This window comes from Furipterus horrens, unplaced genomic scaffold (genome assembly GCF_987537825.1).
Source record: "Furipterus horrens unplaced genomic scaffold, mFurHor1.1.pri manual_scaffold_6, whole genome shotgun sequence".
Taxonomy (NCBI): Eukaryota; Metazoa; Chordata; class Mammalia; order Chiroptera; family Furipteridae; genus Furipterus; species Furipterus horrens.
The window spans coordinates 176,652,535-176,784,312 of NW_028327176.1; the positions used below are offsets into that span (position 1 = coordinate 176,652,535).

General features: G+C 39.9%; 1 protein-coding gene across 3 annotated transcripts; it reads left to right on the top strand.

Annotated features, from left to right (window-relative positions):
* Nucleotides 1–17,014: 17,014 nt before the first annotated feature.
* PHACTR2 (phosphatase and actin regulator 2) lies at nt 17,015–121,004 on the top strand. 3 transcript variants are annotated; one of them, XM_090279931.1, is made up of 13 exons: nt 17,015–17,249; nt 47,126–47,293; nt 67,546–67,626; nt 71,954–72,112; nt 77,537–77,776; nt 81,494–82,019; nt 87,587–87,792; nt 88,907–89,063; nt 91,913–91,968; nt 96,635–96,696; nt 103,891–104,028; nt 107,271–107,347; nt 118,115–121,004. In XM_090279931.1, the coding sequence occupies exons 1-13, from the start codon at nt 17,204–17,206 to the stop codon at nt 118,128–118,130; spliced, it is 1,932 nt and encodes a 643-aa protein (XP_090136057.1). In that variant the 5' UTR covers nt 17,015–17,203; the 3' UTR covers nt 118,131–121,004. The 3 variants fall into 3 exon arrangements, with proteins under 3 accessions (XP_090136057.1, XP_090136056.1, XP_090136058.1); XM_090279930.1 differs by lacking the exon at nt 118,115–121,004 and adding an exon at nt 107,568–108,693; XM_090279932.1 differs by lacking the exons at nt 77,537–77,776; nt 118,115–121,004 and adding an exon at nt 107,568–108,693.
* Nucleotides 121,005–131,778: the final 10,774 nt, after the last annotated feature.

Sequence of the window (131,778 nt, forward strand, 5' to 3'; positions counted from 1 at the left end):
TAAAATACATTCTTTGCTTTCCTTCTCGGAGCTGACTTTGGAAGATCCAGGCACAGAGACTGTGTCAGAGTTTCCAGGTAGTGATTCATGCTGGGAGGTCAGTCTACTGCCACCTAGACCAGGGTAACTGACCTTGACAACTCAGTTTCCTCCTGGAAGCCTAAACTTCTCCATCTGCAGCCTAGCTTTGATCTCAAGTCTTTCCCAGTTCTAAAACTCTATGATTTTATGATTTCATAATCGGATCTAGAATTCTCTCTTTTATTGTTGTTCTATTACAGTTCTCCCAATTTTCCCCCTGCCGCTCTCCCTACCCCCGCTCCTTACCCCCTCGCTGCCCACCCTACCCCCACTCCCACCGTCAATCCCACCCTGTTGTCCATATCCATGGGTCATTTATAACTGTTCCTTGACTAGAACTTCCCCCTTTTTCCTTCCTTATCCCCCTCTCCCATCTCCTCTGGTTGCTGTGACCTAGAATTCTCTTAATGATCAATACTAAAGGAGTATCTAGGTAGATGAATCTGTGGTTGAATGAATAGTATACCCAAATTTTGATTAATGAATAGATGTCATAATAGAGACAATTTCATGATTTTTCACAGGCCTTTGTAGCAATGACTGATTAGTAAAGCATTTCAAATAAAGGACTCAAATAGAAAGACCATGTCTATCAGTTTCGCAGTCCACAAAAGAAACGCACAACAGACATGTTAATTTCCAAACTTAGATTCAAAAAACTAACTGGCAGATTCCACATGAACAGAGACTTGATTGACCATAGTGAAATATTAAATATTTTTAATGTTAAATGACCATAATTTTAATTTGAACCAAGTTTGAAGTGCTTACTTTGTAATTTTTTACCTTTTTTTTTTTTTGAAGCATAATTTACATCCAGTGAAGTGCACAATTTAAGAGAACCGTTCAATGAGTTTTGACAATTACATATACCCATTCAACCCAAGAGACAGAATATTCACATCCTCACAAAAATTTCCTCAGGGTCCCTCACAGTCAGTCCCCACCAAGAGGCAAACTGTTCTGATTTCTTTCCCCCTCCATTTGTTTGTCTAGTCCTGGAACCCTATCAGTGGAATCATACACTATATACTCTTTTGTGTCTAGTTTCTTTCAGTCAGTCAAATGGTTTTGAGGGTATCCATTTTGTTGGGTTTATCAGTAGTTTCTCACAGGTTGGATTCCCTGCGAAGAGACAAAGATTAACACGCAGGGCATTTACTAAGGAGGCCCCGTGGGATCTGCAGCTTCGGAAGGGAGGCAAAAGAAGCAGGGCTGAGCAGAGGGAAACGTGGAGCTGTGAGGCCCAACCCCAGCTCAGTGACAGCTGCCTTCGGTGCATGGGACGTTCAGTGGTAGCGTTCTCTCCACCGGTGGAAGCGCTGGAGCTGCGTGGCCCATCAGGGTCGTCTAAAGTGTGGCAGGTCCTGCCCACCCACTGTTGATTGGGCCTTGGATATGGGCTGCTTTGGGCAAGGATGTTTGTTTCAGCCAAGGAAACTCCGCGCCCCCAAAAGGGCTCACTACTAAGGGCTGCCTTCCTGCAGCACCCCAGCAGAAGGGGAGTAAGTCCTGAATTTCTGAGATTTGGGCAGTACGTCATGGAGTTTCATTGCTGAATTCCACTGATAGATATAACACTATATTACTCACTCTCCTGCTGATGGACATTTGGTTATTACGAATAAACCTGTTATGAACATTCTTAAACTGTTTTTTTAATGAGTATATGTTTTCATTTCTCTCAGATAAATGCCTAGAAGTAGAATTTCTGAATCATTGGATAGCTATATGTTTAACTTAACAGAAACTGCCAGACCAAATCTCCAGATTCCAAATTCCTATTTCACACTTGCACCAACAATGAATGAAAGTCCAAGCTGCTACATGTTCTCACCAACACTTGGTATCTAGTCTTTTTAATTGTAGGAAGGACTTGACAATTTTCCCAGCCACTTGGATTGGAATGTCAGAAGGGATTTCTGCTTGGGTTAGAATTCAGACTAGACCGATTTTGAATTTATGATATCAAAGAGGCACCATTTCATATACATTTTTATAGAAAAAATCACATTTAACCTGTTGACTTTAAATCCTTTGTTATTTTGGAGGTGTACTGCCATATCCAAATTTATTTCCAAATTAGTTTGAATTCTTGAAGTTCAGGTAAAACTTAAGTGCAAACTTAATCTAACATTGAACCTCCTGAACGGTAAGGTTCTTCTGTGTTTGAAAAGGAATTATGGTGCTCAGGTTCTTTTTCCTAACAGATTCCTTCAATAAATTTTATTTAAATAATGTACTTTAATAGTACTGATCAGTTAACTACATGCAAAGCTATGTGCTAATCATGCCACATGTGTCATCAGTTCATCCTTACAATTAATTTAGGTAGGTACTGTAATCATCACCTCCAGCTTACAAATGAGGCACGGTTAGGGAAAGATGGAGCCGTTTCGTTCAGTCAACAGGTATTTATTGATTGCCACCAACATGCAAGGGGATAAAGTGTTGAAGAAAAAGTATTTTTCCTCATGGAGCTTAGCATCTGTCCACCACACCCACAATGTTCAGAAACATTTCCTGTATTACCTTAGTCACTCAACTGCTTCCTTCCTGCAAAGCAAACTAAAACCCTCCCTGCAGTTTGTTAACCTGTATGCAATGATTTGTAAGTTAATTAACATCCCCATTTAGCTTTAGCGCTGCTATATATTAACCAGATCAATTTTTAACAAGACATGGAGAAACTGTACAAAGTTTAACTGGGGGTATTGAAAATGTAAATGTATGTATTCATTAGGTGATGGCAATATTCAGATTCTATGTTTTCTCCATTACTGAATCAAAACAAACAAATTGATTACTGAATCAAAACAAACAAATCAAACCCACAGCGAGCTAGCTCAGTGGACTAAGCTCCCAGCTGCAGAACCATAAGTCCACGGTTCTGGAAGGAGTGTAAAGCTTACTTTTAGCCCAAAACAAACAAATCGAAAGTACCAATCAGTAAATGGTATTGTATTGACACTACTGCTCACTGCTAGGCTAGACAGTGAATCCCACAGTACTTTTACTATTTCCTCACTTTCCTTTTCCTATTTCCCCTGGTTCCCACAGATCGAAAGAGTTCATTGACACAGATCAGATTCATTCATTCATTCATTCACTCACTCCATTCATTCATTCATATATAAAATACATGCCCACTGAGCACTTCCCCATGTGCGGATGCTGTGCTAGTCTTATAATGGTAAACAGGACATGGCCTCCGAATGGCCTTCAGTCCAGTACAGGAGACCTTTGAGGAGACACCCTTGGGATGAATGCCATGGTGGTGGTTGCTGTGGAAATACATATATTTAGGTCCCAGAAAATTTGACATGTAAGCCAATGTGTCTTTGAAAACACAAAATATAGGAGAATCAAAGGCCAGATATGGAGCATCCGTCAACCGAAGTAGACATAAAAAAATAAAACCTGAAGAAGGATGAGTTCCCTAGATGATAATAAAAGAGGAAGATGAACAACAGTTTAACAACCAAGGCTATAGGGAAAACCTAGAAAGAAGATGGGAAAAAATATGCCATGAATATTTAATAACTGCAGTGTTGGCCAGCTGTGAAAGGAAGTATTACTATTCAGGTGGTAATTTCAATTTTCAGGGTAAAGTACTAGATATTTCTATATTGACATAAATAATGGAATATCCCTACATATCTGTAGTGCTTTTATGGAAGATGAAAACCTCTAGGTAAGATAGGGTAACATTTAACTTGAAAACAAAACACAAATTATCATCCTAAAATCATAGACTCAAGTGGGAAATGTGTATTAATGTTGACTGTTTTATTAATAAATATAGATGAATATTGTTTTCAGCACTGGTTCACAGAAACAAATCACTGTGTTACTGGTTCATATACAATACTGTATACAAACTTATAAAGAAGAAATCAAATAATCTGAAGAAACAGTAAAATCTTTGGGACTTTATATGGGTCTTGGAATATTTTATAGCAAAGCAAAATCCACGGTATTTTCCCCTGCTAAATAAATAAATAAATATAGAACCATAAATATTTTGGGTAAAGATTGCTTCTTATTATATATTGGGCCCGTCTGTAACTTGTAAAAATTTCCCTGATGCCTTCTCATAATTGAAAGCCCTCTGCTTAGAGAAGTGGGGGAATGAAAACCCTTCGGGAAAAAAAGCCTCTAGGTGCTTAGAGAATGGCATGTGGATTTCAAGTGGCAGTATTCCAAGCCCACTTGTATCTACTTCTTAATTGTGTGATTTCTTCCTGAAAAAACCTCGTTTTGATGAAAGATTAACTCTGAACACCTGCAGGTTGCCTCACCCCACTCTTGGCTCCCATCTTTTTCACCTATTTGGAGAATGTGTCAACTTTCCTTAACTGAGAAGTGACTTGTAGTTACTGAAATCATGTTGTATTATAAGATCTCTTCAATATGCACACCTTTCTCTAGAGTGTTGGTTTACTTGGAGGCATGTCTTAAATTCAGATTTGAGTTCTAATAAAACTAAATATGTTTTTTAGGCTTCTTTTTCTCCTGTTTCAAAATACCAGAGCATAAAAGTAAAGAACAGCTGAAGTTAAGCTTGTTAAATATGATAAACTACTGATTTTATTTGTGATTCCCTTAAGATGTCATTTTTAAAGTTTTAAAGTACCATTGTGCTACAAATAAAAATATCACAGAGAGGTATTTGCTCTAAAGGAAACAAAAATAAGCAGCAGATAGGAGTTCTTCATCTGTTTTTAGTTACAGAATGCTGAGCTATTTAATAATGGAACTGGTTTAAATAACACTAAAAATGCATCTGCATTTTAACCTGAATCCAAAATAATAACTTTTAAATTAACCTTCCACTAGTGATATTTCAGTTCTTGTAAATACCAGGTAGTTCTGTTCTTCATCTTGAATTTTCTTCAGCCATGTTCCAATTACATTTTCTATTAAAAAATGCAGAATGTTCTCTAAATTTATTGAATCAACTCTTACTTTCCATATCAATGAATGAAGGTACTAAAGATACAAAACCAGTGAATCAGCTTTCCTGATTTTTAGTTCTTATTTTGTTTGTGTCCTTATTTTTATTATTCCCTTTTTTTTTATTCTGATCTTCTATTCCTTTTTTCTTTTTTTAGCTTCACAGGTTTAATATTTACCAATTTATTTGTATGAGTACATTATTTCTCCCTGAATAAATCTTTTATAATTTTCTTCATTTATTGACTTTGAGAGAGAAAGAAACATTGATCTGTTGTTCCACTTTTTAATGCACTCATTGGTTCATTCTTGTATGTGCCCAGACTGGAGATTGAACCCACAACTTTGGCATATTGGAACAATGCTCTAACCACCTGAGCTACCCAGCCAGGGCTCTTTTTTAAAAAATAATAAATGCAAGCAAGTCTTTAACTTTACCTCTAATTACCACATTAGCACCATCTAACATGTTCTGTATACTTTCATTGTTTAGTTCTAAACATTTGACAAAGTTACAGTCTGATTTCCTTGTGTTCCATAGAAGCGCATATGTTTAGTTTACAAAAAATGTGTAAATGAGTTGCTTTTTTCTGTTTTTATCTTCTAAATGATTTCTAAGAAATCAGTATTTAATTATATTATGGTCAGAGATTGTGGTTTGTATTATATGAATTCTTTAAAATTTATTGAGATTTCTCTTACAACCCAGTATTTACTCAATGTATAGTTACTATTTCTGGAATACAGGTCTCTGCATATGTCTGTGACAACAAGCTTGTCAGATTGTTCAAATCCATCACCTTAAAAAATGTTTTCTTGTTTTGGTCTTACTACTTTTTGATTTGTTAAAATCTCTCCATATATTATGGCTTTGTCAATTTATCCTTGTAATTCTGTTAGTTTTTGCTTTTTGTATTTCAAGGTTCTGATGGTAGAGGATTCTAGTTGATTTTTTTAAATATATATCTCCTTGTTAGCTTATTCTTTTTATCATTATAGAATAGGACCCCTGTGCTATTTATTATTTTGACTTCAACTTTGATTAATCTTTTATTAATATTGATATACCAATTTTCCTTTGGTAAGTATTTGCTTAGTATGTGTTTTTTATACTTTTACTTCTAGCTTTTGCTGTTTCAGTTGTATCTCCTAAAACTGGCAGATAGGGAGAGGTATTGTACTTCTGCTCCCTCCGATCTTTTAGTCCCCGTCATTAGATAAGAATATTCCTCACATATTTAATACATTTACTGTTTTGGACTTACTTCATCATCTTAACTTGTGTCATCCTTTTTAGCATGTTCTTTTTCAATTTTTGCTCTCATTTTCTTTTTTCATTATTTGAATTAGTGGGACATTTTTCTATTCGCCTTTCTTTTAACTACTGATTTGGAAATGTATCACTGTGTTTTTCTTATTATTTAAAACAATACATTTTTACAACAAAGTCAAAATTTTTTAGTTTGACCTCCTTCTGGTCAAAATCAAGACATTAACATATGCTAAAAATTCACTGACTAATTTTCCATTTTACATAGCCAGGAGTCTACTAAATTCACCTCATTTTATCCATTTCTGTGCTCACTGCATCCCACCCTTAATCTAGACTCATTTTCTCTCTTGCTAAAAAATAGTCTGTAGTTCCTTTAGTGATCAATCTCTTGTAGTGAGTGACTGTTTGCTTTTAGTGAATGATTATTTCTCTGGGTATAGAATTCTAAGTTGACAGTTATTTCTCCGTAACACCAAGAAAATAAAAAATCTATTGTTTTCACCCTGGCTGATGTGGCCCTGGATGGAGTGCCAGCCTGTGAACCAAAAGGTCACTGGTTCAATTCCCAGTCAGAACACATGCTTGGGTTGTGGGCCAGGTCCCCAGTTGGGGGCATGTGAGAGGCAACCAAGATACGTCCATGTTTCTCTCCTCTTTCTCCCTCCCCTCCCTCTCTCTAAAAATAAATAAATAAAATCTTGTTTTTAAGTCTATTGTTTTCTTGGATTTATTGTGATTCCTTATACTAGGATCTGTCTTTTCTACCCACTACTTTTTTACTTACTCCATATCCTTGATACTCAATTGCACTAGGGTTGCCTACGTATAGATTGACTTTCATTTTTCTTTCATGACGCACAGAATTGTTTTCATTCGCCACTTGGATGTCACTGAACATCTCATAATTAAGCTTCTAATTTTACAGTCCAGACCCACTCTATTCACTGTTATCCCAATTTCAATTAATGGCAGCTCCATCCTCCTAATTGCTCAGATAAAATGTTGAAGTCATCCCTGCTTCATCTCTTTTTTTCCCATGCCCCACATTCAACCTATGAAGAAACTTGGCTGTATTTTAAAAATGTATCTAGAATTTTACAAGTCCCACTGCTGCCAACGTGGTCTAAGCCACTGTCATTCCCAGCCTGGATTATTCCTGTTGTCTCTCCTGGTCTCGCTGTTTCTAACTTTATCTCTGTCCTCTACTCAGAAGCCATAATAATCTTAAATTTTAACTCAGATCATATCATCCCTTTGTTTAAAACTGTCATTGCTTTCCCATCTCACTTGTAATAAAAGACACCATCCAGTCCTTATGGTCACCTACAAAGCCCTACGTGGTTTATAATCCCCTTCTCATCTCTCCTTCCCATACGCTACTCCAGCCACACACGCATGCCCCTATCTTGATGTTAACTGGTCTTTCTGCTTGGAACACTTTTCCCCCAAATAGCCGCATGGCTAACTCTATTACCTCCTTCAAGTTTATGCTCAAATGTCACCTCTTCAGTGAGGACTACTTTGACCATCACACACCGATCCAGTCTTACTTCCCCTTCTCTCTTTATTTCATAGCACTTTTCGTCTTCTCCATTGCTATACAGTTTACTGGTTTGTTATGTTAATTTCTTATTTTCTGTTTTCTCATTAAAATGTAATTTCTATGAGTTTAGGTATTTTTACTTTTTGTTGAATTCTATCTCAAGTCCCTAGAACTGAGCTTGATACAAAGAAGATGCATAACAGATACTTGTTAGTTGAATGATGAGCCAATAAATGAATTTTTATTTATATAGAACTATAATGCTTATATAATATAGACCCGTATGTATTCTCATAGAATAAGAGTGCAATGAAATATAGTTATAACCTAAATGCCCATTAACTGGTAAATGGATAAACAAACTTTGGGATAGCCATATAATAGGACACTATGCAGAACAAAAAGGAACAAAATACTGATACATACAACAACACGGGTAAGTATCAAAAATATTAAGTAAACAGAGTCAAATATAAAAATCTGCACATGGTGTTAATTTATTCATATGAAATTTTAGGAAAGCTGAAACGATAGGGATGGAAAGCTGGTGCCAGAGGAGTGGGGAGGGATTAAGAAAAGGAGGACATGATGGAACTCTTTAGTGTCCTCAAAGTTTTCTAAAGCTTCATTGAGGTTGTGGTCATACTATACATTTACCAAAACTCAATCCACACACTGTTTACTTGAAATGAGTAGATGTTAGGGTTTTAAAATTATTCATCAAAAACCTGTAATCAGTAAATAGACACATACGGTTAATACTAACAGCATTATCAGAATTTAATCTTTCTTTGATCTAAGAAGTGCTTTATGATCTTGAGGCATCTTCAGAAAGAATTGTTGACCCTGTATTGGAAAGCTTTGGATTTAGCAATTAATAAAGTTCAGAGCCTTTGCTCTATAAGGCCGTTGTTCATCCTTCACTCTTGGTGGAACAAGCCTCTACCGGTACTCACTATTGTGATCATTTATTTGTAAGCCGCAACACTCACCCTTCCCCATGTACAGTGACCTCCCCCTCCATTGGTGATTTCTCTTTCTGCAATTTTAGTTACCCACGGTCAACTGTGGTCTAAAAATATTAATGGAAAATTCCAAAAATAAACAATTCATAAATTTTACATGACTGCCCATTCTGGTAGCATGATGAAATCTCGAGTTGTCCCGCTCCATCCTGCCCAGGATATGAATCATCCCTTTGTCCAGCATGTCCAGGCTGTATGCTCTCCCTGCCTGTTAATCGCTGAGTAGCCCTCTTTGTTATCAGATTGACTGGGGCAGAATCCTGGTACTTATATTCAAGTCACCCTTATTTTATTTAATAATGACCTCAAAGCCATTCACGTAACTTTTATTAAAGTATATTGTTATAATTGTTCTATTTTATTATTGTTGTTGTTCATCTCTCACTGGACCTAATTTATAACTTAAACTTAATTATAGGTTTTTATATATAGGATAAAACATAGCACATATAGGGTTTGGTACTATCTACAGTTTGAGGAACCCACTGGGGGGGATCTTGGAATGTATCCTCCACAAACAGGCGAGGACTGCTGTACAGTGCTGTACAGGGCAGGGCAAAGGGAGGTTTATAGTTGTGAGTACAAGATACAAATTTTTTATATTATTATTTATTAATTATTGTATCTTTTCCAAATGAACAACTGTAAACCTCCTTTTGCCCCACCCTGTATATACTATAAATCTTACCAGAGGAGGGTCTGGACCTCACTTCATTTTCATGCATAGAGGTGCTGGTCCCCATGAGAAGTCCTCTGTGAATTCTGGTTGAACATCTAGATGATTGTTAATAAAATGGCATGTAAAAGGAAATTTACAGTCACTGACAGACTTGCAATGGAGTCCATATACTATTACCAAAATCATACATATATTCCTGTTGGGCTTTTTGTTCAATCCATACTTCAAGTTGCCATAATTAAGGATATAGCCTAAATGCTTATTCTTTTGTTTACCACATATGTAATTAATTGCCCTCTGTGTGCCCAACATCTGGTTACATTCTAGGGGAGGATGCAATGGTTAATACAACAGTGATTTAGATTGTACTTAAGGCAATTATTTTTTGTGAATTGGGCAGTAATTGTTAAAGATGTCTTTAAGGACTGTTCTCTACAGATTTTTGGTCAGTAAATTAAAGATCATTAATTTTATAAAAGTGGTCAGAGTTTTAGGTACAGTTAATGAGTAATTTGTTTTTCTTATGAAATAATGTGCAGCAAATTGCACACTTTCTTTTTCCTGGGGTGGGGGGAAGTTTTTGGAAAAGGAAATTCCATCACCACCCTCCAAGGTCTTTATTTGCCAGAGTAAATCTTCCAACTGTCCAGCTCAATCAGTAAGTAAGCACACGTGAGACTCAGCACGCCCTCTACACAAAGGCAGGACCAGTGTATTTTGTTAATCCTTTTAGCTTGAGCGAGCAGCAGAAGGAAAACTCGGAAATAAATCATATAAAAATATGAGAACAATAAGAAAGAAAAGCCTGTCTTACAGGTTTGCTTCCTGTTCTAATACTTGTGGAATGTGGTTTTCTCTCCTAGTGATGCTTAATATAATTAAAATGTCCAGAGTGATAATTTTTTTTCTTAACCGAAGTTTTCCTTGATCTGTTTATACTACCATGTTGAAACTACAATCTCTTAGAATTGTCAAAATAAACAGCATAGGAAACATTTGGTTGCAATTGCTGCGGAGTAATAATTTTTAAAAGTAAACACAAGCTATCATACATATACAGAATTTCAAGTGAAATTACAAGATACAGTAAAACTGTTCGCTTTTTATTAGTTATATTTTTGAAAGTAAACTGTCTCTCACAAAATGTATTTAAGTTTTGGGGTCATACAAAGTTTTAAAAAAACAGCAGATATTGTAATGAAAAAACTTTCTTAATGTTTAAAATGTTTTGCACAATAGTTTTTAGTTTGAGTTATACATTCTTTTACCTGATGATTAGAACCTCTTGTGTTAAAATAGGCAAGTTTAAAAATTGCCCTCTAGCACCTCCATCAGAGGAGGGAAGAAAAGACAGTTTTCTGCTTTTTAATAGATCTGATAATAATAAATAGAAAGAAAATTGCTACCTTAAATGATGCTTCAGATAACCTGTGAATTTCTCTTGGTTCGTCTGATCATTGTACCTGGAAAGCAAATATATAATTTTAAAAATTCTATTTGGACAGTCTCTAAGTTCTTTTAAGTATATTTTATTGATTATGCTATTATAGTTGTCCTGATTTCTTTTCCCTTTGCTCCCCTCTGCCCAGTACTCCCCTTCCCTCCAGCAATCCCACCCCTCTTAGTTCATGTCCATGAGTTGTGCATATAAGTTCTTTGGCTTCACACTTTCCTATATATTCTTAACTTCCCACTGTCTATTTTGTACCAATCGATTATGCTTCTTCATTTCCCCATTTCTCCCCCTTCCTCCTCCCAGCTGATAACCCTCTGAATGATCCCCATACCTATATTTCTGTTCCTATTCTGATTGTTTGCTTAGTTTGTTTTTGTTTCTGTTTTTTAGATTCTGTTGTTGATAGTTGTGAGTTTGTTGTCATTGCAATGTTCATAGTTTTTATCTTTTTCTTAAATAAGTCCCTTTAAAGTTTCATATAATAATAGCTTGCTGATGATGAATTTCTTTAGCTTTACCTTGTCTGGGAAGCACTTTATCTGCCCTTCCATTCTAAATAACAGCTTTGCTGGATAAAGTAGTCTTGGTTGTAGGTCCTTGCTTTTCATCACTTTGAATACTTCTTGCCAGTCCCTTCTTGCCTGCAAAGTTTCTTTTGCGAAATCTCGCTGACAGTCTTATAGGCACCCCTTTGTGGGTAACTCTCTTGTCTTGCTCCTTTTAAGATTCTCTCTTTATCTTTAACATTTGGCATTTTAATTATGATGTGTCTTGGTGTGGTCCTCTTTGGATCTAGCTTGTTTGGGACACTCTGTGCTTCCTGGACTGGTAGATCTATTTCCTTTGCTAAATTTTGGAAGTTTTCCTTCATTATTTTTTCACTTAAGTTTTCAATTTTTTGCTCTTCCTCTTCTCCTCCTGGCATGCCTATGATTCGGATGTCGGCACATTTAAAGTTGTCCCAGAGGTTGCTAAGCCTCTCCTCATTTTTTTAAATTCTTTTTTCCTCCTTCTGTACTGATTGACTGTTTATTTCTTCCTTACATTCCAAATCCTTGTTTTGAACCAGTTTCCTTCCCTTCATCATTGGTTTTGTGTGGTTTCTCCTTCGTTCCACTTAGCTTAGCCTTCACTTCTTCCCTTATGTGTTTGCCATATTTAAGCATATCTGTCAAGCCTGTGAGCATCTTTATCACCAATGTTTTGAACTCTACATGTATTAAGTTGGCTATCTCCTCGTTTGTTAGATTTTCTATCTCCTCATTCTTTAGTTCTCCCACTGGAACCTTGATCTCTTCCCTCTTTTGGGCCATACTTCTCCACTTGACAGGCTCCTGTGTTTGCCTCTGTGTCTTAGGTAGAACTGTCACACCTGTTGTAAGGGGAAGAGCCTTAGGTATTCATCAGTGTGGGGGTGACCTATTCACCACATTTTGGTGTGGTATGTGGGGAGGGTACTGAGAGGGAACAATACCACTTGCTTGGCACTTGTCCCTTTTTCAGGCACTTCTCCCACTTTCCATATGGAACTGGCACCTCTCTAGCTGTTTCCCTGGCCCGTGGTTTCCAAAGTGGGTGGGTCTGCAGATGTCGTAGGACCATGGGGGCCTCTAAACAAGTGATCTCTGCTGAGAGACTGGCAGTTTCTTCCTCCACCCCAACCCCCAGTGGTTTGCACAGTCAGAAGCAATGAGGCTTTATTTTCCCCAGGGCTGGAACTGTGAACTGCATGGTCTGGTCTGCGGCTGGGAGTGCTCCCCAGGTGTCCCTCCCTACTTTTTAAAAAAATGTGTTACTGTGCTTTCCACACGCCTGCTGCTGCTGCTGCCCCTGCAGCCACTACCGCCACTGGTGCCACCACACCATGTCCTCTCTACCCCAGCTCCACCCCTCCTACCTGTCTGGATGAGTATTTCTTCTTTATATCTTTGTTTGTTGGACTTCCATGCAGCTCGGTTTTCTGGAACTTCTGTTTGTCTCTAGTTTTGAGGTAGTTGTATTCCTTCCTAGTTGTGGAGGGAGATGCAGCGTGTCTACCTACACCTCCATCTTGGTCAGAAGTCCTAAGTTTTAATTACTAGATTTCATCTCCTTCCCACTAAGAAAGGGTTTTCTAAGACTGCAATTTCCATTACTCAATGAAATGTCAGTAATGCGCTGGAGTTTCATGGTAACTAAGTGCGGGAATAAGGGTGCCAACCATTTCATCTCCTGAGACTCTTCCTAACCCTTCTGTCCTCCAAATGCTGGTGTCCCAAAATGGGTCTTGGCACAGCTGGCAGCATCTGGGTAAAGCAAACACCCAGGATGTGTGTTCATGGCATTTGTGCTCTCAGGGAGGAAGTGATCTCTTTTTCTCCCACTCCAGGCTTAGATTTGGTCCCCTAGACAAGGCTGGCAGTGACCTAGGTGACAGGGTTTAGTAGTGGTGACGGTAGTAATTATAAACCATCTTCTCTAGCCACTGGAATATAGGTCTGCCATTTGCACTTTGACCTGTTAGGAAAGGAGTTTTCCACAAATAGGTGCCAAAGTTTAGGTTTATGTAGCTTTTAACTTCTATCTAATAGATATAGTGATTTCCATTCATCAGGCGTACAAGTGTAACATTAAGTGCCCCAGACGGGTGAGTTTAATAAATCCTACATCAGACTAGCCAGTGAAGTCTGTGTGATAGGATAGAATGCTTGAAAACCTCAGTAAATCCACCTCTTTGTTAACAGACAACCCACTTTCAGAAAGGGGAAACTCTATCTAACTAATCCACTCTTTCCAGAATTAAGTGAACAAATCACAGAAGTCTTTTCAAGGATCGAAAAATATTTAGATAGACTGTTAGTGGAAAAGTCAGTAGATGCCATCAGTCTGTATTTTTAGGAAGGCTTAACATAAATGATTCTTCAAAAACAGCCCGGTATGATTTGGTGACAGCGTATTACAAAAGACAGAAGTAGTGGTATGCTGAAGTAAGCTCATACAAGCCAGTTGTTACATGTCCAGGAATTTTGCAAATCAGTTGACACACATTTTGCAAGCTGCTTGACCGCTTATTGAGTTGGCCATTGTGGGAGTATGTACGTCCTGGAAACTAGCAAAGACTACAAATCACAAATCAGTCTTGTCCCCTACCCCTAGATAAAACTGATTAAACATCAGGGTATCCCTGGATCAGTGACTGATTTAGAAATATGGTCCAAAGAGCAGGGCCAATGAGAATCAATGCTGAAGAATTATAGCTGGCTCCCTCCAAGTTAAATATTGGCACTAATCTTGCTTAGCATTTTCATAAATTCCCTGGAAAGAGGTAATAGAGAACTATCCACATTTTTCAGATGACATTAAACATGCCCACAGTTTAAACTATAGACCTGTAGAATTAACACCCAGAACTCTTAGAAAACTGTGAGTTGGTCGAATAATAGCAGAATAAAGAAAGAGTAAGGCAATCTGGGGGGAAATTATCTTTAAATACCCATGTTATCATAAATAAGTTCTACCTTTATGTTGTGACCTAGAAGTGAAATTCAGTCGTTTCTGTAGGCATTTTCGATGTTCTTTAGAATAATTTGTCAGCTGTGATAGAAGGGCTGCTTCAGCACCAAGTGCCGTCAGAAGCTCTGGAAATCAGATAGAGTCAGTGGTATCCCACCCCTCTGAAGAAACCCTAGTGCACACTTCCTGCAGCTTTGGTTGACATGCTTCACGGGTAATGTAATGGAACTGGAAAAGTTTCAGAGAAAAATTTGTAACCTGATCAGGGGATTATAATAATCCCAAATGGGGCTAAGATTATATTAACTAGCAAATCATGAAAGGTTTTGAATAAAGTAAATATAGATGGATTTAGCGAATCCTGAAAGACTAGAAGGATGGAGTACCACTTTGATGTCTGAAATAAGAATCTGTAGAAGAAAATTTAAAAAGACACATTATTGTTTCTCAAGGAAAAGAAGTAACGAGAGCAAAAATATTGTATCTCAAAGTTTAATCTTTGTCAATTTTTTTAAATCATGACATTTATGTATTTTAATGAGCACCATTTAATATGTATTTTCTCTAATCAATGACCTCCATTATTAATTAGATTCTATCAACAGAAGAAATAGTGACAAGTTCCCTCCTCTCAATTTAGGTTGAGAGAACACTTAACCTAGGCTTTCTGTTGTTGTTTTAAGGCAACTTAAAGCAAAGAAATGGAAAAGTCATTATAACTGTTTACTTTCACTGCTGAACCCCCCGTTGGGATATGTTCCCCAAACACAGCATTTTTGCACTTTTAAGGAAAGTTAGTTAGGATTAATTTCAATATCCTCATTAGAACCCACATCTTAATCCTTAATTTAATTTTTTTTTAAATCATGGTTTCTCAAGAGTATATTAGGTAAAGGGAAATAGATAATTGATCACACTATTCTGGGGGTGGGGGACCTTTCCCACAATTGAGGGTGGGCTTTTGGGTGTTAAAAATAAGGGCAACTATGATGAAACAAAGAAGCAAATATCTTTAAGAAAATAAAGCAACACAAAGATAAATCTAATCTTTTGCATTTAACCAGATATTTAATGATTTTTAATTTTACCATGCTTTTATAAGGGTACCAGTTTCCACTTTGTAATGGTTTTCTTTAGCTGAATAATTTTTTTAAAAATAATTTTCTATAATGAACATTGTGTTGGTGTTAAAATTTATTAGTTAACTTTTATCTGAAAATACTATTGGCTTTGCTATTTTTTGAAGTGTATTTTCACAAGTTATGGATTCCTGAGGTTATAGGGATTTTTTTTTTTAAGCACCCTGCACTCTTCTGGTTTTAGTGGCTTATGGTGATACTGTACACTAGCTGTTATTCAGTGTGCTCCACCTCTTTAGGTAATATGAGGTGGGGCAACAGTAGGTCTATAGTTGTTCATATGGAAAATAATACAATAATTAATAAATAATACAAGAATAAGCTGTTCTGAGCACTCACAACTATACAACAACTTTTTCAACCCTTGTTTATATATGGCCTAGATTACTCATCATACTAAATCATCAACAATTGTAAATACCAAGAGTATTTATATCCATATTTTGGGGGTTTTTTGTTTGTTTGTTTTTAATCTTCACCCGAAGATATATTTGTTGACTTGAGAGAGAGAGAGAGAGAGAGAGAGAGAGAGAGAGAGAGAGAGGAAGAGAAAGAAAAACATCAATGTGCTGCCTCTTGTAGGTGCCTGGACTGGGATCAAACCAGAACCCCAAACCCTTTTGATGGACAGGTGGACACTCCAACCAACTGAGCAACCCAGACAGGGCTATACTCATATTTTCAAGAAGACTGAGATTTAATAGGATATTATAGTAGAATTTAATTCAACTTTTAGGCAATGTTATCTTTTAAAATAAATTACTATTGTTTTCACCTTTTGTATCAATATAGTTTGAACACCTTATCAGGTGGTCCCCTAGTCCTCCCAGAAACTCTTTTGTAATATAGGAGAGGTGAGCCTTCTAGGTTTTAGGTGATAAAAAGTGAAGTGTGTGCTTAATTGATCTCACACAGAGATCCAACATTCATATTTATTGTGTGCCTAAGGCCACTAATGTTATTTTTTTAATTCAATCTGTTAAAAGGAAGATAATTTTTAAAACAAGAAAAAATGCACAAAAAAGAGACTTCTAACAGTGCTGCAATACTGCAAACACAATGTCAGGAAGGAAGTAACTTTAAAGAAACGAATTTTCGTAAATTAAGTATAGCGACTTAGGAACTTCTTTTCTTCCAACCCTAAAGGATCATTTGACATTGGACCTTTTAAGAGGGAGTCGCCTGAACTACCTACTACCATGGAGGGGGTGGGGGGGTGCAGGTCTCACAGAGCTGGGGCCTCTCCCCTCCCGACTCCTTCGCCCCCTACTTCCCCCTGCTCCCCTCCCTCTCGCCCTCTCCCCCTCACTCCTCCTCCGTGACCCCTGACCCCGGCTAATCTGCATAGAGGAATGACAGGCATCCGCTGGGCAGGATCCGCCTCGCCGGCTACGGCCGGCCGGGCTGGAAGACCCGCACGGGGGAGAAGGTGAAGGACCCAGCGGGCAGCTCCGCACAGGCCGGGACATGAGCGCTTGGAAATCTGTCTGCGAGCGGACCCATGATCGAAGGACCAAAAAAGCCGCGTGATCGCTGGACCTGGCCCTGCGACCCTAGACATGGGCCAGACCTCGGTCTCCACGCTGTCCCCGCAGCCCAGCAGCGGTGAGTCCCGGGCGCACGCGATGCGCTCCCCGCGGCACCGGCCAGCGCTGGGCTCGCTCGGGGCAGCGGGGACGGTCGGGGGCTCCTCGACTAGTCCTGCTCTGCCCGAACCCACCGAGTCCCTCGGAGAAACCCGAGAGGTAGCGCTCCCCCGAACTCTTTGTCGTGGAAAAGTGGAATGCTTTTTGGGATCCAGCCGATTTTACCTTAAAGGCACAGGCTCCATTTTCTGTACGGGACGCCTCTCTTTGGTCTTTATCTGAATTAACTTCTGAGCCTGAAATTTACGAGAAACGCCATTTGCGTAGTACCGTGTTTTTAAAATGCGAAACTTAGTAAGAAACGTGCCAACAGGTTTTTCTGTATTTACGCTTGGCTTCTGAACAGACCAGAACTGAATTCTTTCAAGCTTTTCAACTGATTTATGGTTTGTTTGTTTTTTTGGAGTAGACGTGCTTTCTCTGCTCCTGGAAGAATGTTGAATACTTAGTATCCAACTACAAAAATATTGCTTAATTGTTTCAAATGATTCTTGTGTTGTTTTTACTAGACACATAATCTATAAAATTTGGAGAACGTATCTCATGAACTCAGTTACTGAGGGCTAAAGTTTTATGGAAACGTGTGTAACGTTTCTGAGTTACAATGCCCTGTTTTAAGTTTCTTTTCTTTCATTTAATCAAACAAAAACAAAAACAAAAAAGAAGGAAGGAAGGTACTCCTGGCATTTCTCCAGGAGTGTAGGGATAAACAACTTTTTGGTGGCGTTGCTTGTGATTGGAAAATGAAATAGATTTAAAACGTACTATTTTGATGTTTTTCCAATGACAATTAAAAAAAATACTTCAAAGGGGCCATTTACATCATTCCTTAAGATATTTGGTACACTTTTAAAATTGTAAACATCAACAGGATCCTACTTAGAGGAAATGACAGAGCACTTATGAAGGTCTTTTTAATCAGCTCCAGGATGTCTCTAGATAGACTTCTGTCATCCCAACCTCTCCCCACATGGGGTTGTTTATTATCCTGGAGAGCCTCACTCCCTGAAATGTCATAAGTTTTGCTGGGGCTTATGTTAATGCCCTAAAAGAATGAACCCTCTGCAAAGGAGAGAAACGAGAACCCCCAAAAGATCACCTTCCCTTACTGTTACTGACAAGGTTGTACAGTGCTCCAGAACATCAGAGACTTCAAACTGATGGCTTTTTGGAGGTTTGGGGGAGGGGGTGTTGATTTGGCTCTTAATTTTAGAAAACTATTCTGTGCACATAGGCTTAATTGTCTTTGTCTTTAAAACAGTGTGCCTTCTATTATTTCAAGAAAGAGTTATATTTTTAAATTTCTTCACTGGCAAAGCAGAGAATTAAATCAGTTCTCCAGCCCAGCAGGTATAAAGTACTACCCTGAATTTAGTTCTTTTGCCACAAAGTATTAAGGCAGTTATCAGTAGAAGAGTGAATTTTGTGTTTACAAAAATCAAGGAATATTTCATAAATGATGACTAAGATGCAGAGCAGGATCCTAAAATGTGACTGTCCTAGCTCTTACCCAGTAGGGCAGAAATGCCAAGATTGCTATCATTCCTAATAAAATGACTAGTCATGCCAAGAGATTGTGCTGTTTATTTAGATAAAAGTAATTTAGACAGAGTTATTCTTGACCATACAAGATATTTCAGAGAAATAGTTCATAGTATGATTTTACTTAAATTGCAGGGCCTCTGTTTAGTTGTTGAAGTGACCAGTCCAGACATCCTGAGGAGAGAAGGGTTTACCGGTTTTGTTTTGTTGGTTAAGGGATGATGGTGGCAATGACTCAAGTTTTGGTATTGGAAGGGTGGAGTAATTTCCTCATGATACCCGCTTGGGTTCTTTAAAGTCTATCACTATTACTCCTCTCCCCTGATGTTTTACTATCATCAGATTCTAAATGAAAATATAAAACCAGCAACGACAAAAGCACATTTGGTTGTCACATCTAAGTTTTATATTCATGTTGGTGTTCTTCTCTGAGAATGTCAAACCTGCTTTTCCAAGCGTTTTGTTCACTCTTTGTTAGCTGTCTAACTGTGGCTTTAGAAAAGGTGTAATGATTTCTGCTCTGTTTGGTCTCAGCCATCTACTTATTGTGTAAGCCTAGAGTAACTGCTAGGGTCTATAATGATGAAGAGGATTCTCATCTTAAACACTTTGTGGGCGGAAATCTGTTTGAGCCTCAGGAATCAGTATCACAGAGTCCAGTAGTTCACACCTGTTACTGCATTTGGGCTTTTGTAAGAATCTTCATTAGAGGCTATAGAACGGCTTGCTTTTCACTCTTGATTTCAGGCTTTTTTGAACCTTTCAGCTTAAGGCTGCATCTACTTCTCTGGGAGCTCGGAATGCCATTAAAACTTATTTCTGAAAACATGCAGTTAGACCCATTACTTCTATTTTTTTAATAGCTTTATTGTTGTATAATTAACATACCATTAAATTCACCTACTGAAAGTGTACACTTTATTGTTTTTAGTACATTCACAGTGTTTTGCAACCATCAATCCCTACTCCCTTCTTTCTCAGCCTCGACCCCCTAATTAACCAATAAGCTGCTTTCTGTCTCTATAGATTCGCTTACTCTAAACATTTCATTTATTCATACAACACATGGCCTTTTGTGACTGGCTTCTTTCACTTAGCATGATGTTTTCCAGGGTCATCCATGTAATAGCATGTGTCAGTACTTTCTTTTTATTGCCAGTAATATTTCATTGTATATATATACCATATTTTATTTATCCATCCCTCAGTGTGATGAATATTTGGGTTGTTTCTACTTTTTGGCTATTATGAATAATGCTGCTGTGAACTTCATGTACAGATTGTTGGTGAACATATTGAGAGAAACATCTGTTGGTTGCCTCTCACACCTAAATTATATATGACAATAAAGCTCTTTTAAATTTGTTTTCATTTCTTGGGTATATATTTCTAACAGTGCAATTGCCCAAATAAGGTGATTTTAATTAGGCAATTTACCTTCCTATTACTGAGTTACAAGAGTTCTTTATATAATGGATACAAGTCCCTTATCAGATACATGATTTGCAAATATTTTCTCCCATTCTCTAGATTATGTTTTTACTTACTTGATGTATGGTTTGCAACTCAGAGTTTTAAAACTTTTATTGTATCCAGTTTATTTTTTCCATTTGTTTATATATTTGGTGTCGTAGCTACGAAACCATTGCCTAACCAATGACAAGATTTACAGATATGTTTTCTTCCAAGAGTTTTATAGTTTTAACTCATATATCTGTTTATGATATATTTTAAGTTAATTTTTGTCTGGTGTGATGTAGGTTTCCAGTTTCATTCTTTTGCATGTGCATATCCAGTTGTCCAGCATTATTGGTTTGGCTTTTTTTTAAACTGAATTGTATTGGCACCCTTGCCAAATATCAATTGACCATACGTGTAAGGGTTTATTTCTGAACTCTCAATTCTGTCCCATTGACCTAGATGTCTATTAACACCCCACACTGTCTAGAATACTGTAGTCCTGTACTAAGTTTTGAAACAAGAATGAAAGTCTTCTAACACTGTTCTTCTTTTGCAAGATTTCTTTTGGCTGTTCTGGTCTCCTTGTATCCACATGAATTTTATAATCAGCTTTTCAATCTCTGCAAAAAGAAGCCAGCGTGGGACTTCGATAAGAATTGTGATGAACTTGTAGATCAGTTTGAGTAGTATGGCTATCTTAACAGAAGTCTTTTAACCCCAAAATATGGATGTCTTCCCATTTATTTAAATCTTCTTTGATGTCTTTCCACAATATAGGTTTCAGTGTATAAGTCTTGCTCTTCCTTTGTTAAATTTATCTGTAAGGATTTTACTGTTTTTGATGCTATCATAAATGAAATTGCACCCTTTTTCTAAAAAGATTTTATTTATCTATTTTTTAAAGAGAGGGGAAGGGAAGGAGAAAGAGAGGGAGAGAAACAACATGTGAGAGAAACATCAATCGGTTGCCTCTCATACCCATGCACCCCAACTGCCAATGGTCTGCAACCCACGCATCGGACCTGAGACCTTTAACTCCATGGCACAGTGCTCAACCAACTGAGCCACACTGGTCAGGGCTGAAAGTGCATTTTTGCTTCATTTTCGGAATGTCTCTTGTTAGTTTATAGATACACAAAAATCGTAGCCTATATCTTTGCTGAACTCATTTTTTATCTTAATGGTTTTTTTTAGTGGATTCCTATATACAAGATCATACTATACACAAAGTCATGTGCAAGTAGAAATAATTTAGTTTCTTCCTTTCCAATCTAAATGCCTTTTTATTTCTCTCCTTGTCTAATTGCTCTTACTCATTATACAGCATAGTGTTCTCTCATTTCTACAGTATAATGTTAAATAGAAGTCAACATTCTTGCCCTGTCCCTAATATAAGGGGGAAAGCATTCAAACAGTCTTTCACCATTAAATGTCATATTAGCTGTGGTTTATTCCATAGATGTCCTTAAGCAAAAAGTTTCCTTCTATTCCTACTTTGTGAATGTCTTTATCATGAAAGAGTGTCAGATATTGTCAAAGGCTTTATTTTTTCTTGCATCTGTTGAGATGCTAAAATGGTTTTTGTTCTTTATTAATATAGCATATTGCATTAATTTATTTTCAGATGTTAAACAAAACTTGCATTCCTGGGATAAAACCTACTTGGGTATGGTATATAATACTTGTAATATTTTGCTGCATTTGGTTTGCTTGTATTGTATTGAGGATTGGATCCATTATTTCTAAGTACAGGCTAAATAGGTATGCTCCCAAATAATGTGGTTTCTATATCCTCTGGTCTCATGCTCTGGAAGGGTTGAAACTTCCAGCATTCCCATTGCCAAGTAGAGGGCATAGTAGATTTGACACAGTGTTTGTTGATTATGTGAATGACTCAACAAATACTCTCAGTGAACATCTGACTTCTTTAAGCCAATGACTATGTGAATGAGAGATATGTATTATTATTATTCCTTTTTATGTGAAGAATTGCATGTTACTCTGCCTCTATTGTCTGAAGGGTGGTGTCTGAATCTAGTAACTATTCCATTCTTCTTCATCCCCACCCCACGCCCACAGGGCCACAGTCCCTCTCTTGACTGCTTAGCCTCAGAACTTGAGTTCAAAGCACAAGCAAAATCACTATTCTCATTTTTAGGAGACAAGGAAATAAATACAAGTGAGTAAAATATGCAGGATTACACCGAGGCCATGAGGGAAGCTCTATCTCTTTGTGTTTCTCAGTTGCCATATTTTGGTTGAAGCCTTATATTTATCATGCTCATGTTATTTACCCATTTCCTTGTGAACTCTGTATAAGAAGAAATCATAAAGGCAACAATGGATAGAGTTTATTTTCCTTCATGAAAATAATATGCACATGGTCAAAAGTCAAACTATACACAATGATTCAGGTTAAAAATGATTTTACTGCCTCTTAGACTTATAACCCCTCAAGTACAACTCTTTTTTTTTTAATTCCAGATAGTTTTCATTTATGTACATATCTTTGTTAAAACACAAGCAAGACATATTATACTTTATGCTATACACTTTGAGTTTTTTAAGTGATATAACTTCAAAATAGTTCCATATTTATGTTTTTAATCTTATAAACTATTATAAATGGGTATATTATAATTTCCTTTAGAATAACTATTGTTTTTATCTTTTATGTTTATATTCTTATATTGTTTCTGGGTCCTTTTTGTGTGTATGCTGTTATGAACAATGCTGAATGAACACCCTTATCTAAACATCTTGAACAACATGTACCAGGAAAATCCTAGCAGTGGCATTGCTGGGTCAAAGATTTATATATTTTATTTTGATAGACTTAATTACTCTCACCAAGGCTTTATCAGTATATCTGCTCAATATATGAAAATTCCTTTTTCTGTACTCTCTCACCAACACTGCATAGCAGGGTCGGCCTTAGACCCTATGCATGGTGCTTTGTGAGAAATCAAAGTCACTCTTTTTGGGGTGAGTCAATTCTCAGGCAACTGGCTTAATGAGAGGAACATGAGCAGGAATTCAGTTCCAATTCTTCCTTACCTCGATGTCCTTGTGCAGAGAATGCTCTGAACAACTGTGCGTGACCACAGTGTTGTGTATAATTAGCTTTCAAAAACCTTTGTATATCTATTTGTAAAAAGATGATTTCTTATTTTGATTTTGAGTAATGCTCAGGGCATCTGTTTTTTTCTCCGTATTGCCTTATTTATAATCTTTCCTTATTTTATGCTTTCTTATAGATCTGTAGGTTAAATTGGCCTTATGTATATTATATATTGTAAATATTTTTCCATGTTTATCTTACCTCCTATATTTGTTTGATTTTTATGTAACAACATTAAATTTTTATGGAGTCAAGTCTATCAGTTATTTTCTTTCTTACAAACTAGACTTACTAAGAAACATGCTTTACTTTGCTGTTTTTCTCAAATTTAAATATTTGATCTTTAATTTATTCTGATTTAAAGTAAATGACTTAATGATAATAAAACCATTAGAAAATTAACAAAGGAAATCATAAAGTTCACAAAATATTTGCATTGTACAAGGATAACAGTGCTTAATATCTTAATGTAATAAAACCTCTTAAAATCTGCAAGAAAAATAAATTAATTTTAAAAAGGTAAACATTCAAATAGAAAAATGAGTGAAGAGCATGAACAGGCAGTTTTCAAAATATCTAATGACTATTCTGAGTGCTTGCTTGAATTAACTTTTCAATTTTCACACCATCCATACAGGGTAACTATAATTTTTTAAATACACTTGACATTCGATATTATTTTATATTAGTTTCAGGTGTGCACCACAGTGGTTAGACAATCATATACTTTCCAAGGTGATCCCACTGATATTTCAAGTACCCACCTGGCCCCATACATAGTTACTACAGTATTATTGACGGTTTTCCCTAAGCTGTAATTTACATCCCTGGGACTTCTGTAACTACCAATTTGTACTTCTTAATCCCTTTATCTTTTTCACCCATCCCACAACCCCATCACCTTTGGCAACCATCAGTTTTTTTCTCTGTATCTGTGAGTCTGTTTCTGTTTTGTTTGTTCATTTTCTGTTCTTTAGATTTCACGTGTAAGTGAAATGTGGTATTCGTCGCTCTGTCTGACTTAATTTCACATGGCACAATAAGGGTAACTACCATTAATTAATATCCGTGTTTACAGGTGAGGGAAACAGAAGCGCAAGAGTGAAGTAACTTGCCCACATTACTTAATCAAAGAAGGAACATAAGTGACCAACTGGTGTATGAAATAAAGTTTAAGCAATTAAATGGCGGGGGGGGGGGGGGCGGAAGGATGCCGTTGATCACATATAAATTTAGCAGAAATTAAAAGGAGTGATTCCAGGAGATAATTGTCTTGTGGTTGTTTAAATTGGTACAGCCTATCCAGAGTGCAGCTTGGCAATATACATTAAAAACCTTAAAACGTGCATACACTCAGACCCAGCAGATTGTCTTCTAGAAGCGTGCTGTGAGGGAAATAAGTACTTGCTCACTGGAGCAATGTTTCTCAAATTGGAAATAACTAGTAATCAAACAGCAAGGGATTTTGAATTAATTGATATATAGTCGTGTGGTAGAATAAGCTGTTTAAAATTAAATTTTTTTGAAAACTAATTTTCATTAAAAAGCTATAAAAATGTGAAACATTAAGTTTGCAGTCATATGATTCTATTTGTTAAATATGTCATAAAGGGCACAGGGAGAAAGGAGTTTCACTTCGGTGGGGGTGGTGTCCCAGCGGCGGCTTTGCCCTGCTTTGGACGTGGTCGGAGCCCGGCTCCCATTCAGGGTCCGCCTAGATCTCCACTGGAGTTAAAACCACGAGCTGACCTGCATTCGCTTTTCTCCAGCTGTCGTGGAATCGGACTCATTTTTCAGTTCAAATGACTCTTTCTCAACCAGTTTTATTTTTCTCTTATGAATTCAATAATGAAAACAAAAATATAGGTTCTAATATAGCCATTTTCTTTTTAGGTTTAATTTTCTTCTTTGTCTGTTTGATCACAATGCAAATATCACTCACTTGGAGAGAAAGAAAATGAGCAAAAATTTGAACTTCAGAGACTACTTTTTGGTCCATAGCTCAATAGGTCTGGTCAGGAGTACCATCCCCAATAGTTTTAGCGTCAGTTGATCTTATCTTCAGCAGACTGGAAAGGAGAGCCTCCGGCGGTGGGTCAGACTTCACCCCTTGCTGAGTCAATGCAGTAGGGACGGAGGTAAGAAGCCTGGATTGCCGATCCCCTAATTAAGCCTCTTTCATTTGGATAGAGGAAAAGTTCCAAAAAGTTCTCTTGTCTTGAGGAACTTGAGTGTAACAGGCTAACTGCGAGTCTCTTTTCTTGGGAGTAAAGTCATGTTTAGTGAGGACTCAACTTAGGTAAAAGTGATACTGAGGCAGAAATAGTCTTCAGAAAACAAATGCTATTTTGTCCAGTTCCCTCCACTCCCATGCGACGCAGTCAGACGAGAAACAAAAGCAACAGGTTTTGTTCCCCAGAAGGGAATGGGCACATAGCATTGCTGTTACACTTGTAAAACTACCACTCCATTTATTTTCATTTCAAGGAGCTGGATGTTTTTATTCATATAAACCTTCTGGCAAGTATTACACTCCAACCCTTAACACTAAGGGTTTTTTGGCTGACGTCGGATTGAAGTGGTATTTTGTTTAAGAATATTCTGGAAAGCTGCGCCGGTGTGTGCATGGCGGGGGTAGCCCTCAAATTGCCTCGTTTTTGAGTGGATATTAAGAAGAAGAAAGAGTGGCACCTTCTTCCAACAAACACTTCCTGAGTTAAAGTAATGATGTGTGAGGTAAGATTCACAGACCCTGCCAACAAGGGTCTGAGCGTAGAAGGCACTACGTGGAGATGTGCAGAAATGAGGGTGGAAGGGAAAGGACCCTAGAGAGCTGTGGGGACAAATCAGGGAGGCCCAAAAATATCTAAGGGGGATGAGAATTCCGGCCCTGAGATGGAGAGGGGTGGAAGGCAAGACTGTAAATCACAGGCAGTAGGAACCACTGAAGGGTTTTTTGGTTTTTTGTTTTTAAATCAAATGAGAGAAATGATTAGAGAGTTTTGCTTCAAGGGGGTGAATCTGCCTTCAGGCAGTGTTGCGGGGGAGACTGAAGGCAGGACCAGCAATCCAACAAGGAGAAATAAATGGCTGCCCAGGGAGGGGTTGGCTGGCTGTTTCTGCCTCTCTGCCACCTTAATCTCCAGATTCAAATATGCAGTTTGGCAGGCCTGCCTGAATCCTTAATGGGTGGCCCATAGGCGAAGGTCTAAACTGGAGACTTGATTTTCTCCCCGAAAGCCGACCTTAAGCTTGGCTTCCTACATTTCACCAAAGGCTACCTCCAACCTCAGTCCTCTCTGTCTCTGTTGCCACCATTCAAGCCATAGCCATCCATTGTTTAGACAACTGCTGTGACCTCGAGCTGGTCTCTTGCTTCTGTTCTCAACCTTCTGCAATTCATTTTCCATACGTTTAAACATAGATCATGACTCTCCTTATTCAAAACTTTCCTGTGTCTTCCCATTGCACTTAGAATGAAATCCACATTTTACACTCTGGCCTTCAAGGCTATATGTGATCCTCTATGATCCGTGGTCCCCACCTACCTCTCCAACTCCCTCTCCTACCGCTTTGCACCGCACCCCTATGAAGCTATCCCCCTCCCCCTGTGCTCTAGCTTTACTCTTTTTTAGTCATCAGACAAGCCTGGCTCATTTTTACCTATGACCTTGGCAGTTGCTGCCCCTGTTTGTCCAAGCCATTCAGGACACTTCCCCTGCCTCTTTACGAAACGGGCTCGTTGTTTAAGCTCCAGCAATACCCACTTCATAGGGATCTTGACTACCCACGCCCAGCCACAATTGTCTCTTCCTTCATTGCATTTATCACTCAGATTATCTTGTTTCATGTGTTTATTTGTTCATTGTCCCCCTTCTCCAGAACCTAAGCTCCAGGAACTAAAGGCAATTAGCAGTCTTTCCCCCTATATATTATTGAATGTATCTTATCCCTAGGTATATGCCTGACACAAAAGAACTATTTGTTGAATAAATGAACTGTTTGGCAGGTCATATATTAGCAGAGTGGTAGAAACTGAGTGGCAAGTTAAGTGGCGTCCAGGAATTGTAGCGTTGTTTAAACTCATTCTTTAGTATCGCCAGTCTCTTAGCCAGCCTGCTTACCTTGCTAATTATTGATTGTTCAGCTGACACATTCTTACTGCCCTCACAGTGGAAACTGAAGCTATAGCTCCCTTTTCTGCATTTCCTCTGGTCCAAGTCACACATTTCCCACCATCTTATGTTCTCATCTTTCCAACGTTCTTACAATGCAGTTTAATTAGATTAGTATTCCATGTATTATAATTACGTAAACGCTAACAACAGCTAAGCCTATGCAAGCCATGATTACTTTTTCCTTCCTGCATAGCTTTTGCTTTCCCAACTCATGATTTTGTTTGCTTGCTAAGTAAGGATCCTCTATACTCATCCCCAAACCTTTTCTCAGTTACATAGATATGTTCAGACAATTTTTAGTCCTTAAAGTTCGTTTTCAAGAAGTTTGTCCTTAGCGCTTGCCCTTTTCCAATTCGGACTGGATTTCCTCTAAGCCTACTGCCCAGCTGTTGCCCTGGGATCGCTCCTCTTGTCTTATTTTTTAATGGATTTGTTTCTTTATTTTGACACACAAGTAGCTTCTTGAGGAAAGCTCATGGAGAGCTTTTGTTTTTGTTTTTTGAAAATTTGTATTAGAAAATGTCTTTATTCTGGCTTCCTACCTGGTTCACAACTTGGTTGGGTCATAAGGTAGCAAAGCAAACTTGATGTAATATGCACAAACGCCCGCCGTCACTTTTAATGAATCATGATTAAAATTTTTCCTTTATATAAAAGACTATTTTTTTCATTTTAGCAAATAGCTTTTAATTAATTTCAAAATACTTTCTTGGATGTGTTTTGACCTAAAAAAATGTTTTATGAAAGTTTAATAAAAGTTTTATAGCTGAACAGAATAGACACGTTTACTGTGATATAGCATGCTAATATTTTTTTTTTTAAGATTTGCATTGAAAATCTGTATAGAATAGAGATTTTCAACTGGGGCACTGACTTTCCCTTAGATTGTCAAATTAAATACAAACAAACAAACAGGCAACACAACAATAGCCGTCCAGTGTGAATGAATCAAAATTATACCAATTTTTTGTCAGAGAGGCAAAAAAAGTAATATACTTTTTGGTGTGCCACAGAATTTTAGTAATTAGTTTATGTGTCATGAGATGAAAAAGGTTGAAAATCGCTGGTATAGAATAATTGTAATTTCCTTTATTTTTGTGCATTGTATTTTAAGGGTACATCATCCTAAAAGGGTACGGGGCCCTGAAGGAATCCTAGGGCATTACAAACTGAACACTGGTATTTCAAAGCCTGGACAATTGTGAGAATCACCTGATGCTTGGTAAAAATCTTCATGTCTAGCCTCCATGTTCTAGATCAGCGAAATCAGTGTTTTAGAGATGGGTCTGAGAATCTGGGTTTTCAATATGCATTCCAGAAGATTCCCAAGGTGAGAAACATCTGCTGGAGAGTAGCAGTTTTTAAAAGGTAGCTTCAGATGAAAATTTCTCTTCACTAACCATGTGTATCTTCTCTTGACTTGAGGTAGAAATTAACAAAATGTCCAGTTTGAAAAGACAGATATTCTGTACTCAGTGCCTTGAGGAATTCGGTCATTAGTATGTCTTGTTCCTGAGCAGGTATTTCCATTGTCAAGTACAATTTTGGCAAAATCTCCTTGGCAGCCACCTACGTATATATTTTTAGTATTAGAAGCTGCAAAATAACTCATTTCCCACAATAGGCATGTTTGAGCCTAATAAAGTTACACTGGAAGAGAAAGTGGTAATAAGCAGATGGTAATTACCGTTTTAAGGAACGGACTCAGAATTTCGCCTCTGCTGCCTTTTGTGGAAAACCCCTGTGAACTTCATCTGAGCCAACAGCGTGATAATTAAGGAGGAACCCAAGTCAGAGAACAGGGCATTCAGCGAAAACAGGTGTTTAATAATGAGTGGCAGGAACTGCAAGAACTATTTTAGTCCAATGTAATTTCTGAAAAGGAGGCCGAGCCCTTTTTCTCTTTCTGAAATGTGGGCAGCAAATTCTGAAAACGCCAAAAGGAAGCAATCATTTATTTAAAAATTCTTTTCATATGTTCCTTTTTGGACAATGTTTGGCATTTATTTTACTTTCGCCTCGGTTTGCACTTCAGGGTCTCTCCTTTCAATGTTGTGCCTATTTGCAGTGCATTGCCCAGTGTGACGTCAGTTCCCATCAGTGTTAATGGGGGTCTCTTCAAAGTTTATTCTATGCGTTTCTCAGCCTCCCCCTGCAAGGCCACTGTTGTCTGAGGTGTTCTGAGGGGGCCTGCTGAGCATTGCCTTGGACCTTCCTTCCGGACGGAAAGGTTTCTCACGACCGGAGAGGATGATTCAGGGTCGCTATGGCTAATTCCCTCTCTGCGGAGGGATTTTGCGTTTTCCCAAGTTCCTTCTCTGTCTGTACAGAGAACTTGTCTGACCAGCCATGCTGCCTTTGGAGGAGCTGCCTGAGGATGGAACGTGGAATGAGCCAGGGATGAGCTAACTAAGCTCACGCCGAGGGGATCTGTGGGCTTAATTGAGCAACGTTTCACTTTCCGAAAATCCACTGAAGCGGAATCGGCCCCATATGTGCTCAACTGGTGTTCTGTTGCTTGGAAAGTGCTTGGCTGCCAAGTGTTTCAAGGAAACATAAAAGGAGCCAGATCAAACTGGAGATTTTTTAAAAAGCATCTAGAACTGCACTCTGTAAAAACCGAATCCCCTTTAGTCATCCAACCACAGAATGTGAGAAAACACATCTTGTTTTTCAAACGACGGTGTTTTAATGTGTAAAGTCCTTATGAAGTTATCATAGCAGAGCTTTTAAAGAACCTTTTCTTTTCCCCTCACATAGGTGGCGTGGGGCAGCAATGGGATGGAAAGCCTTGTGACATTTCACTCTACCTTCAGTGTGTGAATAAATAGCTTTACTGACACGGGGAACATTTATGTTAGTTTGCTGGGACCGCCATAACAAAGTACTGTCGACTGGGTGGCTTAAACAACAGAAATTTATTTTCTCACAGTTCTGGAGTACAAGGACTTAGGACTTAGAAGTCCAGGATCAAGGTTTGGTTTCCTCTGAGCCCTCTCTCCTTGGCTTGCAGATCGCTGCCTTCTCCCTGTGTCCTCACATGGTCTTTCTCCTGGACGGCACATGTCCATGTCTGCACCTTCTCTTCTCGTAAGGAACGAGTCTTAACGGACTGCAGCCCACCCATGTGATCTCGTTTTATTGTAATCGCCCCTTTAAAGGTCTTAACACAGTCACGTTCTGAGGTACTTGGGGGTTAAGACTTTAGCATGTGAATTTGGGGGGGGGCCCGTTCAGCCCATGACCATATCCTTAAAACAAATTAAAAACTAGCATCCATTTACAATGGCCCACAAGCACATTGGGCCCATTGCCTTTTTTCTGGTTTTCCCAATTTTATTTCTTAAGTAGATTACAGCCTCCTCCCTACTCACCTCCAACAATGTCACGTATTTAGTAGTTATGCTTTGAGCAAGAGTATGCATGGAAAGTGATTTTCTGCAATGGGAATCAGCCGGTGTCACCAGGCATTACCACTTAGGAAGTGAAACACAGATCGAAAGACTATGGGGGGTAAAATTAGAAAATGCTCTATGTGAGCATGCTATTTCTGCCACAACTGTGTAAGAAATCATACTCTTCTGACTGGCACACCAAATGGCGTAATGCGCAGAAAAACAAAAGCAAAAATGCTTATCAGGATTATAACCCCAGCGTGGTCGACAGCTATGTGCCCCCTGTCTGGTTTTATGTCTTCTCTGAGGTCCCTGAATGGGAGGCACTCTCTTTAGAGAAATGTTTTGTTCCCTGATGTTACAACACATTTTTTTTTTCTTTCTGTGTTTGATTTCTCTTACTCTGTATGCTTCCATTGTCTTAGACATGTTTGATACCCATAAAGTGACACGTCTCTTCACAAAGAGCTGCTAAAATGAGAAAGAAAATGAATAAGGATGCTAAAGAAAGATAGTGTTTAAACATCTGTCAAAGTAAAGCCAGAACAAGAATGTTCTTGCCAGAAAAGATGAGTCAGGTTGGTAATTCAGAGATGATTCACGTGTGACTACATACATTTGTATTATGTCCCATCCACATTGCAAAGCACCTGGCAGGCTTTCAGGGATGGCTTCCTGACTCTTGTGAAATCTCTCAGGAAGCTCTTCACCAGGATGGACGGTTTGGGTGGACTTGCTCTTCTTGTTGCAAGACATGAAGTTAGAGCTTCAAAAGCAACCCCGATCTCCTTTAGGTTCAAAACTCCTTTATTTAAGTGGAGCAGGCCCTTCCTGGCATTTAAGCACACAGACTTGGGTGCATCAGAATCTAGCAATCCTAGGTCCTCTCAGGACTTAAAACTCTCCAGTATCCTCAGAAATTATTGGATGTTTCTAGGCATTTTGGGGGCTGGGGTGGGGGGGGGGGGCGGGGTGCAGAAGTTTCCTAGAAGTAAGTAAGACTAACGATGGCTGAGATTATAACAAACAAACATACATTTCCCAAAAGTTGCATGCAAGACCCAGTTTTCTTGGGCCCTGATCTGCATCCAAAATAATGATGTGGTGGGTGTTAGGGGCCATGCAGGAGCTCTTAGCCATGCCCCCACACCCATTAGTGGTGACTCTGTCACTTTAGTTTTCTAAAGCATTCTGCAGGTTAGAATCTGCTGACCGCAATCTAAGGAAGGTTAAAAGTCACAGAACATTCGTGTTCTTCCGAGGGAGAACGCTTCACATGGATGCAAGACCCTGATACTTCAAACTCCGAATTCAATATCCTAAGGCCTAAAAATGAAGTCTTACTATATACAGTGGAAACGACTGATAAGGATTTAATTACTAATTACTTGTGAGTTTGCAATGTCAGTCCAGCCTTCTTTTTATTGCTGGCTACTCCAGTTCTCGGGGCAAAGCGAAAGAGCACAAGGTTCTGGTAGATCTTAAAAAAGGAAAGGGTGCAAAATAAACAGGCATCTTTGGGAAGGATTTCTCGGCCAGTTTACTGGGTAACAATTCTCAATACACAAGGGTCCTCAGGACTGAGGTATTTCTGTTTCCCTTAAAGGTGGCTGAACTGTCAAGAATCTGAGGTTCTGAGGGTAACAGAATCATGAAACCGAACTTTTTTTCTTTCGATTTCAACATAAAGCATATTTGGAACCAGGGGTAGACACAACTTTCCTGTGTTTGGCAGCTGTAGCAGCACATTTTATAGAGTTCAGGAGTCAAAAAGAAAAGTAACAACAACTTACTAGCCCAACTAAATGTAGAAAGTTCCAAAACTGTATTTCCAACATGAGTCACTAAATGGTGTATTAACCAAGTAAGCAGCCAGTCTTTTGAATAAAATAGTGTTTCTTTCTTGCTTTTTTATTTTTTGCAGGAGGAGTATAAAAATAAATTGTGTGACTTCCCACCCGGTGGAAAATAGACCCAAGTTCATTCTAGCTACTCTGTCCCATTCTTGTCGGTGATGTCCACCCCTTGCTTTGCTTCTCCCCTTAGTCCAGGGCATTTCTGTGGCAGGATAATGGTGCTGTCTCTTGGGTGCTAGTTGGTCTCAGCAGCTCCCAGCTATTATCTTGAGACCAAAAGAGAAGGCAAGAATCTAAGCAGGAGTCTATTTATGTGTGTCTTTGTGGGGGCAGCGGTGGGGTGGGGGTGTTTTCCTGGAGACTTCTTGAAGACTGGGGAAATATATTTCAAAAAAAGTTTTGCCCCAGTTGCTCCAGATCACAAGTAGTTCACTTCTATCATTTATTCTCCTCAAAACCTTTCGATGGCACCCTTTCCACCTGCTAGGGCGGGGGCAGGAGCAGAGGTAGTGAAAGAAGTTGACTGTCTTGAATATTGCTGAGGTGGTGTGGACCTTCCCATGTATTATCCCTGCTCCTCCTAGCAGCAGCCCAAGTGGTAGATCGCACACTCCCATTCTACGGACGAGGACAAGACTCTGAAAGGTTCGGTGACTTGCCCAAGGTAGCCAGATGGGACGTGGAGAAGATTATTCAACTCAAGTTTTTCTAACCCTAAAGCCCGTGTTTTTTTCTCTACAGTGCTCACAGACAGGTCCATGTTTATAATTAAAATGACTAATTCTTTTTTTCTAAGTATACACAGTGTTCGCAGGGTGCCAAATGAGCTAAAGGATTAAACAAAATGAAACATTTCCTCCTCTGGAAGTTTTAATATAGAGCAATGTGTGTCGATCATCTCTCCATTTCTGTTTGCTTCCCTTTAGATCACTGGTAAACAGGAGATATTCAGTTCCCAGCTGAAAGTTAAGACAGGAGAGGTGGTGTTTTCTGTTTAGACTGGAACAAAAAGTTGCTGCCAGTTGCCAGTCTTAACAATTCCTAGTAATAGAGCATGTTACATTATATAGTCAGATATTTGCCACAACAAAGGGCCTTATAATTCTACCAGTTTCTGATGTGTTTAGTGAGTCAAAGGTCCAAAGTATCAATACAGCTAAACATCAACAATGATATTATATTATGAAAGAATTTGATTTGGGTTAAAAATACAGTTTTCTAGTTTTCTATAGGGTTCCATAGTTTTCAGAGATTCAAATTCTCATGTGTAATGCCTGAAAAGAATGGGGGGAAAAAAGCAATTTGGATTAAGTTCCCATTTAGTTAGATAATTTGCCTTTCTCGGTTTCTTTACCATGGAACTACATTGCCTTTCTGACTTCCCCAGTTAGGAGAAAGGTGAACACTGAAGAAAAATCTCAGATGCCTAATGTGTTTTAAATGTTTAGAGAAGGAAGAAGGAAATGTCAATGTGGTGTGTGTGGCGAGAACGCTCTTGAAAATACTAATTTTCACCTTTCATCACTGTGTGAAAATAGAAAGTTTTTAAAAGATTAGTCTTTCACCATGTAAATTATTCCAGCTGCTTTTCAGTTATTTGCCTTCGATCGATTGTCTCTTTAAAATTACATAATAAGCAGCATTTAAGTCTTTGTTCACCTGAAAAAGTTGTACCAGTCTTAGGAGTGTTAATCATCCTTTCTGCTGGCTTTGATATTTTCTCAGTTCCAAACTTTAGTGTTTGTTATATTATCTTTCAAAATATTTGGAATTCTACAGGAAGGCACTATTGGAAACAATTTCCTCTGGGTGAAAAATCTCTAGCTAAAATAAATCATTGCCTAGTTAGGCCAGGCTTTGTACGTGATTGCCAAACATTTGTCCATGATTTAGTTACTCGTGTTACAAATATTTATTAAGTACCTTCTGTGGCGTAGGTACAGGGTGCGGGCACCCCCCACCGGGAACCAGACTCTTTTAGTCCCTATCCCTGTGGGGCTCCAGATCTCGTAGGGAGGACTGTTACTTTTTCTTCTTCTACTCGCTTCTCGAAGAGGCAAGTTCTTTCCCTTATGAACAGCAACAATTATTTCTATGGCTCCCGGAAAAGCCGGCGCACTGCAACTGGCTGCTTCTGAAGGTCGGCTGTGCGCTTTTTTCCCTCATTCGAGTCCGCATTCAACATTCCCTCAGGCTGGTATTGAAAATCCTCATAAAAACTGTATCAGAAAAGAATTTTGAAATACGCAGGTCGGCGTGATGGTGGCCTGATAGGATTGCGAGGCTTTCCGTGTGGTGTTATGCCCAAGCCCCAGGGACCCGGCGTGTCCTCTGGAATGTTCGCTTCACACACATATATGTCTTGAAAAGAACGAAACCATCTTGTGAGCGGGTTATCCTCAGTGACTACATTGGAGGAAAAAATCAAAATCAATCTAAAGGCATCCTTACTATAAAATTCTTTTATAAGAAAGCAACTAATGGAACTCTCCCACCCCCTATCCCCCCTCATTAGGTGTGTAAACCAAGGAATGTTAATCCTTTGCATTCCGGTGATTTTTAAGTGGTTTCCTGCTTGATTTGGACAGGATATTTCCACCTCTTTGGCAACATTAGGAAGGTAGACTGTCTCTAACCCTCAACCGTTTTACCCTGAACTTGACCTCAGAACTGAGACCATTTTATGCCATGCCTGTCACTAGAACGAATGCTTAACTGTCAGTGTGAGACCCTCCGGTCACCCCCATGCCCTGTGCTGTCAGGACATGCCATGTTTCTGTATTGGAAGGGACCGTTGTTTGAATGGTAATGTCAGCCTCCCTCATAAATGGTAAGCCTCCTCAGGGGAGAGATCCGATCCATTTTGCTCACTGTTATAGCCCCAGTGCATTCCTTATTTGATAATAGTTGCTCAATAAATTAATTATGAATAAATGACTGCATTTCACAGCAGATTTTTCTGTATGCTCTTTTTCTTTGGGGGGGGGGAGTTGCTCTTCTTCCTCATATGGGCTGAAACCCACTCCTCTTCGGTAGTTCTTCCCCAGTTATGGTCTATAGTGGAGGCACTGTTCTTCACATCTCACCGTTGACATTCGAGCCATTCCTGCCCATTTGGCTGCCAGTACTGCATGTATTCTCAGTGGAAGCCATGCTGCTGAGCCTCTGTTCACCTCGCTTTGCTGCTGTGCTCAGCCCCTGACTTCCTGCTCATTGTTCATAACCGCCAGGCATCCAGGCACCCTCCCCACCCCAAGTCTTGGTATTATCCTCAGGGAATTCAGTCCCTATGTGCTACTCTGTTCTCTGGCATCTTCACTCCCTCCCTCCCTCCCTCCAGGCTCTCTCCCCTCAGCCCATAAACCGTGTCCCCCACACTTTTGAACTTAAATAAATTAACAAAAACACTTTCCATTATTTGATGGTTCTGAGTACAAAAGAAGTCCAGGATTCTTTATTGCATAAAGCCTGCTGCTTCCTGAGTGGGATGGGTCGTTCTCTTACGTTCACCTCTGGCCCTCAACTGCTGCTTTTGTTCAGCTGACTATCTCAGACCACTTCAACACCAGCTTTTTGCTCGTGTGCCAATAATGTATTTCTCACCCTCTGCTGAACATCTTCCCCTGAATGTCCTGCTAACACCTGGAGCTCATGATGCCTGGACACAAGCCACAGGTCTTTTCTCCATGTCATCCTCTTATCATGACATCCCACCACGTCCTCAGAGAGGTTCAGGCCACGCACTTCTCTGTGACTTCTCCAGGTAGTGAGTCTGTTTTCCTTACCTTTTCCTCAACGTCCCTTGGGTCCATTCATCATTTCCAATCCATTTTCATTGCTACCGTCCAAGTGCAGATGCCTGGATTGTCACAGTCACCTCTTCACTGAATGACAAGGCTATAAATCTGGTGCCTTGGGGACTCTTTATGACTAATTGATGTAAATTCTTCTTCCAACATTCTGCCTTCCACTGTAGGTGCCTGCAGGTTTCATTTCTGCCCTGGGAAAAGAGTCCACGATTCTACATGTGGCCACCAGTCTCTCCACAGATATCAGTGTTGGGAATGTGATGTGCCTGCCAAGGGACTGTTGGAATTGGGACAAGATAGTCACATTATATGGAGACTCTCAGGGCTCTTATTTATCCACCAGACTGTTGACCTGAAGATACTGCTTTAATGTGTTGTTTTAATAATACTTCTCTTACATTTCATCCTCAATGGCAAATCTTTAATAATTTTGTCTGAGGCAAAACTTAGTTGCTTACTTAAAAGTCATGAAATTGCATTTCATTCTATCTTCCAATTTATATACCAGGTCTGCCAGCTTCTCCCCTCAAATTTCATCCTCATATGCTTGCTCAGCATAAACCAAATGGTCACTGTCTCCACAGAGGAGGTGAAATTCTCTTTCACTTGGTGGTTTGTCCACTGGGGATGTATCACCTTTCCATTCCTTTTCACAAACACAGTACACCCTCTCTACACCAAGCCCTGCTCTCCACCTTAGACTCTTGGAAAGGGGAGGAAGGTAGAAAGTTGGTTGGTTCCTTTCTTATTTTCCATCTCTGTAGCAGACTTCTAGCTATTATTAACTACAGCCATTATATCTGTTCATAGAACCCTTTGCTTATAGTAGGAACAATGACATTCAAAACTCAAGATGCTTTTGTGTACATTAAAATTGATTTTCCATGTGCAAAGTGACCCTTTCCCCACTCAGAGTTTCTTTAAGTCCCGAATATGAGTGGTATTATTTAATCCGTTGAATATCCTGCAGCAAGTCTAGGGGATGTTGTTCATGTCAGTGCGTCAGGATGTCACCCAGCTGCACAAACACATCTCATTCTGAGGCCTGTTGGCCACAAGTTGAAACTCTGAAGTTCTCTGTGAGGGCTTACAGACAGATGGAAGTCTTTAGCAGCTTTTCCTTTTGGAAGTTTAAAAGTAATGGCTGCCTCTAGTAGAAAAACAAGTTAAAAAACTGATGGTATCAAATTTCTAAAACTCCTACAATGGTAAGTAAGGATTCTGCGCAATCAAATGACTATAGTTGATATATGTGAAGTGAGCACTTGCCTGCATTCAGCACAAACTTGACTATGAATGATGACACTGGGCATAGTTTGAGAGAGCAAAACAATACCTGCCCCAACGCTTAGATTAGTCCGAGGAAGTGGTTGGGGGTGGAATTGAGTTATTAATTCATTAGGGGTTTTGCCTTGCCTTCTCTTGGAATAGTGCTCTATTCCCACCCATGACTCTTTGAGCCGTTTTGTACAAAGGACACTGGAGGAAAATGGTTGAGTTTCAATCCCATTTATCATCCGTGACCATGGATGGGTAAGTTGCTTGGACTCTCTGGGCTTCAGCTTCCTCATTTATAAAATAGAAATACTAACAGCACCTATTACATAGGGTTGTAGTGATATTAGTGAGGTAGTATCCATAAAGCAATTAGAATCAGCCCAAATGTGACCTAAAGTTTCATATTCTCAGCACAAAGAAGTATGAGAGTCATAGAATTTTAAAGTTGGAAAGAGCCTAGAGATCACTTAACCTACTTTCCTAATTAAAGCAATGAAAAGTGGGGTCCTTGCTCAAGATCACAGGGCTAGTTAAGTAGCAGAGTTGACTCTATCTTCTTGGCTAACAGTTAACAATCTCAGTTAGACAGTCAAGACCCAGAACATGAACTGAGATTTATTGCCTCTCCTGATTGTGCAATGTCTTCTTTGCTTTTTGGTCTACAAACAGTTTCACTGTTCTTTTAGAGTTACTAGGAGGTGCTGCTAGTTCACCATGAGTTCAGCTATCATATTCCAATGAGGACAGCTTTGTAGAGTGGAAAAAAAAAAAGACTTGATCAAAATCAGATGACCTAGACTATGTCTCTGCCATGACTTAATGATTTGGAAAGCCACATAGCCTTCTTCGGTCTCAGCTTCCTCATATATAGGGCTTTAATGTGTGTGTGTGTGTGTGTGTGTATGTGTGTGTAATACTGTAGAACTATTAAACATGATTGTTGTTCATATGAATGATAATGTGCTCAGTGTTTCTGTGGATTGCATTGCTCAGAGTTTCAGCCTGCTCTATTATGCAGAGTAAGAAAAAACATAAAGTTGTCATTATTTACAGAAAATAAACTTCTCCACCTTTAATCTTGCTTCTAATTTAGCACAGCTTCAGGGCAACCTCAAAAGATGGTAGAAAGGTAGATTAGCTCTCCTAGAAACCTAGTAAGGGAAAGGAGATATTATTTACATTTTCCAGGTAAAGAAAGTGGTAACGATAGCCTTTCTAAAAGGAAGAGCTGTCTGTAAAGCTCACCATTTTCAAGAACTCTGCCATCTGAGGTCTTGCTAAGATAGCATACTTCTCGTTTTGTAACTAGGTAGCTTCCCTTTGAAATGCTCATGTATTTAGATGACTCTCACATACATAATGTTCAGTGCAAGAAGACAGACACAAAGGAAATGCTGTGTATTACACTAAGTTGAAGTTCAAGAACACATAAAACAAATCAGTGGTGATGGAAGTTATAACAGTGGTTATTTGGGGGAATAGATAGGAGAGGGTAGGTATTGACTGGGAAGAAGCACAAAGAGGCTTCTGGGCCTGGAAATGAACTAGACCTTGATCTGGATGGTGATTGCATGTACAAAATCATTTACTTCCTGTATGTGTGTTTTACCTCAAAGTTTATTTTGAGAAAGGTCCATATTATTAATTTTAATGACAGTGGGAAGTACTGATCTTATCCCAAGTCCCTTTAGAGATCTTTATAGTTTCTTTCAAGTGACAGAAGAACGGAAATTGGCAAATTTAGAGGCAAGTTATAAGAGCAGTTTTCCTCTGAGGGGACTAAAATGCCTTCATTTGACTCTATTATAGCAATATTTTCTCCTTCTATTTTTCTTCTTTAAATTCAATTTCTGTGTACATTCCGTTCTTTTAACTCTTGCTGGATTCTAAAAAGATGATGGCTAAATAATTTAAAACATATTTTTAACCTTGACTTACTGCTGATTATTTTTTAAAGGAATTATTATCTGAGGAAGAGCAATTTTCTTCTGCACCAACTAAGGTCATTTCTAACTCTAAAATTTTATTATTCTCAGATTTTTAAGTAGTGACGAGTACATTTATACGTAGAATGTTAAGAAATTCTCTAATTCCCTTTTAAAATTTCACTTAACTTCATCACATGTTCAAGGACATGACTTCAGCAGTTTGTCTTTGTCTTTTTTTGTACGTATCTTTTTGTACGCATCATCTGTTAAGAGCACAGCACTGTGATAATGAGAACATTTTTCTTGGCATGACTTCAAAGGGTCAGCTACCTTTGGTCTGTTCACGTTCAGGCCATTCCCTCCTTGATTTCCACTGGAAAGGCTACTCATCTTTGCGGTCCCAGTTCAAGTCTCCCTCTCCCTGTGAGGGGCTCCCCAGACAGAGTTACCCCTTCTCTTCTGGGTGTCTCTGCTTTGTTCCAGAGCCTGCCCCCTCGGCTGGCATCATTGACCATGACCCTGTCTGCTTCCCCCACCATGCTGTGGGCTCTCTTAAGGGCAAGGATCCTGTCTTCAACCTCCCCGGACTTTACTGAGTGAGTTGCAGCTCCAGGTTAAGGCAGCGGGTAAGAGACCCATCTCTGGAGGCAAACAGTCCTGACTTCTGAACCAATCTCTGCCCCCTACTCAGCATGTCAAGAAAGTTATTTATTCTTGACTCAGTCACGTAATTTAACCAATAAATATTTATTTACTCTTTCTCTATACACACACACACACACACACTATCCCCGGTTCTGTGTTAGATGTCTAGTCTCGGTGAATCTTTGTTTTCTTGTCCCAAAAATGAGACTAAAAATGGTACTTATCTCAGAGCTTTTATGAGAATTAGCATGAGCTAATAATGCAGGTAAAGTGCTTAGCACAGTGCCTGACACACAGGCAAAACTCAGTAAATTCTGCCATTAATAAAGTGCTCACTGATATCCACTTTCAGGAGAGAATGAAACCCAGGATGGGTCCATGGCTAGTTCAGTGTCAGGGCCTGCTCAGCAGACCTTGCCCACCAGCGTGAGCTCCAGGGTTTCTGTTCCTGCATGTGCCACCCTTCTCCTATCCCCCATGACTTCTGGGAGAAAAATAAAATGAATGAGCTAGAAAAATGCATCCTCAATTGTTGTAAATAAATTTAAGTCCTTTACATGTACTTTTGAGTGCCAGATAAATTTTTATTATTAAAAACAGTCCAATGATATAAAAATAAAATGCAGGGAATTTTTTATATTTTTATTCCCAAATTTTCTGTTTGATGTTAGCAGTGCACAATACTAATCCCAGGATGGGTATGTGTGTGTGTGTGTGTGTGTGTGCGCGCACGCTGCGGGGTGAGTTCGGGTCTCTCCTCTGTGTGGTTTTGCAGGGATGGGCTGAGTACGTCCCGCCGCCATTCTGAAAGTGGACCCGCTGTCTACCCTTTTGCAGGATGTTGAATACAACTACCTGATCAGGTCTATCATGTGCTAAGAAGTATTAAAATAGCAGTTTGATGACCTGTAAATATTCTCGTCGTAACAAAATACTGGGAATTTAAAGTATCAATAAAGGGAGATCTCTGAGAGAAAGATGGGCAATTCTAAAGCATATTATTTTCCAAAACTTCCGTGAGCAGAAATCTTTATTGCTGACCGAAGACGGTACTTCCTGAGGTCTCTCTATAGCTGATAGCCTCACCCCTAAGGAATCTCCCAAATCCCCACTGACCACCATGCTAGCTAAATTTTAACAAGTGAAACCTTTATTTTAGGGTAGGTTTAGCTATGCAGAAAAGTTGCCAAGAGAGTAGAGTGTTCTCATCTACCCCCGACTTAGTTTCTCCTGCTGTTCGTCTCATATCACTACAACGCATTGGTTATAACCAAAGCAGGTGCCTTGGTGCATTACCATTAACTAAACTCTACCGTTCACCAGAATGTCACTAGTTTTTCTCAAATGCCTCTTCTGTTCCAGGATTCCATCCAGGACACCACATTATGTTTATTCATCATGTCTTCTTAGCTTTTTTCTGTTCTGTAACAGTTTCTCGTCCTTTCCTTGTTTTTCATGGCCTTGACAGTTTTCAGGTATATTTGGTCAGGTGCTCTGTAAATGTCCCTCAGTTTGATTTTGTCTGATGTTTCTCCCATGGTTACAATGGGGCCGCAGGCTTTGAAGTATGATTCTTATCACATCATATCAAGGGTAGATGCTATCAATATGACTTATCACTGATGCAGTTAATTAAGATCACTTCGCTGAGATAGTGTCTGTTAGGGTTTTTCCACTGTAAAGTCACTCCCCCTTTTCTGTGCTGTGCTCTTTGGAAGGAAGTCATCACACCTAGCCCATATTTAAGAAGTGGGGAGTTAAACTCAACCTCCTTGAGAGGGGGTATTTATATAAATTATTCGTGACTCTTCTGTATAGATTTATCTGTTCTCCCACACTTATTTATTCAATATTTATCTATATCAGTATGGACTCATGCGTATTTATCTTATACTTCGTATTATAATCTAATATATTACTTATTTTTTTGCTCAGATTGTTTCAGTGTTGGCCTTTGGGACTCTTGCAGTTGGCTCCTGTGTGGCTTTGATATACTCCTATCACTATGTTTTTCTGAGCACTGGATTACTTTCTGGCATCTCGTATTTTCCTTGCCCCAGCCCGGAAGCAGCTGTTTCTGTAGCGATCTGATTGCTTCTATTGGAGAATACTGTTAGTATCCCAGACCCGAGTGCTCGGTGTGCTCACAGCAGTATTGTTGGTCCTGGGTCCTCTGAGTAAACAGAGCTAGGAAATACATATGTGTACACTGAGCCAATGCACACATTATCTGTCTGTCTATCTATCTATCTGTCTATCTATCTATCTATCTATCTATCTATCTATCTATCTATCTGTCTATCTATCTATCATCTGATCTCTTTGTCTATCTGGCCAAACAAAAGTTCATTGCGATGTTTCCAATTCTAATCTAGTACCGAGCTGCTCACTCTGGCTTCCCCCTTGTTGATCTATAACCGTTCTTCCCAAGAGTGAGAAACCTGGCTCCCACCACTCACTGTTCATTTGTTCCATTCCAGTGTGCATGTACAGCAGTTCCAGAATTGCTAGCTCACCTCCCCATGTAATGACACACATTTTTAGTTTTCTGTTCCTTTTCTCTTCCCTTCCACTAGAGATTTGATCCAACCCAAAGTAAACACTTATTAGCAAGAAAGTAAGAGTCCCCTTTAAACAACTCAAGACAAGGATAACCCCCCAACTTGCATAGAAACCATTATTTAATCTCATCTGAAATGGCTCATAGAGTCAGTTTACCCTGACCTATTGTCTACCTGGTTTTGTGCCCAGAAGTTGCCTATATGCCCCTGGGTATGACAACACATTTCTGAAGTCATTGTGCCAGTTGAACGAGAAGCCTCACGTAAGTGTAGAAAATAAAGTTATATCATGCCTAAGCATGGTTCTAATATTTCTTTGCTGCCTGTTCTGTGACTTTAAAGGGGCAAGGGACAGAATTATAATGGAAACAAAAACTTTAATACAAATTTAAAATGCAGTGATAATATTAGATAATCATAATACATTACAAAGTCACAAAAAGCCTAGAAGCAATATTTTAAGGAAATAAAGGTTGGTTTCACTCATCAACTGCCTCACTCAGTCTCCCCATCTGTCACCTTCTGTCACCAAGGGAATTATTTGATTCTTGGTTTTTTTGTTTGTTTATTTTTATTTTCAAGAGAAAGATAGAATATTCTTGAATGGTTTAGGTTCAAAGCAGAATTTTTATGGAGTGTTGGGATGGGATATGTGGGTTGAGAGAAAATGAGAAGCAGGATGTGTGTCTATAGCTACCAAGGTGAATTTGAGATGGAAACTTAACTTCCTATGTTTGTGATGGTCAACCCTTTTATATTTCACATTTAAAATATTCAAAATTGAGCCCTTCAGCATAACGTCTCAATGAAGGAGAAATACCACAGACTGAGTTCCTCCCTGGGTTTTCCCCTAGTTTAAGGAAGACGGTTGGACAAGAGTGGAAGTGAAATAAAAAAGGATTTTACTTCTTTACTCTGGCTTAGCCTCAAAATCATTCCACGGTACCTTGCTTTCTCCCTGTTGCACTATGGCCGACATGGGCAGGATAAAGTAGTAGGTTCGAAGCCATACACAGAGGAATTTGCATTTCTACCTGAAATTCGAGTAGACTTCACTAGGGGGAAGAATGGAATTTATCAATCTTGTTTGGAAGGAGTACTTAAAGGATTTAGGCATTGACATGTACTGATTGTCTCTTTTCTTTCAGCTTAAGGGTTTCCTTAAAGTAACTTCTGATTGAAACTGAGACATTTTTGTATTATTTGATGGGACTCTGAATGTTTTTGAAATGTTTGTTCTAACTGTCTTTGTCTGATATCTCTCCAGCAAGTGAAGTAGGGGGTGCTACCTCATTCCTGCCAAGTGGGGGGGGATCCAGGTTTCCCACTCGTCCTCTGTTCATACGTGGTAATGGAAATGGGGGTGGTGGTAACTCCTTGTTACTGTCAGGTACAGCAAGATTTTCAGATCCCTACCTGGTCTCCACTGGCACCGCAGTGGGTGGGAATGGTTTTGTTCCCACTGGGAAGTGGCCTAAAACCACCCCAATATTTGGGGGAGGAGGAAGAGAGATGCCTTATTACTGCCAGGGATGGTTCAAGTCCAGACTCCCATGTGATTTGCACTGCCACAGGAAAGGATGCTTCATCACCAGCTGGCAGGCATAAAGGCCCTGGCTTCCTACTTGGTCCTCTCTGACATCACTCTGGGTGTTGGAGCTCCTTTTGGAGGTTCATGAAGGTAGAACTCTAGTCTCCCCACTCAGCCTTTGCTGGCATGGATGGCTATACTTTCTTCTCTGGTGATTGGCTGGAGTCGTCGGCAGCCGTCCGTCTCGAGAGACGATGGTGTAGCTTCTTAAGAGTCTATCTGCACCGCCGAGAATGGCTGTGCAGTCCGACTCGGGAGTGACACGGTATCTGTCTCCTCCCATGTTGAATCGACATCTTACGATGACGCTGGAGTGTCCTCTCCAGTGAAGCTGAAGCTACAGAGCCTGGGCAGGGTGATATGGAGGGTCTGCTGTTGCCCATGCAGCAGACCCCCCCTCTCTTCGCAGCTGAAGGGTCCAAGGGAAAGACGGAGTCAATACAGCTTGGCTTCAGGTGCGCCGCAGGAGTTGCCGGTGTTGACTACAACGTCAAACCGCCTTAGGGACTCCGGCTCCGGATTTTCTGTCGGGGTTTACTCCCTTAGCCTTTCCCCTGAAGAGGTATGCCGCAAGGCAGCGGAGGTTTTTTGGAGTCAGAGTTTTCCTTCTAGTAAAGCAGTTATTATTTATAAGTTTCATATCTTGATAGACTGTTCCTTTCCTGCTCCTTTGGCTTTTGTTGAGGCTTTTTTGCCCTATGAACATTGCTGTTTCTGGGTTGGTGACTCCTTCAATTATAAGTCTGGTATATATGAGATGAAAAGAATATCCAAGGATCTCACCTCCATGTTGTTTCTTGGGACCTGAGGTCCCAGGCTGGTCTACTTTGATTTCACCATGTAGAGTCTTCTTATGTCGGTTTTATATATAACACCTAGGGTTTTTTAAGTAGTATTTAACAGGAGGAATAGTTAAAAATAAGTCTGCTCTGTCTTCCTGCAAGAAATCCTTGCCATTCCATTTTTTGTTTTATTTGTTTTGTGTTTTGCAATATTTTGTTAGGAAAGTTTTGAAAATGTAATGACTATACAGTTAACTACTGCTTACCACTCTACCAACTAGACTGAACACTTAACATTTTGCTATATTTTACTTTGTTGTATACTGTGTGGGGCAAAAGTAGGTTTATAGTTGTTCATATGGAAACAAATACAATAATTAATAAATAATAGTACAAGAATAAACTGTGTTTTGCAGACTCACAACTATAAACCTACTTTTGCCCACCCTGTGTTTATCTGTCCATTCCATCTATCCATCCGTTTATTATTTTTAATGGATGTCAGTACACTTCACCCCTAAACCCATCGGCAAGAATGTTATTAATTGGACTTCACTACTTATGGGCTTTTTAATGTAAATTTTACATAAAGTGAAGTGCACAGTATCAGAATTACCATTTGATGGGTTTTTATAGTCTGTCCCATACTGAGATAATTTCCATCACCCTGAAAGGGTCCTCATGCTTCTTAGTTCTTACCACCATCTCAATCCCAAGAAACAATTACTGACCTGCTTTCTTTCTCTCTTCTTCTGTTTTTTATTTTTTTATTTTTATTTTTGGGGGTAGGGGTTGGCCATAAATTTATTTTGTGTCTTTTAGAACTTCATATAAATAGAACCACACAGTATTCACATTTTTGCATGTTGCTTTTTTTCCCAGCACAGTGTTTTTGAGATGCATACACGTTGTTGTGTATATCAATGGCTCTTTTTTTTTTTGTATTGCTAAGTGCTATTTCATTGAGTAAATGACACCATGGTTTATCCAATATGGGCTGCTTCCAGTATTTTGCCATTAAAATTTGATAGTCGATGTACTGTGTCATCATTATTTTCCTTCTGCTTTGAACGTAGTGGAAGGCGGCCTACGTATTGTGCCTTTCTTCTGACTAATAACGTGATTAAGGTGCATAAAGAATATGTTTCTATCATAACAGTGCCCACGTTTTCCACATATTTCTTATTGGTAGTAATAGCTTCGTTTATTTCAGGCTGAAAAAGATCGTTTAAGCTTTGTGAAAATTGGTATTCAGCTTCTTGGCACTAAATTGTAATCGGTGAAGGAGAAACCATAACTATAATATTCATTACTGAGAACGCCAAACTAGCCTATGGGGAGACATCCCAGTTCAGAAATACTTCAGATACCCTATTTCTGCACAAAATATTGATGTGGTTGTTGCACATAGATTTGGCTGTTTCAAAGGCCCACATTTGTTCCTGCCTATTAAGTAAGCCTCTAGCTTCTTCTCTGTTTCCACCAAATGATTATCAAAGGGGACTGTAATTTCTGATTGTTTTAGACTGATTGATATCAGGGGGGTTCTAGGAAATGGGGAAAATAAACTTTATGTGAGATTCCAAGTAAAGTGAGTATGCTTGCTATTAACAGTGCGGGAAGAAATAGATGAGGTTGTTTCAAACTGGTGTTACAGCTTCTCTCTGACTTGTTTTTTCTTCATACAGTTGATGGACTGGACAAAGCTTCTATAGCAAACTCAGATGGCCCGGCAGCAGGTTCCCAAACACCTCCTTTCAAGAGAAAAGGGAAACTCTCCACCATTGGCAAAATCTTTAAGCCTTGGAAATGGAGGAAAAAGAAGACCAGTGACAAATTTAGAGAAACCTCAGCAGGTATGAATATCTTAACTTTGTTAGAAGAGAAGATAAATTGTTAAATTCATCAAAAGGTAAGAAGAAAATAAAATTGTGGTTTGCAGAGATTTTTTTTTTTTTCCTGGAAAAAATTGATCCCTATTTAAAGTGAAATTATTTCATTTAAGGATAAAACAACTTAGAATTCTGATTTGCCTTCTTTTTCTAATCATTTTGGCTTTCTAAGATAGTCTTGTAAATATATATACTTGTAATTTCATGTAAAAAACTAATGTGTAGGGAGGGGGAGGTAAGATGGAAGATTAGGAGTAGAAATGTTATTTGCCAACATTGTAGCTGCAAGAATCCATTTATACACATACACACATACACATACACATACACATAGAGATATATCTATCTGCTTAGTTCCAGTAGCATAATCCTATCTGTTAAATTAAAATTCTTAAATGTCTTTTTTGAATGTATTTGTTCTGTGGGCAAAATCTGAACGGATATATGTAAGAAAACCACTGCGATATATATTGTTTAATTTTAAATTTCCATCACCTCTTTAGGACTGGTCTTTGTCCTAGGGGAGTCAGAACCCCGTTGGTGCAAAAATTTCTTGGTGTTTTATTTTGTGGATTTGTTAAACCTTAAGAATTATATCATTTAGTACCTTTCATATGGACTCATGGAGGAAGCGGGCTTTAAATCTCAGGCCAGAATTAAGCCCAACTTAAACAAGTCCAGTATCAGTGGTATTTAGTTAATATATCTTAAGTTCAGCTTTTTCCATGCTTATAGTCCAAAACAGTCACTTCATCAGAATTCCCCATTGCACCACAGTCTGCTTGTCACTGTGCGTACAGGGTCATAGAGCGTGTCTTACGGGTCTGCGCGGAGGTGAGAGCGGGCCTTCAGCTCCACAGCTGAGAAAGATAAAAAGTAACAAGCAGCACGAGGGTGTGGAATAGGGACACCAAGCTTTCCTAAAGAAAATGGTCTCTGATGCATTTGCAGCTCAATAATTCCTTTGAGCATTTAATATTTTAAAGGAAATTATGAAACTATATCTGGGATTTGTTTCAAAATAATCCTGGAAAAGGGGTAAGTACAGATGAAAGAAGATTGGCCACAAGTCAGTCATTGTTTAAGCTGAGTGATGGGTATCGTGGGTTCATTATTCTCATGTCTGGTAGATTCTGGAAAATTTCCTTAATAAAAGGATAGAAACAGAACAGAGACTTGGCCCAGATGGGAGATGATAACTTGGTTACTGAATCCTCTTTAGTTCCTCACTGGCTTCTTGGATTAAGAGGCCACAGGAAGTAAATGGTGGACAGAGTGCTGTGCTGAGTGAGGACCTCTGGGTTCTAGTAGTGAGTGTCTTTGCCACCAAGGTGCCGTGTGACTTTGAGCAAGTCAGATCCGAGTTGAATGAGTTGAATGCTAAGGTGCTTTCAATTCCAGATTCTGTTGTCAGTCCTTGACTCCTCCCAAACCCTGGCTGGGCACTTGTTCTTCCTTGTTCTTCAGTGATGAATGGAACCACAATGATCTTCTTAAGTGCCGTCTCTCACGGTTCCTTAAGCATGGGAGGAATATGGCTCCTCTTGTTGCCATGGCTACCCAAGATGGGAGCAGGGCTCTGCACAGCAGCATGAAGGAGATACCGGGGAGAGAGGCTGAAAGTCACTTCAGTTGTTTCTCTCGCCCTTTACCTGAATCTGGGCTGCTAACTTCTCTCTCTTAAAGTAGAAAAGACAGCTACAAAGAAATATCTCCTTCATCTCTCCTGGTCACCTCTGTTTGATTATTTTAACAGTAGGGAGGCCATAACATATTTCCACCAACTCTGACTATTCAAGAAAAGTGATGTTAAACAGCCTTAAGTGTTATTTTATGTTATCCCATATTTACTGAGAATAGCCTGACCATCTGTGTATTCTCTTTTTACTTTTCAAATTCACACAGGATTTCAGTGCTGACCAATGTGGCTCAGTTGGTTGGGCGTCATACTGCAAAGTGAAAGGTCGCCAATTCAGGACAACTGCCTGGGTTGTGGGTTCGGTCCCTGGGTGGAGCGTGTGTGAGAGGCAACCGATCAATGTTTCTCTCTCAAATTGCTGTTTTGCTCCCTCTCTTTCTCCCTCCCTTCCCCTCTCTAAAACAAATAAATAAAATCTGTAAAAAATCCACACAGGATTTTATGTAAGTTTAGCTCCAAGGAGTTTGAGGCGGATACTATATCCCTAGTTCCTAACAACTACCAAACTACATTAAAACCTGAAAAAGTCATTAGATGACTCTTTTTTATTTTTAAATCAAAATTGTGACAATAAAAACAAGCCACGTAGATGTGGTAACAATTCTTTGTGAGCTTGCCTCCTGCATTTGCGCGCGTGGTTTTTTTTAAACCCACATTATTACTAATGTTTTACTTGAATTTTGTAAGAGGTTATCAAGTGTCCCATTATAAAGTATTTTTTCATCACCTTAAATGTGTGTTTATTTTAAGGCTTAAATTCCTGCTGAGCTTTGGAATGTATAAGTCAGGCCTAAAATAAAGAGTAGCACAAAATGGCAGGTCGTGTTTTTTTCCACACTGAGGAAAGATGTCACATGCAGAGGAAAATCGATGCGGTTGGAAATAACCAAGAGAAAGGTGGTTTTTTTCTTTTAATAAATTATGTCAGACACAGGGAAATCTAGCTTTTTGGATATGACCAAGGTCATGTGCTATCTGGCAAACTATAAAGTATACCTTAGGCAATACCCACAATATCTTGGATATGAAAGAAGATGAATTCCTCCCAAGAAAAGTAATTCTTCTGTGTTTTTCCTTCTCTTAAACTCCTGGCTTTATAATCACAGGGACGTGAATCTTCCCGTGTTTGGCTGTGCCATGATTAATACCACTTTTCCTAGTCTGGATTTCTGCTGTAGGAATTTTGCTTTGGTAGTAGACAGGATGCAGTGCAATTTATACACACCATTGTAATAAATGCCATTGTAATCACATGTGTACTGTGGTGGTAGGAGGTAGGAGAGATCCTGTCCTCAGCCTGCTGTGGTGGTCTTTTGGTCAACTGCACTTTGGAAGGTTGTCTTGTCCTGTAAGGCAGGCTGGGCCTGAGCCCCGACTTCCAGTTCCCTGGTCTTACTTTAAAGCAGAAAATTTGCCTGTATCTTCACCTCTGGTTTAGGCTGGTCTGTGGGCTGTTAGGTCCGAGGGCAGGAGAATAGCCCCCTCTCCCCAGTGCCTCTCTTCTCTACTTTCCTCTTCTTGAGTGAGAGGGCTCTTTGGTGCCACCTAAGCTCTGGGTTGTACCCCTTCCTTGTCTCTAGAATGCAAAATGTCACCTGTACTTTTTTTCCTATATCATCATTTCTTTCTTTGCGGGGGTGGAATGGGAGGTAGACCAAGGCTCCTCTCTCTGGATCTTTAAAAAAGCTTTCATCAGCCCAAAACTAAGAATGCAAACCCCCACCTCAACACAGGTGTTCCTCTAACTTGTTCACAGACCACTACCATCAAGACCAAATGTCACGAGAACCCAGCACGTATCTGTTGCTCCCACTTTCTCTCCACACTCTTGTTCCACTACCCGCAGCCGGCACCCCGGCATCCAGCACTCCTGAACGGTTACTCCAAGCCTTCCAACCACGAGTGCAGTATTCCTCTCTCCTTCCCCTCCATTCCAGCCTCTGCATCTGCCGTTGCTGATGAGCTCTTCTTTGGCTTACAAAGGTGTCATTACATTATCCTGGTTGTCTTTGCCTTCTCCTGCTCCCTTTTGTTCCCTCTCTTCCCTTCTCATCTCCCCTGAATCTGGGGGGCGGGGGGGTGTTACTACATGTCTTAGTCCTTCTCATGCTTTGAATGTGTCTTTCCTCATCACACACTCTTTTCTCACCCCCCAAACCTTTAAAACCCAGGTTCCAGCGAATGCCCAAGCACTTCTACGCAAGCACCTGCTGGGCAGCACTGCCTAAGGACTGCATGTCAACATAAAATTCGTTTGGTTAGTTCCGAAAACCGTTTATTGGTGGCCTCCTAGTTAGAGGGTCTCTAATGTCAGCCTTTCCTCTCCATTCCCGTTGTCCTGTCCTCGTCGTTCTCTGTCTCAGTTACTGCAGGCAGCCTCTTAGCTGTACTTAGGTATTAGCTGTCCTCGCTGTAGAAAGCTACAGAATGCTCGAGAAGGCAGGGAGAGGTGGGGTTCTGACTGGAAGCCCAGAGGGGGACCTGATGTAGCTGGTGAGGCCGACAGAAGGTTCAGGATGACACAGGCTGTCAGGAATACCAGAGTAAGCAAAATAACACATTTCCAAATTTCAGGCCTGGCAAGTAGCACAATGGGTACCTTGCACCAAAATGGCACAGGTTCCCTCCACCAGGTAGGGTAGAAACACAGAGCGTCCAGGTGAGTGAGATGGGGAAGCAGGCCTTTGTAGCCAGGGCGTTCTTTACACAAGTGGTAGTGCTCATGGGTAGATGGGGCCGGGCATAAGGAAGCAAAAAGATTCCGGTAGGGCCCCCATCCTTTTGTTTATTTAAGGAACTAGGGGATTGAGCTGGTAACTAGGACAGGAAGTTTCCAAAGGATTCGGGACAGAAACTCCCTGTAGAAAGTGGAACACAGAATGGGTCTTGGGAGTCACCTCCACAGACCCCACCCTCAGAGGAGGGAGCTCCTATTGTTCGAACGACACATCCCAGGATCTGGGAGGGAGAAGGGGTTGTGTGGACTGGGGGAAAGGGACAGGCGGAGCACCCCTCTCTCCTGTCTCCCCTACAGATCCTCCTGATACCACCACGAGGGGATCTCCCACAGGCGGAACTTGGGTCCTGTCACATCATACTCAAAAAGTGTGACAGACCCCATCTGTTTCCTAAATGAATTCCAGATTTCTCAGCTCTCCTTGGAGTAACCCAGATTGACCTTTCCTGCCATATCTTTATTAGTCACAGCCTTGGGCTTGAGTCACACAAGGTCTCTCACTGAGCACTGAGCTTGCCCTAAGCCTCAGACAGACCCTCCTGTTAGTGCCTCCCTCTTCCTGCGAGCACCTTCTTCCCACAGCCGCACCTGAGGAAAGAGTACCGTCTATGCACCGGTTGTAACATGTCTCTTCTTTCTGAAGACGTTGGCCCGGATTCTGCATCAGCTGGGTAGGAAGCCCCCCTCCTTTGCCGGCACTGCTGTTGTGACATAAATATTTTGACCTGTTTATGTGTCTGCTCCTGGTTTATTGTGCCAAGTACTGAAGGGCAGAGACCATCTCACTCATGTTTGCCCTACTTCAGGTGCTTTATGTAAACAGTTGTACCTGGTGTGTACACTTAAATGTGCCTTGACATGCTTATTTAGTGACTATCCACTGTAACTAAAAATAGAGCACTGGGTGCTTTAAGACTCTATAAAAGAAATTGAAGATTTAAAACCCATAATGGAAAGTGAGTAATTTAAAACACCCATCAAACCCTTCTGTGCCGCAATGACCACCTCTTGCAACTATTAAGAAGCCAATAAAATAATTAGGGAAAAAATATTTGTATCCTTTACCCTTATTTTAGAAGTCAGTTATACTTCTAAAAAAGGAAATCAAGGCGACTTATCTTCATTAAAATTATGGCTTTTATTTGTTTTGTTAGTCATGGGGAAGGAATGCCAGTCTAGATTTTTAGATAACATTGTTGCAAGTTACCAGCTTTCTACAGAGCAGAGTAACTTGTAGAGAGTCATCTGGTAAAAACTTTAATTTACTGAAGGTATTCAGCATTTCCTAATAATAATAATGGCTAATTTTTATTGAATGTTGTCATGTGCCTGGTCCTGCTCCAAGAACTTTATTCCCAGTAACTCATTTAATCATCAAAGCTTATAAAGTTTAAGTGCTATTATTCCAGTTTTATTCATGAGGACACTAAGACAGGAGAATTCACATCACTTGCCCAAGGAAAAACACCAGATAAGGAAGCAAAGGCAGTATTTTAACCCAAGCCATTCAGCACCATAGCCAGTACTTCTGACCATCACACTAGGTTGCATCACCAGAAGATAGCTCCTTATCCAGATCAGTAAGGATTACTCATGGGAAGATAAATCTAATACACTGGTTTGCTTCATATATTATGAGGGCAAAATACCACGTCTCCAGTAACCCTGAAGATGAATAGTCTTTTACATTGACCTAACCTGAAACAAATTCTCTCCAATTTTTCTAACTATCCTCTGGTACTAATACACACACACACACACACACACACACACACACACATACATGTTCCAGTCACATTGTTCATGATGATCCTTCTGTCTTTTCCTAAAGTTCTTTCATCCCTTTGATCTATTTTCAATTCATTTTCTCACCATGGGGCCATACTAAATGGTCCAAATTATTCAATGAGTTTTTGTTGAATACCTGACCCAATGCAGCGCGTGCTGGAGACACAGTGATGAACAAGCCTGATAAGGTCCCTGCTCTCATGGAGCCCACAGGGTAGCCTGTGGATCTGCCAGTACTTCATGATCCCATTCTTGGCTATAGTTAATGCTCAGGTAGCATGGTGACTTGCCCCCAAATTCTTACTATTGCACTCAACCAATCTCATTTTTACTGTTTAAAATCACATCCAGAATAGGAATTCATCTTGTTTCTAAGTATCTTGTAAGTGTCTAGGGAACTGAATGTTGCCCTGTGAGAGTTTATATTATTGGTACAGTCCTGCTCACCATTCTACTTTCTACATCTATGATTTCACTGTATTGGATACTTCATTCATGTAAGTGGGAGTCGTATAGTAGTTTTCCTATTCTGATTGTTTTATTTCTCTTAGCATAATGGCCTCAAGGTTCATTCATGCAAGCATTTTCTTCCTTTTTCAGACTGCATAGTACTCCATTGTATGTATATACAGATATCCCCCACTTTTCAAAAATTTGCTTTACGCCTCTTCGTTTTTACAGAAGACCTACATTAGGTCTTCCGTGAGGCAAAAAGCGAAGACAGCATACAACATTTGTTCTGCAGCAGCAGTTACAGAAGCAGCAGCACCCCCAGCAGTCAGAGGGGCTCTCCACGCTCCTTCCCCAGGACCACACTCCGCATCTCCGCATCAAGTCCCAGAGCTTTGACCCGGTCTCTGAGCGTCTAAGCTTTATTTTGTGCATCCCTGCTTTTGCTGTAGGTAGTGTTATTTTAGGTGTAACTTGATCCTCCTGTCTCTCCTCCAGCACTCTTTTTTTTTTTTTTGCTTTGTTAAGGTGTAATTTATATACCACACAATCCATCCTTTTAATGTGTGTAATTCACTGGTTTTAAGTATTCATAACTGTGGCCATTATCAGTATCAACTTGAAATATTTTCATCATCCTAAAAAGAAACTCCACCTCACTAGCCATCACTCCCCATCTTCCTCCAGAATCCCCAGCTCTATCTCCTGTCTCTGTAGGTTTGCCTGTGCTCTCTTGTTTCATGTAAATAAAATCATATAATATGTGGTCTTGTGTGACTGACTCCTTTTATTTGGCATAATATTTCAAGATTTGTTCATGTAGCATGCATCAGAACTTAAGTTCGTTCTACTGCTGAATAATGTTCTCTTGTGTGAATATATCACACTTGATTTATCTATACATCGGTTGACAGACATTTGAGTTGGTTCCACTTTTTGCTGTTGTGAATAACGCTGCTATGAATATTTGCAAGTTTTTGTGTGGACACATGTTTTCACTTCTCTTGGTTATATACCTAGAAATGGAATTGCTGAGTCCCATGTAATTCAATGTTTAACATTTTGGGGAACCGCCAAGACCTTTTTCCCAAGCAGCTGCACGATTTTGCATCCCCACCAACAGCGTGTGAGGGTTCCAGCTTCTCAGCACTCTGGGCAGCCTTTGTTATTACCTATCTTTTTCGTTATTGCCGTCCTGGTGGGTGTCAAGCAGGGCCCCCAGCACTCTTGGTTCCTCTTTTTCTGCCTTACCTTTTTAATTTCCATAGTTCATCTTACCTTCTAACAGTTACAGATTTTGTCTGTTGTTTATTATCTGGTCCCCCTTCCTACTAGATTATAAATTCCACGAGAAGAGGGATTTTTGTTTTCTTCTCTGATAAAAATTCCAAAGCAACTAGAATAAATCATGCCTGGCTTGTGTTAAACATTCAGTAAATGTTTGTAGAATGAGTAAATGATTGAATGAACGAAAGGCTTTTGACGAGCCGTATACCATCCCACATATGGCTTGTTTGCAAGTGCGTGTTTCTGACTTGGAAAATGCTGGAACTTGGGGGAGGGGTAAGATAAAGATAATATATATTTTTAATTCTTCCTTTTTGTTCATATCCTTGAGAACTGCTTAAGAGCCTTAAGGAATCTTCAAAAGCCAAAATAGACAAAATGAATATTTCCCCAAATTTAATGGGCAGGATGGGGGCCCATTTCCTCATGAATGGGTAATGAACTTAAGTAACTGCTACTGTTGGCTCGGTATGACAGTGTGTTAAAGGTCACTGTGGCGGCATCATTGACACAAAACGGAGACAGGTGGGGGTTGTGTTCAGTTCAACCATTTTTGTACCTGTTTATTTGGTAACTGAACCTAATCAGACCAAATGCGTGTTAGAAATTCTGTGAATACAGAGATAATATATAATAATTTTATCATATGTATGTTCTTAAATTCTTCTGTTCTGTTTTCCTAAATATACATGATGGTATTAAAACACATTTTCTCTATATGCATTAAATATGAAGGAGACCTAACTATTCTTCTTCATTTTTTTTCTCCTAGTAGAGTGGATCTTTTTCTTGGTTCAATCTTTCTACTCATGGGTGGATGGAAAGAATCATTATGACCCTACCGTCTTATTTATGGAACATTTATTATTCATTGTAAGGGTAAAACCCATTTATGGGAAAGAATCATCTGAGTGTTAACTTTTTGTATATTTGTCATCATTGAAATGAATGGTTCCATAAATATTGAAACCTTCCATCACTGGTTTAAAATAGCCAGCTGCACAATAAATGGCCAAACTATCTAGACCCACCTTCTACAGATAAATATAATACATAAAATCTGATGTCTGAAGGGAGACTCTCTTGCTTCCTATATATCCTAGAAAATATGATATTGTTTGTTTAATCCATGCTGACCTTTAGGTTTAAATTTATGGAGCTATACATATGACTAGAATCTCAGGCCTCCTCCCTGTCCCATGGGGAGTTAGGTTCTTCTAGGGCAAGCAAGTGAGGCCCAGATAAGCACGGCATTTTCACTGAGCATTTTATGGAAACATTCTCAGAGGAGCCATGGGTGCTATAGACAGCTGGTTTCTGGCTATAAATGACTCTTTTTTTTTTAAAGAATCACACCCACTAGAAAGAAATGTAGAATTGTTAACATGAGTTTCTTTTTTGTTTGCCACATTTAATTCCTAAGTAGGATGTGGAGGAAGGGAAGGATGTTCTCATCAATCTCTTAACAAAAAAGGCCTCCATTGGGAAAAGACAGCATGAGTTTGTATTGCTTTAAGAGAGGATCTGATTGTTTATACGCCTTACTTGGGTGGATAATTTCCTAAATTCATTTTCCTTTGGAGGGATGCCACTTTTAAACAGTTTTTAAAGGTACTACAGAATTACTTCTGGCCTGGGTCAGAGAACTCATGTCACGAAAGTCCATTATTTTATTTCCTTTGCATATTATTTCCCTTGGTGGTTTTGTTTTGTTTTTTATCATCCTGTGATACGAATCCGGTCTTTATCACCAAGGGCTAAGTCCTGGAAAGAGACTGCTTTTTGGCTTTGACATTTTCCTGATTTGTTTCCCACGTGGAGTGTAAATTGTGGTTTTAATTTCTTATTTCTTTTGTTAGGTGACAACATTTTTTTCAGCCTAGGTTTTCTTCAACTGCTTTCCCAAACTCTTTAGGTTTTAAAATGGATATTCTTGAACTTTTCTTTATTCCGAAGTAGAAGTGTTTCCTTAGTGCCTTTTATAAGACAGGGCCTGAGAGGCCAGGTGGGAAATCTAAGAGAATAGGAAGCGTGGTTGGAGAGAAGCCTGGATACTGGAAAATAGTGAGCACATTATGCATCAGTGTGGTTAAAATGCTTTGAAAATTCCTTGTGATCCATTTTTCATCTTGGATATATGGCTCTCAGCATTAATGCAGCCCCAAAATGTCTTACAATTATTTTATTTTTAAATCGTGGTAGAAAATACATAATGTGAAATTTACCATCGTAACCATTTTTCCATGTCTTATACTGAACTACAACTCATCACCAGAATTTGCACTTTGAAAAACTTCACAACGGGTCTCCATTTCCTCTCCCTGCCATCCCCTTTCATTTCTTTTTTAAAGAAAACCTTCGGTGCATCAAGTGTAAAACATTAGTGACACCACCTAAAACTTAATCGTCTGTTTAAATCTGATGTTGACATGTTGCTGGCACTCTGTAGTCCTGTTGGCTGGGTTTCTCAATTCAATGCTAAAATGTTCAATTTAGATACTACCCCATGAAGTTGGAAACTGTTCCCTTTGAATACTTTGTGTAATTTGCTACATGTGCAACATATGAAGTAAAGCGATTTTTTTCTTTAATAAAAGTTAATTTAAGAACACCTTTTACTCCTGTTACTCACTCTTAAGTTTTCTTTGGAATTAAACTTGAAGTAAGAACAGGATATGTGGATATTAACATTAACGATAACTAACCCAAGTGTCAGATGCTGTTTTAAATGCTTGTAATCTTCGCGATTACTCTTTGAGGCAGGTTCTATTATAATCCCCACATCAGTAATGAGTAGACAGAGGCACAGAAGAGTTAAATGACCTGCCTTAATTTCCAAGGCTCATGAACAACGAAGACCATCTTTGAACCTCAGAAGCCAGGTGTGAGTCTTCACTCTTCTACTGTACTATGTTGGCTTCTACATCAATAGCATATTTAGGTAAAAATTTCAATAGAATATTATCAAAGGGATATATACATGTATAGACAGGTGAAAATAGAAAGTTGGAGAGGAAGAAATACTCATATATTTATATGGTCTCTACTTTGTGTTAAACGCTTCACAAGATGTTTTAATCATCCTAATGTCCATCCAAGTTAGGTTTTACTACCTCTATTTTTGTCTGAGAAAGACAAGGAGGAGGTTAGGAGCTTGCCTATGGTCACCTGCTAATAAGCTGCAAGGTCTGGATTTGAACTCAAGCTGTATTCTGTAAAGGACTAGACTGACCCATTTCCTATTTTCTAACTTTTTCAATCTTTAAGAACTATGAGATTCTTATATCGCCTTAATAACCAGAAATTTTGAAACAGAGTGGAAAGGGAGACTCCTGAGAAGGGGGCATTCTGTCGAAGAGGAAAGTAAGTCTGGCTATCACACTTATTATAGTTTCAGTTATGATGAAAAGGTCCGTTTTCCTAAAGCCCCAACTTTTTTTGTTTGTTTTGTCTTGGAAAATGTAAACTTTAGTTGCAATTACCTTTGGTTCTCTTACTGGAGGGTCCAGCAGGAATCAGATGTCAGTGATTCCTCCTGGTTTAGTCTAGGCCTGGACCAGTTTTACCAAAGAAATACTGGTTTTTTACAAATACTGTATATTCTCCTGTGCAGGCAAGATGGTGGTAGGTAGACGAGGGGAATACTTAAAATGCTCAAGAAAGCAAGCTTTTTAGTCATCTTAAGAAACCTGTTCTGTTTAGATGTGTATGTGAAACTAATAAGCGTGGATTTGGAAAATGCCTACTCAGTTGTCATTACTATCTTAGACTGGTTACTCACACCTATTAGTTTGAGTTGGTGATGTTTTCATATGTATTGTTCATAGGTTAACTAAAAAAATAGGCTGTTAAAGATGATCAATTACCCACCTCAAAAAAATTGGCCTAAGATATGTATAATATCAGATACTTTTAATTATGGACAATAAAATTTGCTGTTTCAATGAATAAGCATGTCGTAATTTAGGAGAGTTTCGCACTACTGAGGTTTCTTTCATATCCCCTTTTGCTTGTTACTTGGCTGCCTGATCAGTGGTGAAATGGGATATTATCCCATGCCAATCAGCATTGTTTAGTTCCTGAAATGTGTGAGACTGTCTTAGAGTAGATCATGGGGAGGAAAGGGTATCAAAATTAGAAGGGTATCAGAATTAGGAGTTTCTTCTCTGAAGGGTGTTTTTATGCTCTTGTACTTTGAAAATATTCTTCACCATTTAGAGGTGAGATTCATTGTAATGTCAGTTCTCTAGCCTGTTCTTAGTGTGAAGTTAGAATTTAATTATTCTGAGGATGATTATCATTACCTTAATTTTAAACATCTGTCCCTTTTGTGGTCTCATCCTGTCTTGGGTTCACTGTCTTTTCTTTTTTTTTAATCCTCACTCAAGGAAATGTCTGTTGACTTTAGAGAGAGAAAACATTGATGTGAGAGAGAAACCTTGATTGGTTGCCTCCCGTACATGCCCCAACCAGAGGTCGGACCTGCAACCTAGGAATGTGCCCTGACTGTGAATCAAACCTGCAACCCTCTGGTGCATGGGATGAAGCTCCAACCCACTGAGCAACCTGACCAGGGCAGGTTTACTATCTTTTAATGTAAAGAGACAAGAAATGGACACTTTTTCTCCAACCAGATGAATCTGAAAGCACTAGTCTTATGCATTTGTGTTTCTCATGAGTTTATTAGAGTCAGACTAGAAGAAGGAAGGACACGTAGCTCACAAGTTTTGGCCTCTAATCACCCTCCTGAGATTACTTGTAGTTCCAGGTCCATCTGGGGTCAGGGACTCGCCCATTGTTCTAGTTCTGAGCATCCTTTGGGAGTAACAGCCATGAGTCCCTGGGGGCTGGTCTGCCGTGGCTGTTCCCAGCTCACTCCGTCGGGAAACAGTGATTTCAGCTGCTGCCGCTGTTGGCATGACACAAAGATCATCACCTCTTTTCTCCTCCCACTGCCACTTTTGCTGTCACCTGAAATTTTAAAAATATTACGTACATTGATGAAAAACCAAGTTGCCAACCAGTTTATAAAATATCCTATCTTTTATGAAAAAAAAAAAGGAGAAATCAAAATGAATCTTTGAATTTGTCTAAGTAATTCTGGAAGGATGAACAAGACATGAATCAAAGTGGTTATTCGCTTACAGCGTAAGGGAGAGGTTCAGTTTCAACAGGTGGTGGACAGGGTGAGGAGGGCAGAGTGAGGGTCAGAATTTTCTGTTTCACACCTGGTAGGCTTCTGGGGAGACACAACTGGGTTCAACCAGGTTCTCAGTATATGACTGGGAAATCTTTAAATCACAATATTCTTCTCTATGCTAAGGAAATAAAAATAATTGCTTAGCCTGTCTTTCAGGAATGATGGAATGATTGATGAGAAGATAAATATTAAAACACTATCAAAGTAGCAAGTAAATGACGATTACTATCAGATTGCAGGGGATGGTGCAACACTGATTTCCCAATAGGAGAACCTAGATCTTTCCATCTTCCTCTTGCTTAAGGCCGGGTCAGGTCTCAAACTCTTGAGGGGGGAAAAAAGAAGGCCTGTGTAGTTCTTCTTTCATATTGCTGGGAAAAAATTCTATTTTAAAAAAGCATCTATTTAACACCTTTTTTTGATTAGTCAGAGTTCTTGCTTCTGATACATATTGATAACAGGCTTACCAAAGAGGATTCTGTTGGTTCACAGAACTGAAAGGCCAGGGACAAATGACCTCCAAGCGTGGTTGGGTCCAGGTTCTTAGAAGCTGTGCTTAGGAATCTGTGTCTTTCTTTCGAGTTTATGTCCCTCTGTATTGGCTTTTTTTTTTAAGTTGGGCTCTCCCTTTGTGAATGCAAAGTAACTACTAGCAACTCTTAAGCTTATATTCAGCTAGTATTAACAGCTCCGGAAGAAAGGGAAAACCTTCCTCTCTTATTGTTCCAGCAAAATTCTTGGGCCTCGATCTCATTAGTATGACTTGGGCACATGTCCCTCTCCAAACCAAGGACCAAAGCCAGGGAAATAACTGAGCTCTAATTGGGTAATAAGCCCAGGAGCCTTGGAGCCCTGGGATGGGGTTAGCCTCACACAAGTGACATCGACCGAGAGAGAGAGAGAGAGAGAGAGAGAGAGAGAGAGAGAGAGAGAGAGAAAGAGAGAGAGAGAAAATGAGAGAGAGAGAGAAGGTGGCTCCTCAAAGGCTAAAACTCAAGAGGGCTGGAAGAAAGGGGAAGGGTCAGGTCAATGACCATGTATAAATGACCCATGGACATGAGTGACAGGGTGGGGATTGACCGTGGGAGCCGGGAGAGGTGGGCGGGGCAGGGGAGGGCAATAGGGGAAAAATGGGGACAATTGTAAAAGGCAAAATAATGAAATAATGAAAACAAGAAAACAAAAATATATGAGACATGCCTCCTCCCAGTGCCCAGCCCCAGTACACTTAAGTGCACAGTATCTCCTCTGTGGTAAACTGTTTTTGCTATGAGGAGGACAGAATACTAAAGAAGACATTCCTCATGGCACTTAGACTAGAGCCATGAGACTGTGGGACTGTGTACACAGGTAGCAATGAAAAGTGTAGTAAGTGCTAAAATAAATAATAGTAATGGCCACCATTATTGAATGCTCTCCAGATTCTACATGCTGGCCTGAACACTTTCCTTGTTTTAACTCACTTAATCTCCAAAAAAACCAGAAAGGGAGCCGCTCCTCCATTTTGTAGATGAGGAAGCTAAGGCAGAGAAGTTCCTTAAAATGACTTCGGGAGCATAAAGAGCTCTTCATCCTTGCCAGTACAGCTAGTGAGATCCAGCACGGGGGGCACTGTTTGAACCGGACCTAAAATTCTAAGGACAATTTCACCCAAGGGGGATAGAGAAACAGTCTACTTCTGGGAAGGAGAAACTGATCAAAGAAGGAACAGAGCCAAGGAGGTGCAGGAGGTGTTTAGGAAATGGCAAGAAGTGAAGTTCAACATCAGCATCGGGCTTGTGACAAAAAGAGAGGAAAAGCAAAGTGAGAGAAAGAAGGATTTGCGGGCATCCGCTGTGAACCTTGGCTGCCTGCTGCGGAGTTTGACTTGGGGGGAGCCTGGGGATGTGGGAGAAGAGGAGTGGTGTGGATAAACAAGAAAACGGCCGGACCCCTGAGAGTTTTTAGGTGGGGATGTTGACTTTTTTTCCCTCCGCCTTACATTCCTGAGATGTTTTGGAAGCTTTTCGCCAATGCCCTGTCGGGTGGCGTTTTGGTGGTGGTTTCCTTAAACGATGTAGGTATGCCTTCGTGAAAGGTCTTTGAAAAAGGAGGCCATTTCTTGACATTCTGTTTTCTGTCACTACTGTTGAGGGGAGGTCAAGCCAAGCCTGGCTTCTAGAACGCTTTCAACACAGGACAAGCAGGTCTCTGTTCCTGCCACGGTCTTACAGTAAGGCCATTCAGTACCCTGACCCAAGGAGATAGCGTGGCACGCTTATTTAATCATTCCCTATTTGCTCTCTTGTTTGGTTCTGTCATTAAACAGTGTTGGAATTGAAAATTAGGACTCTTTTTGCTGGCCAAAGGAAAACACAAGCGGCTTGTGGATTGAAAGATTTACTCACACGAATATGTCCAGAGGACGAGAAAATCCTGGCCGTGCGTCCGCAGAAAGGAGCTGGTGGCGCGAACCCCAGCTTTCCCTTCTGAACGCAGGCTCCGTGCCCAGAGGACATCATAAATCACTTGTAATTTATGATGGGCCCAATCGTGTGCTACACCCTGCTAGTTGGCTGGTGTCCTGTCCACACCAGGACCTCCCTTCTTCAGAGCATACAGGGGCTTTTTCAGAGGAGCCATAGGCAGAGAGCTAAGGGTTTTCCCTTCTGCTGGCCCCGTCAAGGAGCAGAGGAAGCAGACGACAGAAGAGTCTTGTTCTTCGCGGGTTGCCACAAGCCTCCCTTGCCTTCTCTTCGATTGGAGGCAGGAAAGGGGCAGAAAACAGGAGAACCATTATCATGATTAGCCTATTTTCTTTTCTTCATTTATTCAACAAATACACCTTTTCTGAGTGCCAACAACCTGCAAGGCACTGTTGGGGACACAGCAGTAAACAAAACAGGGGTTCGATCCTCCCCAAGACCACACACACACACACACACACACAACGTAGTAGGTTCTGTGTCCAGAGGTAATGACCTATTCTGCAGGTTAAGGAGATGGGTAACTACAGGAAGGGGAATGGCTGTCCCATACCTGGTGTGCCGAAAGTAGATTTCTAATTAGGTGGACTTAGAGCAGGGACTTAAGAAAAGTGACAGAGTAGGCCTCGAGGGTTCTGCAGAGGTGGCATCCCAGATAAGGACAGAGGCCACCATGCAGGGGCACATCTCTGCTGAGAAGCAGCCCAGCCCGGGCTGAAGGGGCTGAAGCAGAGAAAACCAGGAGGGCGTGGTGAGAAGAGACGGATAGGGGAGCGCTAGCCTAGGGGTCCTCTAGAGACCCTGCCAAGGACTTGGGATGTTATCGAAAGTGAGATGGACAGCCATGGGAAGTTTCTGGAAAAGGCTGATCCTTTTCTGACACTTGAAAGACCCAAGTACAAGCATGAGGCCAGGAAAACAGGGGCCATGCACCCTTCGTGCCTTAGAGGAGAAGAGTATGTATGGGCTGTTGTGATCAGGATTGGAAGTGCGGAGTGGGAAAGAGAAATCCTAGTTCTGCTTAACCTTGGTGTAGAAATCATGCATGCTTTTTTAAGTTGGGATAAAAGTAACCACGAGCCATTTACTCAGCTGGGGGGAGTACTTCCGTGGACAGATCTAGCAACTACATCCAGGGATGAGTGTCCTGCTACAGCTGTGGGGGGGGGGGGGGGGGAGTCCCCAACATTATTGCTGTTCTTGCAAAGCTTAGTGTGGGCTTCGGTGTCAGAGAGCAGCTGGCAGAATACTTGGGACTAGATTCTAGGAGGCTTCGGTAGCACGCTTTGCTCTCAGTGAACACAGTGCTAACTGAAGCTGTTTTCCCCTCAGAGGTGGCTTCGTCTGGTCTAGTGCTCTGGGTAGCATGGGCTTGGTCAGGGTGAATTCAACTCTTTTTGAGGAATATCTTCCTAAAAAGTAGGGTAATGGACAACTAGAGTGGGCTGTGCTGTTGCGCCCATCCTGCCCCTGAATGTTTGCGAGCAGGTGAGCAAGCACATCTCAGGAATGCTCCTGAAATGGCTCTTGCTTTGTGTGGCCTGTTGGACTAGAATGAACTCTCAGATTCCTTCCAATGTGAAACCCTTCTGAGCCTATGAAAAGCGTCCAGTGAATGTGCTCTGCAAACATCCAGGCACTATATAAACAGGAGGCAAATATTTTAAAAGATGAAGAGTGAAAAGACTTGTTCTTCTGGGAAAGCAGTGATTGGAACTTAGTGCCCCGGCAACATACCTTCCACGCTCGGTCGCCTGCGGCTTGTTCTCATTGGCCCTGTACACAGCTCTCTGCTTTATGTGTTAAAAATGTGCTCAGCCCAAGACCAAACAAATAGCCAAAGGCATTTTCCTATCAGGGCCTGGTTGGTAGGAGGTAGAGCCAAAGAACAAAGCTGTCAGATTGGAGGCTTGGCAGGAAGCCAAGCTGGCTGCTTCAAAGCTCAAGGATTTACAAGGAAGAAAGCGGAGGGATTTTTAGCTGACATTAAGTTAGAATTAAAGCAGCCGAAAACTTAAAACTAAAATTAAAGCGTGCTCTGGAATCGTGATGGAAAGGCAGAAGCATTCTGGGCTCCCGGATGACTTTTTAGTGCAAGGAGGAAAGCTTTTCAAGGTGCTTAACGCAGAGATTACAGGATAGCCTTGACTGACAATACAAGATCACACAGCATTTGAGCTGGATAAGTTGTCTTGTAGGGATCATTCAGCCCCTCAATTTACAGATAGCGCATCAGAAGCCCTGGAATTTAAAGAGACTGCACGTTGTCACACAACCAGTTACGCAAGTTCTAGTCTTAGAATCCAGGGCTCCTGACAACAATTTTGTGTTTTCGGTCACTTTACAGAAGCAGCGAACAATTGAAAGTTGTTTCTGAAGAGCAAGGAGCAGACAGCCACAACTGCTGTATTCTGAATCAGCAGTGCCTTTGGCTTCCCAGGATGTGGCATGACCCCTGCCCCCCTAGACCCAGGTTTCCACCTGCATCCTCCAATTTAGCAGCCCTGCCCCAGGTGTCTCTGTCCCCCACCCCAAGGATTGGACAGTAAGAGGATCTCAGGGCCTGCCTCCCAAGCAAGCATGAATGGCCTTGCACGGTCCTGGGGAGGCTGCCTGGTTAGGTCCCTCCAACCACCTGCATGATCCCAGCAGCATCCCAGAGTCCTTGTGGGCGTTGTTGTTTGTCTTCCTTGTGGACAGGGTTTCCCTCCTCTTTGGCAAAGGCCTGAAAGAATGGAAGCTGTATTTAAATAAGAGCACTCTTTACATAAAAGAACTCCCATGAAGGAAGAGCTCCCACTGGCCCTCCACACCCAGATAACTTTGTCCTTAGAAATCTCCAGCATGGAAGTGAGCTCTAGTTCCTTCCTTCTAGAAGGGAAGAAGGGAGGGTGGGGGTGTAGGGAGGGGGTTACCTAAAGGAGGAGGGGATTGTTCTGTGGGTGTGTCTCCATTTGAACCAATAAGATGTTAATTAACATGTTTTCACTACTCCTTCATTCACTTAGTCATTCATTGTCTTGTTGCTTTACATTCTGATTCTTTTTTTTTTTAAAAAAAAAGGATTTGACAAAACCTAGAACGAAGAGCACATATGCTGTCGATAGAATATAAAGGAAGTCGGGTCACTGAGGAGGGGGAAACAGATTTCACCCATGGATTGTTATATGGAATCTGTTTTAAATATCAAGTTTTACTCTGGTCTTTCTGGCAACTGGGATAAAAAAGAAATACACAAATCTCATTATCAGAAAGGGGAAAAAAGTCCAATTTCTTCAGGAAAGACTACGTGCTGCTATTCTGGGGCTCATGGTGGTACTAAACACTTACTGAGGACTTTCCGGTGCCTAGTACAAAACTCCCAGCCCAAGAACACCCCTCCGCACCCCTTCAAAGCGCGCTTGCTTCAGGCCACCTGGAGCACCCCACACACGCCCACACACAAAAAATAAAAACCACATTCTTAGTGTTATCATTGGCTCTGTATGTGTCCGGGCATGGTTGGGAGTAATGGGGTGTCGTTTGGGTCACGAAATTATGTTGTCCAGGGTGTGTCTAGGGTTTGCAGATTATAAAGACAACAGCTGGACTTGTAGGGAGGGTCACGATCCAGTCCTGCTGTGACTGCGCAGTCTCCACTCATGTATCTTTCCTTCTCCCTAAAGAGCCCAACGCCCCTTCTCTGGCCCTTTTGTGCTCGGTCAAGTTGCTTTTTGGAACTTGGGGTCCAGAGGAAAGAGAGCTCTGTGGAGCACACTTTGGGGAGTGTTGGCTCCAAGGGCTAGTAGAGGACATGACCGTGTGCTGATTTTGTACACCTTCTTGGGCCCTGAAAGCGGGCAGTGGAGTTTGCAGTTCCATAGCCTCGTAGGGTTCAGGAGCCAACGTTATACACGTATAAGGTGAATACTGGAGGGGCACCCGAGCTCCTCAGCCTCATTCTGAAATTGTAACTGGAATTTAGCTTCTCCCAGAAGAAGGAAGAAGCAGTGTTGCGATTCCCATCCCTTTGCATGCGTTTTGTGAAAGCGTGAATTAACTCCATCCTCTTAGGTCTCCATAATTTTTGAATATGACAAAGAGAAGAGTTACAGAACTCTGATGTGTTGGACTTTTGTAATAGGTCGTGTGAGGGAGAAAACACTGAAAGAGGACTCTAATCTCCCCGGCTTACTTGAATATTTAGTGACAGTTTATTTGCTTATTTGGTTATTTTCTTACCATACACATACCTATTTTCTATATACATTGCATATTCACAGAAACCTATGTTTTAGAATGCATCATTACCAAAGAACTGAACCTTTCCAAGTGGGACATAGTGGTTTGAAACAATTTGTCTGGCCACTTGGTGAAGCATCATCATTTGGAAGACCAGGCACAGTGGCTGGGGTTCAGATGGTGGCTGTCATTGTTGCCTTGGTCCTGATTATACTGACTCCAATCACATGTTTTGCTAAACAACTAGAAAAAAACCGGGTGTGGGCCCTCAAGTGATCAGAATAAATGTGCTCCATTCTACTTGGAATGTTTTTCATAATTATTTGAAGCAATGACTTGATTCTTACTTGTGCTTATTCTTTTTAAAAGTATTAGAAAGGAAGATATCCACAAGACAAAGTAGAGAGGAGCTGATAAGAAGGGGAGTTCTTAAGGAATTGCCTGATCAAGGTGAGGAAATTAATCATACATTTCAAATAATTTGATCCTTCGTTCTTTGGTCTTTCTTTCATTTTCTCTTGACATTTAAGATGACCGTGGTCTTTGGGGAGATAAAGCCGTGAGCTCCACATTCCAAGAATCTTGCTGTAATTCAGCATGCCTTTCTTTGTGGGCTGCAGAGAATCTAAGTTCTAGAAAAGAAATTCAGTGACCTTTTTGGTGAGTCCTTCACCCTTCGTCACTCTAAACCTAAAGCTCAACAAAGATCCGCTGTAGCTGGAGATACAGATAAGATGCAAATTCCTACGTGACTCCTTCTCATCTCTATTCTTAAGCGTCAGTCTTTCCATACAAGTTAACTTGAGTGCGTAATTGCAGAGTTTTAGCTGGGCTCATGCATTTGGTTGGTAAACATGCCTCTCTTGTCCTTTATGATGCACTCAGATATACAATCAATAAGGCATGAATGGACAAATTAAATTAATTTGCCTTATCATTCTCTCAAGTAATTTTCCCAGCGTTCTCTTTTCATTTCGTTGGATCTATGTTGCTCCTCTTTTTACTAACAATTATTTCCAAGTATTTTTTTCCTGCCTCTAGTCTGCTTCTCTCTTTTTTTCCTCTATCCTCCCAAGGGGAAATCTTACTAAAAAATGTCAAGGATTAGATGGAAACCGAGATAGACCCTCAAAAGAAGACACCAGAATTGGTTATTTCTCCAAATAAATAATACGAATAATTTTCATTTCTCCAACTACTACTGAAACTAGAGAAAATATTTGTTGCAACATTGTTGGTTTACCTCCTGCCTTCCCCCAAACATTGACTAGGGTAAATTATTATTGTTGTACTTTTATGGGAACAAATAAAAAGTGATAAATTGGAAATGAAATAATAATACTTCTCTTTTCCTGATATGTGTTCCTGGCAAAGAGCTTAACATCTTTTGGTATTCATTATTTATAAATCCAAATGACACACTGTTTCTAACATCTAAATAATCGAAGTGGAGCTAGGAAATTTTATTATTTTATTTTACTCCTGCTTCAAAGAAAATGAAGACGTCTGGAGTGAATACTACCTTTTTTAAAGTTTTTTATTTCTGGCCTGTTATACATTTCTCACTCCATTTTATGAATGAATTTAGTCTTCCCTAATTTTCTGTTACATTGAAGCTATTTATTTCCTGCCTGGAAAAAATGTACATCCTTAACCTTTTTTTATTCCTTAAAGGTCAGTTTACAGTATCAAAATTTGTCTCCTCTCTATATCTCCCTGGAGGCGGTAGAGAAGCTACAAACCCACTGAAGCTGAACTCTGCACTGTCACTTCTATTTAAGAATTTTAAAGAAGGAAGAAAAGGGAACATTTATCATTGAAACTGTTAATAAGTATTAAAGATACAGATTAAAGTCCCCTTTTTTATCCAGTTAAAAATTGTAGTTAGAAAAGAGGTTACTTTCTCTAAACACAAGTGACATTTGCCAATCTATAAAGAATTGCTTAGTATTGCTTTGTTTTTATTCTTCCTAATCTGTTAAATTATTTGCATGATGGATTACAATTTCGTATGCTTATTTCTCAAAATATCTGACCTACTTGACCTTTTTATTTAACTATTGCATACTGAACATTAAAAGTTTTAAAACATAAAAACAAAACAATTTTTAACCCAAACATAATGTAATAGGTTTAATGTTTGGGACGTTATAAATTATCGAATTTTACTTTTCCACCTTTGGCACTGTCCATGTATACAACTATAGAAATTACCAAATACGTGCAAGTTCCCGGTGATGCCTATTGGAAATAGAGTCCTTCCCCTTTTTTGCCAAAAGCTGGAAAAAAAATCTGTCATTTTTCCATAAATGATTACCTTGAGAATTTCGGTCTGTTTTCAGCTCTAGCCAGAGACTGGAAGCTGCTGTGCTTAGTGACAACCTTTTCTCTTCTGCCAGTGAGAATTCATTCTTTACCTTGATCTCCTTGACTTTGCCTAAGCTCTTGACAGTGCTTGTCAATTAGGCCCTTTATTCAGTGAGTCAGATAAAATTTTAAAATCTCTCCAGCTACCCTGGGTTTGACCTTGTTCTACCCCACCCTTTGCTCTCCCTCCCAGCTATTATTCCTTTTAAATTGTTCTTTTTTTTTACACCAAGATCTAACTTCAATCTTCAAGTTCAGCAGTTGATCTTCTCTTCTGAGAAGTTCATGGTCTACTCCAAGTTCAGTCCTCGTCTTCTGGTCTTTCCTTCCATCTTTTCCCTTAGCTTTAGCATGAGGGCACATAGATGTTTTTGCCTGCCTGTCCCCCTCCTTTCCTTTTTCTCTCATGTATACTTTCTGACCTTCTAATGAGTCACTCACCTTTTGTCCAGAGATGATTTCCTCCCAGTCTCTGTTTCTCTATTAACTACATCTCGCATACACTTGTTTACTGGAAAGAGGGGAAGCCCCCAAACCCTCTCATGCTCCTTACTTAACCTCTTATTTCTGTGTGTGCTTCAGCTCTTGCTTTACTTTAATCTCGCAAGCCTTTTCTGAGTTTTCTCTGCCTCCTCTCTCTTTTTTTTTTTTTTGGCATGCAGATGCTCCTATAAGACTTGGCATTGTCCTCTTACTGTAACCTGCAGTCTAGCTTAACATCTTCTTTTGCTGAGCTGATATTTTACTTGCATACATAGACTATATCAAGGACTTGTTTTCATTCTAAAGTTAAGATACAAAACTAGAAAACCTTCTCAATCACACACCTGTTATTAGCAACTTCAATTATCCTCTGTTTTATTCTTAACTTCCATATTTATTACACACGTTTTCTTTTTCTGCAGTTTTTTACAAGCACTAACTTTATTTCATATCTCCAAGTAAGTATGCTTTCACATTGTCAACTATTTCCCTCTGTCATGTGATAATCCAGTATTTTCTTGTAATAATAACTAAGAATCCTTTGTTTGTTGTTTTTGTTTTGTTTTGGTATTATTTTTTGTTTGGTTTTACAGGTACTCTTTAAAAATTTATTACCTTAATTGTATTGAAATAGTTAGATTTATTAGCAATGACATTGCTTTCCATTATTGTCTGTTTTATTTTTATACATGAGTCAGATTAGAGGTGCTTTTGTATTTTAAACATGATGTAATTTTATGATATGCATTGTTTTACTTATTAAAATGTCATGCTTGTTTTTGTTAATAAAGCCAGTAGATTTTACTGTAGAGCCAAAGCCATTCACTCAGATTTAATGGAAGTTTGGCAGACGGTCTCTGTGTTAGAATGGTAGCCAAAATAAGATTAATCAGAGTTGCATAAGTCAGCTCTAATTATGCATTTCTTTAAGTTTTCTAAGTAAAAACTTCAGTTCGTTAATTTCTCTTTTACAATGGTAGCAAAGCCTCTTAAAAGTTTCCAGGTATGAACTAGGGTTAATGTTTTATAGTATTTTGGTTGCTAAATTAAGAGTTTCTGAAAAATCTCTTTTCCTTTAGAAACTCCTAGGAATTCTGAATGCTCAGGGGTTAAAATTGTTGGTTTTTTGGTGTGTGTGTGTGTGTTTTTTTATTTAATTATTTAGATAACATATTAGAAGTATTATTTTCAGAAAATTCTTCTGTATGTTTTTCAAATTGCCCCCCACCCCCACTAATGTTTTCAAACTATTATGAGGCCAACTTAAAGGCTCTTTAACCAGTTATATATAACAAATTGCCTGAGTGCACTTTAGTACTTCCATAAATAAGAAAATGAAAATACAATTACCCTTGCTACCATCATTCCTTGAAGGTAGAATACTGGTTGTGTTACTGTGTAGAGTTAACATATCATAGAGGTAATAATATTTCAGAGACTGTGGTGCTTGGAAAATTTCATATTCTCCCATTGATTGTTTGTACGTGTAATTACATTTCATGTTACTTGTGTATTTGCATTCACCTTGTGTTTTCGGTGCTTGTTAAAATGTTTATTCCATTTTTCAGATTACGTCTTTTTAGGTTCAGTTTCTGAGTGACAGAGACTCCTAGTATTGACTTCAACAAAACCTAAGCACAAGAAGATAGGGACTACTGCCCGGGGATATTTTATAATTAGGACTAATTGTTCCTACTGTCTTAAAGTGGCTCCTGGATGCCCCATCCATAACTGCTTTCACCCAGGACTAAGGATTTTCTAGTACTTTTCCTGTGAATGAATTATTTAACAAAACATGGTGAAAGAGTACAGGATGGGTTGGGTTCCCTGGGCCTGACACCTGAACCCTCCAGGCCTCGTAAATGGAAAACCGGGTTTTAAGAAAGCCATCAAATTAGACATCCAGGTGTTTCTTTCCCTGTTTTAGATGGAGATGTAACAGTTAACTTTGAAAATTCAAACGGGCACATGATACCCATCGGAGAGGAGTCTACTCGAGAGGAAAATGTAGTCAAATCTGAAGAAGGTAATGGCTCTGTAGCTGAAAAAGCACCACCTCTGGAGGAAAAGGCAGAAGATAAGACAGGTAAAATTAAGAGAAACCCCTTCTTCTTTTACTTCAACAGAGCTCAATGTCAAGAATCAGGTCTTAGGCTCCAAATAGTGACCTTAAGACTGGTAGAAAAGAAATTTGCAAACACAGAGAGGAGAGAAATGATAACTAGCAAAGAGAAATTGGATCATTTCCTCAAGTAGATGTGTCCATTTTACAAGCTCATCATTTAATTGTTTATTAAAGAAGGCTAATTAACAGTAAGAATGGCCTGGCTCCTTCAAGCATTGGAGATGTCTGGGAATATTATCTTGTCCTCAGGAGCTTTTTCTCAGTATTTTTGAAAACAGAAATGTCAGCAAGTTGAACATCTTTCTCTGCTGCTTAAAAGTGGCCCCTGTGAGCATCTCAGCTTGGAGCAACATCAAACAATGTGGCTCTTCAGTCCAGCGCTGACTCTCCAGCAGTGGGAGCTTGGCTGGTGGTATCCACATACCTATCACTGTAGGTTCTAGTCCAGGTTCTAGACAGTTCTAAGAGGGACCCAAGAAGAGTCCCCAGAGGTGCTGGGGATTTTGGTTACTGTACTGGCTGTGGCCTCTACTCAGTGATTTGTTTGTAGGATTGGAAATTTCACAGTATGCCAGAGGCACTTAATTGTGCCATTCCCAGAAGGCTTCTTTAGAGACCTGGCTTTCTAGAGGGACTGTGCTATGGTAGATTGCAAAACTGCAAAATACATGTCTGTCAAGGACCCCAGAACACTCACAAGTTCCTGGTCACTGATTGATTGCCTCGCCATACCGCTGCTATAAATGCAGGAATCTCCAAGCCTCGTACTTATGGAAACATGAACTGAACTCCCACAAAGTAAGGCTTTGTTGGGAGATTCTAGATGATTCCATGCAGCATCAAAATGAATCCTCAGGAAATAGGCTAGGCTCTGTTCTTTAATGTCTGCCTCTGAGTTTGTGGATGGCAAAAATTTGTCAACCTAGTTTAGGTTCTGTAGGCATTTTGGGAACTCTTAGAATCTTCTAGAAGCAAATGTCTCTTCCTCTGTTCTTGACTCAAATCCTTCAAAGATAAAGGGAACAAAAGAGCAATTTATAGATATTGTAACTCTGGAAGCCCATAACCCCTATTATTTTCATGTAAAAGAAACTTTAAAAATTTTAGAACACTCTAATAATAATTTTTAGAAGTTTATTATTTTGCTTTATTCAATATTAAGTATAGTATGGGGCTTTACTTAGTCTAGTTTTATTGAAAAACTGGCTAAGCTTGTGAATACTGATTACAAGAAATTATTATTTTTCATGATACTATTCCTGGAACATAAAGAGGAACAGACCTAAATAGATTTTAAGTCAATTCAGTTGAAAATGTTAACGCAAGTAGTGATTTATTTTTATTTTTTATTCCAACTGTCCTCTCTCACCAGTCTGTTACATTTCAAATCCATCTGTGGTTTGTGCCTTGTTCAGCCTTTCACACTGAAGAATCTTCTCTTTTATTATGTAACAGTGCCATCACCGGTGTTGGGGTGTTTGCGTGGTCCATGCAGGGTGTCAGTCAGTGCACGGGCCAGACTTCAAAGGAAGTGTGTCCCTTATCTGTGTAATGAAGAGTTGCTGATAGTTTTATGTTAATTAAAGCAGCAGGCTTGATGTTCTAACAAGGTGATGGCAGGCCTCCTAGGTCCATGGGTATTTGAGAGATGTTTGTTTTCTTATTCTTTACTTAGAATTGGTACATTCAGTTCCTTTTAGTCAAATAAGGTCCAAGATAGCATCTTGCTTGGCTGGTCTGTACATAAGGAGATCAAATACTGGACGTGCCGTCCCACCACTGATAAGACAGAGAGCTTCCCTCTCGCTGTGTGGATGGTGCGCTGCCCCGTCTCCCCCCTCCTCTGCCACTCCAAGAGTGAGAGGAAGCATTCCATGTGGAAGCCACTTCCGGGAGTACAATGATTGTCACTCCTAACTCATCACACAGTGTTACCTTGAATAGGAAATACCTTATAAAGAAAGGTAACCATTCATTTAATTTTCAAAACATCCCAAGATTCACTTTTATGTCTGCTCCTCTTCTGATCTCACTCCTTGTCTGAGCTCACTGCTGTGCCAATTCATCACCCCATGGTCTTAATTCACCCTTAATTTTGGGGTGCAGTGCTCCCTTTCCTTTTGCAAGAGCAGTATTTATCTAGCTTATCCAAGAGCATTATTTCATCTATTAATTGGTTATGTTTATACAACCACATCACATGCTCTTCAAGTCCCACCTGCGTGGATCTCTTTTTAAGATATGTCCGTGGTTGAGTATTTGAAACATTGGTATCAAAGAAAACAATACAAATAACAAGTAGCCTCACACTGCTCCATGGATATGTTTCACCTAAGATACCTGGGTGTTCCTGAGGCTCCGAAGGCACCCGATTCTGGAGTTGGTACAGTGGTCTTGGGCCTCCTGTGTGCAAACTGGAGACTTTTCCCTTGAGACTTTCAGGGTCCCTAGTCTCCCATTATTCCCTCAACAAGTGCCCTTAAATATAGATGAGGCAGAAAAACTAATCTGCAATCTGTTAGGTATAGCTTGGTATTAAATATGAGAAAGCTGAAAATTATTTGTTATTTCTGTTAAGTAATTATAGAGGACCTCCAATGAAGTAACATGATTTAGGGCATTTGTTCCAACATCGTAATGAAGGTCTGCCGTGGGAAGACTCTGCTGGGGACCAGGAAGTGGTGGATGAGAAGTGGCCTTTGCCTGCAGGCAGATCGTGGCATATGAGGACACAGGCATGCCATGCAAGATGCATAGCACTCTTGGGAGACCTGAGTGCAGCAAGTCAGGGCAGCTTCCAGCGGGACCAGAATTGGTCCTTAGAGGCAGATATTTCTAAACAAAGATTTGAAGGAGACAAGAACGAGGCAGTCAGGTAAAGGAGAGGAAGGGGGGCAGAAATGGATTCTGGGCAAAGCGATGACGAATGTAGTTCTCGGGTTGGCTCTAAGTGTTGTTGAACTGAACTCTCCACCTGGCGGAAGGAGCCAAACGTGGAAGTACAGTAAACAGCTCTCCCCCAGACTCTCATGTGAAAAAGTGTCCTTGTGAAGCCAGAGCAAACAGGCAGCCCTTTACTGATTAACCTCCTCCAGAAAGGATGATACTCATAGGCACAATCAAGTGAATCATGTCTTCAGGTCATATGGCAAGCATAAGAAATATATAACTTGACTGAATTCATTACCTCCCAGATGAAAAGAAGAGTTTGTTTTCTACTAAGGTGCGTTGTTAATAACTATCTGCCAATCAGTCACATTCTTTGAATAGACATAATGTTTAAAGCATTATGCTTGATGGGATATAAAATTCAGACAAGAGGAGTTCATCATATAGTCAGAAAAGCATACTGTGTTTGTGCAAACATGCCCCTCAGGAGTCACCACAGAGTAAACAGAAACATTGGTCATGTGGCAAATGCCCACCGATAATTGGCAGAGTTCGCAGGGGAAGGAGTGGACCGTCCCCCTCCAAGAGCCGACCCACAGTTGGTGTACAGCATGCTTATTTTCAACCCAGTAGGGATTGTGATTCCCAAGGGTCACAGAGCGAACCATTTCCTCCTACTCAAACCCAGAAGCTGGATTCTTTGGGATATAACTTTAGAATTTAAAATCTTAGGCAGAAAGAAAAAAGATCCTTCAGTGATTTGGCTTGAAGGCAGAGAAAAGATGGTGAGCGTTGACAGTGTGAAAGAGGATCAAGATAGAAGTGTTGTGGGTCAGTTTGACTGAGTCTCACAGACAATATTATTGGGCTTGACTTCCATGCACGTAATATGCTAGGGACTAATTTTATAAAGAATAAAGAAGTATTTAAAGAATAGGCTTATGCCCCATGTCAAAAGACTGGCAAGTCAATATCTATTGTATTTATATGTTTTCTGTGAAAATGTTTAGGTGTGCATAACTTGTGTCTTTCTCAACCTTAACTGACTTTTGTGATCAAGTGGCCTCCTGGTTCAGGCCAGATAGGTTAGGAGAGTCACTGCTTAGCTGAGGACACATGATGTATAAACAGGCAAACACAAAGTAGCCTCTGAGAAAAGTTGAATCCGTAGCTACAATGAAGTTCCGATGCAGTAGGGGTCAACTTGGCTACAGTGACTAAGGTGGGCTTCATGGCCAAGGGAGGATAAAGGAAAAGTTTGACGGATTACCTACCATAACTTGAGTCACTTTTATGGTGGTTATATATGTGGGTTGATGGGGATGCAGAAAAAAGGGGGAGGGGGATTAAGTCCTCACTTCACATTGACTAGGATAAGAGTTGAAACAAAGGAAATAATAAAATGTGATGCCTTCTAATATTAAAAGCCTTTCTTGGTCATTCAGTAACGGGAGGATATAGCCAGTGAAGGCTTAGTCTTGTCTTAACATTGTCTAAATGTTTGTTGTTGGTTTTTTATTGTGCTCCATTTTAAAAGAAATGTTGCTTAGCTCTTTGGACCAGAACTGTATTTTAATATCAGTCAACCACTGTTAGAAAAAATACGGATGTGACTATATGAATAAACATTCCGATATCTCCACTCTCCGTAACAAGAGACAGATACTATTTCTCCCTCCATTAGGCACCGTCTTGTGAGAGTTCCATATTCTTAGATAAGAATTTTTTTTTAATGAATTTTAACCTTTGTCTTTTCAAAATTGTTTCTTGTGTTCACATTACAAAACCAGTTAGATTTTTTTTTTTTTTTTTTTTTTGATTCTGTATCCCTAGTTATGGCACTGTTAGGAAAGGTCTGAGGAAGTTATTGTAAAACAGGAAGCTGCCAGACTGCACCAGGAGAGCTTGAGCAAACTTTATAGTAGTAGAAAATAGCTTATTCTTCAGTGCATTGAACTTCCTATAAAGGGTTCTACAAAGGCTCCCTTAGTTTAGGAAACTATTGGGTTTTGACCACAGTGAGATGGAGCACAAGTTCCTTTCTGTTTGACGGGCCAGCATTCTGCTGAAAGCATGTTCCTCTGTGGAGGTGACGAAGGTAGCCATGAGTCCAGTCATTGCCATGGGGTCAGTCCTCACGCTGTGGCGGTGTGTGTGATGCGCTGATCTGTCACTTTTGGGAGCCCTGCACTTTTGTGAAATTCAAGGTGTAGTACTGATCCTCATGAGTCAAGGCTGATGTCAGCCCCAACGGTGGACATTAATACTCATCCTCCTGTAACTTCATCAGGGTAACTGGTGCAGCCCCGTGTTATCACGCTGTGGTTTGGCTTTCCGCCATTGTTTTGACCTCAAAACGTTGCTCTCTCTGGTGCAGAACTTCACACTGGTTCCCAAGGGCTAAGCAGCCACGTGTTTGTATCACTGTCGCTGCGTGTTTTGTTTATATGGTGTGTGTCTGCATCAGTCTGCTTCTGTTCACTTTCTCATTTGTAGAGAACACTGAAAACCACTCTGAGACACCGACAGCTCCTGCTCCACCTCCTTCAACTCTTCCTAAGCCTAAACCCAAACCTAAGCCCCCCAAAACACCTGTGCCTCCAAAAGGGGCTGCTGCCGGGGCCAGCCCCAAGGGTGATGAAGTGCCTCGTATTAAAAAAAATACCAAGGCTCCTGGTAAGCAGGCCCCCATCCCTCCACCCAAGCCAACAAGCCGAAACACGACCCGAGAGGCTGGTGAGTATGCCCCCAGGTGGGATTGAGTCTAGGGTGCTCGGCTCTGGGTGGGGCTGATTTTCTAGGAATGATGGCCTTTTTGATGTCTACTGTCTTAGGATATAACGCCAGTGGATTCAGCTTTGACACAGTCAATTCCCAGGAGATTCCTTTGTTGCTATCTCTATCAAAAGAAAGTCAACCAGTTGATCAGTTGACCTCATTAGTTTGGGGGTGAATAGACCTCTTTCATCCTGAGTAGCCATTATCTGCACAAGAAGCATTACAAGGAAACAGGGAGCAGTGTCCCTGATGAATGGCAATGATCTGATAGGACATGATTTAGACATTGACTGGCCTTTTGCCTGTTTCAGTTTATGGGTGGATTTTTGGCTTGGGTTTTCTTTCAAAATGCCTAAAGTTTGCACATAAGACTATGAAACATATCTTTGACATTTGCTATATCTTAACATCTTAAGTCTTTCCACATGCCTAGTCATTTCTCTCGTCATAAATGACAAAGGCTGGTTCAGCTCCAGCCTATCACTGTCTATTGAGTCATTACTATTTCAGCAGAGTTGAAAGTTACATACTCACTGTCCCCCCTGCCCCAAACAGAAGACTTCAAGTTGTTAGAAGGAAAGCGTCCGAATAGGTTGGTTATACGAGTCACTCTTGCAAATCACCGGGGCTGTTTTGGTGACTTACAATATCTGCTTTCCTTTCAAATCAGGGATGCTTAACCCAAAGGGAACTCCTATATGAAGTGGAATGAAGAAGCCTACTATACCATCCAGCTTTTAAAAGACATTAATTAAAGTACACGTGCTGGGCGGTTTGTTTTTTTTCCCCCATTATACATGCATAAAAGTCCTCCCGTGTTAAAGCAAACCTTATTCTCCCTAAAATCAGCAGCAACTTTCTCACAATTGGCTACCAGGATTTGCCTTGGTATTGATCTTTTTTCCTTTGTAATTCATAACCCATAATGCACAAATGTAGAGAATGGCTTCGTTGACAGTATGACAGATCTCTGAATATAAATAGATGTCTCTCGCCCTGGTTCCCTCTTCTGCCTTTGACCTTGCGTGTCTGGGTCTCTTCAAATAAAGGCTAACGTGAAATGTCTCAGAATGCTGTGCCAACAGTGCATTCTGGCCATTTCCTCAGGGAACAGCTGCTTTTGCACATCAGCATCCGTTCTTGTGCGTGTCTGTGTTCTTCCCAGGTGACCTAGCATACCCTAGGACCAGTGCTTGAGGTGAGACAGGCTCTAATCCACTCCTTAAAGAAAAGCCTCAAGCTGTCGCCCTGTCCTTGGGAATTAAGACCCACCTCCACAGACCTTCCCTCTTCCTCGTGCCCCACGTGATAGCGGCTTGCTATTGGCTCAGCCTGGACTCTGTCTTCCTTTTCTCCAAAGAAAGCTGATTAATGCCAGGGCAGAGAGCAGCTTCCATGAAAGATTTCTGAGTTAGTACCAGATATTTTACTTGAAGATTTTCTTTTATAGACTCATAATGTTTTTAAGAGAATAATACGGTCATGTTTTCCATTGTATGAAAGGCCCACTGGTTCACAGTGTGTGTTAGAATGTTGCCCTTCATGAAGTAGTTTGCATTGAAGTGTACTAACAAGCCCGTCCTACGGGGATCTTTTTCTCAGAGATTGATAACACTCCATTAGAATTCAATTGATATTCCATTTGCAACCGTTTAGAACTTTCTATATGGAAACATTTCATTTGAATAATGTTGACCTTTTGGAAAATGACTTCAAATGCTGCTCTTGATTTTCAGTCAGATGCTTTAAGGTCTTAAAAAAAATTTATGAGTTAAGATTTTTCCTCATCACTTAATTAGCATATACCTCCAAATGAATAGATGTCGGTTTGGCACAGCCCGCTGCTTTGCCAGTGAAATAAGACAAAATGTCCTACTTTTCCTTTCTCATACAGTGTTGTACGTTGTATTAACAACAAAAGCAGTTTACTGAGGAGAGGTGGGTGGCATGTCTTTTTTAGTCATGATTCTAACTCAAAGTGACTTACGCCACATCGTTGATTTCAGCAAAGTACTGTCATTTTAGAAGAAAAATATAATATGGCTTGGGTCTGCTCTCCATCCAGGCATGTAAAAAATGTTTTTTTCCTTAAGTCAAACTGAAGTTAACTTAGCTATTAGAAAATTATTTTCTTTAAAAAAAATGACATCAGTTTACCTAAGAAAATAATTAAACCTGTTTAGACATCAAATCCTTTGTATCTTTATTGTGAAGAATAAATTTAGAATGGATCTAAGTTGTAGGAGTCTGCTTAATATGTTTGTCTTATAAGCAAGTGAAGATTGCTAACTTCAAAAAAGTAGTATTAACCCCAGGGCTGGCTACCGGAAAACTGTTCCTAAAACCAGAGTCTACAAAAAGAGAACTAACTCTGAAAAAATACTATTCACAGGCCCAGGCTTTGAGGAGGGTAATTCTAGTCACTGTGTAGATATAAAATAATAAAGCCCCAACCTACAGAGCCTTCTTATAAGCCTGGATGGTGTCACCAAGTGAGACTGGCTTCTTCTAGTATATCGGAGTCGATGAAGTCTTACACCTGTTGACTATTCCTTTATTTGTTCTTCATCTCTTGACCCTCCCAACTGATTTCATTAAGGTTATAATGAGAGGTAAGTTACAATAACATGTGTATGCAGTGCAGATTGGCTTCGCAATTCTAACAAGATATTTTCTGATAGATCTATGGAAGACAGTTGACCCCTCATGAAAAAAAAAAAAAAAAAAAGAGGAACATGCAACATTATAGCAGAAAAAGCAATTAGGAGAAATTTATATGTCATAAAGCCCATAAAATATACGTGTGTTCTCATAGGAGTTAAAATGCATTGCCTAAGGTGATATAAAGCAAAGGAGAGCTAACCAATGGTTTTGTTAAAGGCAAACACACCACTGATGAAGCCTCTTGAGGAACTTAAGTAGTTGTCAGAGGATCCAACAATGATATTCTTTCCCTTGAAATTAGTCAAATAGTACCACTTACACTTTTTTTTTTTGTAGAAAAGAATTTTTTCTGCCTTTTGATATTTTGCAGGGACTTGTCTTTTCTGTGTGGCCGTGTGCTTGCACTCTGCCCCATCACCACTGCCAATGGAAGTACGGGCCAGCTTGGCAGGTTTCTCCTGGGAGCCATGCTGAGAGCTGCGTTAGGGCTCACTCTCTTAGCAGTTAGATAAGTACATTTGTGTTTGGCTCAGAATGGAGCTGGTGGTCTGTTCCCCAGCCTCTCTGATTATGGGCCACGCCATGCGCAGGAAGACACCATAGAACATGAGCAATGTGTGGTGGGTTCAACCTTGTACTATCCCTAGACAGTTGCTGGTGTCTGTCCTGTACACACGATAATGTCCCTACTTTGGAGCATGCAGGGACTTTTTTGCGTGACCCATAGGACAAGGAGCTGAGGATTTCCCTGTGGCTGGCCCAGGTAAAGCCTAGAGGAGGGAGAAGACAGAGGACTCTTGTCCCTTCGGGTTTTGCCTCAAGCATCACTCGCTCCCTCCTTGAAGGGGGAAGGGGAAGAAAACAAAATCATTATTATTATTGGCCTATTTTATTTTGTTCATGTATTCAACACATTTAAAAATGTTAAAGGGAATTGAAATTGCAGCTCAGTTAATTTAGTCCGAAAGTGTCATCTTCTTTGACTTTTAATGCAAAATCTCTCTATTTTAGCTGGGTCCTCTCATTCAAAAAAAACAACTGGCTCCAGAGCCTCAGCTTCACCATCTACTTCCTCCATCTCATCTTGTCGCAAAACTTCAAAGGAGACCATTTCTAGCAAAACAGGGATGGTGGGAATCACCAAGGGCAAGAAAAAGACTGGCAAGCAGCCAACGTCGCAACCATCCTCAGATACGGTCACTTCTAGTACCTCCGACCTTAAAGGAGAGCCTTCGGAGACCAAGGTGGAGACTGAGGAGACTGTCCACGAGACCGAGGAGCCGACCACAGGCAAATGCAAGTCTGCAGTCCCTCCACCCCCCGGGGCTCCTCCACCTCCGCCCCCCATCCCTCACCTTGTTTTGGAGGAACAGTGCATTTTTGTCACAGACACTCCAGTTGTCCTGGTCAGTAATGGAGCCGACTTGCCCGTCCCTGCCTTAGACCCAAGTCAGCTTTTCTGGACGGAAGAGCCGACAAACAGAACCACTGTCCACTCAGGCACTGGCTTAAGTGTTAGCCGAGACCCAGCAAAATGGTGAGTCGGGGCCCCAACCCCACATTCTGTCTGCGTCCCCTGTGAAACTGGGTACTAAGGGTCACTAAGCTGTTCTATTGGAAATAAGGGAAACTACTTTGTTTTCTTTCATAATTTAATCTAATGATTGTTAGATCAACACACAGGTCACCCAGCCATTGGTTTTTCATAGCCCTGCCTCAGGAATACCACGGGTTGCTGAAGGCAATGCCACTGGTCCTGCTGACAGATGCACTTCGGATCTGCCTCTCAGGTGCATGGAGAGTCTGCTTCATCACTGCCCAGCAGTCCTTACTTTTCCCTAAACAGTTCCCTTCTTTTTCCCTGCAGTGGTTATTTTAAATCTACCACTGTGTAGGTTGCTCACTCACTTCACCCTACCTTCATTTCAACAAGTTATTTAGCCTTCTCCTTTTCCAAGAAAATTAGAATTATCAAGAAAGAACTGGATCAAATTCCAACTCCTTTTCTGCCAACTTCAGAGTGGCTCCAATTCTTGCTTTCTTGAGTTCCCCACCCAACTTAAATGTTACCTTCTCTGAAGCCTATCGATGCTCATCCAGATAGAATTGGTTATTACATCTACTCTGCTCTGAGAACCCATTTCCCTGCCTGGGGGACAGAATTACCTCTTCATCCCCAACAATCAGTACAGAAGCTGATATGCCACAGGCCTGCCATCAGCTAGTACCCACCCCAGAAGCCTGGAATTCATTGTAGGGTTTTCATTCTCCTTTGCTCACTGCATCTAATTACAGAGTCCTGTACATTGTATATTTTCTACTTAAAAGTAAGTAAGCCACCTTAGCTCTTTCCTCACACAGGTATGAAGGGAGGGCTGTCACAGTACAGACACCATAACCAATTCTATGTAAGCAAGGCTTAGACCTCTTAAATCCAGCCTCTCTCGTTTCTAAGAATAAAACCAAATGCACTCTTCCAATCATTTATTAATACTTCCTCTTTCCATAAAAAGTAATCTTAGTCATGTTTTTAAAAGTTTGTACATTGATTTATGTTAATTTGGATCAATAGACTAAAATATTAACTCGATTCAATTATTGGTGATAATAACCTTCATTTATTGAATGCTTATTTAGTGTCAAGAACTGTCTGTTATTTAATTCATATAAGTCTTCCCTGAACTATTTCTGTTTAATGGGTTAGCAAACTGATGCTGAGAGAAATTCAAAAGTTTGTCCAAGATTACCCAGGTAGTAAGGGGCAGAACCAGCATGCAGACCCAGAATTGCACACTAAACTGCGTGCCCTAACTAACTGTATAAGTTTCCAAAGCAGTTGCTTCCACTTCTGCGGCTTTAGTGTGTGTTCATTTCTGGGCTTTTTTTCTCTCTCTTTTTTTTTTTTTTTTTTTGGTTTGTTTGTTTTTATCATCTTGAGCACCATCAGTTGAAGGAAAGCCAAGGAATGATAAATAATGTTAAATTGCAAGTTACTTTATTTGTTTGACATTTTAATAAATACTATGGGAAAAGATGATATTGAAATGAATGCTTATGGTATCTCTAACACTTCCAGCACTTAGCAGATGTCCTCATTTATTTATAGTGAGTGTTTTCCAGCATTGCAATCAATTCCAACCTTTAGACCTATACAGACATTCTTTCCGCATATATTTTTGCTTGTTTTCTGTGTGCTGGGCAGGGTATCAAGCACCAAGGATACTAAAGTGAGCAAGACATTATAGTTAATATTATTTCTTACCAAAATAATGTCTAACATGATCAGGAAGTATAAATATTTAAGAAAGGCCTGTATTTAGGGAACTAGATTGAGTGTATGGGTTTATTTTTCAGTATACTCAGGAACAACGTACAACATGTGAAGTCATTTCTTAAATAGTCTTAAGCACTGAGAGAGTCAGTATCCAAAGGTGACCTGACTGTCCAGTCCACTTCCACAAGTATTTAGGGAGGACACTGTGTTGTGCTTAATATCAGTCTTCAGCCCAAATATTCATAGGACTGTCAGACAAAAGAGCTGAGCATCTGTTCTCCATTTCCGCTGGGACTATGATCAGAGAGAGCAAGCTTAGGACATAATTAGACATCGAGGTTTTTATAGTAGATTTTCCTGTCACTCTGGGTAACTAGCATGCTTTCCTAGAAGAGGACATAGAGATTTTCTTCTATGTTCTTCAAAATAAAGAAGTTAAATTACAGTTCATCCCACAGGGATGGTTTGTGTTTGCTCTTGAGTTAATGAGCCTGAAATAAGTAGAGTCTCTCAAATTTCCATCCCAAGTCTTTCTTCTGTTTTTAAGTGGATATCTGAATTAGAATTCCTGGCTCTTAGACACTTGCTTTACTTAGAACTTTGACCCAGTTATGTTTAATCAATGAATGTGTGAAAATCCTGTCATCTTATGAAGAGGCTTCTGTTTGGAATCACAGTATCAGAACTTTAAAGAAGACACGTGGCCATGTGTAAAAATATCTGCCTCTGTTCACCTATCATAGGGTAGTAACTATTTGGTAGATTTCTATTCACTGGCAGCTTCGCCAGTAACGTATACGTCCGGTATAATTGAAGGCAGAAACTAATGAGCCCATCTGGAGCCCATACTCAAAGGGGACCTGAATCTTTTTAGTCCATTTCTCCAAACATTGGTGGAGTGCACTGTATTGTCCAGTGTGCCCAGGAAACTTCAAGAAATACAAGAGCCAAGTCACGAGTTGATTGATACAAATTTGAAGTATAATATTTAGCATTAAATATGACCCATAATATAATATTAGTATAACTGAACAAAATATAATATAGCATAACATTTAATAGGTAGACTAAAGGACTTTTCTGGGCTGGGTTCTGGACTGGGTTCCCATGGTTGGGAAGCTGAGTCATTGCCTTCCTGGGTTCCATGGACTATAAATTATCTGCCCTCCTTATATTATAGGACAGTTGTAAGTTGTAAATGTATGCAGAAGTCTTTGAAAACTGTAAGACATTAAAATATACAAATGAGGTTAAAATAATAATTGATAACATAATAAATTAGCGAATCGTGATGTGAACAAACACCAGGGCTCACCCCTGAGGTATCTTTGTTCTGCTCTTTAGAATATGTTATTACTGGGCACATCCCCTGACTGTGCTGTGGTCACCCACTGTGACAAACGAGAATGACCTCCAGTGGCAATCAACTGGAAATCCAGACTGTGGAAGTTTTCCCATAAAATATATCTTCTCTCATTTAAAATAAGACTTCACCCTATGGAAACAGTATGATGGTTCCTCAAAAAATTAAACATAGAATTACCATGTCATCCTGTAGTTCTCCTTCTGTGTATATTGCCAAAAAAATTGAGAGCGGGTACTCAAACAGGTATGCACACACCAATGTTCATAGCAGCATTATTCACAATAATCAGAAGGTTGAAACAACCCCATGTACATTGACTAATAAATGGATAAACAGAATGTGGCATATACATATAATGGAAGATTAATCAACCTTAAAAAGGAAGGAAATTCTGACAGATGCTATAACATGGATGAATCTTGGAGACATACCAAGTGAAAGAGGTCAGACACAAAAGGACAAATGTATAATTTCAATTATATGAAGCACCTAAAACAGTAAGATTCATAAAGACAGAAAGTAGAATGGTCACTGCCAGGGGCTGGATGGGGAGGAATAGGAAGTTATAATTTGCTGAGGACAGAGTTTCAGTTTGGGAACACAAAAAAGCTCTGAAAGTGGATGGTGGGGTTGCTTGCACAACATTGTGAATCTGCTTAATGGCCCTGAATCATGCCCTTAAAAATGGCTCAAATGTTAAATTTTATGCCATGTATATTTCATACAGTAAAGGTGAAATTTTATGTTTTCTCCTTTGAAAACAAATATTCTGGTTGTAGGATTTTTCTCATGTGAAAAATAGAGAATTTTGAAAACACTTGGGCTTGTAACCACAAAGAATTTTCAATACCTCATATTCTGACAAAGTGAACTGTTTTAAGTGTACAGAAAACTGGTTTTGTCTTCTTAGATATTGAGAACAGCACGCACGTGTTTCTCACTAACCGGTCTTTCAGGGTTGTGGCATCTAAATTTGGATTATTCTGTATATATCAAGAGAGCAATTTGGGGATCTTCTGTGTCTTAAAATGAAGACTACATTGTTTTCTATATGATATTTTTATGTAAAGTATATATTTTTATTCTAATCTATGAAAAGTGATATATTTATAGTAACTGTATATCAATTTTTAAAATTTTACTTTTCGATTAAAATTGACATTCAGTATTATATTAGTCTCAGGTGTACAGCATAGTGTTTAGACAACCATATACTTTACAAAGTGTTCACCCTGATATTTTCAGTACCCACCTGGCACCACACAGAGTTATTACAATATTATTGACTATGTTCCCTATGCTTATTTTACATCCCCATGACTATGCTGTAGCTACCAATTTGTACTTCTTAATCCCTTCACCTTTTCCCCCTTTCCCCCAACCCCCTACCCTCTGGCAACCGTCAGTTTGTTCTCTGTATCTGTGAGTCTGTTTCTCTTTTGTTTGTTCAGTTATTTTGTTTTTTAGAGTCCACCTATATGTGAAATCGTATGGTATTTGTCTTGCTGTGACTGACTTATTTTATATCACATAATACCCTCTAGGTTCATCCACGTTATCACAAACAGTAAGATTTCCTTTGTTATGGCCAAGTACTATTCCATTATGCATATGTACTTTAAACCAGAGGCTCTTACCAAGCTAATTAATAGAAAATGTTTGCATCGTTATACATAACTTTCTTCTAAAGAGTCCATTTAACTTCCACACTTCCCACTTCATGTTTTTAATACGGTCCTGTGACAGTAAGTTTATAAATGGAGAAGCTAAGCACAGAGGAGGCATGATTCTTTCACCGTTGACACACTGGCTGTAATGAAGATAGGATTAATTTATATATCAATTAAAGATGTACTTTTCCATGTAACTACATTTCTAGGTGTTGGGCTGCAAAACAGTGAGTCCCACTTGTCCAGGAACTTGGTGGGTTGGGAAGGCAAGTAAATGGTGATGGAGATGCAGTGTGCCAACTGCTCCAATGGGGTTGTCTCCAGGTCATCCTGGGAGCAGAGGGAAAGGGCACAGAACTAGTCTGAAGGCCAGTGACAGATTCCTGAAAGAGCTGAGGCTTTCACTGAGCCTTGAAGGATAAGTAGGAGTTAGAGGTCAAAGAAGAAGTCCACATTAAGTCAGCTCTTCAGGAGCTTCTAGCCTGTTGCCCTTACTGAACCCCCGTTGCGACAGAAAACTTAATTTGCAAAATATAATTTTACTATATTCGTACTAACTATATCTGACACAACCTAGTCAACCCTTTTCATTTTACAGCTGAAGACTCTAAAACGTGGAGAATTAAGTAATACATACCGTTCTTCCATTTCAGTGTCTTAGCTGGCCTATGTCTGCTTTTTCCTTTCGACAGCCTGGAGGATGCTCTGAAAACCAGCACTCCTTCAGGTCGGGGTGGCGTCCCCGAGGTTGCTCTGAGCTTCACACCACCCCTGTGTTTCTGTACCTTTAACAGTTTCACCACCAAAGACGATCTGGGAAAGGCAGCACCTCAGCTGCTGGCTCCTGGGCTGACTGGAGAACCTTCAGAATCCTTCCGTGCCCCGGAGGATGAAGGCCAAAGGGAGTACCGGGCCAATGACTCTGATTCTGACGGGCCTGTCCTGTACACCGACGATGACGATGATGAAGAGGATGAAGACGAGGATGGCAGTGGAGAAAGTAAGACTTTTTCTTTAGGGGGCAGGGAAGGAAGAGGGTGGTGAACAGAAGCAGCTGCGTTTTGTAAAGAACAAAAAGCCTCATCGGGAACCAGGCTTCGGATGTTCTCTTTCCCCTTGTATTCCTTTCTCAAATTAGAAATGAGTGTATCTCATGGTTTAGCTTTTGATGACAGGCCTTTCCAAACGGCGATTCCATGGGCGGTGAGGGGCACATTTGTGTTTGTCCAAAGAGTCAAAGCTTTCTAATGACAGAGGCCTTTCTCAGGATTGATCAAAGACAGCCCTTCCCTGGACCTTTCTTGAATAAAGAGCATCAGTGCCAGATTCCCTAGATTACTCACTGGAAATGTTTTGAGAATTTCACTTATTTTTATGCTGGGGTTTAAAGAGAGGGAAGGCAGGGATGAGTCAAAGATGACAAATACCTTTTAAGAATTAAAAACACTCATCTACAGTAGGAAAGTATGCTCTCTAGTAAGCAATGATAGTAAAGAAGATAAAGCCAACCATTTATGAGTAAATTAGGGAACTAGAAAGTGCTATTTTTTTTTTTTTTTTTTTGTCTTCTAAGAAGGATGGCTTTGGAAGAATTCACTGTAAAGTTACATTTTTAGATTCTGAAAGGTTATTAACATATTAGCGATTGAACATCAGTTTGTTGAATTTCTTTCAGTTTGTACTGAACAACAACAAGCAAAATTATCATCCGTTTGGTATTAACTGTCATCTGTGGAGATGTTGGGAATCTCTGGGTAATTTAGGATTAAAACTTGAGTATCAAAGGTGGACTTTTCCCAGTGTGGTTTCTGAGTAGAAGAAAAGAGAAGATAGGAGTTTCCTGTACAGTATAAGTAAAGGGACTAAGTTTTTGAGACTTAAAAAAGAAAAGAAGAGGCATTTTTCAGAACATTTTTACAAACAGTGCTTCAGTTTTTCAAGATGAACTGCATCCAACTCAAAACTTTTTTTCCCCTTAGGCTAATTAAAATTCCCCTCGTGCATGTGGACAAAGAATTTGGTCTGGACTCAGTTGAAAGTCCATGCCACCTGTAACCTGAGTGCCTCTTGCTCAAGGCCTCTTTCCCTGCATTTCTGCCTTTTCTAATCCTCAGGTGCTCTGGCAAGTAAAATCCGACGAAGGGATACTCTTGCTATCAAACTTGGCAACAGACCATCCAAAAAAGAACTAGAGGACAAGAACATCTTGCAACGTACGTCTGAAGAAGAGAGGCAGGAACTCCGACAGCAAATTGGAACCAAGCTAGTCAGGTAATTGCTGAAATTCTAGTACAGCACTGACTAATGCATACTTTTCCCCCTCCTGCAGTTTCCAACCTGAGGTCATTGCGAGTTTCTTGTGAAAGGACACACCTGGCCTAGCTGAGGTTTTACAGTTGGTCCTGGATGGTGAAGCACTAAAAGAACCTGCCTTTTGGTTCAGCTAGTCAGTGGCTTTGAGGTTGCCAAGGCCTGATCCAAATGTTGACAGACTTTTTCTATAAAGGACCAGTTCGTAAATATTTTAGGCCTTGCTGGCCAGAAGGTCTCTGTTGCAGCTACTCAACAGAAGCAACCATAAACAGTACATAAATAAACAGTGTGGCCGCGTTCCACTGAAATGTTATTTGTCCAAACAGGAGGCAGGCCTGGTTCAGGGACTCACTCACATTCCTGTGATTTCCAGGCAGTTCTGTCCTGTGGGCCAGCAGACTGGAAAAGCAGTAGTTAGCTTCAATGGTACACTCCATCCAAGTCAGGCAACCACAGCCTCTGTACCCAAACTTCCCTCTTTTAACTTCAAATAAATGGACATCTGACTTTTCTTCCTGCCTCCAGCTCTTGTATGATTTCTGCTTTTGCCACTAGTGATGTTGGAAGTCTGTTTCACTGGCAGTTTAAGTATTAGGTACTTTTCTGACTTCTCTTACTCTGCAGAAGCAGCAGGGTGCATAAATGGGGAGAAGGGAACCGTCCGGAGGACCAGAGCAGGATTTGTATAACTGCTGTCCAGGGGCAAAGAACCAGGGGTCTTTAATTCTCAATTTCAGGAGAAATTAAACACCCACCTTCAAGGCACCCTTTTAATAAGTTACAAGATATCAGTAGTTGGAGGACAGAAGGTCATTGTAGAGGGAGGAAACTCTACACCAAAGGACCGATGACGTGCTTGGAGGATGACATAGTACAGATGTATCGTACAGGATACATGGGTACACGGATGGCACAACATCTGGCTGGCAGAGGTGGTCACTGGGTGTCCATTGGCTCAGTTACTTAAGTTAATTTCAGGGGAGCTCTAGTGAAGATTAAACTTCAACAAGATTTTTAATGAGATATTTTAATGTTATTGATTTCAATTCTTCCTATCGTTTCTGTCTCAGCCATAAAAATTTAGAATTGATAATATCTGTATTAAAACTACCTTTCATGTATATTATTAGTTTAATTTGCACAAACTCAATCTACATTCAGAGGGAGTTTTTATCTGTGATTAACAACAAATTAATAATGTAAACAAGACCAAGAACTAAGTTAGAAAGGGCTCATAGGACATTTGGCTCTTGTGTACAAATGGCTACTAATCACAAATGAGCCTAGCTCACCCTGAAGGCAAATGAAAGGGCCTCGGTATCTCAAGATAACTATATACGAGGTCTGTCCAGAGGTATCCGGCCATGTAATATGAAAAACGGAGACATTTATTGAAGAAGACACAAGATACAAAAAACATTGTAGAAAGGATAATGATGCCTCAGTCCTCTTCAAAGTAGGCGCCTTGGGACCCCACACAGTTCTCCCAATCACCATCAGCTGCCCTGTCGTATTTTCCTGAATCTCATCGATGGTCTGAACTCTCTTCCCTTTCAAAGGTGATTTTAGTTTTGGGAAAAGCCAGAAGTTGCAGGGCATCAAATCTGAGCTGTAGTGGGGCTGAGTAGCCTGGGTGATTTGGTGTTTTGCCAAAAAACTCTGCACAAGATGTGATGCATGAGCAGGTGTGTTGTCATAAAGCTGCCAATAACCTGTTGCCTATTGCTGCGGCCTTCTGAATCATCCAAATAGTTTCCGCAGAGGAATGTTCAAGCTTAATGCAAAATTTGATGCAGATTCGTTACTCTACTCGCATAATCATTTTGAATGTGACAGCCACACAGCACACATGCTCACTCAATGGCATCTGCAGTGAAGTCGTTGTTTGCACATGTGCATTCCAGTCCACTCACCTTGGCTGCCACGTTACGGTGACTCACGCAAACCATTCTCATTACATTAACAATGGCTGGACTTTTTCTGGACAAATCTCGTATGCTGGAAATTTGTTTCAGGTCACAAAAGTAGTATTTCACTTAAAATACTATACAGTGTAGATTGATCATCTCCCAAGTTGGTATGAACTCAAGCAGTAGCCTTTTTTTAGATCCAAATGACTGTATGAATTAGGAAAAGGCTAAGCTGTTTTAACAGAAACCAGTGCGTGCAGTGGTCCAAACAAGGCGCTTCCACGTGTTTCTTTCTTTTTCACATAACAGTCCAGAGGTAGGTGGGCTGTCCAGCATGGCTGGGGAGAATGGCTCCTTGCAGTCAGCCAGGTACCCAGGCTTCTTCTGTCTTGTTGCTCTTCCATCCCCAAGGATATTCTCCGCATGATTATTCTCATCTACGTGAGCTCCGCTGGCTCACTGACCACGTTTAAGTCCTAGCCTGTGGGAGAAGGAAAGGTAGAGAAGGGAACACACACACAGTCATTTTAAAGACAAAAAGTAGACATTACAGACACCATTTCTGCTGACCTCCCATTGCAAGAATTTGGTCCTATAGCCACACCATGGCTGGTCGGGAGGCACCAGCTTGTAGCAGAGGGAATTGGGGATGGGGGAGCTATAGCTAAGGCTCAGGGGGTTCTGTTTTTGAAAGGAAGAGGAATAATGGATAATGAGGGACAGTTAGCAGTCTAAGCTACACTCTTTAGTCTCTAAACTGACAGAAGGGATAGTTTTATAAGTAAAAATTGATTTGTTTCTCAAAATATGAAAAAATATAGCTTTGTATGTTGTTTTGTGTCTCCTGCTAAGGGGGCCTTGTCTGTAACCTGCAATATATCTTTTTTGTCATCATAGGAGACTTAGCCAGAGGCCCACAACAGAAGAATTGGAGCAAAGAAATATCCTAAAACGTGAGTATCCTATACTATGCAGTGATTCCTTGTCTAACCATTAACAAGCTTCCTCTGGAGACAGTCCATTTATCAGTAGACACCTTAGTATATTTATTCACAAGTGATTGAAATGGCCTGTTTATATCACTTTTATATGTCATTATTTATATGATTTTAAAAATAATTCCTTGAAGTTTGTATTTCATTTTATGGCTTTGAGCCTGACATCCCCCAGACCAGAGTCATGGTTGTGACAATTGTTTCTAAGAAATATGAAATATATTCCATGTATTCTTTCACCCAACTATTAAATAAAGGAAAATGCTCTAGTTGACTTGCAAATACATGTCAAAGAAAAGGCCAGAGAATCCACAAGGAAATGAATCAAACATTCTTATATTATTATTAATAATATAATTTGTTGCCAGGTTTAACAAATGACCCAATTTAAAACAGAATCATGGTAAAAGCAATTTTTCAATCTATTTCATTTCAGTCCATTTTATTTTCCTTTGTTATGATAACTCTGTTTCCCTCTTGAGTTATTTATAATTTCTCAGCACTTACAGAGTTCCCTATTCATTTTCCAACTTTATTTTCCCATTTCACTTTTTCTCTATTTTGTTTGACTTGTCACTCACCAGTCCAGTCATATTTAAATTACTAAAGTTCCTATGTTAAAGCTATTAAGTGAATGGAAGCACAGTTTGTTGTGTTATCGTGTATCAATGTGGTTACTAACTACAGTGAGTTAAGTAATGGATATTTTAAAATTGGGCCACTGTAGTTATATATATTACTAACCCAGTTTCAGAAGAGTTTTTTGTTGTATGAAATATCAAAAAGCAGGGATGGGCAGAACTCCAGATACTACTACAATAGTAATGAACCACTGGCATGTGATAAATATTCTTCAACCAGGCTTTTAGAGTCGAGTTGGTTTGTCTGGATGATCCCTGTTCCCCAATCTGAGTTGTTGTCTTTCCTGAAGGAAAGAAGGGTTTTAATAGCATAGTTCTAGTACAGTTACTGTTACTAAGACAATTTGACAGTGAGGGCTGAAGAGTGAGAGGAATTGCCAGTATGGAATTCTTTTCCTTGGCATTTTTTTTTTCTGGCTGTTTGCAGGCATAACTGGGATAGAACCCAAGGACTTAAGTGACCATCAATGTATACAAAAGCCAGTTTGGAGAGGGAAAACATCATGGATAGAAAAGAAAAGAAAATGTTTTAGCTTTTTTAAATAGGATGAAAGCAACATCTGACTAACAAAACAAAACCGAAAAGACTCATGGCTTTTGATAATAGGTTCCTGGGAAATATTTGAATAACTTTTAGGTAAGCTCAAATGCAGATCACGCGCTCCTAAAATACAGATCGTTTTTATTGATGCCTGATGCAATAGCTAGAAAAAAAGGAAGAGTGAATTCTGGGTAGTTTTTTCCTGCTCCTGTGGGACAGATAGTGCCAGACCACGTTGGTGTTTGGTTATTGGAGAAACTGTTTCATGGATTTAGAAATGTATCACACATTACTCTTAAGTGCTGTGTTGGCTTTTATTTCCCACTTTCCTGGAGGTTCAGGAGAGTGAAACTCCAAAGTCAACTTCAGATTTGACTTCAGCCCTCATTCACTTCCTTTTCAGTTTGTTTAAGCATGCTTTCTCTGGAGACAAAAGACACATCTGCAGTGTGGAGAGGCTGATAACTGGCTGAAGATCTCCTGACATGATATTGCATGGCCCAGGGAAGCAGAAAAGAGGCCTGGTGGAGGTCATAGTTTACGACACTTTATTCCACACCTACTTGCCTCTCGGTTCTTCCATTCGTTTCTATGTCTCGTGGCCAGCTTCTGTTCCAAAGCAGTATGATTGTCTCTTTGGAGAAAAGTCTTTCTGTGACATGGTGTGGTTTTTAAGGACACTCACTTTAACTAGGTCATCTTTTCTTGACAAATTAGGGAACAAATTCACAGAATAAAACATTCACCAGTTCTTGAATCCGAGTCCACCACTAGGTCAGTAAACATAAGTCAGATGACAGTCAATGCTGTTAGTTCTAATTGATGACACAGGACATATTTAATGTCTTAGTATCATTCCCGGTATCACAGCCTATTTTATTTCTTTCCTATTTTAGTGCATCTAGTGTTTTAAAATACATATGAAGTTATATTTAGCTGTATACTTTAAAACCAGTTTCTTAAAACTGTTAAAATAGAAGGCAAGTTTTGGTGCTTAAAAGGTTAACATTTGCTTTTCAGGAAAAGTGATCTATATGGAACACCTCTTTCAGGGCAGAGATAAAAGATAAAAATCTTGTAGCTGTGACTGTAATTCCACCTGTATCTTCTATAGGGAAAAATGTATTAGGCATTGAGTTCTGCATGTAACATTTTATGTGAAATTTTTTAATCATACAGAAAAATTGAAAGAATTTTATGGCAAACACCCATATAGCTACCATTTCTATTTTACCATTACCATTAACATCTACTTTATCACATCTTGCTCTATCACAGATCGTCCATTCCTTGATCCATCTCTTTTTTAATTTTTTGATACATTTCAAGTAGCTTTCTAAATGTATTTTCATGTGCTAAAAACACCCACAGAAACATGTAAAAGAGCCAAAAGAGAAACAGACCCATAAAAATAGCCTTTTTAAATCCATTTTATCTGAATTGATCCCTCAAGAATCTAATACTCCCGTTGCTCGTTTTTCAGTGGTTTTCTTTGTTCTTTTAGCTCATCCAGAAAATGTTCTGGGCAACACTCTCTAGTGAGGCAGCTTTCCTGTGGTGCCCACACTGTTATACCTCCTGTATTGCTGGTGTGTTTATGGCAAATGCTTCCTGTGGCTATTCTGAAATATCCGCCCCTCTCTGCTCTGGTGAGAGTTACCCAGGGCAAGATTTGTCAATGAGCCACATCACTTCCTTCATGAATATTCCTCCAGTCTGTTTCACAGGACCAGAAGAGCTTACATTCTACTTTATAATTAGTCCTTTAATAAATCCAGAAAAAGGAGGAAACATTCAAAAACCTTAGTGAATTTTTTAAAACAAAGTTTAAGGTTTAACCTTGAATCTTCATAAGAGATTTTACAGGGACGATTTAATGAGATTCAGAAGGATCCTCACATTGACTTCCTTCCACCTCTAACCGTCTTCCTCTAGCTTCGTTAGAAGCATAATTTCAAATGTGGGAAATATAAGGAAGTCAGCTCCTGATGTTAAAAAAAATTCCCAAATGGTAAAATTGTGTTTATTTAACTCCCCTAACTGCAATCAGCCCTTCTTGTTTTTAAAAACTTAACTGGCTGTCACATAGATGTACAATACACTTAATAAGGCAAATTTTTCTAATATTCCCTTCAAGAAAGAGCATGTGTATTTTGTGAAAATTGGAGCATTAGTTTTGAGTTGTATGAGATATTTAATTTTTTGTCTTTGAAAAGTACATTTAAAATTATAGCATAATCAGCCCTGGCTGGTGTGGCTCAGTGCTGGCCTGTGAACGAAAGGGTCACTGGTTTGATTCCCAGTCAGCACGCATGCCTGGGTTACAGGCCAGGTCCCCAGTTCGGGGGCATGCAAGAGGCAACCACACATTCATGTTCCTCTCCCTCCCTTCCTCTCTCTCTAAAAATAAATAAATAAAATATTTAAAACATAAGTGTACAGCATAATCACTGTATAGGAATAATTAACTAAAATGTTTTAAAAGGTTTTTTTAAAATTATTATTAATATCATCAGAGGCCTGATCTTGTAAAACCCTAGTTTGAATGACATGAACTATAAATTTGGTGTTTGGATTGTACAATCCACGTGCCATATCCTCCCTATAGAAAGTAAGTATTTAACCCTGAGGATGTATTTAAGGATACCTACAGTATTTTCTTAGAAAGAAATCTGAATTACAATCAAATTTGTTTGACATTTGACAGACACTTAATATAAAAGCATACTAACTAGTTGTTTGTTGTCTTGCAGGGTGATTTCAGTTTATGTTCACTCTTTAACTTAAAAATCAGACTAATCATTCTTTCTCATAAATTAACATTGATATTTCAGAAGAAAGTAGACATTTTTCCCTGTCATGATAAGGAAAATTAATAGAGATTTAACACATTCAACTAACAAATACAGACGTTGCAAATATTGAATGCTAGTAGTTTATTAATGATAAAAATAATCTCAGTGGTAAGAAGTCTATTTGAATTTTAAAAATAATATAATTATTTTTCTTGAGAGGAGACTTCTTGTTCGCCCTTTCAGTTGAGCTTTTACACAGTGTTATTTTTCCTTTAATAGAATTCATAACAGCACTTTCTAAAAGATAATCTTTTGCAAGTATTACTACCCAATGAGTAAAATCTGTCCTTATTTATTGAGCACATGATCAGCTACAGGAAGCAACAGAGAGAGGCTCATCAAATAAGTAACCATTAAAACCTGAATGGCATTTATTTCTCTAGAAGTTCTGAACACTTTTCTCTTAATCCTACCTGTTAGACAGCATTTGTTTAAGTCGGCCATTAAATTGTACTACTTTTTAAAGATGTTGGAGCGTTTGATCAATATCTGTTGAAGTCAAATAATTGTGGCCTGATTTACTTTTCTGATAATTAAATCATTTATAGTAACCAAGTCTCCATGCCTCCCCCTCCATTCATAAACAGAAAAGAATGAAGAAGAAGAGCAAGAAGCAAAAATGGAACTTAAGCGCAGACTCAGCAGAAAGGTAATGAAACTATAACCATTAATGACTGTGTCTGCTTTGAAATATACTTCATTTTTTAAATGCAAATCGACTCTCTACATGTAAATCTGGTATTTAGGAATAATTATTCCTGTTAGTCGATTAACTGATCATAGACATTAAAATCAATGCAATGAATACAATATGATTATCTTTATATTTGTAATTGCTTGATATGTTAATTTTGATGTTAACAATCAAAAGTTTTAAAGTGCATTTAATGATTATGAAAATATATAATCTGAAAAAATTTACATGCAAAAGGGAAAAACATCACACAAACTTCATTATTAATAATTCAATCTTTAGTTTTTTTAAATGCTCACACTTTCCATGTAGTCTCAGAAATATTAAATAAATATTTCGTTACTTGCGAAGATTTGCCACTATTCCATTTCTGAGCTGGATGAATACTTTTTCTTTTTTTCCAGCTTTTCTTTATTGATTATATTGTTACAATAGTTCCAATTTTCTCCCCTTTACTCCCCTCTACCCAGCATCTCCCTCCCCCAGCAATCCCCCCCCAAGTCCATACCCATGGTTCGTAAAAAATAACTATCCCTCCCTCTCAGATGTTAAGACCCTTTGTAATCTTGTAAAGGACAATGGGCGAAGGTCTCTAGCTCCTCTAGCTGCTTCAAGCTGGACATGGTCGTCGTCCTACCTACCCTTGGGTCCAGAAATCCCTAATAATAGTGGGGGTGTGGAGGGGAGGGTGGCCTTCCCACATGGAGAAGGATTGTGCAGACTCCAGGTCAGTTGGCTGTCTCCGGTCAACGGCATGCTTGGTTTAACAGGCTGGCATCCTTGTTGTGTTCTGGGGGCAACAGATTTGGCGAAAAGGGTTAAAAGACACCATTCAATCCATAACTACTAGATGACAAAAGGCAGGGATTAATTTTTCAATGTTCCACATTAGGAAAAAATAAATAAAAAAGGGCTTCTTTGGAGGAAGGTGTGCTAGGCACACCTCGCCTGTCCAAAACCCTTTTGCCCATTATATTTAGTTTGGGCTGAGGGAAATAGTTTATGTTTCCCTCCTCTCAGACCTCTGGGCCCTTTCTGTCCAAGCCATTAGGATAGAAAAGAGAAACCAGTTTTAAAGTGAAGCCCACAGACCACCCCATTCTTCACCAACCCAGCCATTTAATTCAGCCAAACCATTGAGTCTCAGGAGGCAGCGCTGCAGAGAGGATTAAGTGAGGCTTATGTGTAGAAACAATCACTCAGGCAATGCAGTCATAGGCTTATGCCCTTTGAAAACAGAAAACACATGTTAATTTATGTAACATAACCAACAAGCAAACAACAAGAAAGAAGCCTCCGGCTCTTCGCCTCGCTAGCTGGAACATCAGGACCATGTGCCCCGGACTTACTGCAGACCTTCCGTGGATCAATGGTGCCAGGAAAACCGCTGTCATCGATAGGGAACTGGCACGACTAAACATCGACATTGCGGCTCTACAGGAGACCCGGTTGGCCGACAACGGAACTATCAGAGAAACCAACTACACCTTCTACTGGCAAGGGAAGTCTCCGGACCAACCAAGACAGCATGGTGTTGGGTTCGCTGTGAAGAACACGCTTGTTAACTCCATAGAGCCACCCACAGGAGGCACAGAGAGATTACTTACCCTCCGATTGTCAACAACTTTCGGCCCAGTCAGCATTCTTAGCGCGTACGCCCCAACCCTCTGCGCCACCATCGAAGAGAAAGAACAGTTCTACCATGCACTGGACAAAGCGTTATCCAAGATCCCCAGAAGTAACGCTCTCTATCTCCTTGGAGACTTCAACGCAAGAGTAGGAGCCGACCACATGGCCTGGCCCACCTGCCTTGGAAACTTTGGGAGAGGAAAGATCAATGAGAATGGTCAGCGACTGCTTGAGCTTTCGTGTCACCACGGCCTGTGCGTGACAAACACATTCTTCAAGTGCAAAGAGATCCACCAGGTGTCATGGAGGCACCCCCGCTCCCGCCATTGGCACCAGCTTGACCTCGTCATCACCAGAAGAACGGATATTGGCAGCACCCTCCTCACCCGCAGCTACCACAGTGCAGACTGCGACACGGACCATGCCCTCGTGGTAAGCAAGGTGCGCATAATGCCGAAGAGGTTGCACCACTCCAAGATGAAGGGTCGCCCACGCATCAACACCAGTTGTGCCAGCAACCCAGTTAAGACCCAGCAATTCATCAACAAGATGGAAGATGCACTCGGCGAGGGAATGGTGGCAGACGACATTATCGAATCCAATTGGTCACGTCTCCGCGACGCCATATACAACTCCGCCATTATTGCTTACGGGAAGAAAGAGCGGAAGAACGCTGACTGGTACGAGGCTCACTGGGAAGAAATGGAACCCGCGATCGAGGCTAAGAGGAAGGCCCTACTGGCTTACAAGGTCACGCACACTCCCAGTACACTTCAAGATCTACGGGCTGCCAGGAACAAAGTCCAGAAGACCGCCCGCCACTGTGCCAATACCTATTGGCTAAACCTGTGCAGAAGCATTCAGGAAGCCGCCGATATAGGCAACGCACGAGGAATGTATAAGGGTATCAAGAAGGCAACAGGCCCAATCCCCTCCAAGATCGCCCCCCTTAAGTCCAAGACAGGTGAGGTCATCACTGACCAGGAACAGCAAATGCGGCGGTGGACCAAGCACTACCTCGAGCTGTACGCGATGAGGAACACCGTAACAGACACTGCTCTTAACGCCATCCCAGACCTACCAGTCATGGAGGAGCTAGACACCCCACCTACTGCGGCAGAGCTCGGCAAAGCCATCGACCGCCTCGCTTGCGGGAAAGCACCAGGAAGCGACGGAATCCCTCCAGAAATCCTAAAGAGCGGGAAACCAGTCCTGCTACAGCCGCTCCACCATCTACTCTGTCGCTGCTGGAAGGAGGGTTACATCCCCCAGGATATGAGAGACGCCAACATTATCACCATGTACAAGAACAAAGGAGACCGCAGCGACTGCAACAACTACCGGGGCATCTCTCTCCTCAGCGTCGTCGGCAAAGTATTCGCCCGGGTCGCTCTTGCCCGCCTGCAGACCCTTGCTTCCTGCGTCTACCCAGAGTCCCAGTGTGGCTTCAGAGCTGGCCGATCAACAGTGGACATGATCTTCTCCCTACGCCAGCTGCAGGAGAAGTGTCACGAGCAGCATAAACCACTCTACCTCGCCTTTATCGACCTCACGAAGGCGTTTGATCTGGTCAGTCGAAGCGGACTCTTCAGCTTGCTACGGAAGATTGGCTGTCCACCACATCTGCTTGCTGTGGTCATGTCCTTTCACGACAACATGCACAGCACGGTGTCCTACAACGGCGCAACCTCTGAGGCCTTCCCAGTCAGCAGTGGAGTAAAGCAGGGCTGCGTCCTCGTGCCTACGCTGTTCGGAATCTTCTTCTCCATGCTCCTCCAATACGTCTTTAAGGACTGCAGCGAGGGTGTCTTCATTCACACCAGATCCGATGGCAAGCTCTACAACCTGGCCCGTCTACGAGCCAAGACCAAAGTCAAAGAGGTGCTCATCCGTGAGATGCTCTTCGCCGACGACGCAGCTTTGACATCACACTCCGAAGAGGGACTCCAGCAGCTAGTCACTTGCCTTTCCCACGCATGCAAGGAGTTCGGACTAGCCATCAGCCTGACGAAGACGAATGTTATGGCTCAAGGCACGGGGACTCCCCCATGCATCACCATCGACGGATACACCCTGGAGGTTGTCAACGACTTCACTTACCTCGGGTCCACCATCTCGAGCTCTCTGTCAGTCGACTTGGAGGTCAACCGGAGAATCGCCAGGGCAGCCACAGTTATGGCCAGACTGAACCGGCGAGCGTGGAACAATTCCAGCCTCACTGAGAAAACCAGACTGCGCATCTACCAAGCCTGCGTACTCAGCACTCTCCTCTATGGCAGCGAGACGTGGACCACCTACGCAAGGCACGAAAGGAAACTCAACAGCTTCCACATGAGGTGCCTGCGACGCGTCCTGCATGTCGCCTGGCAGGATAAGGTCCCCAACACCGAGGTGCTGAAGCGAGCCAATATGAGCAGTTTGCATGCAGTTCTTAGCGAGAGACGCCTCAGGTGGCTCGGCCATGTCAAAAGAATGGATGCAGGCCGTATCCCCAAAGACCTCCTCTACGGCGAGCTAGCAGAAGGCAAGAGGATGACAGGGCGCCCAAAACTGCGGTTCAAAGACATCTGCAAAAAGGACATGACACAATGCTCCATCAATCTCAACACATGGGAAGTTCAAGCAGACGACCGCCTAGCCTGGAGGCTCGCGGTCAGGCAAGGTACGTCACGTGCAGAGATTGCGCGCAACGAGGAGGCGGCCCAGAAAAGATCGAGGTGGAAGCAGCGTCAACAGCAGCAACAACAGCCATCTGCCTTCACCTGTAACAAGTGTGGTAGGGATTGTCACTCCCGAGTCGGACTGCACAGCCATTCTCGGCGGTGCAGATAGACTCTCAAGAAGCTACGCCATCGTCTCTCGAGACGGACGGCTGCCGACGAACCAACAAACAAGTCTTTAAATCTGTAAGTCTTATTGGGAAGACATCCAGTTGCAAGGCACTTGACATTATACTTGCCTGCAACTTAAATATCTTTGGTGATATCACAGACATGGTTTAATTTTCAAGTGAAACCATATTTTAAATGAGAAGAAACTTTTAAGACAGTTAGCTGCCCTACTTTACAGTCTACTACTGATCATTGTGATTTTCCTTGAATAGTGGTTTTTCTCCCTAAGATTACCCTCTTGTCATTAAAGGGACTACATTAAGTCCATTTTTAATTTATCCTGTTCATTTGCATAAACATAACAAGAGCAGCAAATGATCACTTATGATCTTTAGTTCTGCTTTGCTGGAACTTACGCAAGGAACATTTAGGGTGACCCTCAGTCTGCTCTTCAGGGCACAGAAGCTGGGCCACATTCCTGGCATTCTGGATGAATACTTTTTTTAAGTGAACTTGATCATCCAGCCTACTGCAGTGCTACCCAAATTAACAAATGACTTACCTCGGGCAATTGTTTCCACAATTTATCAAAATATAAATCTGATACCAGGGCTATCACTTTTTTCCTGTAAGTGTTAAAATAATAATAGTCTATGGGAAAATCAGGCACTGTCAGAGCTTGTGTTTCATTATGGAACTTTGTTGGGTGATTGGTCAGATATCCCTTCACCCTTGGATAAGGTAGGATGGGTAAAGCGTGACGTCTGCAGTGAAGTGTGTGACTTCACCCACATTGATCTGGGCTGGCTGGCAAGTCTGAGCAAAGGCATTCTAAGACAGCTAGAAGAAACACTACATTTCCATGGAGAAAGTTAGAGATTGTGTTTGTTTTGGTTTTGATTTTTAGGAGAAAAGATCCTTTATTTGCCTCTTCTTTTCCTCAAATACTCTTAAGTGTTAAGTACTTATCCAGCTGAGAAAGACTCTGGACACTGAATTTCTAGAGATGACTATTCTTCTAGCACTCCATGGTCACTAGGTTCCAGCTACAGATAAGAAGTAACCCCTCCTCCTTGCTCCAGGCTCACCCCTGATGTGCATATCATCTTCTCAGTCCAGTTGGGCCCTTCTAGGAGGCAACAGAGCCCACCCTTCACCCCTGTCCTCACTTGCCTCCACTGTTCAGAGCTCCCTGTCGTAGGTGCAGGCCAGTCCATATCACTAATGGCTACCCTGTCACTAGCACCATCCTGTAGAGCAAGACTGGATGGAGAATTTCGGACCTGTGTGGCCTTTGGTCACTTGGCTTTTGGGAAGTCCCCAGAGGCAAGGGTTTCTCTACCTCCTTAACCTCACCTGTCCTGGATAGGCAGTAAGAATCTTAAGAATATAGATGAGACAGTAACTGAGAGCATAATTCAACCACTTAGATCATTCCTTCCTTTGTCCATTGCCCACCAGGGCTTTACGAACCTAGAGGGGACTGAAATTGTCATACCTCAGGATGGGTATAGACCCAGGCCTTCTACATGTCTTTGAATGCCTTGAAGATTAGAGCCTGGATTGAGTTCAGCCTCTGGTTTTACTCAAGAGGAAACCAAGGCCCAGAGAAAGGGATGTGTTAAACCACAAAAACGTTTTTTGTGATTGTGCTTAATTTTTCAGAAGGTTAGGCCTATGTAAATACAGAACACCTCCAAAGAGAACTACTCAGACAGTGAGTAGTCTGGTGTATACAGAGTACATATATGGTGGTAACAGGTACTGAAAATGGACCCCATGGGTAAAACAGAGGCTTGGTCTGCCTGTGTGACAATACCATGACACCTCCTAACTAAGAAAGGCCACAGAGGTGTGAACCTCAATAGCAGAGAGTGAGTGATGTCTGTTGACCAAGGGGCCATGTTTCTTTAGTCTCAGAAGCATCTCTGCCTTGAGCTTGAGAAAGGAGCAAGAGAAGAAAGCAAATACCCTACCCACAGGCTGGGTAGATATTAATATAACTATAAATTCAAATTTGACAAAGACCACGGGAGGAATTCACATTATTAGAAGCATCTTAAAGATTGCAGCTGCTTTTAAGTAGTTAGCACCACACTGAGTGAAGTTCTCTAGCAGGTCCCGCTCCTTGTGGTCAAGGTCTTAGAAATGTCAAGTCTAAACCTGGGTCCTTAGCCTCTCATGGAAGAGTGCCTATAGGCAGACCCTTCACTGGACCATAACTCTGTGCACTTCTGAATATATGGGGTTTAATAAAGTAGGAACCAGGATTTTTCTTCTTATTTCCCAAAGTTGCAGGGCTTTTGTCTCAGTAATTCAATTCCAAAACTGGCCATCCCATGTCTGGATTTTTATTGTGTCTGTGCTGCTTCATGTTCCCTGTGTCAGGGATGACAGGCGCCTTTATCACAAGGCCAGGCAAGTTGGTGAAAATAGCAGAAAGCAGACGGTTGCCAAAGACTGTGACCTCTCTAACAATGACGATTTTTATAGTCTCAAAATGAGGGCACGCTGCTTTCTAGTTCTTATTAGAAACTCCCAAGATGCTGCTACCTTTTTTTTCCCTTTTCTTTTGATATATGAAAGTGACCTTATTTAACCACAACTCTGAAGTTCTCTGTAGCAAACTTGCCACGATGAGGCTGTAAATGGTTTACTGAACTCGTCCTTTGTCCCTATTCTTCTGCAGCTCAGCCTGAGACCCACAGTGGCAGAGCTGCAAGCTCGAAGGATCCTGCGGTTCAACGAGTATGTAGAAGTCACTGACTCTCCCGACTATGATCGCCGGGCAGACAAGCCCTGGGCCAGGTTGACACCTGCAGACAAGGCAAGAACTCCAGTGGCTTGGCCATGATTTCACTTATGATTTTATTAGTAATATCGATGAAGTTCTTTCCACTAAGTCTCAGAAAAAAACTATTATTCTCATAGTATCAAAAAATACTACATATTGGGTCTTAGTGCTGTCACCCGGGGCTTGTTTTGTTTGTCTTAGAAATACCTGGTTTCAGCTCAGTTACTTTCCATGGTTGGTCCAACCCAGCAGCACTCAGGCTTCAATCCCACTACTTCAGCCTACCTCTTTCTGTCCCATATCTTTCAACAAAATCAGTCCGGTTTACACTAACATGAAGAGTGATTAAGCCTAAACTCTGGTCTAGAAGAGATTTAAGATGATTGTACATGTGTTTCACTAATACAGAGGGTCCTAATTACTTTTTTCCCCTCATAACAATGTGAGGAAATCTCTTTCGATGTAAGAGGAAGTAACTCTTGGAATAAAACTAGGGTCATTCTTCAGTGAACTTTTTTAAATGAGTATTGCATTTCTTTAATTGGCTATAGTCACAACGTGCTGGTATATTTTTTTCAAGCTACCAGTTCCTATCATTTCACACCACATTCATTGCCTGTCACTGACTCATCATCTCTAATTACAAACCAGTACACACAATATGGAGATCTGACGCAATTACCTGGACGTGTTAAGCTCTGAAGCCTCATTTGATTGGAAGGAGCAGAGGACCTGAATTAGAAGGCAGATGCGTGAGCCTCATCTTTGTCCCTTCATCCTCATTTGATGTCTAGCAAGTGATTTGATCTCCATTTCATCACTTGCAAGAAGAGTCTTGAAGAAGTTTTCGGATTATCAACTGCTTTGTAACAAACCACGGCAAAACGTGGTGACTTTAAAACAACCATCCTATATTGTTCATAGTTTTGTGAGGCAGGAATTCAGGAAGGGCTGAGCTCAGCAATTTGTTTGGGAACCACGTGGCATCAGGTAAGGTGGTGCCTGGGCTTACAGAATCCACTTCCAAGATGGCGTCTCCACTAGCTCATCATTGCCTTGCTTGTTGCTCGTTCGCCTCTTTCTGTACCCATGTGGCATCGCATCCTCCAGTGCCTCTGCTTCCACCGTGGGTTCCTCACAGTGTGGTTTCCTGAGGGGAAACATGGCCACTAGCTTGCAAGAAGAAGGAAGCAAAAGATGCTAGGCCAGTGAAGGACTACATCCCGGACTGGCACAGCCTCACCTCTGCTTTGTGTTCTATTAAAGCAGTTACAGGTCTCACCCAGATCCAAGATGAGCTCCACCTCTTGATGAGGGAAGGGCAAGGTCACATGGCAGATGAGCATGTGGGATATGCCTGTAAACATTGAATTGACTGTCTATGCATATGGTCATAAGTGAATTATAAGTGTTGTGACTATAAAGAATGTATAGCACACAATTTACAATTAAAAATAAACTACACAGGACTCTTTTTGTAGCTCCCACATCCCAATTGATTCTCAGAGAATGTTTTTACTGATTTTTGCCAGATTCTTAGATTGGTAGCCAACCTGCCATCGAGAATAAGGACTTTGACTAATTTGTCTTTGAGGCTCCTTCAGTGGCAGTATCTTCTTACACATAGTAGACCCTCTGTAAATGAAAATGAAAGAATTGTTCGTCACAATCACAAACTAAAATTTAACTCATTTTTTAAAATATCATAATAATGACATTTTATTGAATACTTACAGTATACAAGGCACTTTCAGATATGCTCTTACTTGATTCTTGTAATATTGTGAGGAATTCTCATCCCCGTTTTCCAGATGAGAAAACAGGTTTGGAGCAAAGTCACTCACTAAGGGTCACACTGATGTTGAAGGCATGGGTTAGATGAGCATCCATGACTTCTCACTCCGCGTGGACTCCTGTCCACTTCCTCCACTGAAACCTGAACATTCAGAGGACAAATTTTAAGGGAACATAGAGACAGGATTCTCTGCCACTATCCATATTAAAAATACCTCCTTTCAAGGAAGGCTTTTTGATAGATGGGAATTGATGAGTTTTACAGAGCATCTTTACTATTTCAGTTCCTGGTTCTAGGTACCAAGATGTACAGGGATTAAAGCAAAGTATCCTCACTGTTGGTGTCACTTGTGCAGCCAGAGGTACAGTCTTATCACAGGGGCCTCAGGCCCACAAATATCTCTCTGCTCACTTCATCTCTTCCAAAATCAGTAACAAGAATTGTTTTTTAAAAAAAAGAAAGAAAAGAAAAAAATCATCTGTGCCATCACCTCCCAGCCATAAGCTCCCCTTAGAAACTGTAGGGGCTGAGGACTATATTTGAGGAGATGAGGCAGTCTGACAACAGCACTCAGTTTATCACATGGGAAGGGGCGTTGGGAGAAAACCGTGTATATTGCAGAGTGAGGTGACAGAACTGAAAGCCAGAGAGAGGCCTCCTCTTCCCACCACAAAGTCGATTTTCATGTCTGTCAGTGAAGTAACTCTCTGGTTGGTAAAGTCCTTCTATGTTGTAGCTGAAGAGTCCAGTTTTCAAAGAGATTACGGAGCTGTTTTTATTAATAACTATAAATTTACACAAGGACACTATTCTTTGTAGAAAAATGAGGATATAAAGATAAGCACAAAACTGAAACCAAAAACCATCTGTGATCTAGCCACTATTGTCAATAGATAGCTGACATCAACAGTTTGAGTGTATCTCAGCTTGTCAACCTGAAGAACCTAAGCATCTTTAAGCCCCAACATTTAGATGGCGTGAATGATGTAGTCGTTAACTAGTCAATAGTAATAACATTCTGTTTTATTTGAGTAGCTTTTTACGTGCTGTGCTGAAATGGTCTTAACTGTCAGTATTAAAGGAGAAATGGCAACTGCCTCCTCGTTAGCTCTGGGGCAGCTCTGACTAGAGCCACGTCAGAGAGATTACCACTGTGTGTGCTATTAAATGCAGGACTTTCACAGGGAAATATATTGTTTCTCAGACAGTCTCGTGACCTGCACTAGCCTTGTGGTCATCAAGGGTGGGAGATGTGTGTAACGCATAGATCAGACCCCAGAATGAGTTTAGGAAAAGCCCCTTCCTTCACCTTGTCAGTGACACTTGGAAGAAATCTATGCTGGTTTTAGTTAGCATGACATTACATCTGTTGTACTTCTCCATAGTAGAAATTAGGAGTCCCCTGCTTTGCTGATACCCTATATGCTGAGGAAATATGTGACCTAAGTAGCAATTCTGTTTATCTTTTTTTCCTACTTAGGCAGCAATAAGGAAAGAGCTAAATGAATTTAAAAGCACAGAAATGGAAGTTCATGAAGAAAGTCGACAGTTTACAAGGTGGGTAGACAAAATGCAGTTTAGCATATTAAAAATGATTACGATGGTAAATTTTATATTACATGTATTCTACCACAATTAAATTTTTTTAAATACAGCCTAGCATAACACCATCTAATGAACATTTCTAAAATTAAGGTTTATTTTTAATTTTATTTTTGTTTTTGTTTTCAAAAAAGTCAGAGTCATTCTAAAGGGCTACATTTTGGTTTCTTTTTAGTTTTATTTTCTGGGCCAGAAGACGAGCACCAGTATCCTTGACTCTGCTTTTGAAGAGACCCAGTTAAAGTTTTATGCCCAGAACAAATGCTAGTGAGAGTGATGTGGGCACCTATGTGTCTGCTTTGGACTCACAGTAGACATAACTTAGGATAGAAACTCAACCTTCAGAATATGTACAATAACTTAACATAGGAATCCAGTTTTTATTGGTGCCACAGAAGCTCACTGTACTCCCTCCCCTTTTCCTGCCAGCTCCCTTCAGTTTAATAAGCTTTGTGTGATCGTGTAGTCTGGCCCCCACAATTCACAAGTGTTGTGTATGTTTCTCTCTCACAGGTTTATGTGCTTTGCTTTATATAACAGGTGTGTTCCTAAAAATTCACCTGTCAATAAAACCTTTAAAAATTGAGTTGTTAAAAAGCACCCCGGGACAGATAATTACATGAAGAATTCTCTCTGGAAAACCTGTACTGATCCCCTAAGCTAGAAACAACCTCTGGAGGGCAGCCATGCATCACGGTGCCACTGTTCTGCAGTGGCTCCTGGTGATGGTGGGATTCCATGCCAGGGAGCAAGTCATAGGACGGAAGTAGGATTTCACAGTGAACCTCTTCCCTGAAGTGTGTGGGGCCTGCCTTGCTCCATAGATATTGCTCCTGTAACAATAATGTCTGGTGTGCAAAAGAAGCTCTCCTTTCTTCTAGTGATATTTCTTTTGTTTTTTCTAAAGTTATGTATTTATTTTGTGTGTGTGTGAATGCATGCAGGACTTTCAGATGTCCTGACTGTATAGGGCTGTTCCCTATTTGAAGGCTCCGTCCTATCCTAATCCACACACAGACCCATCACATGTGAATATCAAGCCAAACCAGTGTCCTCTCCTCTTCTCCCTTCAACTTCTGGGGTCAGGAAGAGTTCATACCTGTGGTCACACTTCTCTCGTAAAATTGATCATAATAAGCTGGCCGGATATTTATGGTGACATCGAGCTGCCCAGGACCTCCAGGCAACTGGGAAGATGGCATGTTGTTGTGTCATTGAGTCCTGACCCCTGAGATGTAGTGACTGCATCAACCCAGTCTTTGTAGTTTTCCTGGAAATTGTAGTATGATCACCTCATTTCATTTGATGACATTATATAAAAAATACATTATAATAAAAAATAATCAAACTTTTAAAATGCCTTCTTATGGAACTTCTCAGTTTATGAAAACTAAATATTAATACTGAAAGAGGTTCTTTGTATTCTATTGTACATGATAAACAAGTAAAAAGAAAATAGGACACAGGGGGAAGTAAAGGTCATTTCTTTTTTAGGTATGTATTTTTAATGTGAACCAGTAATATAGTTTAAATAAACGTTCAGACAGTTTAAAAATTTATCAAGTAACCTGGCTGCTGTGGCTCAGTGGATTGAGCGTCGGCCTGTGAGCCAAGTGTCGCTGGTTCGATTCCCAGTCAGGGCACATGACTAGGTTGCACATCAGGTCCCCAGTTGGGAGCACAAGTGAGAGGCAACCACACACAGTAATGTTTCTCTCCCTCTCTTTCTCCTTTCCCCTCTCTCTGAAAATAGATAAATAAATAAACAAACAAATAAATTATTTTTTTAATTTATCAAGTAAAAATGAAAACTCCCTTCACTCCTTCCCTAGTTTCATTCCCATTCTCACCAGTAATCACTGGTGAGAGTTCAGTGTAGATCCTTTTAGACATTTTTTTCTGTGTATTTACAAATGTATATGTGTGTATACACATCTACATATAGGTACACCTTCCCAGTCACACCCAAAACAGCATCTAGAAAATCCTTCCGTATTGCGTCTATTAATATCTCATTCGTGACTCTATGGTATTTCATAGATAATATACCATAAATTATTGAACAGTTATTCTATTGATGTTTATGAAATTTTCAGATTTTTGTTAGTAAAACAATGCTGTCTTGACTTTCTTTATAAATGTATCTTTGTGCACAAACACCAGTATTTCTGGATTAGTCCCATAGTGGATGTACTAGGTCACTGGATATATTTTTTTATTTTGAAAGATATTATTCTGTGACCTAAGTTTATGAACATGCCTGGTCCATTCACCCTCATCAGCATTTGGGGGTGATGATGGTGGTGAGGGATCTATATTCTACAGAATGAGCATTAATATCCTATTTCACTGATTTCCGTAAAGTTGGACATCTTTACATACCTTTATTGACCACTTATTGTTTTATTCTTTGATTTGTCATGACCAGCTTTATTTTTGGGGTGTTTATCTTTTTTTATGGATCAGTAAAAACTCAGACATTGTGGATATCTGTCCTTTACTCCATGGCACAATACTCTCCCCCAACTTATTGCTAACATTTTCATTTGTATGGCCTTTTGTTTAAATGTTTGCATATTTAAATTTTTCTGTATTATAATTTTTTAATTCATTTTTTCATGTCCTAGGGAGGACAGCCAAGATTATAAAAGTATTACCTTTAATTTTTATATATACTTCTTTTTTTCTTTTTTTACACTTAGATCTTTCATCCATGGGGCATTTATTTGGGTGTGCGATTCAAGAGAGTAAACTAACTTTACTTTGTTCCAAGTCGATGGTCAGTTGTTCCATTGCCACTTACCTCCCCCTCGATGTGAAATTCTCCTGTGAATGTACACACAGGTCGGTTTCCAGATTCTGCAGTGGGCTCTAGCAAGCTATTGTCTGTCCTTGCACTCTGGCACACTCTTTAATTAGAATAGGTTTGTAGTATATTTTTGTATCTGGTAGGGTATTTTCTCTTCTTAAAAATCCTGTTGACTATTTTTCTGTATTTATTCATTTACAGAAATTTACAGGATGCTTCTTGTGTTCCATAAGATAGTATACTAATATCTTCATTAAGTAAATATTAATAGATGCAAATAGGGAATGAGCTGAATTTCAAAAGAAAACTACAGCTTGTTTTGTTTGTTTTTAATAATAGCTGATATCATGGATAAGCTCTAAAAGTTTTCTAAAAACTATTGATTTAAATAACACTATTTCAAATGTCTTTCTACATTAAGAAAAATTAAATATTCATGTCACTAAGATAAAGGCACCTTGCTTCAATATTCTTAAATACTTGGCAGTAAAGCAAATGTCTGCTGCTGTTTTTCCGTTAATTTATATTACATCATTAGACTTGTATTCCAGTACAGAAATATGTTGGCTTTGAGACTTATAAAAATCATGCTTGTGATTTTCACATTGTTTTCAGTATTTCTTATTTCTTAATGAATTTATTGTGGTGACGCTGATTAATAAAAGTACATAGGCTTCAGGGGTATCGTTCTATAATATGATACATCATCTGTGTATTGTACTGTGTGTTCACCAGCCCAAGTCAGGTCTCCCTCCATCATCATTTATCTCTCTCTACCCTCTTCTACCTCCCCCCACCCCTTTTTCTCAGTATTTCTTTTAAGAGGAAATGTTTTGTTAAACACTGCTGTGTCTAATCCAAATAGTACAAGAATACGATAATGTTTTACATTTACAAAATTGCTTATGTAGTAGATAGTGGTGCTGTTAGTACTAGTCACCCCTGGAGAGAATAAATATGCTGTTGATCATTACCCAGCCTCTCAAGTGCAACGTAGATACGGAGCAGCTCGCTTATTAGCTCTTCTTATTAGTGTCAGACATTACCTCCTTATATTAAGTAAGCCTTTCTTTAAAACCTGAATCTATTAACTCCCTGGGCATTTGGGCATGTTAAAAGGGTTGAGACAGCCCTGCTCCCTTTGCCGAGGCCCCTCTTTATCCAGAGATAATCTCGCTCACAGTGATGTATCTATCTATCAGTCAACATTGAAGGCTCTGTTCCCATAAATAGCCTTGTTTGCTTCTCTGCATAGAGACACAAAAAGCTGATTACTTTGGTTGTGGCTGGGAAGGGGAATTGGGTGACTAGGAGCAGGCATGGGAGGGATTCTTTTCACTACTCACCCTTTGAAACTTTTGAATTTTTGAAGCATAAGACTTTATTACCTAGTCAAAAAACAAACAAACAAACATTGAAAACTAATATAAAGGATCTATTCCCTACTGTTTCTGTAAGTGAAAATTTCATCATGATGACTTTTCTTGAATAATGTGCTGGTGCTAATATTAACTGTGACACTCTTGTTATTGGTGTGCCAACAAGACCCCTTTGAAACCCCCATATGGAATACATTCTGGGACGTGTTAGATCTGTAGTGGTGAAGAATTGTAGTGATCAGCTCTTCCATCGAATTTCCCAAGTTTCTCCCACTGTGTTACAGAGAGCTGTCTGCAATGGGAATGCATCCTAGGGCCACGTAACACGGGTGAGGACAAGAGGGCCCTGTGAGGATTCAGTGTCCTGCTAGGTACCAAGCCATAACCTTGGCCCTTAGAACACTTGCTGCTTATCCGGCCACATTCTGTATTTTCTCTGTGCAGCAGCGGCCCGCCCACACCACGGTTCAAAATCTCAAAGACCCTTTGAAAAGCCATTGCATTCTGGAAGGAGGTCATCATGGCAAAGAAAAGCCATTTCCCATGCCATTGTACATGGAATTCCTACAATTTAAAATAATTCTCTAAATGATAAAGGCAAATTGTATGAAAGGTCAAGTTTTATTGAAAAACTAAATTTTAAAATGGTTACAGCTGAGTATTAAGATTATGAGTAATTGTATTTTTCTCTGGAAATTCTGTTTTCCCATTTTTTTGTGTCAGCGTGTATCAGATTTATAATCAAGAGAATATTATTTTTTAAAAAGTAGGTTTTATAAGTAACGTTTTTTGGAGTGTGTTGTAGTACTTATAATAAGGGATATTATGAAAGACTCATAGGATCATTGAATTGATGCTTTTAGAATGAAAATGGGCCTCAGAGGATTATGGCATACTGTTAAGTGGAAAAATTAAGATACTGACTAAATGCATGTATAGCAGTGGTATATTTTATTTAAAATTCAGATGCATAGAAAAAATAGGAAATGACATTAAAAAAAACTCTTAATAGTTTGTTACAGAGTAAGATTATAGTTTTTTCTCCTTACAAATTTTCTTTTTTAAAGATTTTATTTATTTAATTTTAGAGAGAGGCAAAGGGAGGAAGAAAGGGAGAGAGAGAAACATCGATGTGAAAAAGAAACTTTGATTGGTTGCCTCTCACACACACCCCAACTGGGGACCAAACCCACAGCCCAGCATGTGCCCTGACTAGGAGTCAAACCCATGACCTTTTGCTTTGTGGGACAACACCCAACCCACTGAGACACACCAGTCAGGGCAGTTTTTCAGATTTTCTTAATGTAGTTATGTTAAGATGTGTATGTGTGTGTTTGTGTTATGTGTGTGTGTGTGTGTGTGTTTAAAAGATTTTGTTTATTTCTTAGAGATGGGGGAAGGGAGGAAGGAAGAGAGGGAGAGAAACATCAATGTGTGGTTGCCTCTGGTGCACCCATAACTGGGGACCTGACCCACAGTCGAGGAATGTGCCCTGACTGGGAATCTAACCTGCGACCTTTTGGTTCGCAGGCCCAACTCAATCCACTGAGCACACCAGCCGGAGCTATGTGTGTATTTTTAAAGCTATTATTGTATTCTATTCCATCTTGTGGTGTTGTTATCTTAACTAATGAAGTAAACGACTCTTTCAACTCCTAGCTATGCTTATCACAATGTGACATGGCAGAAACTACACATGGGCCCAAATAAAAATTAAGGGTCCTCCACAGAGGTACTTTCTTTCATGGGTGCTCCATTTACCTGCTACCTGGACAGAAGCTTAAAAGAATTGTAAAATGCTGCTTTAACCACCAGAGTTGAAACCATGGCTCAGCATTCAAAATAACAAAATCCCATTCAACCTGTGGTCTGTTTTCTTGGATAGAGGAAGGAGCAGTGTTTCAAGAGAACCTCATATTTGTTCACCCTAAGGGTGTGTACCGGGACAATCAAACCCTTTTCAATAAAGGGGAAATGAAATATTCAGGATTACTGTATATAACAAATGGGCAAGTATAGGAACATTCATATTTTACATTTATGAGTAATTTTATATTTTGTATTACCTGAATGAATTTACAGGAGTAATTTTTTAAATGAATTATGGAGGAACCATATGGAAAAGAATTATTTTTTTCCTGAATTCCATGACTGAAAAAAGCTTTTCCCCTATTTACTCCCACTCAACAGTATGTAAATAAGGAAAGTGTATTGCAGTTTTAACAAGAAGAAGAAAATATAGATAACTTCACATTTGAGTCTCTGGAAAGCTCTGGGGGAAAAAAGAACAGCAAGAGAAACTTAGTTATGCTTAGGGTACGGTGAACGTATTTATTGCTCCATCAACTTGAAGCCTAAAGCCACATTTTCAGTACCTCTAACATAAAATTTTAGAGCTGGATTTGAAGATAAGATGCCTAATTTAAACAGCATATATAAATGTCCTTACCTGATTGGGTAGTGCAAGAACATATGTAAGTTTTTTTTACCAGATCTGGGCAGCCCATATGAAGAGAGGGAGGTGCATATTATTGCATTCGCACTGTTAGTTGGTCACCTCCCCATCCGAGCCAGCCCTTGAAGCTATGCTAATGGCCTGTGACCTTCCCTGCAGTTCAGACTGGAACTCACTCCCTAATGGGATCCATGGACAAATTGTGTCTGCAGAAAAAAACAAAAAGTCTTATAGTGTCCTGCCAATTTTTAGAAATGTTTTTACAGGACACTTTCCAGAAAAAGGCTGGACTTTAGAAGGTTCTAAAACTCTTCTGGTCCACGGACTACTCACTTTGTTCCCCAACCCAATTTTTAATTTACCTTCTTTATCCCACAGACATTATTGATGGGAGGAGAAAACCTCTTATGGCACCTTTCCCCAAACGTGTCCCCTGAATCCATGACCAAGTGAAGATTAGGGCATTATGGAGTGTTTGGTGTACGGAGCCCAGCAAATAAGGAGATGGCTAAAATAACTGCTAGATTACATGAGTGTGTCATTCCTGGAAGAGCTGAACCTAACAGAGGCAAACCTTTGGTAGCTCATGGTGGAGATGCTGCTGGGCAGCGCATTTGTGCATATTGATGAGACCCCAGGGCTTCTGCTCCTCCATGTGCTCTGGGCAATGCTTCTGTTTCCCACCTGGAAGGAAGGCAGTGCTGCTGGTTTCAGACTCTGGGACATCACTGGACTCCTTGCGTTTCTAGTAGTTGCGAAAAGTTTGTGCTGGGCCCATTCTCATTCAGTTGTCTGTGTGACAAAAGGCAAGTACCTTTGATATGGCTGTAGCAATCAAAATGCTGCTTGGGGATGTGGCACAGGACTTTTCTCTGGTAAGAATGGATCAAAACTGACTGACAGATGTAGAAATTCAACTGAACACCTTTTTTATTCCATTCCACCCCCAGGGCACACACACACACACACACACACACACACACACACACAAAACCCTTTGAATGAAAGTATGGATGAAAGCATGTTTGGATTTCATTGTCTAGAGTAGGTTAGTGTACAGAATCTGAAGGCTGGCATCTCCACTTACTAGCTCTCTGCCTTGGGTACATGACTTAGCATCCCTGTGCCTCAGTTTCCACATCTGTACAAAAGGGATACAGGGATAGGTACCTCATAGTATTGTTTTCAGGATTAAAATAGGTTTTACATACATGGCACTCGAACTTGTACTAGGCACACAGAAAATATTAATAAATATTCGCTATCATTATAATTACTATCTGCCTCATATTTTATATTTAAAAGTTTGATTTAAGAGGTTTTCAGTTATTTTGTAATATTTTTATAGAATTTTTATATTTTTCTTCAAGTTATGGTTGACTTCCTAGAAAGCATGATACAATGTCCGATCAGATGGGTTATCGTAGATTAGCATACATGTAATTATAACTTATTTTAGGGGCCTCATAATTGGATTCTTCAGTTACAGAGAATTATTTATACAAAGACTTATCAGTAACTTTCTGAATGCCCCTGTATATATGTATTCAGTTGTTTATGCATTTGAGAAACATTTATTGAGCACATAGAGTGAGCCAGACTCTGTTCTGGAACCTGAGAATTTAGAACAAGTCACATAAGGTCCTCACTCTCAGCTTCTTGCTCTCACGTGGTTATCTTCTAATGAGGAAGGCAAACCACTAACAAGCCAACAAACAAATATGAGAATATCAGAATGGGTTAAGTACTATGAAGAAAATTTGACAAGATGCTGTGCGAGGGACATGGGGTGGGTATAGACAGGGTGGCCAGGGAAGGGGTCTCTTGAAGAAGTAAAAGTTATTCTGTGATTTAAGTGACAAAAGGAAGCCACCAGCACTCTTGGGAGAGAGGAAAATATTCCACCACCAAAGTAGGTCAACCAAGGTAAGGGAAGAGCTAAGGCAAAAGGCCCAGGAAAATATTTTTACATGATTAGAGGGTGAAAAGAAGACCCCCATGACGGAAATAGTAATATTGTCTCCATTTTAAAAATGTAGAGCATCCAAATTCCCACACCTGCCCAAGGTTATAGTTGGGGTAGAGTTAAGAGTGGAACTCAATATCTACTTTAGTCACAACATGTTTTGGGAACCTTGGTGTATCTTATTTTTATTATGACTTTTGGAAAGTCAAACATGCAAAAGTAATATAAAAGGCCCTATGCATCCATCATGCAGCTTCTCCAACTCTCAGTTTATGGCCAATCTTGTTTCACTTGTTCTTATGCATGAGCACAAAATTGGAGAGCATTTGGGAGCAAAGGATTGGAACTTAGGGTATTTTGGAAGTAGTGATGGAGATACTAGGGGGGACCCAAAAAACCCCGGAATTATCTTCTGAAGAACAGGCCCCTTGTAATACAGGCTTCCCCAACTAGGTGAGTGTTCTAGGAACCCATCTATATCAGTGTACCAGCTGGCGTTATTGTGAGAGGCTGCATTTGGCTTAGTGGTTTTTTTTTTCAAGATTCTTTCAATGCCCATTTCATGATGGATGATTTATGAGCATACCTACGCACACCACGCTGAGTATTCAGCAGTTTTTGACCAAAAACATCATCACCCCGTGCCCCACCCTCCCTGTTCACCCAATCTTGCCCCAAGTGACTTTTTTTGTTTCCCCAGATGAAAAGGTCCCCAAAGGGAAACATTTTGCCAGTGTGGAAGAGGTGAAACAAAAAAAAGTAGAAGCCCTAAAAAGCATCAAAATTAATGAGGTCAGAAACTGTTTTGAGCAGTGGAAAAAATGTCTCAATAGGTGTATTACATCAAATGGAAAGTACTTTGAAGGTGACTGAAATTTAAACATACAAGAATAAATACACATTTTTTAATAAATAAACTTTGGTTTTTGGGGGGTCCCCCTCATATCTAGAAAGATGGGCCACAACCTAAAATACCTCAATCACTGCTCTAAGAAATTTAAATATTATTTTGTAGGGAATGGAGAACAATACAATGATATTAATAAAGAACTAGAATAATCGGGTGAATATTTATGATGATAATGCCAGTGACCGTGAGAAGCATAGATTTTATCTAAATCTATGGGTCTGGACAGGGAAATGAATTAGGAGACCGGTTTATTGGGGCAGATGCACATTAGATTATATAAGACAAACAAAATGTTTAACAGAGTTGCATCAATGTGTACTCACAGAACTAGGCTGAAGAGGCAGATCAGATAAGGCCTTATGGAGAAAATGGCTTTTGACCTTGATCCTGAACATGAAAACACAAATGAAAAATGAAGGGAGGGGATTGCACTGTTAGGGAACAGCACGTTCAAAGCACCGTCTACCAAATCACAGCGAATGTTCAGGAACTCACATGGAGGGATATGAAGCATGCTGTTAAAGCAGTGCCAGCAAAGGGTGGTGAGGGCTGTAATGAATTCAAAGACAGGCCCTCAGGGCAGCATTGGGTGACTGATGGGACATGGAGGGTGAAGGAGGGGTATGAGTTGCAAATCTGAGGTTTTAGACTAAAAGCATTTTAAAAGACAGAACGTTTAACAAGATAGAAAGTACAAAGATAACCTGTGTGGTTGTGGACATGCTTGTGGAACCTTTGTAAGGAAACTTTCAGCAGACAGTGGGCAATTCGGGTGTAGAGAGTAGATCTGGAGTCCGCAGTTGGGAGGGGTTGAGAGGCTGAAGCTAATGAAATAGTGACTGTCTGTTGAAGTTTTCCTTGTACATGTAACTACAAACCAGATGTGACCAAAACCTTTATGAAACCTCTCACTGCGCAATACAGGTCAGAACATGATGCCCAAGGATAGCGATGTTTTGTGTATTGGTTGCTCTATATCCTGGATGATAGAACCAGCATCTTTTGTACAGGGTGTGTTTCTGCTTTCCAACACAACATCTATTACAGTATTCTGTTATGACAGTAATTTATAACAGTTATTCAGGTGCGAGATGTCTAGAGCTGCCTGTGATTACAAACATCATCACCGTACCTTACTTCGTTCACTGAATGCGGACTGTGCTTCTATATCACAGACTCAGAGTTTCCATCTTCTCATTTCAGGTTTCATCGTCCGTAATGAGGTGCGCGACACTTTGGAAACATAGACCGATCATCTTTGGGGGGAGCCTTGCTTCCTGAACACCTGATATTGCACTGGGCTTTGATTGTGTGTGTATCTGTTTAACTTGTGGAGAAGAAGCGCATAGAAAGTGCTGCCCCCCCTCTGCAGCCCAGATGTGGCCAACAAGCAAAGGGACGGGTATAGTGACCTTGCTGTCCGGCATGTGTATTGATGGTAAGGGACACAATGGTTACACCAGTTATTCTTCTTCAGGGGTTTTAATCAAAGAAGATGAGCAGAAGACAATCACTGGCTCCCTGTTACCAAAAAGCCAAATTTTAGAGTGCGGGTTTTAAAAAAAAAAAGGGGGTGAGGACAGAATGGAATGGCTGGGCACGGGCAAGGGGTGGGGGTTGAAAACCAGAAAGAAAGAGAACAATTTCATTATGTTAATGAAGAAAAGAAAAAAATCGGAGCATGAATGTATTTTTGAAGTAGGCTTTTGATAGCTGAGAACTTACTAAGGGATTTGGGGATCTAATCACCCAGTGTGGATTACTTAGAGACCTGATCCTAGAAGAATATTCTTTCACCATTGTGTTGGTGCTGTATAGTACCATTATTTTATGTTGTGCCAGTGAATCCAATTGCCAGAAATAAGTCTGAGTGTTTTCATGCACCTTTTTCTTAAATGCAAGAGGCTTTTATGGACCCTTAACAAGCATGCTTACCCAAATTCTGTTGCATGCTTTACGTAGCATAGATATACATACTTTACTTTATTTTTAATACTCTTTACCTAATGTACCACAAGGATAACAGGACTGGGAATAAGGTCAGATGTGATGTGACCCTATTAAACTGTGGCAAGCTTTAGAAATAAATACTTTGGTCTTTCCCTAGCTTATCTCCAAAGTCGAAACAGCCATGCTTGATCTAAGGAAGATAATATCGACAATCGCATCTTTTTTAAAAATCTGATTCCAAAATTAAAACTTAAGCAAAATGCAAGTGTTTTGCCAGCAGTTAGCTCTTAATGGGACTGCAAAGGACTACTTATTTTCAGTGCTGCATTAAGTTGGATTGCTGCTATTTAAAAAGATAAAGCATGTGGATCAAAACGTACTCATTCAAAGACATAAAAGAACACAGAAAATTTTTGCTTAGTGGAGAGTGAGAAAAATCTCATTTTGTGTTTTAAGAGTCTGCAGATTGCATACATAAATATAACATTGAATTTCAGTGCAAAAAATAAGTGACTTTAAAGTTATGGAAGGTTCTCCTCTGAGCCTACAGTCAATATTGTTTACATTAATAACCCCTCTGCTGTTATCTTGCTCTTTTCCATGGAGTCACAAGCATAGCATGGCTTCTGCTCCCAAACACCTATGACCATATGTAAATACCACCTTGCATTTGATTTTCTTCACAATTGTTTTGTGCCCCCTTGTATTAAAAACACCTGATTTGTGTATAATAAGACAAGACCTAACTAGACTTAATTTTATTCTCAGAGCTTGGACTAGAATTTTCTGAAATGATTCCGATTTATACTATGGAAGACTGTAATTTTCTACTTCAACCGAAAGCAAAGATTTCATCTGGTGGATAAATTTGGATCCTGCCCCTTATTGATAGTTTAAAGGCTCCCTTGACATTGGGATGGTTTTGCTTAAAAGTAAAAATAATTTGGCCCCAAGTAGTCTACTACAAAAAAAAAAAAAGGACCATTTATAACTAAGAGAAGTGACCAGCATGGTTGCACCTCTTGCTGCACACAGCTGTGTGCGGTGATGAAGGAGACGTAGATTTCTGCACTAGCATCATTTCCTAAATCGGATAAGACATATTTTTGCTCTGAAAAGAGTGCTTCTGTGTGCCTCAGTGTGTGCCCCTCTGGCTGAGGCTTTGACCGTTTCATAGTGTTTCAACCCAGCCATGGATATTACTCTGTTGTGATTTGTTGCTGAGGTCATCCTCCTCCTTGTACTATTTTATTATCATTGTATTGTCTTGGGGAAAATACCAAGGACTATAATGTTATTTTAATTTTCTTTACCTATGATTTTTTAACATTGTTTTGATTTCGAATCAAAAGACCTCGCCTCCAAAGAAGGGGTAAATACAAGACATCACTGTTTTCTCACTTGATATGCATGTTATAGAAAATCCATGTTTGGTTGATAAAAGGAACAGATTTTTCCCACCAGTGCACGTGATGCAACCTTTTCTTCCCTACCATGAGATGCACCCAGTACAAAAATGAGAATCTGGTGCCTCCGTATCCTGTTTTTCTTGTATGATAGGTCAGAGTTGTGAACTACCCACACCTTTTCTTCGTACTGATTTACGTGCTTAGAGAAATGTTTAAAAGCGACACGTTTTAAAGTCCAAAAAAATTAACTGCTGCTAGTCTAATACTTAAGAATTGGAACCACCAATTACTTCATTAGATTGGTTCTTTAAATAAAAAGCTGTGGAAAGAATCAAAGGATTGTGAACTAAGCTATATTTTGCAGAATAGGCTCTATTTTAATAGCTGATTATAAAAGGCAGAAACATTGCATTTGCACCTCAGCAACCCATGTAGAAGTCTCTTGCTTGGTAGCCCTGAACCAATGTGAAGGTGTGAACCACCCCCTCCCATATAATTATGCCTCTGCCTGAGCATTTCTGCAGTTTCAGCATCTCTGCAATCTAATCCATAAGCTACAGTTCTATAAAGAAGATTAATGTGTGTGTGAATCGTGTTGCTGTAACAGAGCTCCAGGTTTTCCCCTATTTAGAGTGCAACATTAGGCTGACATAGAGGAAGCCCATGGGTTTTCCTGAGTCCCCGAGATCTGAAAACAAACATCTCTAGGAAGGTTCCAGGCGGGAAAGAACTAGACAGACTGTAAATGGCTGTTTCCATGGGCTTTATCAGCATCTTTGTGGTCATTACCAATCAGTCTGACAAAATTAGATCTCTGGTGGGCAGCATTAAAGGTGGCCCTGCCTGATAATTCACTGTGTGTGTGAAATGTCTTGCATTTTTTATGGTTGATATAGTTCACCCTTATGTTAATTCCTTAAATGAGTTAAATGAAATCTATAATATTCAGAGAACCATTTGGGGTTATTTCAATAACTTTTAAATAAAGGAAAAGGCTAACTCACCTCTCTCTCTCTCTCTCTCTCTCTCTCTCTCTCTCTCTCTCTCTCTCTCTCTCTCTCTCTCTCTGATTTACCCAGAAAATCTGACTTTCTGGTTTCATTTTATTTCCTTGATTAGCACAATGATTTTTCACTTATCTTTTTCTAATGTTAGTAAATGTATTCTGTAAGTAGAAAGTTCCGAAATATAAGTGAAAATCTGTTTAAGGAAGTAGAGGACTTACATACACCCTTGAAAAATGATCTAATATTGAAAATGAGAGATAAGACCTTAAAGCCCATAATTCAGGTTTTGCACCCTGCAATTAATTTAGTGCTGCACTGGCAACTTTTTTTTTTTTCAATACAGTAGCTTATACTTAAAAGAGAGAAAACTCTGCATTAACACTGCCTGTCCTGATTAAGTACCACATTTTACCACATAACAGGAACTGTATTTATACTTAATGGAGTGAGGCAGACACAGCTTTTGAAAATTATACTGCATTCACAATAGAAAAAGGCCGTCTTGTCTACCACATAGTAGTATGCCCACATTTAAACGGGGGAGGTTTCTCTTCCTCCTTTCTTGCTCAAAGTTTTCTTCAGGCTGTTACTATTTTTTAAGGGGTCCCAGCAGCACATTTCACGTAGAGTGAGAAATCTTCAGAGCATGTGAGGACGGATCAAACTCACACAAGATATATAAACTTATGTCTCTTCATCAGTATGGTAGCTCAAACATTCCTACATTTTAATTATCTTTTTAAGGCTAACCTTACTAGTAAAAGTATATACTTTGAAGCTAAAGTTAATTTCTTTACATCATTAGAGTATGCTGTGAACACTAAGGAACCGCTTAGATGCAATTTATTACGAAGTTGTCTCTCAGCCCCATGAAATAGTTAATATTTCACTGCTGAGTGTTTGCTCCCTACTAATGGGCGGGCTATATCACTCTGCTTTATGTGACAAAGCAAAATGAGCTTCTAGAACTGAAATATATCCTAGAGGGGAAAATCATCAAATTAATAGAGCCGTCTTTCTGAGAGATAGCACGTCTCTGGATAGGTTAAATCCAAGATTCAAAGAGTAGCGTGGGACTCTACTATAACTTGGGAGTGACCAAAAGGTGGTGGGGGCAAAGGTAAATACCCCCAAACCATGTTCATTCCTTTTTTTCTTTTTTTGTAATCATTAAACTTTAGCTCTATATGGAAATGTGAATCACCGTTAGTATTTCTAGAAAACAACAGAAACATAGTCCACTTAAGCTTTTTCAAAAACAAGGTCATCCCATATTAACAAATCCCATTGTATATGCTTTAAGATTTCTGGCACAAAAGAAAAGAGAGAGAGAGAGAGAAAATCCTATGGCAGTTATTCCCACCAAAAGCCAACTCTACAGGCAAGGGTCATTTTTAGCTTTGCTTGGATTTTCTGCACATACACACACCAAAAAAAAGAAGCAGCAGCAGCAATTCACTTGTTGCATTACTAGCACAGTGGTGCATATGAGCAAAGCACTGTGGATTAATGTTTCTCAGTGGGTGTGCTGTTGGCATTTGAAGCTGGGTGATTCTCTGTTATACAGAAATATCCCACTCATTGTAAGCTGTTCACTATCCCAAGCCCCTGCTGACTAAATGCCAGTAGCATGCCCAGTAGTTATAAAAACCAAATGTAAGAAGTCCTCTCCCATGTTCAAATGCCCCCCACCCCCATGCCCCAGGAGGGTGGTTGCACCTCCCTTGAATGCCACTGTCTACTGCAGTTTAGGGCACACAGGAAAAGTGTCTTATCTCTGAACATCGTCCCAGCTGCCCTCCATTTCTTTGGGCCGTGAATCATTTTGTCCCCATTCATTTTTCAAGCCTTCTGCTTCAATACAGCTTTGATTTGCCAGTTCTTCAAGGAGGAGGTTACTGGGTGGCCACAGCAGTTCTAAAGGGCATGTCCCGGTGCCTATTTAAAGAAGAGGTTTCACGTGAAGCACACTTTTTCATTTTTTGACCTCACGATTTTACTTCAGAATTACACTGTTGCTCATAATCCTTGTCAAGGTCATGGAGGTTGTTGCATGGCTTAACCACAAACATGATGGCTGACAAGCCACATAAACAAAACCAGTGGTCCATGAACATCACCGTTAGATTTTACCTGGGAAGCTGCAACCTCTGTATCCCAAAGCAGTCACCTGTTTATCCCAGTAAAGAACCATTTAATCCACCTGCAAAGTTTGAATCCCGCCCCACCACCATGTACGTATAGTCATGTAGTGCAACTTTTCTAAGATCTGTGAATACTGAGTTTTGAAGGAAATGTGGATTAACTGTGGATTGCGTGAACATTGTTTATACTTCAACGATGATCATGCCCAGAAGAGGATGAGTCTTACCTAGGGAAACATCACACTATGCTACCAATACCTAAATATCCTTACTCTGTTGCTTTTTATCACCAAATCTGCATGGTAAATGTGTCTTGAAATGATTTGGATGAATTGTGGCTAACAGAATGAAATTAATTTAGCCACTATAATTTTTTAAATATTCAAATTTCTAAAAATCTTTTTTGAGAAAGAGCAACTCAGAATTGATAAAGGTGGTTATATTGTGAACTTTAGATGGTGCTTAAGAATTTGTATCTTGTTAAATACCAGTATTTTTTTTTTTTAATAATACATTGAAGGGAGTAAATGAGGCAAAATGCCATTCCACCCTCAGGTCAATTTTATGGTATATTAAAATGCCAATAATATTTGTGCCACTTGCCAATATGGGGGGGCTTTTCCCTTACTGGATGCTTGTGTTAGTTTGACTATTCCACTATGTCGCTTAGAGCGCCTCCACAAGGAGAAGGCGCCGTTACAATGCTAAGTAGGGTTTGAAAACAGTCTGCATGAATCTAGGGTCAAACCACTTTCATTACTTAAAATATAGGCACTAATATTTTTATATATTTTTAAATATTTCTTCTGTGGCTTAGATATGTGCCAATGTGTTCACAATATTCTGCACCGATTTCACCAGACTTAGTACCTACCAAAAACTCAAGCTGACCATGTTCTGTCTATGTAACGGTCATTTTTAGAGAAAGAACTGTAGTTGTCCTCTTGTCATTTCAAGCTTTGGTTAAAGTGGTAAGGGTGGTAAGCTGTGATCGCTATCAGACTGACTGACTGATTCCTGATTTCCGCTGAGTGATCTGATCATACATATTGCACAGGTATCCTATCTGTGAGTGTAAATAACTGGAACTGTACACCGATTAACAGGACAGTTTCTCTTTGTCGTCCTTGTTCTTGATCTGTACTGTATTATAGTATGTGGGTATAAATATCTACAAGTATACACACATATGTATATGTATTCCACTATCATAACCTGAAGAAAGACTATGTATTATCTTTTTTTTATTCTGTACTGGTATTTGTGTTATTTAAAAAGCAAAATTCTGCTCTATTTAGTTGTATAATACTATAGGATACCTTGCTGTGCACAATTCCAAGTGCCTTAGAACATTGTTTAGCTTTCTTAAGTATATAAAAATGCGTATATGTATAAAATTGGGAAAAGTTACCTCAATAAAATCATTGGGAAATCCCCAGCTTTAGTTTGTCCCAATTTCTATTGTATTCAGACAGTGCTCAGTGTTTTTCGGGTAAAAGCTCGCAGAGCTCTCGCCTGTGAAACAAGAATACACAGCTTTTCTAATTGCCTGTTGTTTCACCTCCACTGAACTGAAACTCTTTTATATGTAAGGCTTTGTGATTTGTATTTTTTATTTAAAATATCTGTCTAAGAATTACTGCTATAAACAGTAACTTACAGTATATTTTTTAAACTGGCTGTCTTTATATCTGAGGATATTTGATGTTGATGTTTTTAATGACATTATGTATAAAAATAAAAGGTAGTCCCTTTAGAGTTTATAATATAGAAAATAAACAGACTTCCTCATTATGCTTACCATTTAATGTACTATAAGCAAGGAGAGAGGTTGGGAACATATTTTGACCAGAAAAAGAAATTGGAATATGCTTTTCATATTTTTCAACAGTGGTTACAAATGGTATTTTATTCCCCCTCAGCTCCAGGACAAGGGCAGAGGTATGAGGGAGAAGTTGAAAAGCAATTTGCATATCATTATTCTAGGCTGAAGACATAGGATGAGAAGATTAGACCAAAAAGTTAAAAAGTATGTTTGAAAAACTGGCCCCAAGTACACTACCAAAAAATGAAAATGAGCAATACATTTCCAAGGTAGCTATAGTAGTTCAACAACTACTTTCAATTTTTGTTCACACTAAAGCAGGTTCTACATTGAAACATTACTTTCTAAAACCCGATGGAGGTAAGAAATGGACAGTTTTTATTTTACACAATGCTTTGATGGCATAGGATTTATTTTGATTGAATGCTTCGCTGGACCTCAACTGAGACATCTGCACGGAGTTACTGCTACCACACTGCTGACCACAGACAAGACAGGTCCTGCTCAGTTTGAGTTTTGAACTCTTTGTCCTTTAAAAGATGGCCACTATAATGAACACATTAAATTCTACGCTAAGAATCTAGAAGTTTGTGGGATGTTTTCTGCTCCTTTGCTACAAACAGTTACCATTACTAGAGATTTTAAGAAGAAAAAATCTGTTAGGTGCTAACTTTGCAAACTTACACAAATATTCTAGGGAGGAGAGAATTGACATTTTCAATACTTGGTGGGAGGAGAGAATTGACATTTTCAATACTTGGTGGCCCAAGGATTTATTCCTGGATGGACTTCTGGCTTTGGTTGGCCCAAGTCAGACAATGTGGAGTAAAGAGCTCTCAACATTGGGAAGACTTTGCCCCTTATTGTTCAGAAAGTCATGGTCAGCAGTTCAAACTTAAGCTATACGTCCTCTCTCCCCACAGTCCGTTTAAGTTTGTCCTGTCTTTAGTCTGGTCCCTGATTACCCCCTGAAACCTTGCTCATGACCTGAGTCTTCTCCAACCAATTTATTCTTAACTCTGCTTCTTTATTATTCTTCCTAACAGACAACTCTCGTATTCCTGCTTAGAATTTTCCATCGAGTCTCCTTTGCCTACTGAAAAACTCCCAGGCACTTAATCTAGCCTCAAGATTTTCTGTAGTTTCACTACAGCCGTGGTTCTAAATTACTCTCCTTTTGTTCCTCGCTTGGGTCACATCAGATGAAACTCAAGGTTCCTCAAGTACATTATGCACTCTTCCCAGCATTACAACTTTATTCACGCCATTCCCTCCAGCTGGAATTGTATTTATTAACATCCCACCCATCCTTCTAGGAAGGTTGCAAATGTCTTCTCCAGCTATTGCATTATAGTTTATTTAAAGTGTTAAATAGGATATATACATTTAACAGGTTTTATTTTCTTTATAAGCATGTCTAAATGTGACTATAACAATCATAGTAAAACTTTCAAATATAATTCATTATATTTATAAATAGAGTAAATCAAATTTTCTTAAACATTTCAGTATTATTTACAAATCAGAAACACTCATCCTTTTCAACTTTACAAGTCTAAAATAAGTTATCTAGTTTAAATTGGAATTGCATGACTAACTGGTCAGATTTTATGATACTCCAATTTTTTTTAAATTACAAACTTTTAATACCAAGTTCATATAGATTGCCTTAATAATTACAAAACATGACACTTTGGGCTTTGATTTAACATCCACATTTAATTCTAAACCTTCCTAGGCTTCCAGAAATACTAAGAAAAGCAGATTTTAAAACCTTGGGCAAGCTGAAATTATTGAGTTGATGGTTCACCTTCTGCTTAATGGTCAAAAATCCATGTCTTTTATGGGCTTTGAACTTCTGCGACTAATCTACTTGAACCACAGAGACATATTTAGAACCATTTTTCAATCCCTATAACCTTAGAAGTCTTCAAATCCACCGCCTTCAGAAACAACTGGCTTTGGTTAAGCCAGATTAGAACTATATCCTAAACAATTCTCTTGTCTCATGGGGAGAAGGAAGTCTGTACTCCTGTGCTGAAGTTCACTCTCTTCAACAAGCTTTTACTGGCCCGCTTGAAATTTTGCATTTTTAAAAATATTCTTTCTCTCCGGCCAGACAAAACTCATGTAAGTGACGTCCAATTACATTTGTGTCTGTTCCATACCAATGTCTAGTCTTTGTCCCTGAGGCCAGAACTCTTTAGTTGTGCTCAGGATGGTGCAATTAAGTATGAAAAATGAGCCCAAGATGGCAGCTAAAGGGAGGCAAAACTGAAGAGCTTAACAATGGTTAAACCTTGAAGGTCTTTGTAAAAACCTCTAAAGGAATTTGGAATTTATCCTTAAGGAAAGAGGAGTCCACTGAAGTATTTTAAATTCAGATATCGTACTCAGATTTTCCCTAATTATTCTGGCCACCATGTAGAGACTGAATTGCAGAAGCAATATTGGAAGAATGGAGACCATTACTATTTTTTTTAAGCTTTTTATTTTTCATTAACAGTTGACATTCCATATTATATTTATTTCTAGTGTGCGGCAGAGTGGTTAGACATTTATAGAACTTACGAAGCGGTCCCTCCTGATAAGTCTGGTATTCACCTGACACCGTAGCACAGACCATTACTGTTGCTACAACGTTGCTGGGAGTTGATGGGGGCCTCAACCAATGCTACTGAAATAAAGAGACAGAAGAGATCGAGGGACAGTTGAAGTGATCGTTGCATGTGGGGAATGAGTAAAGACTATACCCATGTGTCTGGCTTGGGCAACTAGGTGGAAAACAGCGAGTTGTTATCAGATGGAAGTGGGGAGCAGGGAAAGGGGCAGGAGAGGGTAGTAGGGGTGGAGAGGTGAGGTATTCGGTTTTGGACATAAAATCCAGTGTGCTGAGTTGCCTGCCTGGTGGGACATCCACATGAGAATAGACTGTTGGATATGGGTTTAAAGGTCAAAGAAAACCTCTTGGTTACAGAAAGGAAGTTGAGAATCATCAGCACTTGTAATGGAAGCTGTGGAAATGGACAAACTTCTTAACAATGTAGCTTAAGACTGAAGAAATTACAATGAAAATTTAATGAACTAATATTTTGTTGCCTGGGTTTGTCTCTAAATAGAAAAACTCATTTACACATCACCTGAGTGATATGTGTATTTTTAATTTAACTGGGTTTCACTGGTTAGCTTAAGTTTAAATAAAATGGAGTAGCATCCTATGAAGGGGATTAAGTTGTAAAGGAAAAATTATATTTGAAAATACGTTGCCCCAAATACAATATAGAGACATACTGTTTCAGTAAATCTAACATAGCCTTTTTTTTTTTTTTTACTTTCTTATTAGAATGTTTGGCTGGTTCTTTAAGCTACAGATTAAGAAATTGGTTTACATTTAGGTGCAATTTGTGTTTTCGTTAAAAACTTAAAACTTCCCTTTAAGCATAAGAATTACACTCAGCACAGTGAGAGGCTCACACTATAAGCACAGGATGGGAGTGATGGGGGAAAGGAGGTAAACATCTCAGCTCACCCTCAATCTGAGTATGTACTCATCGAGGTATTGACATGGATAGGCAGAATCACTCAACAGTAATGTAATCCCTCAATAGTAACGACGGGGCTCTCATTTTCAGAAAGTATAGAGTTAAATTTGTAAATATATTCATGCATGATCTAACTACCCCATATTTGTAAAAAGTTTTCATCTGTTTCTTTGTCACTTAAGAGAAAGGGGACTGATAATGATTTCTGAGCTTGTTCTAGCCTGAAGCTAGAATGAGTGCAACCGCAACATACCAGAGAATGCTCAAAATACATTTGATAATTTAAAAGTCATGGGAGAGAAAATTGATTTGAATTATTATTTCCAAAGAGTGAATTCACCAATGAAACATAGTTTTGACTCTGGGGACAGGAGTCAGTAAACAGAAAGTCAACCAATATCAACAGTTTGTGTAGTTAAAAAGTTTTAAAGAACATACAATTTAGTACTAGAGGCTAGAAGCAAGTAAAAGAATGTAAGCATGTAATATAAAGGACCTGAAAGATACCAGAAATTGAGGAGAAACAAAAGGCTCGGGATCCTGAGAAGCTGACAAGTTGGATCAAGATGCAGGCTAACAGATTCCCATGATAAGAACTTGATTTGAGGCAAAGTCTGTGTTTCCTGACAAATCCCAGATGCTGGAGGAGGCCCAGACTTCAGGAGTAGGCCATCCTGAGGCAACAGTGAAGTTCGGTGAATAACTGCACTTATCTGGGAAGCGCAGAATCGCTCACGGCATTGAGCCCTGACCACCAACCAGGCACAGGTCCACGCATTTAACACACAATTTCTCACTTAATTCAAGAAAACCCTATGAGATGAGTATTAAAATAACATTATCATTCCCATTTTACACTGAGGTGAGTAATAGAAGCCCCCGTGCCCCAGGTTATACAAGAGTGAAACAACACCAGAAACTAATTCCAGTTAGCATGCCAACCATGCTACTGTGATTATTTAGTATGGTAGGGAAAAATCTGTGCTTCAGTAAAAAACGATGCACTTTTTGGATAAGCACTCCCAATTCTGACTTTATGTGGGCTTTGTACCTTTACTTGACTTTGAGCTATTTTACAATTTTGTAATTTGTAGAAAGCTGATAGTAATGAAAATAATTCTTGTCTCCAGACACATACGTAAATTCAGTCTAGCGGAGGTTCAACTGTCTTCCCTAGATCGCTGGGAAAGAAGCCAGTTTTGTCTCTGTTTGCACATTCTTTTCAATATTCCTGCTCTAGAAATGTTTCTGTTCTTTGCATTGTCTTCTGAACTAACAAGCATCTTACCAGTTCCCTCCTAATGATGTTTTCAGATCTTCAATGTGCTCACATATATATGAGAATCATAATTTTACCATTTAAAAGTATCCTTCAACAGTATTTACTGAAGCAGATTGTATTAGTATCTAACCTGCCCCCTATTTGGTTTTTGTATTTAAGTATCTTCACTTTTTATATACAAACGTAATAATTTGAATCGTCACTGGAAACTTGTAAACAATGAAGTTTATCAAATAGAAATTGAAAGTTTCCTCCAGTGCCAACTCCTTGTGGATAATTGCTGTGGGCAGTTTGGTACATAGTCAATCAGATGTTTTTCTATGCTTGCACTATAATATTTCTGTGTGAAATGTTTTTCTATTTATAATTTTTTAACAAAAAAATGTCATCTACTATGGTTTCCAGCAACCTGCTTTTTTCCCAGTTTAATGAATTCATATCCATCTGCCTTTTCCTTAACAGCTTCACAATAGACAACAGTATGAATGTTTTTGTTTTTATTTTTGTTTTCAATTAATCCCTTACTAATGGAATTTCAGTTCTTCTCTCTATTACAAAGAGTACTGCAGTGATCATCCTGGTACATCTATCTTGATGCATCCCTCCCCCCTTTTATAATTAAGTACGTCCATGAACTCTGTTAATATTGTCAAGTATGTAATTTATAATTCCTAAAATTACTGCTTCAGGGTCTAGCAAATTTTCTTCCCTTTGGGGTCCATTGGTTTCCTGATGCTTTGGGATCCCTGAATGATGCTGATGGAGAACCCTCTGCTGAGTGTGATGTAATCGAGGCTAAGATGATAAGCACAATTTCAATAGGCAAGCTGATTTCATATGGAAGAAATAAGAAAATTTTCAAAGCCTAAACTAAGCTAGAAATTCTTTTTAATCATTTTGAAAAAGATGCCATTAATTAGAGCATACTAATAAGAAAGTAGAAGTATGGTTTATGCTTATTATTATTGCTATAATATTTTAGTTGTAGGTGATTTTAATGGTAGAAAATAACATTTTAATGCTAGGAAATAATATTGTGTTAAGACAAGCCAGAGTTTTGTATATAACCATTTAATGAATGCATTGTGCTAGGTACTACATTCAAAAAATATTAAGTGAGCTAATAAGTAAAAGAACCCAGGACATTCTCTGACACCTGTAACCTCACCAAGCATTGGCTTTTTGAAATGGGGTGTATTGTAAAATGGTTAAGGGTGTGCTTCTCTAGCTACACCTGAATCCACATTTTGGCTTTATGGCCTTGGGCAAAAATCACTTGACTTTCTGTTCCTCAATCTCTAATAGGTAAAATAAAAAGGATAATAATAGTGCATCTCCTTAAATCCTCCTGTAGGAATTTAATGAGTAAATATATGTAAAGTGTTTTAAACAGTGTAATTATTACAGAGTCTTTACTATGCTCTGCCCTGGGGAAGTAAAGTTGGCAAGGCGAAAATCCTTCCCCTCAAGTAGGTTACTGCATTCTGATTCTAAAACAGCTGAAAATAATAATTTATAACTTAGTATAATTGAATAGAATAGTGTAAGCACGGGATACAGTGAAAACATTTGAGATGGGCCCTAGTTTTGAAGAATACAGGCATGCCTCACTTTATTGCACTTTGCTGTATTGTGCTTCACACGTTATGTTTTTTTACAAAGCAAAGGCAAGACACTTCACCAGCAAAAAGATTACAACTCACTTTAT

Excerpts from the sequence above, each read along its gene's own strand:
- PHACTR2 (XM_090279930.1), top strand. The coding sequence starts at position 17,204 with ATGGGCCAGACCTCGGTCTCCACGCTGTCCCCGCAGCCCAGCAGCG. Across the intron at positions 77,777-81,493 it reads AAACACGACCCGAGAGGCTG|CTGGGTCCTCTCATTCAAAA; the intron begins GTGAGTATGCCC and ends TCTCTATTTTAG. Across the intron at positions 104,029-107,270 it reads GGTTGACACCTGCAGACAAG|GCAGCAATAAGGAAAGAGCT; the intron begins GCAAGAACTCCA and ends TTTCCTACTTAG.